The sequence below is a fragment of the Coregonus lavaretus genome (assembly GCF_964263955.1).
Source record: "Coregonus lavaretus genome assembly, chromosome: 24".
In the NCBI taxonomy this organism is placed as follows: Eukaryota; Metazoa; Chordata; class Actinopteri; order Salmoniformes; family Salmonidae; genus Coregonus; species Coregonus lavaretus.
This window is the reverse complement of record NC_140011.1, coordinates 15,589,508-15,733,686: the sequence shown is the minus strand read 5'-3', so window position 1 is coordinate 15,733,686 and position 144,179 is coordinate 15,589,508. Positions and strand designations below refer to the sequence as shown.

Here is a 144,179-nt window from a genome sequence, read left to right as displayed (position 1 = left end):
AATAAGGTATTTCTATTTTTTATTTTTTATACATTTGAAAAAAAATCTAAAAACATGTTTTCATTTTGTCATTATGGAGTATTGTGTGTAGAATGATGAGGATTTAAAAAAATAAATAATCCATTTTAGAATAAGGCTGTAACATAACAAAAAGTGGAAAAAGGGAAGGGGTTTGAATACTTTCCGAATGCACTGTACATGCAGTAACTGTGTGGCTAGCTTGCATGTGAATTAATTGTTCCTTATTCTGTAGACTTTACTGTACTCCTTGAAAATATTTTGTACTGTATGTCAATGTTTTGTACATTTCTTCTTCTCAAGCAGTTCAGCCAGTTCCTCCTTAGGGATGGATGCCTGCCAGTATCCATTGCCACAATATATTGATGAAATATTAACTGGAATAAATCTCTGAGGTTAGTTAGGACGTGTTACGAAAGATACTTTGGTGCAATTAATCCATTAAGGGAAGGTTGACTTTGTGACTGTTCAATAAAAATACACGTCACACCCTGATCTGTTTCACCTATCTTTGTGCTTGTCTCCACGCCCCTCCAGGTGTCGTCCATCTTCCCCATTATCCACTATGTATTTATACCTGTGTTCTCTGTTTGTCTGTTGCCAGAAGATGAGGGACTAAGGATTTTAGAGATGGGGAAAGGGCCGATAAAACAGGGGGAAAGTTTATGGGACTCCACCCGGATGGGCAGATCCTGGGTGGAAAGCCATACCCTCTGCCTGAGACGATAGCGGGGAGCAGTATTCTGGTGGCGGTCCGCCTTTCGCCGATACCTGGAGGAGAAGGGCGGACTGGGCTCTCTTCCAGGTATCCAGAGGGTATGCTGACTTCTTCCTCTTGCTCAGGGAAGAGCGGGGGCTGATATCCCAAATGAACACTCGAAGGGCGAGAGACCAGTGGCCAATGAAGGAATGGTGTTGCGGGCATATTCCACCCACACGAGTTGCTGGCTGCAGGTGCTGGGGTTGGCAGTGACGAGGCAACGAAGAGCCGTCTCCAGGTCCTGATTGTCTCGCTCCGACTGGCTGTTAGACTGGGGGGAAACTGGAGGACAGGCTGGCCGACGACTGAATGAGGGTGCAGAACGCCTTCCATAACCGGGAAGAGAACTGAGGACAGCGATCGGAGATCATGTCGACCGGAAGTCCATGGATCCGGAAGATGTGCTGCACCATGAGCTGGGCCGTCTCCTTGGCTGAGGGTAGCTTGGGAAGGGGAATAAAATGGGCGGCTTTGGAAAACCTATCTACCACCGTAAGGATAGTGGTGTTGCCATCTGACGGAGGGAGACCAGTGATGAAGTCCAGGGTATATGGGACCAGGGACGGTGAGGAACAGGGAGTGGTTGAAGGAGGCCAGCCAGAGCTTGCTGCAGAGTCTTATTCTGTGCACACACAGTGCAGGCGGCGACGAATGCAGAGACGTCAGGAACCATGGTGGACCACTAAAAACGTGGTCGGATGAAAGCTAGGGTCCGACTGGAGCCAGAATGTCAGGTCAGTCTAGAAGAATGTGCCCATTCCACGATAGGGGAATGGGCAGAGTCTGGGACAAACATCCGGTTAGCAGGGCCCCACAGCTGGGAACGCTGCGCCTTTCAAACCAGGCTCTCTATAACCCAGATGAGTGCAGCCGCTAGACAGGAGGGAGGGAGGATGGTCTCGGGGTCAGACGGTGTAGCAGCGGGGATATTTGTATTTTGTATTTATTATGGATCCCCATTAGCTGCTGCCTTGGCAGCAGCTATTCTTCCTGGGGTCCAGCGAAATTAAGGCAGTTCATACAATTTTAAAAACATTAAAATACATTCACAAATTTCACGCATGTGTCTGCGTCTATGTTTGTGTTGCTTCGCTGTCCCCGCTGTTCCATAAGGTGGTTTTTTATCTGTTTTTTAAATCTAATTTTACTACTTGCATCAGTTACTTGATGTGGAATAGAGTTCCATGTAGTCATGGCTCTATGTAGTACTGTGCGCCTCCCATAGTCTGTTCTGGACTTGGGGACTGTGAAGAGACCTCTGGTGGCATGTCTTGTGGGGTATGCATGGTGACCGAGCTGTGCGCCAGTAGCTCAAACAGACAGCTCGGTGCACCCAACATGTCAACACCTCTCATAAACACAAGTAGTGATGAAGTCAATCTCTCCTCCACTTTGAGCCAGGAGAGATCGGCATGCATATTATTAATATTAGCTCTCTGTGTACATCCAAGGGCCAGCCGTGCTGCCCTGTTCTGAGAATTGCAATTGCAATTGCAATTTTCCTAAGTCCTTTTTTGTGGCACCTGTCCACGACTGAACAGTAGTCCAGGTGTGACAAAACTAGGGCCTGTAGGACCTGCCTTGTTGATAGTGCTGTTAAGAAGATAGAGCAGCACTATTATGGACAGACTTTTCCCCGTCTTAGCTACTGTTGTATCAATATGTTTTGACCATGACAGTTTTTGAAATATTTAGGACTAACTTATTGCTTGCCACCCACTCTGAAACTAACTGCAACACTTTGTTAAGTGTTGCAGTCATTTCAGTCGCTGTAGTAGCTGACATGTATAGTGTTGAGTCATCCGCATACATAGACACTCTGGCTTTACTCAAAGCCAGTGGAATGTCATTAGTAAAGATTGAAAAAAGTAATGGGCCTAGACAGCTGCCCTGGGGAATTCCTGATTCTACCTGGATTATGTTGGAGAGGCTTCCATTAAAGAACACCCTCTGTGTTCTGTTAGACAGGTAACTCTGTATCCACAATATAGCAGGTGGTGTAAAGCCATAAGACATACGTTTTTCCAGCAGCAGACTATGATCGATAATGTCAAAAGCCGCACCAACTATTTTGCAATCTATATGGGACGGCTGTCAATCCTTTGGTCCTTAAGTGAAACTGATATACTTTTTTATTTATCACAGTTTTCCTTAACCAATTATGTTCTTTAATGCAAGGCCGACAGACAAGTTCCTTACTTTCTCCCCCTTCCACTTTCCTCTTCCACTTTTGCGGTAAGGCTGCAATTATTTGGTTGTAATTTTGGGTAGAGCAGACATTTCCATATGTTTTTGTTAGCTGCATGTGCGACATAACTCCACCAGTCCTACCGATGATATAATTTACGACGATTATACCTTTTTTAAACATTCTGTCAAAAAATAAAGGTTTTTTGTCAATTAGTATATTTGAATTTAACCACAATATTTGTTGCATTATTTGTTCTGTAGTTTCTGGAGGATTAAATTGAAATTGCAACCAACTTTCTATGGCTTGTTTTAGAAATAGTGATATTTGGGAGATGATTTCCTTTTCAAATAACTGCAAATGAGTTGTTGTAATCTGAATAAAGGGAAAAAGGCCTTTCTTGAACATTGGGTGAGACAATCTTACTAATTTGCTTGAGAACCAGTTCGGATTTAAGTATAACTTTTGTATGACTGAAGCTTTTAGTGATAGGTCTAATGCTTTAATATTTAATAATTTCTGTCCTCCGAATTCATATTCCTTAGGCAAGACCATAAGCAAATAGGTAAACTAGGATAATACTAAACAGTTAATCAGGGTGATTTTTCTACAAATTGACAGGTATTTTCCTTTCCATGGTAGTAAGATCTTATCTTCTTTTGCTAACTTTCTATTAAAATGTATTGAAGTGAGATCATTTATTTCCTTTGGGATATATATTCCGAGTATATCCACATCACCATCAGACCATTTTATTGGTAAACTACATGGTAATGTAAAAATTGTATTTTATAGTGATCCAATACGTAATATAGTACATTTGTCATAATTTGGTTGTAATCCAGAGAGGTTAGAAAATGTATCTAGATCCTCTATGTGGCTGTGGAGGGATTCTAGTTGTGGATTTAAAAGAAAACATGAATCATCAGCGTACAATGACACCTTTGTTTTTAAGCCCTGGATTTCTAATCCTCTGATATTATTATTGGATCTGATTTTAATAGCTAACATCTCGATGGCCACAATAAATAGATATGCCGATAGTGGACAACCTTGTTTCACTCCTCTTGACAGTTTAAAACTTTCTGAGAAATAGCCATTATTTACTATTTTACACCTAGGGTTACTATACATGATTTTGACCCATTTTATAAGAGATTCTCCAAGATTGAAATGCTCCAGGCATTTATATATAAACCCCAGTCGAACTTTATCAAATGCCTTTTCGAAGTCTGCTATGAATAGCAGGCCTGGTTTCCCATATTTTCCATAATGTTCTATTGTTTCCAATACTTGCCTTATATTATCTCCAATGTATCTTCCATGTAAAAAACCTGTCTGATTAGAATGAATAATATCCGACAATACCTTTTTAATTCTATGCGCTATACATTTTGCTAGAATTTTTGCATCACAACACTGAAGTGTAAGGGGCCTCCAATTTTGTAAATGGACTGGATCTTTATATTTTCCACTTGTATCCTGTTTCAGTAATAATGAGATCAGACCTTCTTCTTGAGTGTCAGATAATCTACCATTTACATAGGAGTGGTTAAAACATGCTAATAACGGTCCTCTTAGTATATAAAAAAAGGATTGGTATACCTCGACTGGTATGCCATCCAACCCTGGAGTTTTCCCAGACTTAAAGTCTTTAATTGCATCCAGAAGTTCCTCCTCTGTAATTTCACCTTCACATGAGTCTTTCTGTGTGGCTGTTAATTTGACATTATCAATAGAAAAAAAATCTCTACAATTAGCTTCAGATAGAGGAGATGGAGGCGACTGAAAAGAAAACATATGCTTAAAGTACTTTGTTTCTTCCTTCAAAATATCATTTGGTGAATTATGGGTAACTCTGTCAATTGTAACCAGTTTCATTAAGTTCTTTTTGGTAGCATTCCTATGTTGAAGATTAAAAAATAATTTTGTGCATTTTTCCCCATATTCCATCCAGTTTGCTTTATTTTTATAATATATTACACTTGATCTTTCTTTAATAAGTTTCTCCATTTCTTTTTGTTTTTCCTCTAATTTATTCTGAGCTCCTTTCTTAGTATAAACTCGTTTGACCTAAATTGCTTTTTTTTTCGAGATGAGTACTGAATTGCATGGCCTCTAAAGGCACATTTAAAGGTGTCCCATACAATAAGGGGATTCGCTGTACCTATTTTATGTTGGAAAAAGTCAGTTATAAATTCCTTTGTTCTAATTATAAATAAATTATCATCCAATAGGCTTTGATAAAATTTCCAATATCCTCGCCCACGTGGAAATTCAGTAAGAGTAATGTATATGCCTATTATATGATGGTCCGACCGCATTCTGTCCCCTATCAACACTTTTTTAAACTTTTGGTGCCAACGAGAATGAGATAAGAAAGAAGTCAAGACGACTAGCTTGATTCAGTCTCCGCCATGTATATCTCACTAGATCAGTATATTTAAGCCTCCATATATCTACTAGTTCTAATGTATCCATGACATTCACAATTTCCTTAAGAGCATGTGGGTGATTGTTTGTGGTGTGATTTCCTTTACGGTCCATTGAGCTATTTAAAACAGTATTATAATCCCCCACCATAATAATATTGTCTTGAATTGCTTGCAGGGTTGATAATTTATTATATATATTGTCAAAGAATTGTGGATCATCATTATTTGGTCCGTAAAGGTTAATGAGCCATATCTGTTTATGGTCCAATAACATATTTAAAATAGTCCATCTACCTTGCGTATCTATTTGGACAATTTGCACATTCGGATCGAAATTACTATTAATTAATATCATCACCCCTTTTGAATTTCTTTGCCCATGGGAGAAGTATATCCCCCCCCCCCCCATTCTTTTTTCCACGCTACTTCATCTCAAATTGTTGAATGAGTTTCCTGTATACAATAGATATTATATTCCTTCTCTTTGAGCCATGTAAATATTGTTCTTCTTTTGTTATTATCAGCTAAGCCATTACAATTATAACTGGCTATACTTATTTCACCATACACCATAATAATGAGATACAAGTTTCAAGTCTATTTATCATTATATATGTTTGTAAATTTACCAATAAAAAATACCGTAATGATTGAGTGTCCATATAGCTGTACCGTGATATTTGCATTGCTACGGAGTAACCCTTCAATTGCTCTCCACTAATTCCCCCGCTAAAGCCCCTCCCCATCCCAAGTTGAGCCGTCATCCCAGTGATCAGCATCCCACCCACGTCCCTCCGGATCCCTAAGGCCCCGAGAGGCCAGGACCCATCCATCGAAAACAGCACACAGTGCCACCCACAAAACAGAAGCAGATTAACCGCCAAAAGCATTTCCAATGCTTTCACCTCTCTCTCTATATATATATCTATATAACTATTTTAAAAAAATTATGCATATCCTATTTTCCATCATTATCAATTAATATGCGTAATAATGTCGGCAGTTCACACGTAGGATTCTAACATATAACCCGGATTGCCATTGTATTACATTTAATTAATTGACAAGCAATTATTATCCTAGCAAATAATTCCCGTGGTCCATCCCATACCCCCCCCCCCTCCCCCCCAACATCCCCACCCCCCCACAACAGATGCCAAACAAGCACACACGCACATACTCACATACTCCAACACACTCAACCCCCCTCCTCCACAATCCACCATAAAATCAGATACTCAACGGCTGTTATATCCCAGAGCCCAACTCGAGAAATAACCTGATTTACGAGTGCACATACAGTTAAAGCTTATTGAGAAAGCATGCAGATTGAACAGAAATTGATAACAATGTGAGATTTGATGAATCTACTTAATCTATGTCAAGTCCTAGGTGATGGAGATCAGATCCACCCTCTTCACCTGAGACACAAACACTCTGATCCCCTGTTGTAACCATTTTCCCAAGCATCTCCGTGCAGTCAGACCTTTGATTATTTTGTGCCACCTGGGCCACAATGATAAACCCCCTCTCTGATTGTCCGAGTGTGACCCCCTCCCCATGGGTTACTGCAGCCAGTGTTGCCAGCACTGCCACTACCTGGGTGGGCGTACCCCACCGGAATCCCCACCGGCTAGGTAAAAGGTCGTCAAGGTTCTCATTAGCAGCTTTGAGAATTTCCTTGTATATTATGCTCTCCCATCAGGGGGCTCTGGCTTTGTAGGACCAACCCTGCAAGGCAGGCTCAGAATCTTGAGGGGGCGGTGCTGCTCAAGTAGGTCTCTGACCGCATTTATTTATCTGTTTAGGCTGCATACTCACAGCAGGTCCATATAAGAGATGGGAACTTCTCTTTGGTGTATGGGTCGCTCAGGTGGGTGTCCAGGTTATAGACTTTTGCTTCTTTCCAAGCCTGGGGGCACACACATTCTAGTAGGCTTAGAAGACAAGACAGGTAAATCAGATCAGGATATGGAAAATCTTTTTTTTTCAGCTCATGAAACATGTTGCATTTATATTTTTGTTCAGTGTATATTTACATGACATACTGTATCATTCTTCTCTTGAAACAGGAAGTGTCACCATATTAATTGCGCCATGCCTGGTGACCTAAATTGTACTGGAATACATTTAGAAGGTTACAGTTTTACATAACATAGAAATAGTATAGTCACACAAAGGAAATAGCATTGAGTTGGGGAGTTAATGGATATGGAAAGGATTCTGTCGACTGATTATCTTCAAAAGCCCTGATAGTGGGAGGATGAACGGGGCTTTTGGTATTACACAATATCTGTTAATAATTGCCAGATATATCTGTGGGATTGCTGAGCAACTCTCAGAATCAGATCTCTGGGAAGTAATTACGGAACAAAGTCCCTCTCCCTGTTGGCCTAGAAAGTAGCTGTTGCAACCCTAACATGCCAGCTGACATACATTTCATACTTAATCCCATTAAAGTCAGCTTGGAGTGTGGCTCAAGGCAGGACAACATCAACATCTTTCTCTGATGCTTTGCTCTGTGTCTGTCACTTACAGTTCACTCATGCATCACTGTCTTTGGTGAAATCAATGAAACTGTGTGCATTGAAGATAAGTCACATACTGTACATGTAGTTTAGATCAGAAGAATGAACCCAATCGTTTTGCCAGAGAAATTAAACAAGTAATTAAATAGCTCCGTATATCACAGAAAGGCTTAATCCTCTCCTTTCTAAGGGCGTTTTCACATTGACGACAGCAAACTGCATTTTCGAGAGGATCTCGAGAGGTATCGATTCTTGAGAGACAATACTGTTGTGTAAACTTGCGAAATTATCACCTCTTGATCGTTGAATATTGGAATGCATTTGGAAATACACTTGGAATGTATTTGCATGTATTTGAAAATGCTCCAATACACATATTTAATATTTAAATACTCGTTATGCATTTGAACCCAGATCTCTTTGGACCTACGGGTATTTGAAATGTATTTGAAACAAGTATTTGAAAATAGTTCCAAAAAGTATTTACAGGAAATTATTTGAAAATACTTGAAAATACTTTAAATCGAAGTAGTTGATATGGCCACATTATTTTAAAATTCTCAAATACACAGAAAATAAGTCTTTAAAATACAAATGTGCATGTATTTGAACCCAGGTCTGCTGGAAATTGGCCTTCACTTGTCCAGTCCTATCACATTAGTGCACCAAATAAAGGAAAGGAGACGAGGATAAAGGAAACCACTTTACACTATTGAGACACCCTCACAGTCTCTCCAGGCTTTTATTAGAGGAGTCAGGCTTTAAGCCGCTGCCGTGATTCATCTTCTTATCTCACCACCTGAGCTAAAGTGGGACACTGAAGCTGATAAGTTCATTCTTAGTTAGTTAAAGGCCGGTAGACGGCTTAATGCTTTGGCTGGATGGAATGCCTGCCTGGATACTACTATAAGACTCACAAGGCTCATTAGTAGGGTCAGGGGTTTCCCTTAACTCAAAGATTGTTCCTGGTAAGGTGACATGGACAGGGAAAACAACTGGCCCTACTCAAACTCTAGGGCTAGAGTAGAAAACAGCTCAACCTCTGCTCGACTTTACATCGCTCATACCCTGATGCCCAGATAGCCAGCAACCAACTCTGTCACCTGTCATAATAAAATATAATTAAAGGGGAATTAAGATGACTTTAGAACAAACTCACATGCTTGAATAGAATGCATGTTGTAAAGGATCCTATAGAGTTAACCATTAAGTGTGTATTGTGCTGACATGGTGGTTTGCCTCGGAGCAATAGGTTACGGAGTGTCTGTCTGGTTGGTTTAATGATAGGACACACCCTGTCTTGAATGATAACCATTTCATATGGCAACAACCCAGTGGAGGCTGCTGAGGGGAGGATGGCTCATAATAATGGCTGGAACGGAGCGAATGGAATGGCATCAAACACATGGAAATCATGTGTTTGCTGTGTCCTCCCCAATTAACGTGCCACCAACCTCCTGTGCAACAAACTAAGGTTACTGTACTTGACTGAACTTTGACGGTTGATGATTGGAGGTTGGTGCAGTAGCCACGAATAATTGTGGATGGATATTAAGACAAAGAAACATCTATCCACCAATCTTTGGGTTTCTTTGAAATCAAAGCCTTTTGACGATGACCTAATTTCAATTACTTGGAGAACACATTCTTTCAAAGTCAAAGTCACCATGTATCACGTCTCTGAAAAGAGCTGAACAAAATGATAAGATACAAGCTATCCGTGGATAATTGATGCCAAGTTTTAATTAGAGATCGATATGGGGGAATAACATCACGCTTTCAAAGGGATCAAAAATGTAAAACCTCTGTAATTTTGTCTACAGATGATAGCCTTGATCTCAAGATACCCAGCATTGGTGTTTTTAATTCACTTTAACTGAAAGATTACGGCCCACAAGTGTGCCTGAATATCTAATTGCGCGTGACTGATGGTAAAGTACAGCAGGGATCTCTCTCTGGTCTCTGGTAATCAAATAGGCACTGTGGAAATGACAGAGATGGCATCAGCTCTGATTAGTGAGAGTTAATTGTAGTACTGTATGAAACATGGGTGTGTAGCCATAAATTAAGTTTGGTAATGGCCTACTGCATGCATTTCACAGGGCTGACCCGAGATCAATGTGTGCATTGAACAGGACAGAAGCTTTGGTTTTGTAAAAATTCCTGTTTTAAGGGCTACAAAGGATTTTATTGGTCATGTCCGAATAAAATAGGCCTATATGCAATAACCCTAATTTGCAAAGGATCCAGAATGTCTATGATTGATATCTTAAGGACATAGATCCTTATGTAGCTTACCCAGACACAAACAAATCATCCTACAACACATTTGAGTCTGTATTGAAATTGAACTAAGTACAATTTCAGGATTGCATGGCGTGGAATTTTGTAGGCTTTAGTCCCCTGCCGGTTGCATGAATTGAGTGCAGGCAAGGGTTAATTTGGGATTATAGATTAATTGTAGCTGCCTCCACCCAAAATAGGTTGTCTCCCCAAGATCATTATTGAACTGACAGTTTTGTAATCAACTGCCACCGTAAATCAGTTTTCTCCATCAGAAAGTGGTTCTGGATCGCTATACTCCCCCCCATGTCAACCAAGACATGGAGTCAGGGCTGGGGCTGGGGCTGAGGCTAAGACTTGACTACAGGCAATGGTTCTTCTCTGCATGTACAAGTCTAATCTTTTATATTTGTGAGACATTTGCAAATAGCCAAAGGCTGCGGGGTTAATCTTTAAGGAAATGTTGGAACTTGTTGGAAAATGGAGGGCGATAGGTCATCAACAGCAGAAAAATCCATGATCAATATACCAAGATTCTCCGACTATAACATTAGTATATGGTAAATGATCTGTAAGCAGCTGTCACGAACATCTGAGCTACCCAAAGTCCAATATAGATGTCCTATATTTGCTCTGCAGTATTACAGTATATCTTACAGAACTGTACATAGACAGACAGACAGGTCACTGATTGCGGAATGAGTTTTGGGGGCGAAAGAGGCTAATGCTAACTTCCACCATTTTATCCAATGTTGAGTGGCATGCTAGCTCTTCATCTAGCATACCAAATACTTGCTATTTCCTCACAATGGGAGATTTGGGTGGACATTTGTGTTACACACATTTCAAGTTAGAATTAAGCACTATTCGTCCTGCTCAATACTTGACTATTACTTATTTTTGCATTCCATGGGTTTCTTGAGGCATGGAGCTAAGCTGACTTTAAGAAACCGTTGGCAGTGGAAATGTTATGCATTCAGTATCACCAACAGAGACATTTGTTGAAAATACTACCTTCTAGCCAACATCCATGATGCGTGCCTCTAGCATTCCCTCCTGTTTCAGTACCTACCAACCTAAAGGCACTTAAGTGACTGTGCCCTCTGATATGTGGAAAACAATCTGATGCGAGGTGTAAAGAGACTCACCAGCAATATAATATGATGGAATTTCTGTGTGTCCAATAATAAAACCTTAAATATTGTAACATAAAAATGTCTTTGCTAGAAGCACTTTATATGTTTGGTTTTATGCATCGTGAAGTGGGGTCACCTTTGCAACCATGGTTGGTTTGGCTAGATTAACTCTTTCTTAGAGGAAATAGTCAGAGGAGATGTTTACCTCGTATTGAGGATATACAGTATTTCAAAATAAAGGTTTGACTTGGTGGAGTAAATACAAACTCTGTCACTGACCATGCAACAATAAATATGTTGCCCGCTCAGTGCAGCTGACACATTTCTTCACATACTGCAAGTTCCAATGGAAAATTGCAGTAAGACATCGCCGGTCTACTAACCACTGGTCCTGGCAACCCACATTACGCACACCTGCTCCCCATTGTTATAAACACCTGGACTTCATCATTACCTTGATTACTTCCCCTTTATTTAGCTCTCAGTAGCATCAGTCTTCAGGCAATATTGGTTTTGTTTACGTTCAGTATGTTACTCCTGTTTGGATTATCTTTATGTTTCATATTATTAAACTCACCATTTGCACCTGCTTCCTTGACTCCCTGCGTATACGTTACAGAATACTGCCTCCAAAGATATGGAAGCAGCAGAAGGTAAGGATATCTCCCAGATGGTCGACGAACAGGAACACCTACTCCGTCAACACCACGACCAGCTGGCTCAACTGGATACGGTAATGGATAAGGTCCTCCGCGTTCTCCACCACCTCGACAACACCGAGAGGATTCATCTCCAACTAGCGAAAGATCCTCGACCACGAGTCCCAGCGAGCCAGTCCCCCAGCCCATCCCGTAGTCCGCCCTGGTCAGCGATGCCCTATTGTCCCTCCCGGACAAATATGACGGGACTCCATCTAAATGCCGTGGCTTCCTACTCCAGTGCTCTCTCTATTTCGCCCATCAGACAATAGCCCCCACCACCGAGAGGTCCAAGGTTGCCACGGTCATTTCCCTGCTGACCGGACAGGCTTTGGAGTGGGCTACGGCCGTCTGGGAGAGAGGAGAGGAGGAGCTGGGTTCCTATGAGAGGTTCATGGCTCTGTTCAGGGCGGTCTTCGATCATCCACCTGAGGGCAGAGAGGGAGGTGAGCGACTACTCCAACTCCGACAGGGTGCCCAGACCGCTGCGGAGTACGCCCTCACCTTCCGGACTGTGGCAGACTCCAGCGGATGGAATGAGCCGGCACTCCGCACCTTATTCCGAAGACGACTGTGCGAAGAGGTCCAGATGGAGTTGGCGTGTCAGGAAGACAACCTTTCGCTCATAGCGATGGCCATCCGTCTGGATAACCTTCTTCGAGAGCACCAACACCCCCCTCGTCTCTCACCTTTCTCCTTTGGCCGTCCTGAAACAGAGCCTGAACCCTTGGAGGTAGGGGCCACACACCTCCACGCGGCAGAGTGTTGTCGCCGGAGACAGCTGGGGCTCTGTTCCTACTGTGGTCAGGAGGGGCACCAGCTTCAGTGGTGTCCTATGCGTTCCAACCCGGAGTCCATGAGGGCAGAGGGGCGGCCCCGTGATCATCCGTCTTCTGGGGTAGGTGTGAGTATTCCATCATCATCACTTTCCGCCAAACCCTTTCTGGTTTCCATTTCACTGGCTGGCTGTCCCTCATGTGTTGTCTCTACAGCTCTAGTGGACTCCGTCGCCGCAGGGAATTTCATCGACCAGGCCCTCACCTCCTCACTGAACATCACCTCATACCCGCTCTCCTCTCCTTTTCCGGTCCAAGCACTGGAACCCATGCATCAAGAAAGCCTTCCCTTGCTCATCATCAATGCACCCATACACAACATCATCCTCGGCCTCCCGTGGCTCCAACGTAATGTCCCCACCATCTCATGGACGAGGATGAAAATCACCCACTGGGCACCCAAATGCCGGAGGACCTGCTTTCCCTTTCCCTGTGGTTCCACGTCGGTTGAGAGTCCTGTGGTTGCCCTCCAGTCCAGCATCCCGGCGGTATACCAGTATCTCCGGGAGGTTTTCTCCAAGACCCCCTGGGCCTGTGCCATCAACCTGCTTGCAGGCTCTGTGCTTCTGCGCAGCCGCATCTACCGTCTGTCGGTGGTTGAAACCAAGGCTATGGAGGAGTACATCCAGGAGGCTCTCCAACAGGGTTTCATCCGCTAGTCCACCTCCCCTGCGTTGGCAGGCTTCTTCTTCGTAGCCAAGAAGGACGGAGGTCTACGCCTGTGCATCGATTACAGAGGCCTCAATTCCATCACCACCATGTACCGCTACCCTCTCCCGTTAGTGCCGGCCGCGATCAAACAGCTCCGCGGGGCCCGTTTTTAAAAACCAAATTGAACCTGCGGAGTGCCTAAAATCTGATCCGCATCCGGGAAGGGGATGAATGGAAAACGGCATTCAGCACGATGTCTGGCCACTACGAGTACTTGGTGATGCCTTATGGATTAGCCAATGCGCCATCGGTGTTTCAGGCATTCATTAACGAGGTGTTCCGGGACAGGTTTGATGACACCCTGATCTACTCATCCACCTTGGAGGATCACATCGCCCACTTCAGAGTAGTCCTGGAACGCCTCCTGGAGAATCACCTTTATGTGAAAGCGGAGAAGTGCCAGCTCCATCAGGTCGCTGTCTCCTTCTTAGGATACCAAATCAGTCCATAGGGAGTGATGATGGAGGAGAGGAAGGACGATGTAGTCAGGTCATGGCAAGTCCCAACCACCATAAAGGGGCTACAACAGTTTTTGGGGTTTGCCAACTTCTACCGCCGCTTCATTAAGAACTTCAGCTCCATCGCCTCACCTCTCACCTCTCTCCTCAAGGGTGGTCCCTGTAAGTTGGTGTGGAGTCCTGCAGCCGATGAGGCCTTCCGTATACTGAAGGGGTGTTTCACCTCCGCCCGTTGGTGAAAACATGTCACGACTTCCTCCGAAGCTGCCTCCTTGTTCGGGCAGGCTTCGGCGTTCGTCGTCACCGGCCTTCTAGCCACTGCCGCTCCTCATCTCATTATTCCATTTGTTTTGTCTTGTTTATTACACACACCTGGTTCATATCCCCTCATCAGTACCTGTATAAGTGTTCCCTCTGCCCCCTTGTCTTTGTGTGTGATTGTTTATTGTGGAGGTTAGTTTAGCTCGGTGGAGCTCCTTGTATTTTGTGTCGCCGGGATATTTCACCCGTGTGCCTTGTTGTTTCCCAGTGCGCCTGATTTACGCACTGGAGTGTTTGACGCATTGCTGCGTACTGCTGTGCTTTCGGAATAAACCCTTTTATTCTGTGATTTACCCTCCTGCGCCTGACTCCTTCAAAATCACTCACCACAAAACTGTTGTGGAAATTTTAATACTGAGAGAGACTTAGACAACTATTCAAGCAATCATCTTTTGCTTAATTATTAATTATTGCAATAATGAAACCAGTCAACCCAACACTCTTGACTCTTGGGCTGAGTAGCCTAACCTTTAGAGAAATGCAGAGTTCTTTATATAGCTGACACTAAGAATGCTTAGTCATGGCTGGTTCCACCCCTCCCATGCAGATTGGGGGCACCATAAGCCACTTTAGGTTCATCTCCTGGTCATCTGCCTTTGGGGTTATTTTTAACCCCACCTTGTCTTAGTTTCCCAGATGCCAGGATAATCAAGAATACTGAGGCCTTTGTTCTGTTCCTCCAGGATCTCTCTATCTGGTTAAACACACACCACATCTCGTCTGGAATGACGGCTGTAAATGAGTTGTCAGCTCAATCTATCTCTAGTGACCATACGCCCAGATTAGCTGCAGGGAGTTAGAGTGGAGACCATGAAACACAGCATTAGTAGAACAGAAATGTCTTACTGTTTGTTAAGTAAATAATTATTAAATATCCAACAAATCGGGTAAATACTTAATTTTTCTGTCACAATGAAGTTGGCATTAGAGGAGTGGCGACACTGGCTGGAGGGCGCCAAGGACACATTTCTCATCCTCACCGACCCTTCGGAACCTGGAGTATATATGGACAGCGAGGCGGCTGAACCCACACCAAACAAGGTGGGCCCTTCTCTTCACTAGATTCGACTTCACCTTGTTATATCGCCCAGGTTCAAAGAACATCAAAGCCGATGCCCTGTCCCTTCTCTACGATTCGGGAGAGTTTTCTGTCCTGAGTGAACCCATCATTCCACCCTCCCGTGTCGTTGCCCCCGTGCTTTGGGACATAGATGTGGACATTAGCCAGGCTCTGGAGAGGAAACCCACGCCTGCTACCTGTCCTCCAGAGCGCACCTACATTCCCACGGGGATAAGGGATCGGCTGTTGACCTGGGCACACACATCTCTTGTTGCTGGACACCCAGGTATCACCCGCACTATTTAATCTATCACGGGAAAGTACTGGTGGCCCACCTTGGCGCAGGACGTCGCTCACTATGTCAACTCCTGCTCCGTATGTGCCCAAACGAAATCTTCGGGCACACTCCAGCAGGGAAACTCCTTCCCCTTCCCGTGCCTCTGCGGCCTTGGTCTCATCTGTCCATTGATTTCGTCACTGATCTCCCCTCTTCTGATGGTTTCACTACTATGGTTGTTGTGGACAGATTCTCTAAATCCTGCCGTTTTATCCCTCTCTCTGGTCTCCCTACCACTCTCCAGGTCGCTGAGGCACAGTTCCAGCAGGTCTTCTGGAAATATGGCCTTCCGGAGGACATTGTCTCCAACCATGGCCTCCAATTCACGTCACGGGTATGGAGAGCCTTCATGGGGAAGCTGGGGGTCACGGCCAGCCTCACTTCCGGGTACCGGCCTCAGTCCAACTGGCAGGTGGAGAGGATGAACCTGGAGGTTGCTTAGGAGTCATTGCCAGGACCGGCAGGGGGAGTGGGCCCGGTTCCTTCCCTGGGGAGAATACACCCAGAATTCACTGTGTCACTCCTCCACCGGGATGACCCACTTCCAGTGTGTCCTGGAATATCAGCCAGCCCTGGCTCTGTGGACCCCGAGCCAGACCGAAGCTCCTGTGGTGGATGAGTGGTTCAGGCGTGCAGAGGAGGTTTGGAACGATGCCCACGTGAGGCTCCAGCGCACCATCTGCCGCCAGAAGGAGCAGGCGGACTGCCACCACAGTGAAGCTCCCGTGTTCCATCCTGGTGATTGCGTCTGGCTCTCCACCAGGAACCTCCCACTCCACCTGCCCTGTAAGAAGCTCAGCCCCCGGTTTGTGGGGACGTTCAAGGTCCTCCAGAGGGTCAACGAGGTAACCATAGATTACAGCTCCCCACTAACTACCGGATCTCACCCTCTTTTCATGTTTTCTCCTCAGGCCATTGATTCATGGTCTCCTGGCTGGTGCCGTCCCCCGCGACACCCCTCTGCCTCCCCTGGACATTGATGGGAGCCCCACCTATGCCGTCAGATCCCTCCTGGACTCCCGACGTCGTGGGGGTCAGCTCCAGTACCTGGTGGACTGGGAGGAGTACGGTCCAGAGGAGCACAGTTGGGTCCTAATGGACGACACCCTGGATCCCAACGACATCCTGGATCCCAACATCCTCCAGGTTTTCCACCTCCACCGTCCAGACCAGCCCGCTCCTCGCCCTCGGGCCGTCCCCCTGGCCGGCGTCGTCCTGCAACTGGAGCCGCGCGTCAGGAGGGGGGTACTGTCACGCCTACTCCCGCTCTCCCGCACCGGCACTTGACGTCACCGGTCTACTAACCACCGGTCCTGGCAACCCACATTACACACACACAGCAACCATCATTACGCACACCTGCTCCACATCGTTATGCACACCTGGACTTCATCATTACCTTGATTACTTCCCCTTTATTTATACCTCAGTAGCCTCAGTCTTCAGGCAGTATTGGTTTTGTTTAAGTTCAGTACGCTACTCCTGTTTTGATTATCTTCATGTTTCTTATTATTAAACACACCTTCTGCACCGGCTTCCTGACTCCCTGTGTATACATTACAGTATGTCAGAGGATACAATGCTGTGGAGGTCTTGAGGTGGCTATTGGGTCTGTCCTAACCTTCTACTGTGCCTATAGGCAACAACCTCTACCTACTGAGTGATCAATAATCCCTTCAATGACCTGTCCTCATAGAATATATATATATTTTTTCCAGTGTTACCCTGGTTATCTTGTCTCTCAAGGTGATGAATAGCCTTTATAAAGAACCTTATAGCAGTAGGTTAATATAACACATATTTCATAAGCCATAAAACTGATACATGAACTCTTTGTGCTGGGATATAAATCAGAAGGTTAATACTGAAAAGCAAAGTTACTGAATGAAAATGTTTTTCCACTGTAGAGATAGTAACATGGCACGATAATTGTATTTGTAGCCGTTCTTATGTAGGCATTCATAAAGCCTTTATAACGGCAACATAAGAAGACATTATACCTCAATTTGGCACTTCACATTTGAACCCCTACACACTTATCTGCATTCATACATATTTCACCATCACCATTACTCAGTATGTTTTCTAATCATTATTTCTTATAGGGTACATTAGCGCAATTTGAAATGCATTTATTTTCACTAAGTGCTGTACCGTATATCTTTTGGCGTCTTTAAGTGAAAAGCTCTTATCCTCCATTAAGATGAAGGAGACACACTGAAATGTGACCGGGGTCAGAATGGAGTTGATTGGCTACTAAAAGGAACTAGTTCCCCCATAGTGAGTGGTCACTGGTCAGTCCCCGTATCCAACCACACCAGTGGAGGCTGCTGAGGGGGGGACGGCTCATAATAATGGCTGGAATGGAGTCAATGGAATGGTATCAAACACATCAATGACGTGGTTTCTGTTTAGTTGATACCATTCCATTGACTCCCTCCCAGACATTATTATGAGCCGTCCTCCCCTCAGCAGCCGTCACTGAACCACACCATTACCCTCAATTACTAACCCTGGGGGAAAAGGCAGTGGTTAAGAGTGTTCAAATAAAACCAGTAAAAGGTGTAATCAGAAATATGATTACACCTTTTACAATCTTTATTTATAGATGCAAAGCCTTGACCCATCGTTAGCTGTGTGTTTAGAAGCACCTATCCACTGAGAAGGAAAGAGGAAACTCAGCAATGGCTAGTGTGATAAAACAACAAGTGTAATTAATTTGTGAAATAGGACAAGAAGAGCATGGATAACTCTTATAGTTTGGTGTGATGTCTGAATATGAACAGATTATCGACTAATAATAGGATAGCCTATGGATTGGATATTTCCCCCCAATGCTAGTACTTAACAGTAAATTTTGTTCTATGCTGCTTTTTGTTCCATGTTGCTTTGTCTGTATGCTACGTCTTGCTTGTCCTATGTTGCTATGTCTGTATGCTATGTCTTGTTCTATGTTGTTATTGTCTATATTGTAATTGTTTTTAATAACCTGCCCAGGGACTGCGGTTGAAAATTAGCCGGCTGGCTAAAACCGGCACTTTTACTGAAACGTTGATTAATGTGCACTGTCCCTGTAAAAATAAACTTAAACATAAAAAACATAAATGGAATGTGTCCAAACAACACTATCCATGTGTAAATTGACTGCCTGAAGGTGTCTTTGCACTAAGATGAACTTTGCACAGAAATAAAATAACGTATGCAGTCTCTGCACCACCTCAACCTCTGAGGTAGCATGCATTAATGGACTAGACACACAAAGTGTAAAAAGTGTAGAGACTAGACACACAAAGCTCTAGATACACCACTTACAAAAGTGTGTAAGAACAAACATTTGACAAATACTATATATGTTAAACATAATTAACATTTTCTCAATGCATGTTTTCTTTCAGATTGCCTTCAATACTATACATACTCTCAATCAGTCAAACTTGATTTATATAGCACATTTCTTACAACATATTCAGTCCAAAGTGCTTTAACAAATAAAATATTTGTGATGAGGTGATGTCGAAGGAGTCAGGCGTAGGAGGGAAAATCGCAGAATAACAGGCTTTATTCCGCAAATACAGAGTTACGCAGTAATGCGTCAAATATCACAATACACAGAGCTCCACCGGGCTACTCTATCCTCCACAATAAACAATCACACACAAAGACAAGGGGGCAGAGGGAACACTTATGCAGGTACTGATGAGGGGATATGAACTAGGTGTGTGTAATAAACAAGACAAAACAAATGGAATGATGAGATGAGGAGCGGCAGTGGCTAGAAGGCCGGTGACGACGAATGCCGAAACCTGCCCGAACACGGAGAGGTGGCAGCTTCGTATCCCCCCCTTGACGCGCAGCTCCAGCAGCGCGCCGACACTGGCCTCGGGGACGGCCAGAAGGACGCGGAGCAGGGCGAGCCGGATGGTGACGGTGGAAATCCCGCAATAGGGAGGGATCGAGGATATCCCTCACCGGAACCCAGCACCGCTCCTCCGGAACATAACCCTCCCACTCCACGAGGTACTGAAGGCCCCCCACCCGACGCCTCGAATCCAGGATAGAACGGACGGAGTACGCCGGGGCCCCCTCAATGTCCAGAGGGGGCGGAGGAACCTCCCGCACCTCAGACTCCTGGAGCGGACCAGCCACCACCGGCCTGAGGAGAGACACATGGAACGAGGGGTTAATACGGTAATCTGGAGGGAGTAATAACCTATATGTAACCTCGTTTATCCTCCTCAGGACATTGAACGGCCCCACAAACCACGGGCTCAGCTTCCGGCAGGGCAGTGGGAGGAGCAGATTCCGGATCGAGAGCCAGACCTGATCACCAGGTACCAAGACCGGGGCCTCACTGCGGTGGTGGTCAGCGTTGGCCTTCTGGCAATGCACGGCGTGCTGGAGATGAACGTGAGCAGCGTTCCACGTCTCCTCCGCGCGCCAAAACCAGTCATCCACCGCAGGAGCTTCGGTCTGGCTCTGATGCCACGGTGCCAGAACCAGCTGATAACCTAACAAACATTGAAAGGGCGATAGGTTAGTGGAGGAGTGGCGGAGACAGTTCTGGGCATATTCTGCCCATGGCAAGAACACCGACCACTCCCCCGGCCAGTCCTCGCCGTAGGATCGCAGGAACCTACCCACATCTTGATTCACCCATTCCACCTGCCCATTACTCTTGGGGTGAAACCCAGAGGTCAGGCTGACCGAGACTCCCAGACGTTCCATGAATGCCTTCCAGACCCTGGATGTAAACTGGGGACCCAGGTCAGACACTATGTCCTCTGGCACTCCGTAGTGCCCGGAAGACATGAGTAAACAGGGCTTCCGCAGTCTGCAGGGCCGTGGGGAGTACTTTCCGGTCAGGTAGCGCACTGTACAACCGATACCTGGGTGACCAGAGGAGGGGGACGTGTAATAATAAAATAAATAATATGCCATTTAGCAGACGTTTTTATCCAAAGCGACTTACAGTCATGCGTGCATACGTTTTATTTTGGTGTATGGGTGGTCCCGGGGATCGAACCCACTACCTTGGCGTTACAAGCGCCGTGCTCTACCAGCTGAGCTACAGAGGACCACACCATTACCCACGTGTGTGCCCAATAGATCAGATGGTCACGGACAAGAGACGGCACGTACTGCAGCCCAGCTGGACACTGAGTTGGAGATGGCTTTGTGCGTAACGCCCGCTCTATGTCCGCGTCCATCGCCTATACTACCGGCGCCACAATGCAGGAGGCCGGGAGTATGGGGGTGTTGTCTATGGGCCTCTCCTCTGTGTCGTACAGCCGTGACAGTGCGTCTGCCGTCACATTCTTCGTACCCGGGATGTAAGACAGTGTAAAATCTAACCGGGTGAAGAATAGGGCCCACCTGGCTTGGCGAGGGTTCAGCCTCATCGCTGCCCGGATGTACTCCAGGTTACGGTGGTCCGTTCAGACGAGGAAAGGGTGTTTCGCCCCCTCGAGCCAGTGCCTCCACACTATCAGGGCTTGGACGACAGCCAACAGCTCCCGATCACCAACGCCGGGCTGAGCTTATTGGAGAAGAAGGCACAGGGGCGGAGCTTGGGTGGCGTGCCCAAGCATTGCGATAGGACAGTGTCTATCCCTAACACGGACGCATCCACCTCCAATACGAATGGTAGTGATGGATTGAGATGGGCCAGTACCGGGGCTGAGGTGAACAGAACCCTCAGGTTACTGAAGGCCCTGTCAGCCTCAGCAGACCAGCAGAGCCGGGACGGCCCACCCTTCAACAGAGATGTGATGGGAGCTGCGACCTTGCCAAAGCCCCGGATGAACCTCCGATAGTTGTTGGCAAAGCCAATAAAGCGCTGCACCTCCTTAACCGTGGTTGGAGTCGGCCAATTACGCACGGCTGAAATGTGATCTCCCTCCATCTCCACACCTGAGGTGGTAATGCAGAACTACGACGTTGGTGATCGGGAGCTGTTGGCTGTCGTCCGAGCCCTGATAGTGTGAGCCCTGATAGTGGTCTACATCGAATGTCATCGATGTAGACCACTACACCACGACCAAGCATGTCTCAAAACACCCTGTTCACAAAGGACTGGAAGACGAATGGAGCATTCATCAAACCGTATGGCATCACCAGGTATTCGTAATGCCCCGTGGTGGTGCTGAATGCTGTCTTCCACTCGTCCCCCTCTTGGACACGCACCAGGTTGTATGCACTCGGGAGATCTAATTTTGTGAAGAAGCTCACCCCATGCATTGACTTGATCACAGATGGAATGAGGGGTAGATGATAACTATAAAGTATTGTCCACTTATTCAGTGCTCGGTAATCAATGCAGGGGCGCAGACCTCCGTCTTTCTTCTACACAAAAAATTAACTTGAGGAGGCGGGTGAAGTGGAGGGACGTATGAACCCCTGGCGCAGGGACTCTGAGACGTACGCCTCCGTTTCAGCCTGCAACAGGGGATACACAATCCCCCGCCCGATGAGGTGGTAATTTGGTCAAATCGAGGTATTCGGGGGGAATGCACACAATGGAGGTAGTGTCTGGACTTTCCACAGTGGTTGCACCAACGGAAACACCGAGACACCTACCCTGACACTCTCGCAACCACCCCGTGAGAACCCTCTGCGGCCATGAAAAGGTGGGGTTGTGTAGTGCTAACCAGGGAAGATATAACACAACAGGGAAATCAAGAGACTCAATAATAAAAAAGGTGACTTTCTCTCTATGGGTCTCGTGCGTAACCATAGTGACTGGTGCTGTAACTTCCCTAATGAACCCGGACCCTAATGGTCATCTGTCAAGTGCTTGGATGGGGAGTGGAATGGATAGGGGAACCAATGTAATTCCTAGAATATGTGCAAATGACCTGTCCATAAAGTTCCCAGCTGCGACTGAATCGACCAGTGCCTTACACTGGGGAACTACTGGGTTATCAGGATGTGTAGGGTAGAGTGTGCAGCAGAGGGCTCTGAACGAGTGTGGGTGTTTGATACCTGAGGTGACACGAGAGTGCCCTGCCTGCCGCCTCCGGGGGCCGCTTCCAGGACGTCCTCTAGCAGCCAGCAGGTTTCCAACCGAATGGCCATGTCCACCAGTTAATTGAAGGACAACGTGGTGTCCCGGCAGGCTAGCTCCCTTCAGATGTCCTCTCGTAGGTTGCACCTGAAGTGGTCGATGAAGGCCCGCTCATTCCACCCGGACCCAGCCGCTAGAGTCCGAAACTCCAGGGTGAAGTTCTGCGCGGTCCTCGTCCCCTGCCTCATGTGGACCAGCCGTTCGCCCGCCTCTCTACCTTCGGGCGGGTGATCGAAGACGGCCTGGAAGAGGCGAGCGAACTCCCCGTAGTTGTCCAACGTGGCTCCTCCTTCACTCCAGACCGTGTTGGCCCCCTCCAGGGCTTTCCCTGAGAGGCAGGAGACGAGGGCGGACACCTTCTCCCGCTCCGATGGAGCCGGGCTGATGTTCGATAAGTATAACTCCAGTTGTAGGAGGAACCCTGGCAGCGAGCAGCTGTCCCGTCATAATCCCTCGGTCGGGATAGATTAATCCCCCTGGGTGCTGGGGTGTGGGTGGCTGGATCCGGTCGCTCAGCTGGTCCCGAAAGATCGGGTCCTCTCCTCTCCAGGCCTTGGACGACCTGGAGAACCCGATCCATCGCTTCTCCCAAGCTGGCTAGCATCGTCGAATGCTCCCGGACCCGTGCCACGACTCCAGGCATGTGCTCCTCTCCTGCTGACTCCATGTCTGGTGTGTGATTCTGTGATGAGGTGATGTCGAAGGAGTCAGGCGCAGGAGGGTAAATCACAGAATAACAGGCTTTATTCCGCAAATACAGAGTTACGCAGTAATGCGTCAAAACACTCCAGTGCGCAAACAGGCGCACAGGGAAATATCCCGGCAATACAAAATACACGGAGCTCCACCGAGCTACTCTATCCTCCACAATAAACAATCACACACAAAGACAAGGGGGCAGAGGGAACACTTATACAGGAACTGATGAGGGGATATGAACCAGTTGTGTGTAATAAACAAGACAAAACAAATGGAATGACGAGATGAGGAGCGGCAGTGGCTAGAAGGCCGGTGACAACGAACGCCGAAGCTTGCCCGAACACGGAGAGGTGGCAGCTTTGGAGGAAGTCGTGACAATATTAAAAGGCGTGAAAGATAAAACACAATATGTTTCTATACAAATATATGAATAAAATTAAGAGACAAATGAAAATAGCAACAACAAAAATATATAACAGTGTACTAGGTCTGAAGACAACTATATCCACAGTTGAACTCACCAACTACAGTATCCCCTAACTAAAGCATCCTCCCCTTAGACCCTGCGATGCAGTGGTCTAAGGCACTGCATCGCAGTGCTAACTGTGCCACTAGAGATCCTGGTTCGAATCCAGGCTCTGTCGCAGCCGGCCGCGACAGGGAGACTCATGGGCGGCGCACAATTCGTCCAGGGTAGGGGAGGGAATGGCCGGCAGGGATGTAGCTCAGTTGATAGAGCATGGCGTTTGCAACGGCAGGGTTGTGGGTTTGATTCCCACGGGGGGCCAGTATAAAAAAAAAAAAAAAAATAATAATAATAATAATAAAAAAAAAACAAACAAAAAAATTTTTTTTATAAAAACTAAAAGAAAAAAAAAAAAAAAAATGTAATCTCTAACTGTAAGTCGCTCTGGATAAGAGCGTCTGCTAAAATGACTAAAAATGTAAAAAAAAAAATGTAAAAAAAATGTCCCAGTCCCCCCATGGCACTCGTCAAAATCGGACACATCGTCGGTATGACAGTTGATCAGATCTATATTTAGCCTGTCTCTCTCTCCTAGAGCCCATTCTGTTGCAACGTTGTGGCTGAGTAGGCCTGTAATGTCACAGCTATAGCTATGAGAGTGAGTGAGAGAGAGAGAGAGAGAGAGACTGAGACTGAGCGCACACACACACACAAGACGCCTAGATCTTGAGCTAGGTGGGGGCAAAACATTAAACATTTTCCTAATGCTAACGACCCTGTACAAAATCCGGTATGTGGTTCTCGGTAATGGCCGAACAGATCACGACGAGTTGATTTGTGGAGTTTAATCAACATTGGTGTCATATTGGCTTAGATGTGGTGGAAGGAAGATTTGCTTTCGCCCCCACAATAATGTTGTTGAATTACAGAGCTTGTAATCAGTGAGAATGCTCTAACATGGAAATTAGGTCAGAAAGGTCACTGACCCAGATGCCAACTGTGGGACACATTCTGTATAGAAACAGATTGAGGTTGTGAGCCTCCAATGGACTAGTTTGCTGGTGGAATTGTAACTAACTGCATGTCATGCTCCAGTTGCAATCCTCTTAGGCTAACTCTATTTTATGTGCATCATGTAGGCCAACAGTCATTTAAAGGGCAGGTTGCACAATATATTTCCACAAATCTAACACTGTAAATCTAAACGGTCTTTATGCAAAAGTTTATTAAAAAAAATATACACTTCTATTTTCATAATTTGAACTACAGTTATCAGAAACTACTATACCAACAATACATTGAGGCTTTGACGTCAAGAAGGGAACGGCCTGGTGGTGGTGGCGGCAGTGCACTACAACCACTGTTTAGCGGTGGCTTTCATGTTAGGCTGAAATGCTAGAAGATGGGAAGAAAGTTTGACCGCTTCGTGAGGATGCGGCGTGCAGACTAGGTCAGGGGAACCCCTGGCGCTTCAGTCAAATCAGGTGCTCACTTTATCCCAAACGATTACGATGGGTACCAACAGTGGAAGAGTGGATTCACCATGAAGCTGAGGCAAAACACTGGTTCTGTGCCCACAGTCAATATAAGCTCCAAGTCCACTGACACCACCGGTGTTACTAAAGCATGACAGCGGGCAGCTTTGGGGATGGAGGTAAATCGGGTAATTACAGTGACTTGAAACACCTTTGGCAGCAATTACAGCTGCGAGTCTTTTTGGGTAAGTCTGTAAGAGCTTGGCACACCTGAATTGTACAATATTTGCCCATTATTCTTTAAAAAAGTATTCAAGCACTGTCAAGTTCATTGTTGATCATTGCTAGAAAGCCATTTTCAAGTCTTGCCATAGATTTTCAAGCCACTTTATGTCAAAACTGTAATTAGGCCACACAGGAACTTACCAATGTCGTATTGGTAAGCAACTCCAGTGTAGATGTGGCCTTGTTTTAGATTATTGTCCTGCTGAAATGTGAATTTGTCTCCCAGTGTCTGTTGGAAAGAACACTGAACCAGGTTTTCCTCTAGGATTTTGCCTGTGCTTAGCTGTATTCTGTTTCTTTCTTGTCGATGACAAGCATACCCATAACATGATGCAGCCACCACTTTGCTTGAAAATAGGAAGAGTGGTACTAAGTGATGTGTTGTGTTGGATTTGCCACAAAATTAACGCTTTGTATTCAGGACAAAAATATAATTTCTTAGCAATTTATTTTGCTGCATTACTTAAGTGCTTTGTTTTGGAATATTCTTATTCTGTACAGGCTTCCTTCATATCACTCTGTCATTTAGGTTAGTATTGTGGAGTAACTGCAATGTTGTTGATCCATCCTCAGTTTTCTCATATCACAACCATTAAACTATGTAACCATTTAAAAATCACCATTGTCCTCATGGTGTAATCCCTGAGCAGTTTCCTTCCTCTCCAGCAACTGAGTTAGGAAGGACGCCTGTATTTTTGTAGTGACTGGGTGTATTAATACACTTTCCAAAGCCTAATTAATAACTGCATGCTCAAAGGGATATTCAGCGTCTTCTTTTTAAATGTTGTACACACCTACCAATCGGTGTCCTTCTTTGTGAGGCATTGAAAAACCTCCCTGGTCTTTGTGGTTGAATCTATGTTTGAAATTCACTGGTTGACTGAGGGACCTTACAGATAATTGTATGTGTGGGGTACAGAGATGAGGTAGTCATTCAAAAATCATGTTAAACACTATTATTGAACACAGAATGACTCCATGCAACAGATTATGTGATATGTTAAGCACATTTTTACTCCTGAACTTATTTTGGCTTGCCATAACAAAGGGGTTGAATGCTTATTGACTCAAGGCATTTCAGCTTTTCATTTTTCATTCATAAAAAAATAAATACACAAACAAAATTCCACTTGACATTATGGGGTATTGTGTGTAGATCAGTGACACAAAATCTAAATGTAATCCATTTTAAATTCAGGCTGTAACACAACAAAATGTGGAAAAAGTAAAGGGGTGTGAATACTTTCTGAAGGCACTGTGGTACTAAAGTGGCCAAAGAGTTTTGTCATGTTATGTTGCTAGTAGATAGCCAACAATTTAAGTGCACTAGGCCATGCAAAATGAACTGGCCCACTGACACGGATCTAGAATGGTGTTTGGCAATGGAATAAGCTAGCTAGCAAGCAAGCAAGCTACAACAACTCCATCAACAGAATACTTGCACGTTTTGCAGAAATGAGTGGTCAAATACAAATCGGATTAAGTCATAGTTTATTTCAAGGTATGTCTTTATTTTTGCTAAACTGCCCGATCTTTATTGGCCAATATAACTTGCAGGATATCATGGTAGCCAATGTTTGTGTTAGCCATTATACCTGGATTTACTGCTGCTAGTAGTAGCAATCAGTTTAGCATGTGGCTAGCTATAGCTACCCTCGGCCAAAAACAGAGTTTTAGCCAGTTTGGTTATAGACTTTCAATGTCTACTATAATGGTAAAGGTTTATGCTGATGTGCTGAACTACTAATAATGTATGTGTTTCAAGGCTGCTAGTGGTTAGTTAGTGGTTAGCTGGTAGTGGTAAGCCAGGAGCTTAAAAGGGGCTATGCTAAAAGCCTGCGAGCTGTATAAGTGATTACATATTTTTTTGCTGATACAGAATAAAGAAATCACAGGATATTGTCAGAAAATAAGTTGGCTTTATTTAGAGTGCCAAAATATATTTTTTAAAACAATAGGATTTGGTATAATGTGGCTCTTCACCGTCTTACAGACGGGTTAGCTGACAACGTCACAAAAATAATGTGCACGCTTCAATGGGGCAGAAGGCTGTGTGTTGTTGTGATTCTGGATGGCCAGATAGCTAGCAACAATGACAAGAAACTGCGATGTGGGGAATCGTAGGTGGTTCGCTAGCTAGCTAACCAACAACTGTAACAATGTATTTGAGAGACAAGTGCTCATTGTGCAAATTTATTTATGTTTTCAATAAACATTGGAGACAAAATATAGTTTGCAAGTTGTCAACAATCTAAGCCAACCCCGTCTGTTTTGCCCCATAGCTGCGCACACGTTGGTTTTGTTGCTAAACAACCAATCCTGTTTTGTTAGACTTCAGTGCGGCTTTTGACATTGTCGAATCATAGTCTGCTGCTGGAAATACGTATGTGTTATGGCTTTACACCCCCTGCTATATTGTGGATAAAGCCTGCGAGCTGTATAAGTGATTACATATTTTTTTGCTAATACAGAATAAAGAAATCACAGGATATTGTCAGAAAATAAGTTGGCTTTATTTAGAGTGCCAAAATATTTTTTCAAAAACAATAGGAGTCGGTATAATGTGGCTCTTCACCGTCTTACAGACGGGTTAGCTGACAACGTCACAAAAAGAATGCGCACGCTTCAATGGGGCAGAAGGCTGTGTGTTGTTGTGATTCTGGATGTTATATGTAGTACTGTTTTATCTTTGGTTTGATAAATAACTGTCACGATCGTTGAGAGACGGGTCAGACCAAGGTGCAGCGTGATATGCGTACATGTTTATTAAGACGAATAAACACTTGACAAAATAACAAAACGTGAAGCTCAAACAGTGGCTACACACAACAAGCATAACACGAGTCACAAACAAGATCCCACAACTAAGGTAGGCAACCAGGCTACCTAAGTATGATCCCCAATCAGAGACAACGAGCGACAGCTGCCTCTGATTGGGAATCACACCCGGCCAAACATAGAAATACAAAACTAGATCTAAACATAGATATACAATGACATAGATCTCAACTGAAACTCACACCCTGACCAAACCAACAAGAGTTCTCTAGATCAGGGCGTGACAATAACATAAGTGCCTTAATGTGTTTGGACCCCAGGAAGAGTAGCTGCTGCCTTGGCAACAGCTAATGGGGATCTCTAATAAATACAAATACAAATCCGCTGCTCGTGTAGTGCGCCTCGACATGATTTTGGTCAAATTTTAATTAAATAAAATTAGGATAAAATATAAATTTCTCCCACTATACAAATGTAAAGTGATATGTCGTATTGGGACTTTTAGTTGGAAGGATGAAACAAATCAGAATGTTTAACATGCTACTAGCCCAGATATCAATGTGTGATATAAAGAAATTGTGGTTGTGGCCCTGCTATATACAGTGCATTTGGAAAGTATTCAGACCCCTTGCCTTTTTTTAATGACAAAGCAAAAACAGGTTTTTAGAAATGTTTGCAAATGTATTAAAAAGAAAATACTGAAATATCTTATTTATTAAGTATTCAGACCCTTTGCAATGAGACTCGAAGTTGAGCTCAGGTGCTTACTGTTTCCATTGATCATCCTTGAGATGTTTCTACAACTTGATTGGAGTCCACCTGTGGTAAATTCAATTGATTGGACATGATTTGGAAAGGCATACACCTGTCTATATAAGGTTACACAGTTGTCAGTGCATGTCAGAGCAAAAACCAAGCCATGAGGTCGAAGGAATTGTCCGTAGAGCTCCGATACAGGATTGTGTCCAGGCACAGATCTGGGGCAGGGTTTCTGCCGCATTGAAGGTCCCCAAGAACACAGTGGCCTCCATCATTCTTAAATGGAAGAATTTTGGAACCACCAAGACTCTTCCTAGAGCTGGCCACCCGGCCAAACTGAGCAATCGGGGGAGAAGGTCCTTGGTCAGAGAGGTGAACAAGAAACCAATGGTCACTCTGACAGAGCTCCAGAGTTCCTCTGTGGAGACGGGAGAACCTTCCAGGCACATGAGTTTGCCAAAAGGCACCTAAAGACTCTCAGTCCATGAGAAACAAGATTCGCTGGTCTGATGAAACCAAGATTGAACTCTTTGGCCTGAATGCCAAGCATCACGCATGGAGGAAACCTGGCACCATCCCTACGGTGAAGCATTGTGGTGGCATGGACTGGAGACTAGTCAGCATCGAGAGAAAGATGAACGGAGCAAAGTACAGAGAGATCCTTGATGAAAACCTGCTCCAGAGCACTCAGGACCTCAGACTGGGGCGAAGGTTCACCTTCCAACAGGAAAACGACCCTAAACACACAGCCAAGACAACGCAGGAGTGGCTTTGGGACAAGTCTCTGAATGTCCTTGAGTGGCCCAGTCAGAGCCTGGACTTGAACCCGATCGAACATCTCTGGAGAGACCTGAAAATAACTGTGCAGCGACGCTCCCCATCCAACCAGACAGAGCTTGAGACGATCTGCAGAGAAGATTGAGAGAAACTCCCCAAATACAGGTTTGCCAAGCTTGTAGCGTCATACCCAAGAAGACTCGAGGCTGTAATCGCTGCCAAAGGTGCTTCAACAAAGTATTGAGTAAAGGGTCTGAATACTTATGTAAATGTATTATTTGATTTTTATTAATTTTTTATTTTTGCAATAATGTATACAAACTTGTTTTTGCTTTGTCATTATGGGGTGTTGTGTGTAGACTGATGAGGGGAAATTTTTTAATAATCAATTTTAGTAACGTAACAAAATGTGAAAAAAGTCAAGGGGTCTGAATTCTTTCCGAATGCACTGTATGTGTGACCCTCTCATGGACTAGATTCTCATCAGTAGATTGTACTTTAGGCCTACAGTAACTGCATGTCATGCTTCTCTAATAGAGTCGTAATCTTCTTAGGCCACAGTCCAACATATACAATGAATGTACAGCACTTTATATAATGTACTATGTCAGCTATGTCATCACCTTATATGAAATATTGGAAAATGCTTTTATAGAGTCAATGAGTTGAGTCAGGGTACTTTAGGGTATAACGGCATTGAGGTTATGGCCCTGATGTGTGTAACCCTCAATGGACTAGTTTTTTCATGTACAGTAACTCAATTTTTGCCTTTATGTGCTCCTTTTTCTGCACATCAAATTTTTCCATCACCATAGAATATTGGATGTAAAATTAAGGTATTTTCTTCTCATACATCCTGTAGTACAAGTAGGAATACTAATTTCACTAGCGATTGGAGAGTGTTATGGCATGCATGCTGTTGTACAACTTAACAAAAGGAAGAAATATACAAATTCAACCAGTACAAAAGGATGAATAGTAATTCAACCAGCATGCAGCGAAAGAGTCTGAAATTCTCTCTCTCTCTCTCTCTCTCTTTCTCTCTCTCTCTCTCTCTCTCTCTCTCTCTCTCTCTCATCCTTTATACAGCCTCATTCGCATTGGTGTCGCTTAGCAACAAACTTAATTGCCACGGAAACAAAATAACACGGGTTTACCATGCCATCATATTTCATACATTACAATGACCGTCATGACTTAGAAAACATAAATAAAATGATTAATTTACCATTTAATTCTGCTTCCGTCCCTCCCCTTCTTGCCCTTTAATCAAAACATTAACATCTGGCCCTATAGCGCCTGGGCGCAATTGCTCCGCTCCACAAAAAGGAACAATAGCAACAGAAATCCATGCATTTGATCCTGAGCAATTAACTAAATGAGCAGCGTTGTTTATCTCGTATGACACCCCTTTGGTCCATTAGAGGGGATAATTCACCATGTTGATAGGCAATAACCTCCACATGTGTGTGTGTACGTGTGGGGTCACTGACACCCTCAGCCACCCTGATCATGCGAGGTCTACTCTTATTTTCTTACCCATAATTACGAGCACACATTCGTTAAATACATCCATCTTAAATTTCCAATATGTCAGCAGAGGTGATCAGGGGGCATAAATTTGCAATTACAATCCTACAAATTATTCCCCATAGCCCTTTGTGTCTTGTGGACAATTTGTCTCATGTTCTCTGTTATCGATTCTTAAGTATGGGAATGGAAAAGCCTCTATGATTAGAAAGATACTGATCATCATGTAAAGCTAATGTGAGTGTGTATTTTTCATGTAAAATGTAATATCCTAGTATGTTGCCGGATCATCATTCACCTATGCCTACCTACTGATTGCATTATTAATGCACTAAGGGGTTGTAAAACACTCAAAGCATCACAGATAACCTTGACTATAAAGCTCCTAGAGACCTCTTTATCTCCGAATACATCTACTTTTCATCTGGTGTCTGTTTCTATGTTGGACCAGGATGTCTTTGGGTTAAACATGGGCTCCATCCAACAAGAAAAAGGATGGGCTGATCATTCTTGGCAGAGAAATGTGAATTGAACAAGTGAGTTTCTAGAAGGCAAATAGTGAGTTCCTTGAAAAAATTCATTTCCAATTGGATCCCCGGGCTCAGACTTGTCCAGAAAAAAACATCTGTCTTTATGCTCAAACCTGTCATCTATGTTATATATAATTTCAAACATGATGGATGTAGTCATTAAGATTGGGAGATTTAGCTTTGGCTTCAATTCCAACCTACCCTGTCTAGCTCTTTCTTGAAGGGGCACGACAGGGTGCTAAATGAAATCTCTTGTTTATACAAACACACCTTTTTAAGCCTTTAGGGCCTTCACATGTACAGCTGTAGTGTGGCTGAACGAGATGAGATGAAACATGAAATGGATCACTTTCCCTGTCTTATTTACATTTTTTTAGTAGTGTGGAAAGTGTGGAAGACAGTGACAAGCCTGTGTCAGATGATTTCAATGTGTCGGGCCACAGTGTCATGGACTCTGGACTGTGAGAGTACAGCCAATTCAAATATAACACAGACATACAACAAACTCTTGGGAAAAGATTTCCTTGAAAAACGTGATTAATGACAATCCAATGAGTTCCACTGAGGCCACATGTGATGGCCAATGTAAACAGGTTCCCTCCGGATGCACGCTAAAACTTTGCACAATGTGGACTGGTACAATGTGGAAATGTGGAACTACTTCTTCATTGCCCATTTGATTCAAAAGGATAAACGATGAAAGTGAAAAAAAAAATAGGCCTACACACTGGCGTAGCACCCCCCCCCGCAGCCCCCACAAGGCGGGGGGCCCACAAGCTTTGGGGCCCCCCCGGGTGCATGTCATAAGCCTGCTACACATAAAACTGCTACATTTTCTCTCAGCCTCATGACAAAATGTGTAGAATAGCAGGAAATTAGCTCAGAGATTCTTGAAAGTCGGAGAAATCATTGTCTGTCAGGGAAACTTTATATTTATAGTTGAAAACAATTGATTTTGTTGCATTATTTGAGCTTAGAATTTACATTTAAGGGAATTCTATAAGGGATATATTCATTATTCATTTCATTGTCTGCTCTATGCCTGGAAATGCCTTTGTCTGGAGCAAAGGATCCCAATTCCAAACTCTCCAAAGATAATGGATTGTCACGCCCTGGCTCTGGGGACTCTTATATGTTGAGCCAGGGTGTGGATTTTCTATGTGTTATTGTCTATGTTTTGTTCTAGTTCGTGTATTTCTATGTTGGCCAGGGTGGTTCCCAATCAGAGGCAGCTGTAGCTTGTTGTCTCTGATTGGGGACCATACTTAGGCAGCCTGTTTGCCACTGTTTATTGTGGGATCTTGTTCCATAAGGTTTGTTTTGGTGTATTAACCTAGGACTTCACGTATCGTTTGGTTTGTTGTTTTGTTCGTGTTGTGGACGTAAATAAAGATGTACGCTTACCACGCTGCGCCTTGGTTCCACGAGTCCTTAAACGATCGTGACATGGATATTAACTGAAAAATGATCTTATGTAGTTTCTTGCAATAGCCCTCTGTGACTTTAAAGAATATTTCTCTCAAAACTGTGATTACCAAAAGATGTGTCTGGAGAGTTGGTCAACTCCGTCAGATTTGTCTAAAATCCTAAATTAATCAGGAATGAGCAGGGTCAGCTATACCATAAGGACCCCTTATTCATGTGCTCATTACATGTATTGCAACAACGTTCTCTACTTTTCATAGATTTAAACAAACAATATTGGAATCACCATGGTCATAACCATAAACTGTCAACTCCATCTGCCTGATAGATTAAGATAGAATATGAATTTCGGTCCAACTATGTTACATTTCATTAGGTTTTAGAGTCATAAAGCAACTGGGGAAAAAATGATATACCACTTGAATTAAGAATTTTTTTTCACTTTTGCCAACTCTGTAAAACATCAACTCTGTCAGGCTTTGTCGAACGTCAACTCCGTTAGAGTGCTGAAAAATCTGATAGAATCTTTATGTTTTTATTGGGGATTTTCAAATGAATCATTTTCCATATTTGACAAATGTTTGTATTTTATTTATTTTTTTAGAGGAAAAAAAAAATGTCTGTTTTTATCTGTTGTCAACTCCGTCAGTAGCTTGTCAACTCTGTCACTGAGTTGCTTTATAAATGTTGTTTTATGTTCTGAATCTAGAAAAACATGCCAAAATGCTAACAAAACATATTTGAATAATATAATGTTAGAATTAAACAATCAAGGCCATTAAACACTTATTGGACAATAGGGGGGGGGGGGGGGGGGGCTTGCTCAGACCTTGCGGGGGGCCCCATGAAACAGCGCTACGCCATTGGGCCTATATTTATTAGCCTAATAAAGGGGTATGTATCTGGTAATACAAAGCGTTATTGAATTTGCATACAGAGTAGTTTACCATCGATGATAATGTCATCACTAATTTGCTTTTGATTAAATGAATTTTTTCATAATTACTGTATGGAATATATTTACACATGCACATACATTATTATTTGACTCATATGACATGGGATGACGAACAAACTACCAGACGTTGAAACTGGGCTTTCTGAAAAAGCACCACCGTTAGGTTGGTTAGGTCATGAATTACATTACATCCGTAGGAACAGCTTGTCTAATGGACAAATTGTGCAAAATTGTGGTAACTCTTTGAGCAAATAATGACATAACTCTGAGCAAACATTGACAGGCACAATACACAGCAACGCCATGACGGTTCCGAGAATCATTTTCTAATTTTGGATCACATCCGTTGTATATATTATGTTTTATAGCGGCCTGGGGGGCCTAGTGCCTTTCAAGAGTGAGGCCTACCTCTATAGGGCCTCTGTGAATGACCTGAGGATAACCTTATGGAGGTGAGACGTTGCCAAACAAATGCACTTTGTTTCAGGGAATACTGGGTAAATCGGAAATTACACCCTATTTCTCATATAGTTCACTATGTTTGACCAGAGCCATATTATAATAGTGCGCTATATGGGGAATAGGGTGTCATTTGAGTAGCCATTCTTAATGCCATATACATTGCATTCAGAATGTATTCAGACCCCTTGACTTTTTCCACATTTTGTTACGTTACAGCCTTATTCTAAAATGTAATAAATACTTTTTCCCCCTCATCAATTTACACACAATACCCCATAATGACAAAGAGAAAACCTGTGTCCACCTGTGGTAAATTCAATTGATTGGACATTTGGAAAGGTGCACACATGTCTATATAAGGTCCCACAGTTGACAGTGCATGTCAGAGCAAAAACCAAGCCATGTGTTCGAAGGAATTGTCCGTAGAGCTCCGAGACAGGATTGTGTCATGGCACAGATCTGGGGAAGGCTACTAAAAAAATTCTGCAGCATTGAAGGTCCCCAAGAACACAGTGGCCTCCATCACTCTTAAATGGAAGAAGTTTGGAACCACCAAGACTCTTCCTAGAGTTGGCTGAGCAATCAGGGGAGAAGGGCATTGGTCAGGGAGGTGACTGAGAACCCGATGGTCACTCTGACAGAGCTCCAGAGTTCCTCTGTGGAGATGGGAGAACCTTCCAGAAGGACAACCATCTCTGCAGCACTCCACCAATCAGGCCTTTATGGCAGAGTTGCCAGACGGAAGCCACTCCTCAGTAAAAGGCACCTGAAAGCCCGCTTGTAGTTTGCCAAAAGGCACCTAAAGGACTCTCAGACCATGAGAAACAAGATTTTCTGGTCTGATGAAACCAAGATTGAACTATTTGGCCTGGATGCCAAGCATCACATCTGGAGGAAACCTGGCACCATCCCTAAGGTGAAGCATTGGGGTGGCAGCATCATGCTGTGGGGATGTTATTCAGCGGCAGGGACAGGGAGATTAGTCAGGATTGAGAGAAAGATGAACGGAGCAATGTACAGAGAGATCCTTGATGAAAACCTGCTCCAGAGCGCTCAGGACCTAAGACTGGGGTGAAGGTTCACCTTCCAACAGGACAACGACCCTAAGCACACAACCAAGACAACACAGGACTGGCTTCGGGACAAGTCTCTGAATGTCCTTGAGTGGCCCAGCCAGAGCCGGGACTGGAACCCGATCGAACATCTCTGGAGAGACCTGAAAATAGCTGTGCAGCGACGCTCCCCATCCAACCTGACAGAGCTTGAGAGGATCTGCAGAGAAGAATGGGAGAAACTCCCCAGATACAGGTGTGCCAAGCTTGTAGCGTCATACCCAAGATGACTCGAAGCTGTGATCGCTGCCAAAGGTGCTTCAACAAAGTACTGAGTAAAGGGTCTTAATACTTACAGTGCCTTGCAGAAGTATTCACCCCCCTTGGCATTTTTCCTATTTTGTTGCCTTACAACCTGGAATTAAAATTGATGTTTTTGGGGTTTGTATCATTTGATTTACACAACATGCCTACCACTTTGAAGATGCAAAATATTTTTTATTGTGAAACAAACTAGAAATAAGACAAAAAAACAGAAAACTTGAGCGTGCATAACTATTTACCCCCCCAAAGTCAATACTTTTTAGAGCCACCTTTTGCAGCAATTACAGCTGCAAGTCTCTTGGGGTATGTTTCTATAAGCTTGACACATCCAGCTACTGGGATTTTTGCCCATTCTTCAAGGCAAAACTGCTCCAGCTCCTTCAAATTTGATGGGTTCCGCTGGCGTACAGATATCTTTAAGTCATACCACAGATTCTCAATTGGATTGAGGTCTGGGCTTTGACTAGGCCATTCCAAGACATTTAAATGTTTACCCTTAAACCACTCGAGTGTTGCTTTAGCAGTATGCTTAGGGTCATTGTCCTGCTGGAAGGTGAACCTCCGTCCCAGTCTCAAATCTCTGGAAGACTGAAACAGGTTTCCCTCAAACATTTCCCTGTATTTAGTGCCATCCATCATTCCTTCAATTCTGACCAGTTTCCCAGTCCCTGCCGATGAAAAACATCCCCACAGCATGATGCTGCCACCACCATGCTTCACTGTGGGGATGTTGTTCTCGGGGTGATGAGAGGTGTTGGGTTTGTACCAGACATAGCGTTTTCCTTGATGGCCAAAAAGCTCAATTTTAGTCTCACCTGACAAGAGTACCTTCTTCCATATGTTTGGGTAGTCTCCCACATGGCTTTTGGCGTACACCAAATGTGTTTGCTTCTTTTTTTCTTTAAGCAATGGCTTTTTTCTGGACACTCTTCCGTAAAGCCCAGCTCTGTGGAGAGTACAGCTTAAGGTGGTCCTATGGACAGATACTCCAATCTCCGCTGTGGAGCTTTGCAGCTCCTTCAGGGTTATCTTTGGTCTCTTTGTTGCCTCTCTGATTAATGCCCTCCTTGCCTGGTCCGTGAGTTTTGGTGGGCGGCCCTCTCTTGGCAGGTTTGTTGTGGTGCCATATTCTTTCAATTTTTTTATGATGGATTTAATGGTGCTCCGTGGGATGTTCAAAGTTTCTGATATTTTTTTATAACGCAACCCTGATTTGTACTTCTCCACAACTTTGTCCCTGACCTGTTTGGAGAACTCCTTGGTCTTCATGGTGCCGCTTGCTTGGTGGTGCCCCTTGCTTAGTGGTATTACAGACTCTGGGGTCTTTCAGAACTGGTGTATATATACTGACATCATGTGACAGATCATGTGACACTTAGATTACACACAGGTGGACTTTATTTAACAAATTATGTGACTTCTGAAGGTAATTAGTTGCACCAGATCTTATTTAGGGGCTTCATAGCAAAGGGGGTGAATACATATGCACTCACCACTTTTCCGTTATTAATTTTTTAGAATTTGTTGAAACAAGTTATTTTTTTCATTTTACTTCACCAATTTGGACTATTTTGTGTATGTCCATTACATAAAATCCAAATAAAAATCCATTTAAATTACAGGTTGTAATGCAACTCTGTTATCCGTTTTAACTAACCTTTTTAATTTTTTGTATTTATGTATTGTATATATTTTTTTGTGATGTGGTTTTTATATAAGCCCTTGGGCATCCAACCACACCTGCACACCATTTTTTATATATTTGTTTTTATCTGTATTGTTGTTTATCACTAATTTTCTTTGGTGCAAATAAATTAAACCTAAACCTACATTTGAGATGACAGTGATAAATCCTTAGCATGGATATCTTCTGTGGTTCTTTGATTTTTTGCAGTCAACAAAAAAAATGTATATGTATTCTCCTAATAATGAATCCTTTTGATTTCCGCTTATTTTTTAATTGTTTACCTTACATTACAAACAAAAAAACATTAAAGAGCCACTTTTACAGAAGTTAGTTGATGTGTGCTATTGTTGGTTGAATAAATGTGCTATTTAAATTGTAGACCTATTAGTTAATATACTCTCAATCTGTGTGATGTTGCATACTGATTAGTCATTTTCTTATGATGAAGGCATGAACACATGAAGACTGAACACTGCCATCTGCTGTTAATAGAAAACTGGTACTGTATGTAAAGGGTACTGGTATGTTTGATATGGGCAGCCCAAAAAAGTGCTGACACCTTTTAACAAAGTATCTTTTATTGTATGGAGGGTTACATATAGAAATCTATTTTTAATTCAGTTGAAAACAAAATAAAAGCATAATGTAAACCGGTATTCAATTATGTCCGTGGTTGAAACCCCTACCATGATCTTCTCAAGAACAGTTTTCCCACTTTGTTGTATATGTGGAAATAGTGTTAATAAATTCAAATCGGTTGGGAATAATAGAAAATGTAATTCTAAATATCAATCACTCAACATGAAACAAATGATGCCTAATTTAGTCGGTCCTGCCCTCAAGTCTGTAGAAGGATTTACTGTATGAATCGAGGGAAACTTTGTTAACCTCAATAGATGTATTTTCTCCCTCCTTGGGGAGACTGAGGGATGTGGCATCAAGCCACGTTATTATTACCACGTGACTCTGAAATGTTGCTTGTTGAAAAGTTCAACAGTGCTGTCTACAGTAATGTACAACGGGTTTTAAATGCTCAGACAGTTTTTCAATCAACTGCCAGAGAGAGAGAGAGAACGTGACAGTGTGGAAGATTAGAACGTAGGAGCAAGAGTCAAAGTTGGAATAGGTCTCTTTTGACCCTTTCATTGTTTCACATTTCATAATCAATCTGCCTTATTCCTAATTAGCATATTGAAATATCTTTGGACCTATAAGGAGACATGTTTTGCTTGTCAATTTTCCAATGAACACAAACAATAAAATAAATCAAACACACAAAAGTGCCAATTCAGTCCATTCTAAACCCTCCACCAAACAAATGTTTTTTCTCCCGCCAATCAGATTGTGCCGTCTTTGGTTTAACGTATCCATCCCAATATTGACAGCTAGTTGGATAAAAACACATTCAGTTACATGATTGTCCTTGCTTGATGTGCGGCTTGGTGAACTGAAGATTGAGGGTCAGAGGAGGGTCAAGGGGGGGGGGGGGGGAGAGAGAGCTGGGGGGGCAGTATAAAGTCTATGATCTTTTCCTTCGACTTTCAACGTTTCTGAAGTTGACGGGTCTAATCTTCATTTCGGCGAACTGTATTGAATGCTCGTGTCCCTTCCAATGGAACCAGTTGATACCCTGAAAAAAGGATACATTTTTTACACACACACACACACACACACACACGTTGATTTTGTGAAGGAGAAAGACGGCCAATACTTTGTAGGTCACACATCCGTACCTTGCTGTGACTATCGTCACCATATCTCCCCATAAGGTTGACACGATGGCAGTTCTTGTACCAGAAGGCACCCTTATAGGACAGGGCACAGTTGGTGACGGCGATGTCATTGTCATTGTCATACGTGGAGAAGGGCCGGCCCTGATGATAAGTCATAGAGTCACCTAGGAAACAAGTGGCACACAGTGACTGGTGTGAAGAAATGTGAATAGGTCAATCAGAGTTATACAGTTTACTGTAAAGTGTATTGGGATATTTAAATGGAGTTGAATGAAATCCAGATTTGATTTGATGTTCTATGCAGGATCACTAGTAAACAAAGCTATTATCATCATTGTCCTTACCTGCTGTGCCGCTGAACCCTCCTATGTGCATCTTGTAGCGGCTGCGGGGTTCTGCGATGGTGAACTTGTCATACTGAGCATAGGCCGACTCCCCGTTGTCCCTCAGGTCCACACGCAGCTCGTACTGGCCTGCTGTTGTCATCTTGTGGAGGTTGGCCAGACCTGAAACAACAGGAAAGGACATCACAGTGCCATTCCGTGGTTCCTGGGTTGGGGCCCTGGGTCTGAACCCCACCCTGTGCAACTGGGTCCTGGACCTCCTGACGGGCCGCCCCCAGGTAGTGAAGGTAGGAAACAACACCTCCACTACGCTGATTCTCAACACAGGGGCCCCATAAGGGTGCGTGCTCAGCCGCTTCCTGTACTCCCTGTTCACCCATGACTGCATGGCCACGCACGCCTCCAACTCAATCATCAAGTTTGCAGACGACACAACAGTAATAGGCCTGATTACCAACAACGACGAGACAGCCAACAGGGAGGAGGTGAGGGCCCTGGCGGAGTGGTGCCAGAAAAATAACCTCTCCCTCAATGACAACAAAATGAAGGAGCTGATCGTGGACTTCAGGAGACAGCAGAGGGAGCACAACCCCATCCACATTGACGGGGCTGCAGTGGAGAAGTTCCTTGGCTTACACATCACTGACGATCTGAAATGTTCCACCCACACAGACAGTGTGGTGAAGAAGGTGCAACAGAGCCTCTTCAACCTCAGGAGGCTGAAGAAATTGGCTTGGCCCCTAAAACCCTCACAAACTTTTACAGATGCACCATTGAGAGCATCCTGTCTGGCTGTATCACTGCCTGGTATGGCAACTGCACTGCCCGCAAACGCAGGGCTCTCCAGAGGGTGGTGCGGTCTGCCCAACGCATCACCGGGGGCACACTGCCTGCCCTCCAGGACACCTACAGCACCTGATGTCACAGGAAGGCCAAAAAGATCATCAAGAACCTCAATCACCCGAGCCACGGCCTGTTCACCCGCTATCATCCGGAAGGCGAGGTCAGTACAGGTGCAGCAAAGCTGGGACCGAGAGACTGAAAAACAGCTTCTATCTCAAGGCCATCAGATTGTTAAATAGCACTCACTAGCCGGCCTCCGTCCAGTACCCTGCCCTGAACTTAGTCACTGTCACTAGCCGGCTACACCCGGTTACTCAACCCTGCACATTAGAGGCTGCTGCCCTATGTACATAGACATGGAATCACTGGTCATTTTAATAATGGAACACTGGTCACTTTAATAATGTTTACATACTGTTTTACTTATTTCATGTGTATATACTGTATTCTAGTCAATGCCATCCTATTAAACTATTGCTGTATATATACACTATTCTACGTATTCTACAGATATACTAAATATTCTATCCACATACTGTCCATAATGTCTATAATGTCTATACATCCCATCACATATATATATATATATATATATATATATATATATATATATATATATATATATATATATATATATATATATATATATACATATACTCCGGACTATGATATTGCTCGTCCTAATATTAATATATTTCTTAATTCCATTATTTTACTTTTAGATCTGTGTATTGTTAGATATTACTGCACTGCTGGAGTTAGGAACACAAGCATTTTGTTACAATTGTAATAACATCTTCTAAATATGTGTATGCGACCAAAAAAATTGGATTTGATTTGATTAGATGGCTCAATTGGTTGGAGCATGGTGATGCAACACCAGGATTGTGGTTTGATTCCCGCATGTGCCACAAATACTGAATAAAAAGATAAACATAAGGAGGGGTGGAGAGATGTGGACTCACCAAACCAGAATTCAGCATTAATATCCCCAAAGCCACCAGTGTAATTCTTCCAGTTCCTAAAGAACTCCAGCTTTCCACTCTGGCGCCTCAGGAACACCTGTAAAAGAGAGTTCACAGAACCTGTCATGCAAGCCCTGGTCTCTTTGGCTTTCACAAACATGTAAAGGTAAATCCAATCAAACCTGGTGTTTAGACCTGTGTGTGTGTGCGTGTGTGTGTGTGTGTTCCTCACCATCCATCCGCCTCCATCAGTGGTCATGTCACAGTAGACCTGGATGGGCTGGCTCTCGTCTCCTCCCAGGTAGATGGTGTAGATGCCAGAGGTAGTGTCTCCATTCAGCAGAGCCTGCGAGCAGTCCTTAGGGTATCTGTACAACACTCCGGCTACACGCACAGGCAGACACGTGTACACACTCACTCTTGTCAAAAACAGTGCACTACATAGGAAATAGGATATCATTTGACATCTGCCCAATGTAAAGCTGTGAGGAGAAGAAAATGTTGTGTAGCAGTCTACTTACTGGTGGTGAAGACGGTGGTGGCGTGGTGGCTCCGCTGGGCTCCAGCGATGGCCTGTAGCCTGACGTTGTACTCGGTAGTGCCACTCAGCTGAGTCATGCTGTATGATGTGGATGTAGGGCTCAGGACCACTTCCTGTATTCAAATCAATTCAATCTTTATTCATAATGTAAACCACTTTGGAAAATGTACCTGTAAAATAGCCACGAGTGATTGATTGAATTGAAGCCAGTGTGTGCTGACTCATTTAAAAGACCTACGTACCCGGACTGTGCTGTCAGATGAGGTGAAGGTGAGGACGTATCCGGTGATGGCGGCACGCGGGGGCTTCCAAGTGAGAGTGGCACTGTCTGTCTGGACATTACTGGCCACCAGGTCACGAGGAGAATCCACATCTACAGATAAAAAAGGGAGGTGGAAGGATCATATACACAACACTATATTATACATGTGTTACATATGATATGTAACCCATGTAAAAGGGAAAATCCCCTCAAAAGCGATCTTTTGGGAATTTTTTTAGTTAGACCACTGTTGATACAGTAGCAACATGTTTTGCATGTGAGCAGTCAAGTTTTTAAGATATTTTACTTTCAAGAAGCAAAATGTCACCGGCCACATCATCATAATGATGCAAAATGCCAAAAGATTGTGTTTGAGTGGATTTTCCCTTTATTATTGAATTTATGGACAATACAATACTGCACAGAATAAAATGTGTGAACAATAAAATACTACACACAGAGTTAGATTTTTCATTGAAAATCAGACCCAATGCTCCTATATAAAACATCTAATTGGAGCGCTACCTGTGGTGAATTCGGTGGTGGTGGTGCCACTCTTCTGTGCCTCCCTCATGGCGTATACCCCAACTGTGTAGTGGGTGGCAGGGACCAGAGAGCCCATCTCAAACTCCACTGTGTTCCCAGAAACATGCTCCATCACTGGGGACACTGCAGACAACAGAGGACAGAGGACAGAGAACAATGTTACCACTACCAACACTCCTGTTGTGCTGTGTCTCTTTGGCTAATGATAAATGCATCATGTACACAAATACAAGTCAGCTCCTGGCAATCTGTGCCTTGGGACTCTTGCGAAACACACACACCTGAATCTGCACTGTAGGTGATGACGTAGCCATCGACAGTGGCCCGAGTGGGTTGCCATAGCAGCTGGGCGGTTGTGTCAGTGACGTTGACAGCAGAAAGACCCTGAGGCCTGTCCAGAGCTAAGGGGGAGGAAAACACACAGGCTTGTTACACACAAAGGCCTGCAGCCACAACAACTTCAGCAAACAAACATGTGTACTGACAATATTGTGACTTGCGACTGCCTAGGGCTGTGGCGGTCATTACATTTTGTCAGCAGGTTCTTGTCATGCAAACGACTGCTGGTCTCGCGCTAATGTAACCTTAGTTAACATAATATGTTTAGCATCTACAGGCCTCCACCCATACAAGCCGCTGATGCGTGCCTTCAATGTAGGCTACACCATCACAATAAAACCATTATTTAATTTAGTCAGGTCTAAAAAAAAACATTATGATATGAAGAAAATGTATTTCAGAAGAAAATAATATGAAAAGGCTTTTGTTTTGTAGGTCTATGTTTTATGGACTCTTAATCAACCGTGCTATTTTGTGTGTTTTTTCACATTGTTTGTAACTTATTTGGTACATAATGTTGCTGCTACCGTCTCTTATGACCGAAAAGAGCTTCTGGACATCAGAACAGCGATTACTCACCTTGAACTGGACAAATACTTTTTCTTTAATGAGTCGGACGAGAGGGATTTGCTCCAGACACCCGACAGGGCCCTTATCCCATTCATTAGCAGTAGAAAGAAATAGAGATATTGCTGAAGGAGATCGGGGCGTCTGGTAAGGAGCCGGCGACGAGTGGCTAATCAGCCTCTGCCATCGATACTATTTGCCAATTTACAATCGCTTGATAATAAAGTGGACGAACTACAAGCACGTATATCCTACCAACAGAACATAAAAAACTGTAATATCTTCTGTTTCACCGAGTCGTGGCTAAACGAAGACATGAATAACATAGAGCTGGCGGGTTATGCAGTGTATCGGCAGGATAGAACAGCAGCCTCTGGTAAGACAAGGGGTGGCGGTCTATGTATATTTGTAAACAACAGCTGGTCCACGATATCTAAGGAAGTCTCAAGGTTTTGTTCGCCTGAGGTAGAGTATCTCATGATAAGCTGTAGACCACACTATCTACCAAGAGAGTTTTCATCTATATTCTTCGTAGCTATCTATTTACCACCACAAACCGATGCTGGCACTAAGACCGCATTCAATGAACTGTATACAGACATAAGAAAACAGGAAAACACTCATCCAGAGGCGGCACTCCTAGTGGCCGGGGACTTTAATGCAGGTAAACTTAAATCCATTTTACCTCATTTCTACCAGCATGTTAAATGAGGGAAAAAAAACTCTAGACCACCTTTATTCCACACACAGAGACGTGTTCAAAGCTCTCCCTCGCCCTCCATTTGGCAAATCTGACCATAATTCTATCCTCCTGATTCCTGCTTACAAGCAAAAACTAAAGCAGGGAGCACCAGTGACTCGGTCAATAAAAAAAAGTGGTCAGATGAAGCAGATGCTAAGCTACAGGACTGTTTTGCTAGCACAGACTGGAATATGTTCCGGGATTCTTCTGATGGCTTTGAGGAGTACACCACATCAGTCACTGGCTTCATCAATAAGTGCATCGATGACGTCGTCTCCACAGTGACTGTACGTACATACCCCAACCAGAAGCCATGGATTACAGGCAACATCCGCAGTGAGCTAAAGGGTAGAGCTGCCACTTTCAAGGAGCGGGACTCTAACCCGGAAGCTTATAAGAAATCCCGCTATGCCCTCCGATGAACCATCAAACAGGCAAAGCGTCAATACAGGACTAAGATCGAATCGTACTACACCGGCTCCAACGCTCGTCAGATGTGGCAGGGCTTGCAAACTATTACAGACTACAAAGGGAAGCACAACCGTTGCCCAGTGACATGAGCCTACCAGATGAGCTAATCACTTCTATGCTCGCTTTGAGGCAAGTAACACTGAAACATGCAGGAGAGCATCAGCTGTTCCGGACGACTGTGTGATCACGCTCTCCGTAGCCGATGTGAGTAAGACCTTTAAACAGGTCAACATTCACAAGGCCGCAGGGCCAGACGGATTACCAGGACGTGTACTCCGAGCATGCGCTGACCAACTGGCAAGTGTCTTCACTGACATTTTCAACCTCTCCCTGTCTGAGTCTGTAATACCAACATGTTTCAAGCAGACCACCATAGTCCCTGTGCCCAAGAACACTAAGGTAACCTGCCTAAATAACTACCGACCCGTAGCACTCACGTCTGTAGCCATGAAGTGCTTTGAAAGGCTGGTCATGGCTCACATTAACACCATTATCCCAGAAACCCTAGACCCACTCCAATTTGCATACCGCCCCAACAGATCCACAGATGATGCAATCTCTATTGCGCTCCACACTGCCCTTTCACACCTGGACAAAAGGAACACCTATGTGAGAATGCTATTCATTGACTATAGCTCAGCGGTCAACACCATAGTGCCCTCAAAGCTCATCACTAAGCTACGGACCCTGGGACTAAACACCTCCGTCTGCAACTGGATCCTAGACTTCCTGACGGGCCGCCCCCAGGTGGTAAGGGTAGGTAACAACACATCCGCCACGCTGATCCTCAACACAGGGGACCCTCAGGGGTGTGTGCTCAGTCCCCTCCTGTACTCCCTGTTCACTCATGACTGCATGGCCAGGCACGACTCCAACACCATCATTAAGTTTGCCGATGACACAACAGTGGTAGGCCTGATCACCGACAACAACGATGAGACAGCCTATAGAGAGGAGGTCAGAGACCTGGCATTGTGGTGCCAGGACAACAACCTCTCCCTCAACGTGATCGAGACAAAGGAGATGATTGTGGACAACAGGAAAAAGAAGAGGACCGAGCACGCCCCTATTCTCATCGACGGGGCTGTAGTGGAGCAGGTTGAGAGCTTCAAGTTCCTTGGTGTCCACATCACCAACAAACTAACATGGTCCAAGCACACCAAGACAGTCGTGCACGACAAAACCTATTCCCCCTAAGGAGACTAAAAAGATTTGGCATGGGTCCTCAGATCCTCAAAAGGTTCTACAGCTGCACCATCGAGAGCATCCTGACTAGTTGCGTCACTGCCTGGTATGGCAACTGGGGCCAAGCTTCCTGCCATCCAGGACCTCTATACAAGGCGGTGTCAGAGGAAGGCCCTAAAAATTGTCAAAGAATCCAGCCACCCTAGACATAGACTGTTCTCTCTGCTACCGCACGGCAAGCGGTACCGGAGCGCCAGGTCTAGGTCCAAGAGGCTTCTAAACAGCTTCTACCCCCAAGCCATAAGACTCCTGAATATCTAATCAAATGGCGACCCAGACTATTTGCATTGCCCCTCCCCCCTCTTTTACGCTGCTGTAGTCACTTTAATAACTCTACCTACATGTACATATTACCTCAATTACCTCGACTAACCGGTGCCCCTGCACATTGACTTGGTACCAGTATCCCCTGTATATAGCCTCGCTATTGTTATTTTTACTGCTGCTCTTTAATGATTTGTTACTTTTATTTCCTATTATTTTATATTGTATTTGTTTGTGTGATTTTTGGGGGGTATTCTTTCTTAAAACTGCGTTGTTGGTTAAGGACTTGTAAGTAAGCATTTCACTGTAAGGTCTACACCTGTTGTATTCAGTGCATGTGACAAATACAATTTCATTTTATTTTATTTTATATGTACAGTATCTGGCTATGTTCCATGTCATAGGATGTATGCGTGTTCATTTAGCTGACAAGATACGGTATGCTTATAAGTCCTGTGCCATTATTTTATTTTATATTATTTTATAGTAAAAATAATATAATTTATATTTTTCCCATTATGGAGCGACTGCGCATATGAAGTGGCTATGTTGAACATAAAAGTGATAATTTGAAACAGGTCCTATATGCTAGATTTATAGTTATTTGGCAACTTTAGTTGTGAATGATACAAACCTTAGAATGTCTTAGAAATCAAAACATATATGGGCTACATGGTGCGACTATAGGCCAATAAAATTTGATTGATTTGATGATTTGAGAACGTAGCAAAAAAAGCTTGTGCTCTGTTCCTTGCCACAGGCTGCACAGCTGTTCTCTCATCAAGTGATCATATTTTCACCCCTCAGACTATTCTCAATTTAATCTCGTCTTTACTAATAGCCTATGTTAAATTTGTTTCGATTTAGAATGGCCCTTTATCAAATGGACAGGAACAGGGGGCAGGGGAAAAAGACATGTAATCTGTATGCACTCGAATAGCGAATGAAGGCTGCGCGCTTTCCCACTGGTCCGTTTTGTCTACTTCGGTTTTATGGCGGAGCATGCTCTCGCTGACCCGACAGGTGATATTCCGCTCAACTCTGTATGCCATGCATGGCTCTCCAGCCTTGTTGCTGCAGCTACCCCGTGCTTAATTTGGGAAACCAAATCTGTTCGGCAACATCGATAGTAACACGTTTTCTCAACAAAACATATTTCAGTAAAGTGTTGACAGCCCATCTGCGTGCTCGAGAAAGTAGTAAAGGAGAGAGAGGAGGAGATGGAAACGCATGGTGGTGAGATATTCTGTAGGCCTATATGTAACGCTATTGTGTCACCTAATGAATTATGAAAATATAAAAAAATGCCCTATTCAATATCAAATACAAATTCACTAATTGTAGGCTAACTGTAAACCGCCCTGCACAATCAATGAACCAACAGCATCGCCTAGGGCTAAACATACTCTCCTCATGGATATACATTTTGGAGCTTAGCATAAGGTAACCAGTCCATACAGTATGCATAATAATACAGTCCACACTCAAAGGCGATTACTCGAATTTCTTTAATTTTGGAGTATAGGCTAGACCAATTATGTACCAAAGATATCTTAAATCAGTTTTGTTTTATGTTTTTCTGCCATGCGTAATATACGGTAGGCTATGTATGGCATAATGGCACAATCCTCATTTTAATTCAGTAAAAAGAAATCTGGCTTGGGCTCATAAATCTATGCATATGGGTGTTTTGAATTAATCATCACCTTAGAAAGCACTGTCCATTTCGTTGTGTTAGGCTTTGAAACAACATCCACAACAACCATGTTTTACACTGTTTCAACCTGCTGTTGAACTTCTTTCTTAAAATTGATCATCACAGTGAGGTGAGTTTTAAAAGTACTTTAGGGCTACTGTTTTGATGATATGTGTTTGATGTGATTTGCGTATGCATTTGCATTGAGGCCAGAGTGGTTAGAGGGACAATATAGCCCCAAGTGCCAGGTGATAAGGACCTGATGGTCGTTAGCAAATTGGGTACTCAATACCAAAGCATGTCCAGAGTGCATAAAAGGAGATTATCGTGACGCAATGGTCACGTGGAATTTTACTGCAGTCATGACTCATGACTGCGGGTGTGGCGGTAATATGGTCACCGCAACAGCACTACGACTGCCCCTATACAATGATGTCATACTTATTCCTTGAATAATTGACTGGTTGGGACAAGTAGAGAAGTACTATATGTGCTACTGAGTGTGAATGTATGAAAGCTAATTATTTATGAAACGCTCATAATGTCTATGTATGACATTTTAGTCATTTAGCAGATGCTCTTATCCATTAGTGAGTGCATACATTTTTCATACTGGCCCCCCATGGGAAATGAACCCACAACCCTGGCGTTGTAAGCGCCATGCTCTACCAACTGAGCTACAGGGGACCTGTTTATGTGTGTATGTATATGACCAGACACTTGTCTATTCTCCTCATAGCACTGTGACTAATGTAAATGTATTATGTAATTTAATGTATTTAGTAAAAGGTCAATTCAGAGTGATGTAAATGAAGGCTAAACAGAAGTCGCACACACCTGTGGTGATGGTGTCTGTCCCTGGGTCACTCTCCTCCAGGCCCTTCATAGCGAATATGTTCACCTGGTAGGTCACCCCTGGCAACATGTTAGGCAGCAAGGCCTGGGTCTCAGTCCCATCCACAAGCACTGTCATTGGGCTACCTGTTGATGAGAGAAAATATTGTATGTTTGTCGCATTACATTATTCTACTCAAGAGTCAATACATTTTCATGAACAGATTTAATTTGTGTTCAATTGTATTGTTAAATCCACTTCAAGGAAATCATTTCCTTTCCCTCTGTTGGTAGCAGTTGGAGAGACTACTGTGGTTGTGTGAAGAAACCTTGTGATTACTCTATGTTCCATTAGAGGGAGTGCTTTATCCAATTAGAAAATTGTGTGAGGAGAGAAAATTCCTCCTAAATCATCCAACATTAAGCCCTTTTGAGGCCTAAAGTACTATATAAATGCAGTCCAATATCCTTACTATAATGGGTAGACTTAACTGTCACTATTAAAGCCTGTTCACTCACCTCCTTGGAGAGGCACATAGATGATGCGGTAGCTGTCCACTCTGTCATGAGGCATGGTCCAGTGGACTATGGCCGAGGACTCGGTCACCTCAGAGAAGCGAATGCCCCTTGGAGCACCCAGGCCTGGCACAGTGATGGGGTCAGGGTTGAAGGGGTCAGGGTTGAAAAGGCCAGCACAAAAACAACAAAAGTTAGATTGATCTGTTTGTGTTTGGTTTTTGATCAGGAATCAATTCTACTGAGGTCAGTTTATTTGACGCAAAAGTCCTATTGCCTATGGTGTGTCAATATGCACATTGAGAAATCAGAAAAGCACACAAATGTACTCAAAGACTTTGCAAAAATGATAACTTTGCAAAAATGATTTCTCACACGAAATTCCAGTGAGAAAACACAGTTGCTGAAAACATACAAAGGCCCACCACAATCACCCCAGCCAGAGTAGGCTTGAAACATGCGCTGCATCCCACAATCTACAGATCAACAGTGGTGCATATCATACATCCCTATTATAGGCTATCAAGGGGAGTACATTTAAGGAGTACATTTCAATGCATGAATACCAACACATGAAACTTTTGTCAAACATGCTGCAAAAAAGCTAATATGTTTGTGTCTTTAACTCTTTAACCAGTTCAGTGGTCAGTAAAATGTATAGGCTATGAAAATGAATCTATAATGGGCATCAAAACACATGGAATTTGATCAGCATTTAAAGCCAAGCATAAGAAGCACCACAAATCGAATGCAAAAAGATGGTGTCTCCATATTCCTGAAAATAATGTCAAATGGGGAAAAAGAGACATGCAAAACCAATTGGTAGGCCCTTGAACCCTGAAGTATGCTCACATGCCTAGGACTATTAGCACATCAAAGAATGATCAGTGGCAATTAAGACATTTCCCTGAAGGCATACCTCTTGAAAAAATAAAACCAGTCAAAACAAAATATAGTATTAGAAAACCCAGTCAAACAAAGAACAGTAGCCTATTGTTTCTTGTAGACACCCGTTTCCAGAGAAACCAGACAGTTAAAAGTTGTGTGAGATGTAGACCACATTGTGCTTTGGCACTCACTGATAGATCCCACTGTCAGAAAATAGGTCCTCTATTAAAATACCTGGTCGAGCAACACCGGTAATTGGTTGGGAGCTCCGTTCCAATGTGACACCGTACAGCTCGATTTCGTACTCGGTGCCGCTAGTGAGTCCTGTTAAATTTTTGGTTCGCTCATCACCGAGGACAATTAATTATTGTGGATGCACAAACTTTGTGGAGTCCCTAATTTTGATCACAAATCTATCAAACATTTCTTCATCCGCAGTCCAGGCCAGGCGTAAACTGTCTGACGTGATGTCCGAGATGAACATGTGCTCCACTTCTGGCTCAGCCTCTGGTTTGAAACGGAAAACGCTTCAATTCGTCGCATTTGTCGAGAAACATTCACCCAATTACTAGAAAGCAAAATTGAGGAAGGCATCCTTTCGGTGATCAGACGAAAAAGATGAGTAGACATACCAGTTGTTAGTTACATTCTCATGAACTTGCCATCACTCTGCCATGCATTCAAATCTTTAGCGCGTGCGGTCACAGTCAAGGTGAAATATATACGCTCATGGTTGTGGAGACATTTATTGAAGTCCGTTAGCAAGTTGACATCCACTTACAGGCCCACTGTAACAAATTAATGGTTACGTCAACTGACATTTCATGCTGAAAATGCCATGTTGATTTGTCTGTGTTTTCCTGGTCCATAGGCCTAACTAGCTATAACAAATATTGCCTAGTCAGACCATTACTCTGTTTAAGCTGGTGGACAGGCATTATGAGATAGGTACTGTTTGGCGTAGCACAGAGAATTTTCAACCAACCTTAACTTGTAGATACTTCCTCAATTTCTGACTTGGAAAACAACCAATGTCTTCTAAAAGTCCATGTCTAGTTGCATGGGGTTCGTTTGAATTTAGAAAAGACAGGTGGGTGTCATACCCCAAAGTGCCGCATGTCATGATGATACTCACCTGTCTCGATCAATGAGAGAAGATTTGAAATAGGCAAGATGACGGCGTACACATTCTTGGATTACTTCATGGAGCAAAACATTTATAAAGTTTTCTGGGGGGGGGCGAAGAAGATGGCGGCGAGTGGAGAGGGGAATTTATCTTGCTCCGAGTAACCTTAACCTCTAAACGGGACGGTTGAGCTAACATGCGCTAATGTGATTTGTATGACTGTTGTATGTAACAGAAAACTTTCCAGGACATAGACATGTCTTATATGGGCAGAAAGCTTACATTCTTGTTAATCTAACTGCACTGTCCAATTTACAGTAGCTATTACAGTGAAAAAATATCATGCTATTGTTTGAGGAGAGTGCACAACAACAACAAAAACTTATCACGGCAACTGGTTTGATACATTCACCTCTGAAGGTAAATAATGTACTTACATTCAGTAATCTTGCTCTGATATGTAATCGTAAGGGTCCCAGAGATAAAATGTAGCATAGTTTTGTTTGATAAAATCCATTTTTATATTCAAATGTAGGAACTGGGTTCTACAGTTTGAACCTCTACTGTCTCTGGCTCCTCACCCACCCCGCCCGGCCATCTAGATGTGTGAAAGTTAGTGTATAAGCTAATGATCCAGCATGTATGACATTCCTGGGAGTGTGTAAACTTACATTTTGTATTACCATATCATTTTTGTACATTCTCTATAGTTATGTACTTGAAAATGTATCAATTGACCAATTCGGCACATTTGGGCAGACTTGATACAAAATAGTCCAGTATTGCAATGCTTCACTGGATCAATCTGAAACTTTGCACACACACTGCTGCCATCTAGTGGCCAAAATCTAAATTTAGCCAAAACTGTAATATTATATTGTGGCCTTTCTCTTGCATTTCAAAGATGATGGAATAAATAATAATAATAATAGAAAATGCATGTTTGTTTGTTTGTATTATCTTTTACCAGATCTAATGTGTTATATTCTCCTACATTCATTTCACATTTCCACAAACTTCAGTGTTTCCTTTCAAATGGTATCAAGAATATGCATATCCTTGCTTCAGGTCCTGAGCTACAGGCAGTTAGATTTCGGTATGTCATTTTAGGCAAAATTTGAAAAAAAGTGCTACAACTTTACGGTGTCCCTGAGGACCAGGGTGAGAATGTGAAGCGCAAAGTAAGTGACATCTGTAACCGTGTGGCCGAGGACTTCCCCGATGGATATATGGACATGGCTGTGGATGTCGCTCATCGTATTGGGAAGAAGCAAGATGCCATCAACAGCCGCTCGATCCTCATCCAGTTCGCTTTCCGCACAGTGAGAGATGCAGTTTAGAAGAAAGCAAAGGAAAGCGCCTTTCTGAAGGAGAGAAATTAGATTCAGTGAGGACCTGACTGCAGCAGACAAGGCAGCAAAGGCAAAGTTGTGGCCTCTCGTCCAACAGGCCCGAAATCAAGGAAAGGGTGGATACTACAGGGGAATCTGAGCCTTTTTCGCAGACAGAAAATAAATTTGACCGGGGTGATTTGCTCCGCTGGTAGTCTTACAAGGTAGTCCCTTCCCCCACAACAAACAGAGCATTCTAGTTTTGAATTGTGGTGTTATGGTTTACAAGTTAAGACTTCTGTTAATACATTTATGAAGCACCTTTTTATAGAGAGGGTAGAGTTGAGATTGCATAGGATTTTCCTTTCTATTTTGTATATATGGACTTGAAGTTTATGTCAATCAATGCCAGGGGGATACAAAACCTGTTTTGTAAGGACTGCAACGCAGATCTTGTATTCGTTCAAGAAACACATTCATGCAAAGAGGACTATAATTTTTGGAAAAATCAGTGGGGCAGTGACATGTTCTTGGCCCACGGGACTAATCATTCAGCTGGGGTTGCAATTTTAGCACACAATTTCAAAGGAACATTTTTGTTTACTCAAATGGACACCAATAGACATTGGCTAGTAGAGGTCATCAACCACATGGACAGATTATTTGTGTTGTGTAATGCATATGGATACTGTTCTAGTCCTCCAAATGACTTACTTCTAAAGGAAATTGAGGAAATTCTTAAAAGTCTTCTGAGAAAATATCCATCCAATCAAATTTATAGTTTGAATATGGTTTATTATAATGACACTGATAGATTGCCCCACAGGCCTAACATTGGTGTGAACAAATTGGTGAATTTCTGGCAAAGCCTGGACTTAATTGACATATGGAGAGTTAAAAACCCTGGAGAGAAACAGTACACATGGAGTAATAGAGATCGTTCACTACAATCAAGAATTGACTTGTGGCTGATAACCTCTGGTCTTGAGCCCAACACTGTAGAGGTAAAAAATACTGGCTGCAGTCCTGACGGATCATAAAGTCATATGGCTGACTGTAAGAATGTGCAGTAATGATGATAAGAAATACTCTGGTGGTTATTGGAAATGGAATAACTAATTGTTATTGCATGATGATTTTAAAAATGTGATTAAGAATCTAATTTATTTTTACTGGAATTGAGCTACCTCTAATGCAGAATATGGGAAATATTGGGAACTGCTGAAATTTAAAATCCGCTCAGCCTGTATTACTTATGGGAATCGGCTTGCTTTAAGAAGGAGATGAGGTAGCTGAGCTCTCTAAGAAAATTACTGATATCACAGAGATTGAGCATCTTGATCTTAATGAGAAAGATAAATTGAATGATTTACAGAATCAAGTAGATATATTTTATGAGGAAAAGGCTAGAGGAGCCTTCCGGTAGAGCACGGCGCTTGTAACGCCAAGGTAGTGGGTTCGATCCCCGGGACCACCCATACACAAAAATGTATGCACGCATGACTGTAAGTCGCTTTGGATAAAAGCGTCTGCTAAATGGCATATTATTATTATTATTCATAAGGTCCAGAAAACAATGGCTTGAAAAAGGCGAAAAGAACAGTAGATAATTTTTTTAATTTGGAAAAGAGGGGAGGGAAACTCAACACACTTCGGAAATGTAAGATTAATGGGGTAACCTCTGAGGATAGAGAGTTGTTATCAGACTATACCACTAAGTTTCATGAGAATCTTTACTCCTTAGATACGTTTGAGTGACTCTAAGGATCTCCTTGATTCTATAGAGAATGTTAACTCGGTTAGTGAAGAATTAAAATCGGTCTTGTTGTCAAGATTTATCCATTATGGACATCCAATATGGGATTGCTCAATTAAAAAATAACAAATCTCCAGGGATGGATTAACCTCTGAATTTTACAAAACCTTCTCTGAAGAAATAACACAATTTTTACTTGAAACATTTAAGGAGGCTGTAATGAAGGGAGAACTACCTGCCTCTCTGAAGCAAGTTTTTTTTACTCTTATACCTAAACCACACAAGGATCTCTTAATTATTGATAATTGGCGTCCAATCACACTCCTCAATAACGACTACAAAATTATAGCCTCAATCTTTGTGAAAAGGTTAAAGTTGGGTTTGAATGATCTGATTGATGAATGTGGCGGCAGGTAGCTTAGTGGTTAAGAGCGTTGTGCCAATAACCGAAAGGTCGCAGGTTCTAATCCCCGAGCCGACTAGGTGAAAAATCTGTCAATGTGCCCTTGAGCAAGGCACTTAACCCTAACTGCTCCTGTAAATCGCTCTGGATAAGAGCGTCTGCTAAATGACCAAAAAAGAAATGTCAATCATATATTGACATGAAATGTCAACCATATATCTAATAATCTGAGCCTGGTGTTAGATTTGGTTGAGTATTGGATGACTTCCCTGTTATCTTATTTTTTGATTTTCAGAAAGTATTTGATACCGTAAGTCACAATTGTATCTTTGATTGTCTTAAGCATTTGAAGTTTGGAATTTGTTTTATTGATGCTATTAGAACTCTGTATAATGGTGGCAATAGCTGTATCAAACTCTGTCATGGAACATCCTCTAGGTTGAACATTTACAAAGGAATACGACAAAGGAATATCTCAAATACGACAAAGGAATATCTCAAACCTTATGCTCATTAGTTTATCAAAGTCAATTTGAAGGCATTACATTCCAGGCCAGAGAGATCAAGATATCCCAACTGGCAGATGACACCTCACTTCTTTTGAAAAATGTGTCACAAGCTAGATTAGCATTGGATATTGTGAAGCAGTTCTCCAAAATCTCAGGTTTGGTATTAAAATCTTTCCAAATGTGAGATGTTTGTTCTGAAAGGAGCTGTCAATCCAGCAGATTGTAACATCTCTGAAAAAGATGCTGTAACCTACCTCGGTGTAAAGATCACCAAAAATCTTAAGGCTGTGAATGACGTTAATTTGAATCCTATAACTGAATCTATCAAAAATAAATTATCCTCATGGTTAGGAAGGGATTTAAGTCTTCAAGGGAGGGTGCATTTATCCAAAGCTGAAGGGCTATCTCGTGTATCCTATCTTTTTTAATCTATTGACATTCCCAAATCCACTTGCTGTACCTTAGATAGGCTATTGTACAACTTCATATGGAAAAACAAGCCACATAAGATAAAAATAGATTTTATCGGCAAGTTAACGTTGGTTGAAAATGTTCTGTGCTACGCCCATAGACATTAAATCCAGTTGATAGTGATAGCGCTGACGTCATCAACGTATTTCTATGGAAAACTCCCGATGGCGCATGAAGCCAGAAGTGTTTCAATTTGAAGTGCGCCATATTGCTGAATTGGGCTGAATGGCTCCAAAAAAATCGCTAAGGATCATGAGGAAAGTGGTCGTCACTAACAAAGGATCATGGTCGATGTAGTCGTTTTCATCCTGCCTGAGAGTGTCAACCCGGAGCCTCCTCGAAGCCTGCCGGCCCGTGATTGGTCTGTGTGACGACAAATGTAGTAGTCAGAATAGATCACTATTTAATTAAATATCTGGATTTGTACCGATCTTTAAAATAATTCACTGTGGGGATCGAACTTGATCATAATAAACACATTTTAGAGGCCAAAACGTCCTGCAAAAAATTTCTGGGGGGCTGTTCTGGTGATCGTAATTTACATAGGCTTTCTAGGGCAGACCAGGGCTTTTGGCACCACTAGGTTTCTATGCAGTAGCCAACAAGCAGAGCTTGTGACTTCACGCTCCAGACAGGACCCTGGGGCCTGGCTACACCAAACAGTACCTAACCTGTAATGCTAATCGAGCGTCACATTAGCCCTTTACAATCTGCTAGCTAAATCCTAACCATCCTCTGATGTTTTCAACTGGAAACAAAGACTGGTTTTGTTAATGCCTTATCAGTCTAATATTTACAGGTGAAACTTAGATATTGCTTGATTATGTCAAACAATTCTTAGTGATATGACAGTGATGTGTCCACTGAAAACGGCATCCTTTACACCGTAAGTTTCAGTGTCACATTATGATGTATCTGAGGGAAAACACAGTTTAAAATATGAAAACACATTTTCATATTTTGGAGAGAGGAAAAAGCTGAGCACCACTGCTTCACTGTAACCATTAAGCTTCAAACAGACAAACAGGCAAAAGGATGAAGAAGAGATTAAGAGTACTCAGATCACTCTGGAAAAGGATGAGAAATGTTGGAGGTAGTTGGGTTGTGTGTTGAGGCTTCTCCACCAAAGCAAGGCATTTACGCCATCCATTTCTCATCCTTTCTCAGAAGATTACAGTGTAAAGGCTACTTTTCTTTTGTTATAGGCCTACAGTAAAAGTACAAGTTGGGAATCGAGCGCCCCATTGAATAAGTAAATTAAGTCTAATGGCTTAATTGTCACCAGCATCAAAACAGTAGGCTAAGTAAAGTACACCTGTGTTTTCACTTCAATTGAATGGTGACTGATCCCACAAGCTGTCCCAATGACACCTCACTGTGATGGAGAAGCACGTTTGTACAGAGCCGAATCCTAAAGAGATAGTTCACCCAAATTACAAAATTACATACTATACTGGTTTCCTTAGCCTGTAAGCAGTCTATGGACAAGGTATAACAGCAATCCATGCTTTGGTTTAGTTTTCCTGGCACGGTTTGCAAATGATAATGTTTTAACATTTGTGGCACAAATCCCATTCAAGTCATGGGACCGATATTAGCATTTTTCGCGCATCATGTCCAAATAATCCGAAAGTATCTAAAATTGATTGTGAAGCTCACCAAAGTCACACATGATGGGCGAAAAATGCTAATATTGGTCCCATGACTTGAATGGGATTTGAGCCACAAATGCAAAACCATGTGTCCTTTTGTAATTTGGGTGAACTATCTCTTCAAGTTACTTGTGTTACTTGTGTGTATCTCATAATTCAGCCTACAGTGTGTAGTGTGGCCAGAGCACCTTGTTTTTTGAGGGGGCACTGATGGCCAAATTCAATGTATTTGGATGAATTGTGCATAAAATAATCTATAACTTGTTTACCTTTTATCCTACAAATTGATCAAATTGGAAGGGTGCTCATGACCCCTAATTTTCAATGGCCATGACGCCTCTGTGGGTGGTACCAGTCACAGCCGCTGTGGTCAGTGGGCGGGAGACCAGCCCAGAACTGGACACCCCAGTCAGCCTGACCTCATAGCCTATGCCAGTGATCAGGCCCCAGATGTCCAGGAAGCTCTGCTTGCCAGGGACAGTGAACTCCTGGGCCTCTAGTAGCCAGCCTGTCTGACAGCACTATGTGAAAGTGGCTGAAGCCACCAGTAGAGGGAGCCCCTTCCTTTTGTCGAGGATTATGCGCCTCCCAGGACACACGGAAGCCGAATGAGGGGATCGCCGAAATAGTCCGTTTTTTGGGGGGTGGGGTGGTTAGGGTCGCGTAGGGGAAGGATAAGACATGGGTAGAATAAATATGGTGGTTGATCTGCACAATGATTGCAAAGCTAACCCCAATTCAATTAGCAGAATCTAGTCATGCACATAACGTAATAGATTGATATCATGTTTATAAATGGGTGCTAAATTCATAATAACAACTGTAGAATGTCATGCAGACAAGAGGGAGTTGAAACACTAAAGTGAAGATTCTCATCCAAGAATATTGTGTCCAGACAGACCTTTTTGTAATGTTCACTGGAACACTGTATTCAAAACTTGCAAATTAATCCTGCTTAAACTTGGGTTTGTCCCTGGAGAGATCATGATCAATTATTTTGCTACTGGGACACACATTTCCACCCTGACAGTGTTTCAAAATAAGTGTTAAAGGTCATATCAAATCATTTCTGGGTAACAAAAAAGTACCTTACTGTGATTGTTTTCAATTAAAATGGTCAAAATAATCAAAAATACCTTCTTAGCAAAGGGCAATGTAGTGATTTGCCTGTCATGTGTGTATTAAAAATGTATGAAGATTCTTCCCCCCCACTGGTTTATCGCATGGTGATGCCACCATGGAAGGCCAAAACTCCATCCCACAAAATCAGGCAGAAATTTCAGGCGATCTTTTCAAACAGCTCTTACACTAAAAGGGCATTATCATAATTTTCACAATTTCACTGTATTTTTCCAACCTCATTGTGTGGAAATATATATAAAATACAGGAAAATCTCATTTTTGACTGCACTGGACCTTTAAGATATGAGTAAATTACATAGTACCTGTGACGGCACGAGCTAAGAGGGAAGGGGTGCGGCGCCCATGAGAAATACCATACAGCTCAATGTCATAGTAAATGGCGTCCACTAGGCCGTGACAGTAATTTTACGGACCTCGCCAGACAGCGTGAACTCCACTGTATCACAAAGCCATCAAAGTGACCGGCCTGTGTTCCCCAGGACAGGGTGAAGTTATCGGGGCTAGAATCCGACACAGCTATTGGGCCCAACTGTGGGACAGCCTCTGGACAAAGATAATAGTGATTTTCAATTAATAGAGATGAGGAGTGTGATATAAAATCTGACGTTATCTTTTTGACCGTTTAGAACTATGGTTGGAACTCTTAATTATGGTCATAGTCTTGGTTTGACTGCTCGTGAACTATTTAAGAGTAACAGCTTTTTAATTTGGAATTCGAATACGTTATAATGAAACATATGGGAAAAGATGCATGCGTTGCAATACCTGTGGTGGCTACAGCGAATAGGGGCTGCGTATTCTGTCCAGCGGAGCTGGCATACAGTTTGATGTCGTAGGTGGTACTCCCTTTGAGACCAGTCATAACTGTGGAGCGCGCTTCTCCAGGCAGCATGCGGCCCATGACCTCTACTATAAAGTTATCAAAAGCCTTCTCCCCGTCCTCCACGACAGTGAAAGTCTGTCTGAGGTAATGTTAGAAACAGCTAACCTGGACAGGCTCTGCAGCTACATAGGAGAGAAAAGTCAGCATTCATTCATGAATTTGTGGCACAATGTTACTGTCCTATTTTTCCCTCAATTGTCTGTTTTCCTTTTAATCCAGTGTCACACACTTCAAGTGATCCAGGTTAAAATGAATAAATCAATGAGTAGTCAGAACATTTTTGTTTTCATATAATATTTAAGTGCTAAAACATTGTAGGCTTAAATATAGAGCAAAGTGATCATGTGCTCTGGCTTTTAGAAATAAAATAATCTATAAAAAAAATACCTATTGATGCAAAAATACTGAGAGCATGGGTTCGCGATCCCTTGACAATCCAAGTGAGGTAGGCTATATAGTCAGTACTGGGCCTTAGCCCTGTGATGTCTTGGGACATTGCATTCTGGGAAATGCTACATTCATCTGGCTTCCTCAGCCAGTTAGAATCAATAATATCCAGGACATAACCATCAAACTCTCCCTCAATGCCATTCCAGGAGATGGAGAAACTCAAGGACGTTAAGTTAGATACATACAGATTGCCAAACACTGGTTCACTCACTAAAGGAGGAAACAGTTATTGGATTTTGAAATAAGCTAAAATGTGCAATGCAATATGCCTATAATATCACTATTTTGGCTGTAACATACTCAATTATCTATTTGATGTGAGGAAAATAGATTGTAGATTATTTTGTATATCAAAGATATATGAGAATAATAAGTGCAATTTCACATGGCACTCACCTCCCACCTGCCATTCTCGATAGTCTTTGAATATAATGAAAAAGTAATGACATGAACATTTTCATTCTGACAATACAACGGCAAGCTTTTGGGGGGTGTGGTGAAGAATAAAGAGCATGTATTTCAGTGTAACAAATCAGAACTGATCATAATGTGCCACGTGAATAATAATGGAATTTGTGGCATATAAGTGTATCATCATTATTGCAACTTGAGCCAGGTCAGCACCAGCTTTTATTCTAAAATAGCCTAGGTTTTGTTTAGTGCACAGACAAGACACAGAGGAAGACACTGACATTGACACAAACCGGGAGAGTGACAGATAGCCAAAGAGTCGGAGTGAGAAAGAGGAAAGGACAGGGAATCAATGACAGTAAAAGTTGGCTTCGGATTTGCTAGACTTGACAATTATATGGTTTTGACAAAAGTGTACAGTTGAATTTAGTGTAAGAATGTGACCAAGACAAGGATCTCCAACTTCAGTGTTGGACAGCTGCTGGATGTGTAATGTAGGGTTTTGTTTCAGCACAGCACTAACACATCAGTTTCAAATAATTAACTATTCACCTGTACTTAGTGCTGGGCTGGAACAAAAGCCAGCAAGCCCAGTAGCTCTCCAGGACAGGATTTGGAGAAAAAAAATCCTAATCAATTCTGCAATATATATATATTGCGCCATGCTCTACCAATTGAGCTACAGAGAACCATATATATATATATATACAGTGGGGAGAACAAATATTTGATACACTGCCGATTTTGCAGGTTTTCCTACTTACAAAGCATGTAGAGGTCTGTAATTTTTATCATAGGTACACTTCAACTGTGAGAGACAGAATCTAAAACAAAAATCCAGAAAATCACATTGTATGATTTTTATGTAATTAATTTGCATTTTATTGCATGACATAAGTATTTGATACATCAGAAAAGCAGAACTTAATATTTGGTACAGAAACCTTTGTTTGCAATTACAGAGATCATACGTTTCCTGTAGGTCTTGACCAGGTTTGCACACACTGCAGCAGGGATTTTGGCCCACTCCTCCATACATACCTTCTCCAGATCCTTCAGGTTTCGGGGCTGTCGCTGGGCAATATGGACTTTCAGCTCCCTCCAAAGATTTTCTATTGGGTTCAGGTCTGGAGACTGGCTAGGCCACTCCAGGACCTTGAGATGCTTCTTACGCAGCCACTCCTTAGTTGCCCTGGCTGTGTGTTTCGGGTCGTTGTCATGCTGGAAGACCCAGCCACGACCCATCTTCAATGCTCTTACTGAAGGAAGGAGGTTGTTGGCCAAGATCTCGCGATACATGGCCCCATCCATCCTCCCCTCAATACGTTGCAGTTGTCCTGTCCCCTTTGCAGAAAAGCATCCCCAAAGAATGATGTTTCCACCTCCATGCTTCACGGTTGGGATGGTGTTCTTGGGGTTGTACTCATCCTTCTTCTTCCTCCAAACACGGCGAGTGGAGTTTAAACCAAAAAGCTCTATTTTTGTCTCATCAGACCACATGACCTTCTCCCATTCCTCCTCTGGATCATCCAGATGGTCATTGGCAAACTTCAGACAGGCCTGGACATGCGCTGGCTTGAGCAGGGGGACCTTGCGTGCGCTGCAGGATTTTAATCCATGACGGCGTAGTGTGTTACTAATGGTTTTCTTTGAGACTGTGGTCCCAGCTCTCTTCAGGTCATTGACCAGGTCCTGCCGTGTAGTTCTGGGCTGATCCCTCACCTTCCTCATGATTATTGATGCCCCACGAGGTGAGATCTTGCATGGAGCCCCAGACCGAGGGTGATTGACCGTCATCTTGAACTTCTTCCATTTTCTAATAATTACGCCAACAGTTGTTGCCTTCTCACCAAGATGCTTGCTTATTGTCCTGTAGCCCATCCCAGCCTTGTGCAGGTCTACAATTTTATCCCTGATGTCCTTACACAGCTCTCTGGTCTTGGCCATTGTGGAGAGGTTGGAGTCTGTTTGATTGAGTGTGTGGACAGGTGTCTTTTATACAGGTAACGAGTTCAAACAGGTGCAGTTAATACAGGTAATGAGTGGAGAACAGGAGGGCTTCTTAAAGAAAAACTAACAGGTCTGTGAGAGCCGGAATTCTTACTGGTTGGTGGGTGATCAAATACTTATGTCATGCAATAAAATGCAAATTAATTACATAAAAATCATACAATGTGATTTTCTGGATTTTTGTTTTAGATTCCGTCTCTCACAGTTGAAGTGTACCTATGATAAAAATTACAGACCTCTACATGCTTTGTAAGTAGGAAAACCTGCAAAATCGGCAGTGTATCAAATACTTGTTCTCCCCACTGTATATATATATATATTTGCAGTAATCTTACATTTATTTGTACATAATGTTTCCGCCATTGTTTAATCGGCAGGACAGAACGGCAGCGTTGGGTAGCTCTTTGTTAACAACAACTGGTGCACGATCTATAATATTAAGGAAGTCTCGAGGTTCTGCTCGCCTGAGTTAGAATACCTCATGATAAGCTGTGGACCATACTATTTACCAAAATAGTTTTCATCTATATTTTTCATAGCTGTCTGTTTACCACCACAAACCGATGCTGGCACTAAGATTGCACTCAATGAGTTGTATAGGGCCATAAGGAAAACAAGAAAATGCTCATCCAGAAGCAGCACTCCTAGTGGCCAGTGATTTTAATGCAGGAAAACTGAAATCTGTATTAATTCAATTCTAACAGCGTGTCACCTGTGCAACTAGAGGTGAAAAAAAGTCTAGATCACCTTTACTCCACACACAGAAACACATACAAAACTCCCTCACCCTACATTTGTCAAATCTGACCATAGCTCTAGCCTCCTGATTCCTGCTTACAAGCAAAAACTTGTAAGCTACGCCCTCCGACAAACCATCAAACACAAAGCGTCAATACAGGACAAAGATCGAATCCTCCTACACCTGCTCTGTTGCTCGTTGGATGTGGCAGGAATTGCAAACTATCACGGATTACAAAGGAAAACCCAGCCGCAAGGTGCCCAGTGACATGAGCCTACCACACGAGCTTAATGCCTTTCATGCTCTCCTCGAGGCAAGCAAAACTGAACCATGCATGAGAGCACCAGCCGTTCCAGACGACTGTGTGATCACGCTCTCCGTAGCCGATGTGAGTAAGACGTTTAAACAGGTTAACATTCACAAGGCTGCTGGGCCAGACTGATTACCAGGACATGTACTTAGAGCATGTTCTGACCAGCTTGCAAGTGACACCGACATTTTCAACCCCTCCCTGAACCAGTCTGTAATACCTACATGAAATGCTTTGAAAGGCTGGTCACAACACCCTGGACCCACTCCAATTCGCATACTGCCCCAAAAGATCCACAGATGACGCAATCTCTATTGCACTCCACACTGCCCTTTCCCACCTACAATATGTGAGAATGCTGTTCATTGACTACAGCTCAGCGTTCAACACCATATTGCCCTCCAAGCTCATCACTAAGCTAAGGACCCTGGGACTGAACACAAGGATCGTGGACTTCCTGACAGGCCGCCACCAGGTGGTGAGGGTAGGCAACAACACATCCGCCACGCTGACCCTCGACACGGGGGCCCCTCAGGGGTCCGTGCTAAGTCCCCTCCAGTAGCAAATTAGTAAGATCCCATGGCATAGTGTTTATGAACTGATACGCAAAACGACGCCGGATTCAAAGCTTAGAATTTTTCAAGTTAAAATTATTATGTAAAATTCTTGCTACCAATAGAATGTTATTTATATGGGGGATACAATCTTCCCAGCTCTGCAGATTTTGCTGCGAAGAGACAGAATCATTAGATCATTTGTTTTGGTACTGTCCATTTGTAGCTTGTTTTTGGACATAGGTCCAGGAATGGCTAAAGGATTGCAATATTTACCTGGAGCTAACCCTGCAGCTAGCATTACTTGGTGATCTGAAAAGTCATAGTCAATCGATCAATAATATAATAATACTTTTAGCAAAACATTTTATTTTCAATTTACAACCTGTAGAAACAATGAGAATAGAAAGGTTAAGAACTTTTGTAAAACATCACAGTACAGTTGAAAAATAAATGGCAAATAGAAATCCAATATGGATGGTGTTAAGAGATAGATGGGTGGTGTTGAATGGAGTTGAAGGATGGGACTAATAACAACTAACAACTAATAACAACAAGATAACTAATAATGTAAGCATACTGTGTCCATAATAGGTATATAGGTTCTAGGTTGAAAGCTTTTGTGAAAGAGCACAGTTAGAAAGATATGGCATATAGAAGCAAACCGGATGGACATCATGAAAATGATCGGCGAGGTTGAGGGTAGAGGAATTTCAGGAGTAAAAACAAACAAAATATAATTATTGTAAAATTGACTGTGTCCATAAAATGTACATAGTATGTCTAAGCTTGAAGTAGAGGCCTAAGCATTGTTGTTCACTAGTTTACTCCAATTAGGGAAGGGGTGGTGGGGTTGGAAAGTAATAAAGGGAAATATATTTTAAAAAAGGATATATATATATATACACAGTGAGGGAAAAAAGTATTTGATCCCCTGCTGATTTTGTACGTTTGCCCACTGACAAAGAAATGATCAGTCTATAATTTTATTGGTAGGTTTATTTGAACAGTGAGAGAAAAACGAATGTCAAAAATGTTATAAATTGATTTGCATTTTAATGCGGGAAATAAGTAGTTGACCCCCTCTCAATCAGAAAGATTTCTGGCTCCCAGGTGTCTTTTATACAGGTAACGAGCTGAGATTAGGAGCACACTCTTAAAGGGAGTGCTCCTAATCTCAGTTTGTTACCTGTATAAAAGACACCTGTCCACAGAAGCAATCAATCAATCAGATTCCAAACTCTCCACCATGGCCAAGACCAAAGAGCTCTCCAAGGATGTCAGGGACAAGATTGTAGACCTACACAAGGCTGGAATGGGCGACAAGACCATCGCCAAGCAGCTTGGTGAGAAGGTGACAACAGTTGGTGCGATTATTCACAAATGGAAGAAACACAAAATATCTGTCAATCTCCCTTGAAAATGGGTCGTGGATGGGTATTCCAGCATGACAATGACCCAAAACACACGGCCAAGGCAACAAAGGAGTGGCTCAAGAAGAGGCACATTAAAGTCCTGGAGTGGCCTAGCCAGTCTCCAGACCTTAATCCCATAGAAAATCTGTGGAGGGAGCTGAAGGTTTGAGTTGCCAAACGTCAGCCTCGAAACCTTAATGACTTGGAGAAGATCTGCAAAGAGGAGTGGAACAAAATCCCTCCTGAGATGTGTGCAAACCTGGTGGCCAACTACAAGAAACGTCTGACCTCTGTGATTGCCAACAAGGGTTTTGCCACCAAGTACTAAGTCATGTTTTGCAGAGGGGTCAAATACTTATTTCCCTCATTAAAATGCAAATCAATTTATAACACTTTTGACATGCGTTTTTCTGGATTATTTTGTTGTTATTCTGTCTGTCACTGTTCAAATAAACCTACCATTAAAATTATAGACTGATCATGTCTTTGTCAGTGGGCAAACGTGCAAAATCAGCAGGGGTCAAATACTTTTTTCCCTCACTGTATATATAGATACAGTGGGGAAAAAAAGTATTTAGTCAGCCACCAATTGTGCAAGTTCTCCTACTTAAAAAGATGAGAGAGGCCTGTAATTTTCATCATAGGTACACGTCAACTATGACAGACAAAATGAGAAAAAATTTTCCAGAAAATCACATTGTAGGATTTTTAATGAATTTATTTGCAAATTATGGTGGAAAATAAGTATTTGGTCAATAACAAAAGTTTCTCAATACTTTGTTATATACCCTTTGTTGGCAATGACACAGGTCAAACGTTTTCTGTAAGTCTTCACAAGGTTTTCACACACTGTTGCTGGTATTTTGGCCCATTCCTCCATGCAGATCTCCTCTAGAGCAGTGATGTTTTGGGGCTGTCGCTGGGCAACACAGACTTTCAACTCCCTCCAAATATTTTCTATGGGGTTGAGATCAGGAGACTGGCTAGGCCACTCCAGGACCTTGAAATGCTTCTTACGAAGCCACTCCTTCATTGCCCGGGCGGTGTGTTTGGGATCATTGTCATGCTGAAAGACCCAGCCACGTTTCATCTTCAATGCCCTTGCTGATGGAAGGAGGTTTTCACTCAAAATCTCACGATACATGGCCCCATTCATTCGTTCCTTTACACAGATCAGTCGTCCTGGTCCCTTTGCAGAAAAACAGCCCCAAAGCATGATGTTTCCACCCCCATACTTCACAGTAGGTATGGTGTTCTTTGGATGCAACTCAGCATTTTTTGTCCTCCAAACACGACGAGTTGAGTTTTTACCAAAAAGTTCTATTTTGGTTTCATCTGACCATATGACATTCTCCCAATCCTCTTCTGGATCATCCAAATGCACTCTAGCAAACTTCAGACAGGCCTGGACATTAACTGGCTTAAGCAGGCGGACACGTCTTGCACTGCAGGATTTGAGTCCCTGGCGGCGTAGTGTGTTACTGATGGTAGGCTTTGTTACTTTGGTCCCAGCTCTCTGCAGGTCATTCACTAGGTCCCCCCGTGTGGTTCTGGGATTTTTGCTCACCGTTCTTGTGATCATTTTGACCCTACGGGGTGAGATCTTGCGTGGAGCCCCAGATCGAGGGAGATTATCAGTGGTCTTGTATGTCTTCCATTTCCTAATAATTGCTCCCACAGTTGATTTCTTCAAACCAAGCTGCTTACCTATTGCAGATTCAGTCTTCCCAGCCTGGTGCAGGTCTACAATTTTGTTTCTGGTGTCCTTTGTCAGCTCTTTGGTCTTGGCCATAGTGGAGTTTGGAGTGTGACTGTTTGAGGTTGTGGACAGGTGTCTTTTATACTGATAACAAGTTCAAACAGATGCCATTAATACAGGTAACGAGTGGAGGACAGAGGAGCCTCTTAAAGAAGAAGTTACAGGTCTGTCAGAGCCAGAAATCTTGCTTCTTTGTAGGTGACCAAATACTTATTTTCCACCATAATTTGCAAATAAATTCATAAAAAATCCTACAATGTGATTTTCTGGATTTTTTTTTTCTCAATTTGTCTTTCATAGTTGACGTGTACCTATGATGAAAATTACAGGCCTCTCTCATCTTTTTAAGTGGGAGAACTTGCACAAATAGTGGCTGACTAAATACTTTTTTGCCCCACTGTATATATATATCTATATATATTTGCGAGAGAAAAAAAACATATGGGGATTGGAAGTGATGCAGACAATTACATTGATGGAAGTTACAATCTATCTGCAATATTAAAGCTGATCTACCCCCTAAAAAATAAAAAGTCCCCTCCTGTACTCCCTGTTCACCCACGACTGTGTGGCCGCTCACGACTCCAACACTATCATTAAGTTTGCCAACGCAGGGCGGTGGTAGGCCTGATTACCAACGACGATGAGACAGTCTATAGGGAGGAGCTCAAAGACCTGGCAGTGTGGTGCCAGGACATCAACCTCTCCCTCAATGTCAGCAAGACAAAGGAGCTGATCGTGGACTACAGGAAAAGGAGGGCTGAGTACGCCCCCATTCACATCGACAGGGCCTGTAGTGGAGCGGGTCGAGAGCTTTAAGTTCCTCAGTGTCCACATCCCTAAGGATCTATCATGGTCCACACACCAACACATTCGTGAAGAGGGCAAGACAACACTTCTTCCCCCTCAGGAGGTTGAAAAGATCAGTGCATCACTGGGGCAGAGCTCCCTGCCATCCAGGACCTCCATACCAGACGGTGTCAGAGGAAGTTGTCAAAGACTCCAGCCATCCAAGTCATATACTGTTCTCTGCTACCGCATGGCAAGCAGTACCGATGCATCAAGTCTGCAATCAACAGGACCATGAACAGCTTCTACCTCCAAGCCAAAGGTCGCTAAATAGTTAACCAATAGCTACCCAGACTATCTGCATTGACCCTTTTTGCACTAACTTTTTTGACTCATCACATACTGCTGCTACTGTTTATTATCCGTCACTTTATTCCTAGTTATATGTACATATCTACCTCAATTACCTCGTACCCCTGCACATCGACTCTGTACTGGTACCCTGTTTATATAGCCAATTTATCGTTACTCATTGTGTATTTATTATTACGTGTTTTAATTTTCTATTCATTCTCTATTTTCTTTCTCTCTGCATTGTTGGGAAGGGCCCGTAAGTAAGCATTTCACTGTTAGTCTCCACCTGTTGTTTATGAAGCAAGTGACAAATAAAACATATATTTTTTGGTGAGATAGCATATTGTCAAACCCAAGCAGGAGAGACATTCAACTGTGATGTTAATTACATTGATGGGTGATGATGGTAGAAGACACTCCATGCCTTAGGAAGAGTTTGATGACAAGGGAAAAGGAAAGTGCTTACATGGCACTCATGCAGTGCAGGGGAGACATTCTATACATGTTAAGAGCATGCACACATGCATTGTATTGATTAGTAAGACAATACGCTGCAGTTTTTGTAGCACTGTAGTTGGAATAAACAATGTTTCACATACATTCTATGTAAAAGAGGAGTTGTTTTAATGTTTTTTACAACCAGACACAAAAACTATTTATTCTTTGTTATTTACTATTAGGCCTACATTTCTTCCCAGTCGCTCAAACCAATGCACAAAGCTCTAATGTTCCTCAGCCGTTCTGACCACTCAGTTAAGGCATGACTCCAACAGGCAAATGAGCTATCAAGGTTAATGACTCACTCTGTGAGGATGGGGGGGTTGATGGTATAAGGATGAATGGACACTGCTTAAGGTGGTTGGGAGGGGTGGGGTGTTGGTTGGTTTTCTTTTGCATTTATTGCAGCACATCAAAACTCACCACAATACATGTAATGGGAGGATGGGAGGGCTTCATGCACTCAGGTCATGGGAGGAAATGTGAGGAGGGGGCAAGGAGAGACAGGGTCAGGTTGGTCACTTGCGGGCAGCTTGCTTGTTTTGGTTAAAGGGTTTGTGTGGGTGATGCCCAGCACCCTGCCCTGTGGTGACAAGACTGACACAGTGGATGGAGGGTAAGAATGGCACATAGCATGGTGTTGTTAGAATGTAACATTGTCATTGGTGATAAAAAGGCAAAATTGAAGGGTTATGTAGTGATCTTGCTTGCTTGCTAAGTACAGTGCTGTGAATGCTTAAGTGTGAATGGAAACAGGCAGAGGTGTGTGTGTGTGTGTGGCTCACCACGGATCCCAACTGGAATAGAAAAAATCTATACAAAAGGCACAGTGAAGAAAGAGGAAGAAGTAAGAAAGAAAGAGCGATAAGGACAGAACCCTGGGGGACACCTCCATTCACAGGTACCTGTAGTGACTTCGGTATACACCGGCTCCTGGAAGGAGCCCTGGTGGAGCCCGTACAGGCCAATCCTATATGAAGTGTTAGGACTCAGGCCAGAAATGCCCAGGCTGAAGGCATCACCAGACAAGGTGAGGTTCTCGCTCTCTAAACCTTCCTGTAAGTTTGTCACCTCAATGACAAAGCTCTCAAACTCTCCGTCCTCGGGAGTCCAGGACACATTGAAGCTGTCCCATGTCACGTCAGAGACTGTGAGGTTGGCCACCACAGGCCTCAGCTCCTCTAGCAGAGAAACAGATCATAGTAGAGTCAATTAAATATATGTGAAATATATCATAAATAGATTTTTCACATCATATTATATATCCCATGTACAGTATGTTATATTGACATTTCACATCAACTATACAATGTATTGCAGGGATTAAACTGTGATGTGTTTCAGCAGAACTTTCTTAGTCACTTATGATGACACGGAACACATTAATACAAAGACAGGTGGATGAATTGGAGGATGTATGAAATGAATAAGGATGGGATGGAGAGAGAGCGAGAGATGACCGATGGCTATGGACGTCTATGGCAAAGAATCACTGCTATGTGTACCTGTATTGGCATGAGATTGAAGAGGCAGAGACTGCTCCCCCTCCACCTTCCCATACAATGAAACCTAATATCGTGTCCCAGGGACAAGCCTTCTATTTGGGCCTTCTTGGCACTTCCTGGTACCTTAGTCACATGAAATTGTGCCATCCCTGACAGAGCATTCACTTCCACCAAAAAGCTATCAACGGCTTCATCTGGGGCTGACCAGGTGGTCCCCTAGGATCTCCAGGCTGGAGCTGGAGCCCTCTGGTTCAGGTTCAGCCCCAGAAAGGATGTCCCCTGTAGAGAACAGAGATGGAGATGGAGGCCCCTCTGTGATCAGAGGAGCCAGGGGAAGGACTGTTGGATACACAGCTCCTGTGTCAGGAGACTGTGTCGTTGGAGCATATTTGACACTCAGAGCGACTACATCAGGAGTGGTAGACTTGGGTGCTAAATCAAAGTACATTCAGAAGGATTAAATGTGTAACCTGTAACCTCTTGAGGGCAGAAGAAAAACAAAAAGAGTGGTTAACCTGTGTGAAGAAGATCTGGATAGAATAAATAATTGGTGGAGTAAAAAACTGAAACATAAATACCCACAAAAACACAATGATTGATTACAGTAACAAAATGTTCATTATCTTTTGTCTAACTTTGTCCTATTGTGGTTTAGAAGTGATAATTCTGCATTCATCCCCATTTTCTCTCTATGGAACTGTGCAGGTCCTTTGTTGTCAGAGACCATAAACGTCCACATGCATCAGAGACGTACGTTTACACTGAGCAGCTCATGCATTAATGTCCCCTGAACGAGGGCCATTAATTTTTGAAGGTTCCGAGTAGTCCACCGTAGTGACAGTACCCAGTACACTTCAAACGGATGAAGAAGCCATGCACTGCCAAAGTTATCCTATGACTTTGTCTGCGTTTCAATATCTATACATACAGTAAGCACTATGTGGTATGCTAATGTTGATAATGGAACAGAACCCTGCTCAAACACCATAGGGCTCAATTTGAGAGTCTTGTTGCTGTGGGTCCTGTGTAGTTAGTTCAAGATGCAAAGTACACTATAACATTATCCTTTACCGTGAACATCTGTGGATGAAAATGCAATGTGAATGGGGTCGCAAGCAATGACAGTGATGGATTTTTCGGAACATGGTGTATACCTACAGAGAGCAAATGGTTGCTTTTAAAATCTCTAATGAAGGAGTAAATTGGTGTGCAAATGTAGTCTAATCGACTTTTCTGAATGTCATGCTGATCTGGAGGGAAACAGTGGAGTGGTTGTGACCACTGAAATAGCCATTCCGAGGAAGACAGATTTTCTTAATGCTTTATCTCTTCAGCTAAGGTATCAACTTTTCTATTTTCACAAGGTGTTTTTAAACAACCCATAGATAGTATTGTTGCTGACATTAAGTCACAAATTATGCCCTGCAAATGACAGCATTTACAGTCACAGTATGCATTGCTATATTTGCTATAACCAATTTTATGAATGTCCTTCATCTGAATTGCTATGGAATAGAAATGGCATGGATTCATCTTCATAGTTTGAAAGCAACACTCTCTGTTTTAGGACTGCCATCCTCAGCATGCAAGAAGTGACTAGATGGAGTGAAGCCAAATGGCCATTTTGTAAAGATGGAATTGTCGCAAACCTCTATCATCATGCCATGCATACTATCTGTTCCATTGCAGTTTAAAATCGCAATACCATCATGCAAAACATGAAAGGCTTGATTTTGAACTTTGCAACTCTTTCATTCAAATCCTAATGTTTTTATCCAGGTAGACTTAAAATGAGAGATCTTTCAACAACAAAAGGATATCTATCATACTGAAGGCATGCAGCTCAAAAGAAACTGCTTCAAGTGGCAAGGATATTTTAGCTTTTGCTTACTCCATAAAGCTTTACTCGATATTCTGTGGATTCCCTCAGGCCTCAAATTCTAGAACAGGTGGCATCTCCACAGAGATGGACCTCTTTTACAACTCATAATCCCAGAGTGTCTCTACATTCTACAATATAACTATCATAGACAACATGTGCCTTTGGTTCCCACGAGAGTTCAAATCCTTCGGACGTTTCAACTGAGACAGTCAGCTCTCCCAGCTAATACTCAAGCTCAAGCCCCATCCCTGAGATCTGTGTGACTGGGTCTGTGGTGTCTAACGACACAAAGCTAATGTCCTCTGATCATATGAGAGTGGTAAGCTCAGGGACCGGGTCGGCTAAATAAAATGTTAAAGATGCCTCAACAGAAACAAAAATGCACAAATTCAGATAAGGGAGCATTTAGAGGTTGTGTGTCTTACTGCACTGTTACTGTTGACCGCAGTGCTGTCCATTTCTGCCCCCCCTATTAAAGTAAGTTATAGCCTACAACTACCAGACTGTTGCCCTTAGTAATTCCACATTCTTCGATCAAATATTGGTATGTATCTGAGAAAGAGCTTGTGTTCTGACATATGTTTGGATTGGCGAAGCTATTGCATCTCAAGCCAGAAGAGCAGATGTCTTTCTTTATGTTTCTTTTAGGATTATAAAATGCAATTCAAACTGTTAGCAGTGCAAAAGGAGCCATACATTTAGCACTTAGCATGTTGAATGTTTCCCACCTGATACTATGGATTTTATCCATGCCTGAAACAGAACTAAAACAATTTTCTTTACGGATCACCCACACATATTTGTACCTTGCAATACGAGGGTGGAGTCAGTTGTAGAGATCCTGTTTGAACCCTCACCTGTAGATGCGGACAGGGTTACGGGTGTGCTCTTCTTTGAGCCCCTCTCAGCGACCAGGGTAATGGTGTACAGCATGCCAGGGGTCAGGTTGGTCAGGATGTAGGTGGTGGCTGTTCCAGGGACCTCCACCTCCTCCCTCCGGCCGTCCCTGGAGATGTACACCAGCCTGTAGACAGTGATCTTGGATCTGGGTCTCCTCCACACCAGGGTCATGCTGGTCTCTGTGGACTCGCTCACTTCCAAGTCCTTGGGCCCATCGAGATCTGTGGAGGAAAGTGGTCAAGTTTTCAATCAGCATTGATCCAGCCTTTAGTAAAACTCATAGGGTAGTGAAAGGCAGAACATTATTTTTCTGTTTCAAACGTGGATAGTATAGTATAGTACAGTTCTTTCATTTTTATTTTATTTTATTTCACCTTTATTTAACCAGGTAAGCCAGTTGAGAACAAGTTCTCATTTACAACTGCGACCTGGCCAAGATAAAGCAAAGCAGTGCGATAAAAACAACAACACAGAGTTACATATGGGGTAAACAAAACATAAAGTCAAAAATACAACAGAAAATATTTATACAGTGTGTGCGAATGTAGTAAATTATGGAGGTAAGGCAATAAATAGAACATAGTGCAAAAGTTACAATTTCGTATTAACACTGGAATGATAGATGTGCAAAAGATGATGTGCAAATAGAGATACTGGGGTGCAAATTAGCAAAATAAATAACAAAATGGGGATGAGGTAGTTGGATGGGCTAATTTCAGAATGGCTGTGTGCAGGTGCAGTGATCGGTAAGCTGCTCTGACAACAGACGCTTAAAGTTAGTGAGGGAGATAAGAGTCTCCAGCTTCAGAGATTTTTGCAGTTCGTTCCAGTCATTGGCAGTAGAGAACTGGAAGGAATGGCGGCCAAAGGAGGTGTTGGCTTTGGGGATGACCAGTGAGATATACCTGCTGGAGCGCAGACTACGGGTGGGTGTTGCTATGGTGACCAGTGAGCTAAGATAAGATGGGGATTTGCCTAGAAGTGATTTATAGATGACCTGGAGCCAGTGGGTTTGGCGACGAATATGTAGCGAGGGCCAGCCAACAAGAGCGCATAGGTCCCAATGGTGGGTAGTATATGGGGCTTTGGTGACAAAACGGATGGCACTGTGATAGACTACATCCAATTTGCTGAGTAGAGTGTTGGAGGCTATTTTGTAAATTACATCGCTGAAGTCAAGGATCGGTAGGATAGTCAGTTTTACGAGGGCATGTTTGGCAGCATGAGTGAAGGAGGCTTTGTTGCGAAATAGGAAGCCGATTCTAGATCTAACTTTTGATTGGAGATGCTTAATGTGAGTCTAACCAGACACCTAGGTATTTGTAGTTGTCCACATACTCTAGGTCAGACCCGCCGAGAGTAGTGATTCTAGTCGGGTGGGCGGGTGCAAGCAGCGTTCGGTTGAAGGGCATGCATTTAGTTTTACTAGTGTTTAAGAGCAGTTGGAGGCTACGGAAGGAGTGTTGTATGGCGTTGAAGCTCGTTTGGAGGTTTGTTAACACAGTGTCCAATGAAGGGCCAGATGTATACAAAATGGTGTCGTCCGCATAGAGGTGGATCCGAGTGTCACCAGCAGCAAGAGCGACATCATTGATATACACAGAGAATAGAGTCGGCCCGAGAATTGAACCCTGTGGCACCCCCATAGAGACTGCCAGAAGGCCCTCCGATTTGACACATTGAACTCTATCTGAGAAGTAGTTGGTGAACCAGGCGAGGCAGTCATTAGAGAAACCAAGGCTATTTAGTCTGCCAATAAGAATGCGATGATTGACAGAGTCAAAAGCCTTGGCCAGGTCGATGAAGACGGCTGCGCAGTACTGTCTTTTATCGATCGCGGTTATAATATCGTTTAGGACCTTGAGCGTGGCTGAGGTGCACCCATGACCAGCTCGGAAACTGGATTTTATAGCGGAGAAGGTACGGTGGGATTCAAAATGGTCGGTGATCTGTTTGTTAACTTGGCTTTCAAAAACTTTCGAAAGGCAGGGCAGGATGGATGTAGGTCTGTAACAGTTTGTATCTAGAGTGTCACCCCCTTTGAAGAGGGGGATGACCGCGGCAGCTTTCCAATCTCTGGGGATCTCAGACGTTACGAAAGAGAGGTTGAACAGGCTAGTAGTAGGGGTTGCGACAATTTCGGCGGCTAATTTTAGAAAGAAAGGTTCCAGATTGTCTAGCCCAGCTGATTTGTATGGGTCCCAATTTTTCAGCTCTTTCAGAACATCAGCTGTCTGAATTTGTGTAAAGGAGAAGCGGGGGGGGCATGGGCAAGTTGCAGTGGAGGGCGCAGAGCTGGTGGCCGGGGTAGTGGTAGCCAGATGGAAAGCATGGCCAGCCGTAGCAAAATGCTTGTTGAAATTCTCGATTATTGTAGATTTTTCGGTGGTGACAGTGTTTCCTAGCCTCAGTGCAGTGGGCAGTTGGGAGGAGGTGCTCTTATTCTCCATGGACTTTACAGTGTCCCAAAACTTTTTGGAGTTAGTGCTACAGGATGCAAATTTCTGTTTGAAAAAGCTAACCTTTGCTTTCCTAACTGATTGTGTATATTGGTTCCTGACTTCCCTGAAAAGTTGCATATCGCAGGGGCTGTTCGATGCTAATGCAGGACGCTACAGGATGTTTTTGTGCTGGTCAAGGGCTGTCAAGTCTGAGGAGAACCAGGGGCTATATCTGTTCTTAGTTCTGAATTTTTTGAATGGGGCATGCTTATTTAAGATTGAGAGGAAAGCACTTTTAAAGAACAACCAGGCATCCTCTACTGACGGAATGAGGTCAATATCCATCCAGGATACCCGGGCCAGGTCAATTAGAAAGGCCTGCTCGCTAAAGTGTTTTAGGGAGCATTTGACAGTGATGAGGGGTGGTCGTTTGACCGCGGACCCATTACGGACGCAGGCAATAAGGCAGTGATCGCTGAGATCCTGGTTGAAGACAGTGGAGGTGTATTTAGAGGGTACATTTGTCAGGATGATATCTATGAGGGTGCCCATGTTTACAGATTTTGGGTTGTACCTGGTAGGTTCGTTGATCATTTGTGTGAGATTGAGGGCATCTAGTTTAGATTGTAGGTTGGCCGGGGTGTTAAGCATATCCCAGTTTAGGTCACCAAGCAGTACAAATTCTGAGGATAGATGGGGGGCAATCAGTTCTCATATGGTGTCCAGGGCACAGCTCGGGGCTGAGGGGATTCTGTAGCAAGTGGCAACAGTGAGAGACATTTCTGGAAAGGTGGATTTTTAGAAGTAGAAGCTCAAACTGTTTGGGCACAGACCTGGATAGTATGATAGAGCTCTGCAGGCTATCTCTACAGTAGATTGCAACCCCACCCCCTTTGGCAGTTCTATCGAGATGGAAAATGTTGTAGTTGGGGATGGACATTTCTGAATTTTTGGTGGCCTTCCTAAGCCAGGATTCAGACACTGCTAGAACATCAGGGTTGGCGGAGTGTGCTAACGCAGTGAATAACTCAAACTTAGGGAGGAGGCTTCTTATGTTAACGTGCAAGAAACCAAGGCTTTTATGGTTACAGAAGTCAACAAATGATAACGCCTGGGGAGTAGGAGTGATACTGGGGGCTACAGGGCCTGGGTTTACCTCTACATCACCAGAGGAACAGAGGAGGAGTAGAATAAGGATACGGCTAAAGGCTTTAAGAACTGGTCTTCTAGTGCGTTGGGTACAGAGAAAAAAAGGGGCAGATTTCCCGGCAATGTAGAATAGATTCAGGGCATTATGTACAGCCAAGGATATTGAAGGATATGAGTACAGTGGAGGTAAACCTAAGCGTTGGGTAACGATGAAAGAGATAGCATCACTGGAGGCACCGATTGAGTCGGTCTACGCGTGTATGGGGGGTGGGACAAAGGAGCTGTCTAAGGCAGGTTGAGCTGGGCTAGGGGCTCTACAGTGAAATAGTACAATAAGAAATAACCGAAACAGCAATAAGCAAGGCATATTGACATGGGAGAGAGGCATAAAGCAATCACAGGTGTTATTCAAGAGAGCTAAGACAACAGCTGGTAATGGCGATAAAGTTTGGGCTGAGGCTAAACATAAACAGGATGTGGTACCGTATAAAGGAACAGTCCAGCAGGCATCAGCTGTATAGCTGAGTTATCATAAGGTCCGGAGAACAGCAATAGGAGAGTTCATAGGTAGTTCGGGTGCTGCTACAGCACTGGCGAGCAAGAGGCCCGGCTTGCGTGTGCTAGCAGGCCGGGGCTAGCAGATGGATCTTCGTGGTCGACGTCGTAACGGGAAGCCTGTTGAAACCACATCAGACGATTTCATCGGCAAACCAGTCGTGTTGGATCGGCGGGGCTCCGTGTCAACACTAGGAGGTCCCGTCTGGTTGACAGAGAGGTAGATAGCCAGGAGATGGGCCTGGCTCAAGGCTAGCTCAAGGCTAACTGGTGCTTGCTAAGGGGCAATGGTAATTAGCCAACGACAACAGCCATTTGGTTGCAGCTAGCTGGTTGCGATGATCCGGCGCTAGGGTCCAGTGATTCCAGCAGAAAATACGATATGCTCTGGGTCGATAGCACGCTGTGCAGACTGGCCGACAAATTGTCCAGGCTAGAGCTAGAGCTGGCTGGTGGGTAGTGCAGGCCACTTACAATGGTGAAGACGCTAACGGTGGCTAATAGCAAGTAGCTAGCTAGCTGGCTACCACAGCCATTCGGTTGCAGCTAGACTAGTTTCAGCTTATGGTTCTTGATAAAAGTTATAAAGAAATAATAGAATCCTTTCCACGTTGGGTGAGGCGGGTTGCAGGAAAGTATATTTAGTTAAAGAATGAAAAGTAAAATTGAAAAATATAAACAAAATAGACAAAACACTAAAAAACTGGCTATTTACACAAGGACACTACAGAAAATACGACCGCACTGCTACGCCATCTTGGATCATATTTCATTCTCTTCTATTACATCTGCCCCATGTAGTCCTGAGGTTTTAACTTGCTTTTTACAAGTTTGTTTGCCAAAGCACTTGGAAATATCAGAACCTCATAAATATCCTATGTTTGCCTCATATTGTTGCCTAATAATGTGTTTGCATTGAAAGTTGTATCTACAGCTGCAGAGTGTGTGGTCACTGTGGTGGTGGGTATTTGGACAGCTTTTGAACAGTGGCTATCCTATGAGAATGTGTTGACGTATGCACTCACCGGTGGCTGCATTTGTAGTGGCAGGCAGGCTCTCCCTCTCGTTCTTCACGGCGGTCACACCAATCCCGTATTCTGTACCCGGTTTCATTCCTATAATTAGGGAGAACAGAGATGGATTTGAGTACCTGATTACCTGAATAGCTTCAGTCCTGTAATCGAGAAGAACATAGATGTTTTTAAGTACCTGATTTGATTGGCATAAAGAATAACTATGTTGTGATTGTCATAGCAAATCCTAACTTGCAAAAAAAACGTATACCTTCTACTGACAAAATTGCATGTTAAGATTTGGTCATGGTTGACCCTCACCAGTGATGGTGGCCTGAGTGTTGTCTCCTGACCCACGGGGGAACACCTCCTCGCCATGGGAACCCCCAGAGATGGGGCTGTACTTCACCCTGTAGCTGTCAACATCTGCCCGGCTGTTTCTCCACTCCAGTGTGACGCTGTTGTCTGTCTGGCCCAGGGGCTGCAGGTCCTTGGGGGCGTCCAGGTCTGTAACAATGCAAGAAGAAGAAAGGAGTACAATAAGGACTGTTTACAGTCAACTCTTGATAAATCCAAGCGTGCAGTAAACCAGCGCATGCTGTTATCAGGAACACTTTAAAAAAGTTAGTAAAAATTTAGTTTAATCAAACACAGTTTACACTTATCAGGAGTGAACTTATCAGGATTGGACATAATAATGCCCCTACCTGTGGTGAATATCTCAGAGACTGGCTCGCTGGTGGTGTCTCCCCTCCTGGAGACCAGGGACACCTGGTACTCAGTGTCTGGGCTGAGACTGTCGATGCTGTACTGTTTGTCTGAGGTGGACAGGTCCACGCTGGTCCTCTCTGTGGGGTCAGAGCTGGGGCTGTAGGACACGGTGACACCGTCCACCTGGGCCACGGGATGGAACCAGGTGACTAAGCCCGAGCAGTCTGTCACGTCACGAACCTCTACCTGTCTGGGCCCATCAATCCCTGGGGGAGAGAGGCACAAGGAGGATGACCGATCTGTGCATAGGCTGTTATGTTCTATTTGTTATGGACAATGATCCCATGCATTTTTAAGCGATCACTTAGGGCAAAAGACACAAGGACACAAAGAGTATTGGTTTTATTTTAACTACATTTAAAGACCTGCACAACATGTTATAATTATGGCATAACAAATGTCATTAAGTTTGGTTAATCTGACTGTTTGGTTGTGATGTCACTGTTCTGTGTTCTGATAGGATCTTTGGTAAATTCCTGATTTATTTTCACAGGAGAAATTGCTCAATTCTGTTCTGTGGTGACGTCAGTGTGTGATATAGGCCATTTAGGTTCATATAGCCTTGATCACCAACTTCTATCATTCATCATTCCTGAAAGATGTGCTGATCTTAAGCCAGCAAATAAATTATGCAGGAGTCAAAAGGAGAAGATATTTACAGGGTCCATCAATGAGGAATTGTAAATGAAATGGCTTTTCCATGCACAAGGAGGTAGTTCATGCTAGAAAGCAATTCCTATTCCATAAATTAAGAGGAGCATTTGACCATAATGTATGGAGTAACAGTGTGCAGGAACAGCTACGGTAAACCCCTGTCAAGAGTTTATGGCAGGGCTCCTTGAAAAATACAAAGACTCTCTATTGTAAAATGCAGGTTGGCCTGAAATTCAGCGTAGTTCACTTCTGCAAAAATACTTACATTTAACTGTGTAAAATGACAATGGGAGTTTAGCCCCTTTTTCCATATAGACCTAATACTATGACTGACAGTTAAATTGGTCTATTCAGTTGTTCCTCTGTCTGCTTGTGTGATTTGTGAGATGTAAGGATTTTCCTTATCTAACCCATGGGATATGTGTAGTCGCCAAGATGAATGGGAGTAGCCTGGTCCAGATTCATTCATGTAAGGCATGACAATGTCAGAAGAGTTGGCTTCTTAGTTGGCACATGCAGATCTACACCGGGCTGGGAAAAAACACATTACACACATTAAAATGTGGTGTAAGCTTACTGGTAGTGATGATTTTAGTAGACTGAGGTCCTCTGGTATTGTTCTTGATGACGCCCACTGAGACCTCGTACTCCTGACCAGGACCGAGCCCTGACTGCTTATACATAGTCTGGGAGGATGGAAGGGTTGTCAGGATCTTCCCATTCTCCTCTTTCTGAAAGGTCAAAGACATATACGGTTTTAAAACAACACTATTTCTGGTATCATACATACCCAACAGTCTGAGGTAAGCCACGTCAATGTTTCCTTTGGATCAAGGAAATAAATCTTTCACACAGTTAATGTTGAGTTAAACAATACCAATTATTACAATATGTCATTTTTTGCAGCAGAATGTTTTGTAAGTCTTTGATTGCCTCACATAAGAATGCTGCAAACACATCCCATTTGGCACATGGTGATAGTGATTGAGTGCTGATCATCGATTACAGGTCCTTTACATTTTATGTATGGGGGCAATAAAGCCAAAGTGTACAGGAGAATGGGATAAGGACAGTGAAAGGAATAAACACCACTGAGCATTTCCTGGCAGCCCGAGACCTCCCTGAGGAGTGTTAAAACAAGGTTACACAGCCCTTTGTGAAAATGTACTCATGGACAAGAAGAAGGGATTTATGGTTTATGGTTGCCCAGACCTTTGCCATATTGCAGCTGAGCAGAAAGCCTGTGAGTAACAATAAGCCCTCAGATTTGTGATCTGAGGCAATGCACAGTTATTTTCCATGTACCGGTTCACATCAACATCATTGTGTAATGTGTAAAGTACAGCACGCTTTAGTAGTGTGATGGCAATTTGTGGTTTGTTGTGTGTGTTACATTTTTTGAGTTGGCTGAATTGAAAACTGAACTGACCTCAACCCTGATTGCTGTTGCTACTTTACTGGACATGATAACTAGCCAAGCATGCCAACATCTCACTAGAAGAGCAAAGCCAGCTTGTGCAAATCTGTTGTCTTGTCCCTGCTGTTTAGGGAAATCCTAGGCAAGACCTAGCAGAGATCTCTTGCAGAGAGATGGACAGACTGACCGTGTTGCGGACATAGAGCTCCCAGGCATCAAAGGGAATGTCCAGCTGATCCCACAACACCTCTACTGAGGTGTCCCTCACCGATTTGAACTTCAAGCCATCTGGCTCCGGTAGATCTGACAGGACAGAGTGAGACAAAGGAATATATTATGCCTGATGCCAAAATATTGTGCATCGAGACAGTGTGGGGTTTTAAACATTGTAAAGCATCAATGAAATGTTTATTTATATTTTTTATCACCTATTCTAAAAGGAAAGCCTTGTGTTAACATTGTGCTGTGAAAGTTTCTCCACTGTACCGGATAGCATTTTGATTATGGTTAATATGTGCAAATTGTATTTTCCTGACAGTCTAAAGAGGACCACATTCCCATGAACTCAGACTGCTCAGCGACCCAAGTCTTCAGATCTTAGGAATGATTTTTAATTACATGAGCTCCATTAAGATGGTATGACCTACGTGTGGCCACCCTGGCGCTGATTGGGATGCTCTTCTTGTTGCTGAGGATGGCATAGACGTTGATCAGGTACTCGATGCCGGGTTCCAGCTCGCTGACTGTGGCAGCAGTCTTGTCTCCGGGCACTCTGAACTCCTGGTACAGACCCCCAGGACTAGTGGGCACATAGGCAATCAGATACTCTGTCACCAGCATCTCATTGTTCCAGGTCAGATCCACTGTATCGGTGGTGACCTCTGTTACAGTCAGGTCCTTTGGAGGGGAAACTAGAGAGAGCGAGAAAGAAAGAAAAAGAGAGAGACAGGAAATAGTCTGACCTTTTTATTGTCTCAGACACTTGGTTTCACATGCCCTCAGCCACTAACAATCCTCTACACAAAGCAAATGCTTTCTCCAGACTCACATCTGGCAGTGGTCTGGACTGCCAAAGATCTTTGAGACAGAAGTACAGACTTAAATACACAGCTTTTGGCATCAGAGTAAATGATAATGGAACTTTTAATCCTTTTCTCAAAATCTCTTTCAAATGAATTTAAATGGTTTCTCTTTATTTTGGGATTTGATTACGTTTTGAGTATAAAAAATTGCAGAAAAAGAAGTAATTGGAATTAATGTGGCATTCAGCAAGCACATGGAAATATCAAGCAGAAAGCAGAAAATGTACTGAATTGAACTTAACTAAAATATCCATAGTTTATGTTTCTCTCAAACAATGGGTCAGTTGAATGAAACCGTTCTTACCTTCTGAGCAGTCTTCTCCAGTGTATCCCTCATCACAGAGACAATGTCCATTCACACAGCGGCCTTTGTCCTGGCAGTTGTTGAGGCAGCTCAGCTCTCCACAGTTGTCTCCCACGTATCCCACCTCACACATGCACTTCCCATTAACACAGTGCCCCCTGTTGTTGCAGTTATCAGGGCAGGTGAGTTCAGAGCAGTCAACACCCGCATAGCCCTCCTGGCAGACACATTTGCCATCCACGCAGTATCCCCGGCCCAGGCAGTCATTGGGACAGTGCTTCTCAGTGCAGTCTTCCCCTGTGAAGCCCTCGTCGCAGACGCACTGCCCGTCAACGCAGCGTCCGCGGCTCAGGCAGTTGTTGGGGCAGCTCAGCTCGCTGCAGTCCTCACCGGTGAAGCCAGCATAGCAGACACACCGGCCATCCACACAGTCTCCACTGCCGTAGCAGTCCGAGGGGCAGGTCTTGATGCTGCAGTCCTCACCCCCGAACCCTTCATCGCACACACACTGTCCATTGACACAGCGGCCCCGGTTGAGGCAGTTGTTGGGGCAGGAGAGCTCAGAGCAGTCCTCTCCCTGGTAGCCTACATTGCAGATGCACTGTCCGTTGACACACTGTCCCCTGTTGTGGCAGTTGTTGGGGCAAGCCAGCTGGCTACAATCCTCTCCTTGGTAGCCAGCATTGCAGATACACATGCCGTTGAAGCAGACACCTCTATCATTGCAGTCACCGGGGCAAGTGAGCTCGGAGCAGTCCTCTCCAGTATAGCCAGCGCTGCAGACACACTGGCCGTCCACACAGAAACCATTTCCCAGGCAGTCGCTTGGGCAGGTTTTCTCCCCACAGTCCTCCCCGGTGAATCCTTCTTCGCAGTAGCAGGTTCCGTTGACGCAGCGGCCGCGGTCGTAGCAGTCATTGGGGCAGATGAGTTCGGAGCAGTCGTAGCCCGTCCAGGGCTCTTCACACACACACTCCCCGTCCACACACTTTCCATGGCTTAGGCAGTTGTTCAGGCAGTCTGTCTGAGAACAGTCCTCTCCATTGTAACCCTCGGCACAGACACAGACCCCGCCAATGCATTGTCCGTTCCCACCACAGTCCACTTTGCAAACCTTGAGTGAACAGTCATCCCCGCCAAAGCCCTCAAAGCAGACGCACTTCCCGTCCACACAGCGACCTTGGTCCTGGCAGTTGTTGGGGCATTCAGACTCGGTGCAGTTGGGTCCCTTCCAGCCAGGCTCGCAAATGCAACCACAGGTGTCAGCACTGTAGTTTCCACGGCCATTGCAGTAAGGCTTGGTCCCCACCTCACCTAAAAGAGCAGTTTAGAGATTATAACCCTCTGAATCATAATTCCCCTCTTACCCCTTTTCACTTTGCTAACAAATGTAATTTTAAAATATTGTAATCAAGAGAGGACTGTAATCATAGACAGGACAATTATGTTCTGAATAACAACCTACAGTACAAATCAGCACTGAGTATGTCTATGGTCATTCCCTTTCCCTATGGTGTAAAAGAGAAACCACTGCTAAACCCAATCCCACATTCAATTCCATTGACGCTTCCTAGAGGTTGAGTAAAATAGATATGCCTCTGAAGGAAGGAGAGGTGATGTGACAGCATAGAGAATGATAGAGGACTCTAATGCCCAAAAGTCCATTGTAGCATGGGCAGCGCCATTCAGGACTTTCACCATTTTGAAGTGGTCAACTGGGTGGGACTTCCTATGGGTTAAGGAAGGATCACATAATTCCATCCAGGTCATCAGGAGGGATCAGCCAATTCATTATACTTGTGAGCAAACATTCCATAACTGCAGGTGACAGTAAATCACTAACCTTGGCTTTATACCTGTTCAAACTCACTCCAGGTGGCAGTATATACCCTTTCAGTTTGTTTACCAACACATAGAAGTAGTAGAAGAAGAAGATGTACTACTTCAAAATGGAGATGGCCTCAATGGCACTGCCCTTGTGCTCACATACACCATGATGGGACAGATACAATGATGAGTCCTCTATCATTCTCTATGGGTGACAGTCATCCTAAGTATGCTATACTAGGAAAGGGGTTGAATGAGCCAATCAGAAGCTGGGGGTGATTAGGTTGACACGTATACAGTACCTGTGACTGGCTGAGCGCTGCAGCAGCCAGCGTCTCCAGTAGTGCATTGATCTCTCAGCGTGGACACCTCTCCCTCCAGCATCTCCAACCTGCCCAGGAGGTCCTTCAGATCCGGGAGCCCATCAGTGCATGCACACTCCTGCTGAGGAATGTTAATGCGGTGAGTGAAAACTATCTGGTTCTGCCCATCCAGGGTATGTTCGGTGGTGCGGAGGCCTGAAGGCTGAGCTGCGTCCTGGGGCTCAAGGCTGGTGTTTCCTGGGGCATCCAGGTCCACTGAGCACAAGGAGCCGGTGGGGACATTGATGTTGTAGACGTGGTTGAAGACCACTGGTTGGTCAGCGCTGGTCAGGGTCACATTGTCTCCGCCGGGGGTTGTCAGGGTCGCCCGTTTATGCCTAAGTATTTTTCTCACCAGCCCAGCTTGGCAGAGGTTGAGAAGGAGAGTCAGGAAGACGCACCCTAGAAAGCTTTTAGTACCCATTTTTGTCTCTCTCAATTGGACTCAGTTTTAAGAATACTGGGATAAAACTTGGAAGTCTGGTCAAATCTGGATAAGTGTAGGAGCCCTGGAAGGTAAACAAAAATACATTAAGTTAAAGACAGCCTCAGTAATGCACGTGGATAACTACATTTTCACATAGTCACTCTGGGGAGACGTCCATGCCTGTAAAATTAGCAAAGGCAGACAATAACCTGTGCACTCCGTGAATTACAAGACGGTAAAAATAGGTCAACAAATAAAGTCAACAAAACTTTATAACTTCAAGCGTCCAGACTAACGCTTAACCCACAGTGTATCGTCCTGCCCAGAAAAGTGACCATACACTGACTGTGAGCCACAGTCAGCCATTGAAAGTTAGTGCATTTTTATCCTGCTATCTAAACCCTAATATGCTATACATGCTGTAGCTTGCTTTTGCATCACGGGAGGTCTTTGGAGACTTTATGAAAAATGTAGTGTCAGCTGGATGTTAAACGATTGTGATTAACCTAACCATAGCACTCAGGGTAATTTTGGCTGGTAATTGACTTCACAGCACAAACTGAGCTCCATGTAGCCATTAGCCCTTGAAAGAGTGTCCTACAAAGCACCATTTCCTTGGATCAACAATTATTGTCACAACTTCCTCCGAAGCTGCCACCTCTCCTTGTTCGGGCAGGCTTCGGCGTTCGTCGTCACCGGCCTTCTAGCCACTGCCGCTCCTCATCTCATCATTCCATTTGTTTTGTCTTGATAATTACACACACCTGGTTCATATCCCCTCATCAGTACATGCATAAGTGTTCCCTCTGCCCCCTTGTCTTTGTGTGTGATTGTTTATTGTGGAGGATAGTGAAGCTCGGTGGAGCTCCTTGTATTGTGTATCGCCGGGATATTTCCCTTTGTGCCTTGTATTTTCCAGTGCGCCTGTTTTGTGCACTGGAGTGTTTTGACACGTTACTGCGTAACTCTGTGGTTGCGGAATAAAGCCTGTTATTCTGTGATTTACCCTCCTGCACCTGACTCATTAGATTATATATATACTTTAACACTTGGCCTATGTTTTTGGCACTCCCATGCTATGTGTGTTCCTATGCAATACATTTTGTGTGCAGTCCGTTATGCCCACACTGCCCCACAGAACCTTATTTTTCCCATAAAACAGTTCAAGACAAGATAATATGTTTAACATATGCAGATATGTATTGTTGATACTACTGTGGCCTCAAAGAATGACATCAACCTACCAGAGACCTGAAATAACTTCCCCCCCACTGAGCCAAAGACCCTGACCGTTTCTAGTTTTATGTTGCACCTCTGTACCCATCCAAAATGAATACGTAGCAGGCATTTTCACAGCAAATAGATAAAACATGACTTTACTGGTAATGATAGAGGGCTTTTGACAATCTAGAAACAATATACAGTGAGCTCCAAAAGTATTGGGACAGTGACACATTTTTTGTAGTTTTGGCTCTGTACTCCAGCACTTTGGATGAAATGATACAATGACTACGAGGTTAAAGTGCAGACATTCAGCTTTAATGTGAGGGTATTTTCATTCATATCGGGTGAGCCGTTTACAAATTACAGCACGTTTTGTACATTGTCCTCCCATTTTAGGTGACCAAAAGTATTGGGATAAATTCATTTATGTGTATTAAAGTAGTATCAAGTTAAGTATTTGGTCCCATATTCATAGCACACAATGACTACATCAAGCTTGTGACTCTACAACTTGTTTGATGCATTTGCTGTTTTGTTTTGGTTGTGTTTCAGATAATTTTGTGCCCAATAGAAATGAATGGTAAATAATGTATTGTGTCATTTTGGAGTCACTTATATTGGAGAAGAACAAAGAATAGAATATGTTTCTAAACACTTCTGCATTAATGTGATGCTACCATGATTATGGATAACCCTGAATGAATCGTGGATAATGATGAGTGAGAAAGTTACAGACAAATATCATACCCCAAGACATGCTAACCTCTCACCATTGCAATGATATTTGCGAGTCTATAACTTTCTCACTCATCATTATTTGACATCAGACAAGACAGGACATAACTGAAGATGAGAGACGTGGGATCACAAATCCCTTACCCATTTTTCTCTTTGAATGACCTGTCACAGTACTCAGAGAAGCTTCCTGGGTATTTTACTCCTGTTCCTCTGACACCAAGATCATTCTAGAGTGTTGATAACCGGTTTGGATGAAACATTTATTCCATATGATTTATTTCCCTGCACACTGTACAGTACATGTTGAAGTCTAACCAGCTGTTTCATGCATTAAATCGATAACTCAATAATGCATACCCACACACAACCCACACACAACCCACACACAACCCACACACAACCCACACACAACCCACACACAACTTGAGAAATGCATGTGTAACTGAATTTGCATTAATCATGCATTGGGAATATGGCCAAAGACTGCCAGAAGTGGATATCCTTTGTTTCTGGCCTATGCACCAGCTGCCGTGATGGGTGGTGCATTGGGAGCTATAAGCAACAGTTTGTTACTTGTACACATCTCGCATGTTAGGATTCAGCCAATACTCAACATTTCCACTGGCCACTGCAGATCACTCTGATGACTTCATGCTAGAGCCCTGTAATTTGTGGGAGACTGATTGGAACAAATCGTGGGAAAGAAGTCAGGGATGACTCTGAGTTTGGGGTTTCCAAAGGTTTGGTGGGTGGGTGGGTGTGAGAGGAGACACTAATGTAGCAAGACCCTGGTTGATCCATTGAATGTATGTGAAACCATAGATCTGGTAGGATTAATAATGCCCAGCCCTATTTCCTAATTCACAACAGACTGCAAATTCTGCAGGTGACATGGAGAGTTACACTTTCCCCCACTGATTTCCACTATAACATAATAAATCATACTTGGCAACAACAGGTTAAGTTACAGCCCACATCCTTTCACAACTTTCCTGATCTAAGACAGGTTAATGTTTTATGTACTATAAAAAGCCCTCAGATGAAGCAGAAGAGGCCTGACTGATCAATCAATATTATAGTGGCTATCAAATCCCTACAGGTTTCAAAGGAATTGAAAAGAAAACATCCATGTTTACATATCGGGATGTAGCTCAGTTGGTAGAGCATGGCGTTTGCAACGCCAGGGTTGTAGGTTCGATTCCCACGGGGGGTCAGTATAAAAAAATAATGTATGCACTCACTAAATGTAAGTCGCTCTGGATAAGAGCGTCTGCTAAATGACTAAAATGTAAATGTATATCCCATCAGTGATACGTAGCACAGAAGACTCTGCAAAGTTGACACCTCAAACGGCAAGGTTCATGCAGAGTGGGAAGGTGGCCAACCAATGTAAGCTTACATACACTCCCTCTCTCAGCTCTTTGGAGAAAGACCATTCCAGAGCATATTTTTGCTACTCTCTGGTTTCAGTGGAAACAAAATTATAGCAGGCCCATGATTCAGTCAGTAGTACACCTGTAATGGCTATTCCAGCGCTCCTTTTCCATTCCTACCTTACCCGCCTCTCCATTTTTTTCATCTCACTGTCTTGCAATGTCATGAGCTAGCCATTTCTCCACACTCAAACTCATTGGAGGATTCATTGTATTTTGGGTGATGTTATAGTAGTGGATTTCCTGTATACTATTTTAGAATAGCGTTTAGTATACACACATCACAAATTGACCCCATAGTTTACTAGTCTTATTTACCACATGTGTAGGTAAATCCTTCACCACTTTAGTTGACCCAGAGATTGTGAAACCAACGACCTCTGCATCAATATGGAGTCTGTGTTGGTCAGTTCCCAACTCCAACATGCAGTTCATCTATTATGGGCTTGTGATTACAATGACCCCTATTAATCCCTGGAGACAGGGATATTCTTTAATCTAAGACTCTTAATGTATAGCCTTGGTGGATGTGAGTGGCCCACATATACGTAGTTTCCTAGTTTTCCTAGTTTACCCAGAAATCCCAGATCTTAGCAACTGACAGCTGGAGTGTTATCTAAGTTTGTTGCTTTTCTAGAAAGGGTTAGGAGCCTGTGTTGGATGACCTCTTCCCTGGTGAGGGTAATAATGGTGGAAAGGGTAGTAATGATCAAATGGGGAAGTCCCCATTAGCAGCTTGCTTTTCATCAGGTACTCATTTACTCCCTGGGTGACATTTCTCTCCTTCTTTTCCTCCCTCATTCATGAGGGATGAACTCGTTTTTACCACCCTGCCTTCTGCAACTCCCAAAGGACTGGAGGGGCCGCAACATCTAACAGCTCTCTTTCTCTCTCCCTTATCCTGCCCCTCCCATTGACGTCCTCAGTCTGCCTCCCCTTTGCTTTTCAAGCACAGGTATAAAATCCAGCTTGGGATTCATTTTCTCTGTCTCACATCTGGTGGGAGGCTAGATAAAGGTGGGTCAGGGTTTGGGTCGTAAAGGATTAGGGAGAACTAGGCTTGCAACCTGTTTCTGACGTTGCTCCAATATACTTTATTGAGAAGAGTGACAGTCAGCACATCTCTAGTCAGAGGATAAAATAAGTAGTAACTGATTTTGAATCAACAAAAAATATATATTTTTATTTGGTTTCTGACAGCATGTCTCTTCAAAATTAAACCATTGGTTTCAAATTATAGGATTTGACTCATGAGTAGTATCAGTAGGGGGTTTCGCTGTGTTTGTGTTTGAAATCGAGAGCAGCGGAGAGGTTTTCCCTGTCCTTGGTCCTAATCTCTTGGCAAATATGGGAGGATGTTCAAAGCAGTAAACTTAACAGGAGTTTGTGTGTGTGTGTGCGTGCATGCGTGCGTCGGTGTGTGAGTGTATGTCATGTGTGAGTGTACTTTGTGTGCGTGTGTGTCGGTATGTGTGCGTGTGTGTGTTTTGGGGTTGGAAGTGTTCGCAGAGATAAAGATGTAACGGATTCCATTTATACCTGCTAGGAAAGAATCTCAGTGGAAGGCTTGTTAACTTCAAGAGTTGGTCAAAAATCAAATCAAATCAAGGTGTAGACCTTACAGTGAAATGCTCACTTACAAGCCCTTAACCAACAATGCAGTTTTAAGAAAAATGAGTGTTAAGAAAACAATAGATAAGTAAAAAATTCAAGCAGTAACAATAACAGTAACAATAACAGTAGTGTGAGAGAAATTACATATTTACCTGATTTGTTTGATATTAATAGTTAAATTATATACTTAACAAATAGTAAGACATTTCTGTTCTACTAATGCTGTGTTTTTGTAAAGGAATGGTCTCTACTCTAGCGCCCTGCAGCTAATATAGGCGTATGGTCAATAGAGATAGCTTGACCTGACAATTGATTTATGATGGCTACAGCCTGAATTCCATAGACAAGATGTGGTGTACGTAACCGAGATAGAGATAGCCTGGGAAGCTTAGGCTGGAGGAGTAAAATAACACCCCGTGCAGATAACCACCAGATGAACCAAAGGTGGTTTATGATGCCTCCGATCTGCATGGGAGGGGTGGAACCAGCCATGACTAAGCATTTTAGGTCTGCTATATAAGTACCTGTATTCTCTGTATGAGTTTAAGCTCTCGGCAACACACACTTCAGAGTGTGTGGTCGACCAGCTTCATTATTGCAATAATTAAATCGATATGGAATAAAGATGATTGTTTGAAGAAATGACAGTCTCTCTCACTTGATTAGAATATTCCACGACAGGTACCGGTACAGAGTCAATGTGCGAGGGCACTGGTTAGTTGAGGTAATATGCAAATAGTCCGGGTAGCCATTTGATTAGCTGTTCTGATTTGTGCTGATATTCAGCCACTAAAAAAACCTGAACAAACTATAATATTAGCTTGTTTTATCATTTGGACATGGAACACCTATCCGCGATTACGGACACATATTTCAGTTCAGAATGGGGTTGATCAAGGACATCCCATTTCACCATGGGACTTTGGGAGACATTTGTTGAGGGAAAAAAATAAAATAAATATCAGTGTTTTCTTTAAACTATAATCCAGAATTACTTTAGCTTTATTACTCTTTCGCCATCCTGGCATGGTCAGGGAACTTTCCCACATGGAAAAGGGGGATGAGGAACCTTGGCCCTAGATTCGGGACATCTGTTTTGCCTAGCCCAAGACCAAGGCATTGATGCATGAGCCAAATTTCCAGACTGGGGCAGCCTTTAAGTGTAAGAGACGCTTTCTCTGCAGGTCCAGAGGGGTATACTACGAATGTAGCTAGATGGACCCATGATTTTCTAAAATTAGCTAGCTTCAGTTAGCTTTAGATTCCAGCTCAGGCTTCATCCATGTCACCAAGGTGGATCTATTGATTGTGCACCTGCCGCTTACTCAAGCCTGCTCGAGCTAGGCTTATAACTGCACGTGGCAAGTTGAACGCCGAACTCTTCATTGAGAAAATGCTGAAATATCAATCCGTGGGCAAGTCAGTGATACATTTTAATTTCTGCCACCCTAGCGGTGGATTGATCAGTGAAGAGGCAATAATGCAGAGTTGATTTTCTTGGCCAGAGTGAGGCTTTTATTTGCTAGTGGATATAATAGCTGGCGACTGTACAATATACACTACCAGTCAAAAGTTTGGACACACCTACTCATTCAAGGGTTTTTCTTTATTTGCACTATTTTTTACATTGTAGAATAATAGTGAAGACATCAAAACTAAGAAATAACACATATGGAATCATGTAGTAACCAAAAAAGTGTTAAACAAATCAAAAAATATTTTATATTTGAGATTCTTCAAATAGTCACCCTTTGCCTTGATGACAGCTTTGCACACTCTTGGCATTCTCTCAACCAGCTTCATGAGGTAGTCACCTGGAATTTGTTTAACACTTTTTTGGTTACTACATGATTCCATATGTGTTATTTCATAGTTTTGATGTCTTCACTATTATCCTACAATGTAGAAAATAGTAAAAATAAAGAAGAACCCTTGAATGTGTAGGTGTGTCCAAACCTTTGACTGGTACTGTATATATATATAAAACATTTAAAAAAACAAACTGAACTTAATCAACTAGAACACTCAAAAGAAACACCAGGCTTCAGTAATCCCTGTTAAACCCGCAGCATGCCAACCTGACCCTGTCTCTGTCTCACAAACATTGAAATAGCAAGGTTTAAATACTCTACCCATCATGCCTCTGACCAATGAGAAGAATACATGACACAATGATCAATTAACATGGAAAAGGGAATAATTACAATACACACATGTTCAGGTCATAAACATACATATTACCATCCACACACATTTCAATAAAGGTGCTCACATGTTTTAAGCATAAATAGAACATGGCATAAACGTACACTGAATGTACAAAACCTTAGGAACACCTGCTCTTTCCATTACATAGACTGACCAGGTGAATCCAGGTGAAAGCTATGATCCCTTATTGATGTCACCTGCTAAATCCACTTCAATCAGTGTAGATGAAGGGGAGGAGACAGGTTAAAGAAAGATTTTTAAGCCTTGAGACAATTGAGCCATGGATTGTTTATGTGTGCCATTCAGAGGGTGAATGGGCAAGACAAAATATTCAAGTGCCTTTGAACAGGGTATGGTAGTACGTGTCAGGCGACTCACAACAAAAGGTTTCGGCGTCAAACCCCATGCCGATGCTCCTCTCGTTTCCAGGTGAACAACAATCAGTACTGGAGGACATTGCCTTACAAACATAATATACAATAAATACACAGTGCCTTCAGAAAGTATTCATACCCTTTGACTTATTCCACATTTTGTTGTTAAACCTGAATTCAAAATGGATTAAATAGATGTTTCTTTCTCACCTATCTACACACAATATCCCATAATGACAAAGTGAACAAATATTTTTAGAAAATGTATTAAATGAAATACAGAAATATCTAATTTACACCCCTGAGTCAATATGTTAGAATCACATTTGGCAGTGATTACAGCTCTGAGTCTCTCTGGGTAAGTCTCTAAGAGCTTTGCACACCAACTGGATTGTACAATATTTTCACATTATTCTTTAAATAATGATTCAAGCTCTGTCAAGTTGGTTGTTGATCATTGCCGATGATAAGCATACCTATAACATGATGCAGCCACCACCATACTTGAACATATGAATATGAAGTGGTTTTCAGTGTTGTGTTGGATTTGCACCAAACATAACGCTTTGTATTCAGGACATTTTTTCCAGTTTTACTTTAGTGCCTTTTTGCAAACAGCATGCATGTTTTTGGAATATTTTTATTCTGTACAGGCTTCCTTTTCACTCCATCATTTAGGTTAGTATTGTGGAGTATCTTCAATGTTGTTGATCCATCTTCAGTTTTCTCCTATCACAGACATTAAACTCTGTAACTGTTTTACAGTCACCATTGACCTCATGGTGAAATCACTGAGTGGTTTCCTTCCTTTCCGGCAACTGAGTTAGGAAGGACGCCTGTATATTTGTAGTGACTGGTTGTATTGATACACCATCGAAAGTGTAATAACTTTACCATGCTCAATGGGATATTCAATGTGTGCTTTTTTATTTGTACCCATCTACCAATAGGTGCCCTTCTTTGCAAGGCTTTGTACTACCTCCCTGGTCTTGCTGGTTGAATCTGTGGTTGAAAATCACTGCTTGAGTGAGGGACCTTACAATTATCTATATGTGTGGGGTACAGAGATGAGGTAGTCATTCAAAAATCATGTTAAACACTATTGCACATAGAGTGAGTCCATGCAACTTATTATGTGACATCCCACGGAGCACCATTAAATCCATTATTAAAAAATGGTTTTCTGTAGCTCAATTGGTGGAGCATGGCGCTTACAACGCCAGGTTAGTGGGTTCGATCCCCGGGACCACCCATACGTAAAGATGTATGCACACACGACTGTAAGTCACTTTGGATAAAAGCATCTGCTAAATGGCATATTATATTATTATTATTATAATATGGCACCACAACAAACCTGCCAAGAGAGGGCCACCCACCAAAACTCACGGACCAGGCAAGGAGGGCATTAATCAGAGAGGCAAAAAGACACCAAAGATAACCCTGAAAGAGCTGCAAAGCTCCACAGCGGAGATTGGAGTATCTGTCCATAGGACCACTTTAAGCCGTACACTCACAGAGCTGGGCTTTACGGAAGAGTGGCCAGAAAAAAGCCATTGCTTAAAGAAAAAAAGAAGCAAACACGTTTGGTGTTCGCCAAAAGCCATGTGGGAGACTACCCAAACATATGGAAGAAGGTACTCTGGTCAGATGAGACTAAAATTGAGCTTTGTTGCCATCAAGGAAAATGTCTGGCGCAAACCCAACACCTCTCATCACCCCGAGAACATTATCCCCACAGTGAAGCATGGTGGTGGCAGCATCATGCTGTGTGGATCTTTTTCATTGGTAGGGACTGGGAAACTGGTCAGAATTGAAGGAATGATGGATGGCGCTAAATACAGGGAAATTCTTGAGGGAAACCTGTTTCAGTCTTCCAGAGATTTGAGACTGGGACGGAGGTTCACCTTCCAGTAGGACAATGACCCTAAGCACACTGCTAAAGCAACACTCGAGAGTTTAAGGGGAAACATTTAAATGTCTTGGAATGGCCTAGTCAAAGCCCAGACCTCAATCCAATTGAGAATCTGTGCTATGATTGCTGTACACCAGTGGAACCCATCCAACTTGAAGGAGCTGGAGCAGTTTTGCCTTGAAGAATGGGAAAAAATCCCAGTGGATAGATGTGCCAAGCTTATAGAGACATAACCCAATAGACTTGCAGCTGTAATTGCTGCAAAAGGTGGCTCTACAAAGTATTGACTTTGGGGGGGTGAATAGTTATGCACGCTGAAGTTTTTTGTTTCACCCCAAAAATGATTTTGCATCTTCCTCTCTGACTGGTTGGCATGTTGTGTAAATCAAATGATACAAACCCCCCGAAAATCTATTTTAATTCCAGGTTGTAAGGCAACAAAATAGGACAAATGCCAAGGAGGGTGAATACTTTCACAAGCCACTGTAGGCTTGGCATCGAAAAACAGAAGCATATGCAGAAAGGTACCTCATACCTACTGTAAAATATGGTGGTGGATCTTTTGTAAATTGTAAATTGACCACAAAATCAACATTTTGCAGTCTCCGGACTTGAACCCCATGGAAAACCTGTGGTTTGAATTGAAGAAGGCAGTCCATAAACACAGACGAAGGGTATCAAGGATCTGCAAATATTCTGTATGGAGGAATGGTCTAAGATCTCTCCCAACGTGTTCTCCAATCTAATAAAACATTTTAGAAAAATCTAATTTGTTATCCTCGCAAGGGTAGGGTGCTAGAGTATTGAAAACAGGTGCCAATAACTTTGAGCCCCATCTTTTTTAGATTTATTTGTATTACTTGTTAAACATATTTTTCTCTGAGCAATTGCATTAGAATAAAATAATGTAATAAAAAATAATTATTGGGAGCATACAATAAGCTCAGTATTTGTATTTATTTCATTCAGTCTCTTTTTTGAGGGTGCCAATAATTATGGACCCCACTGTACATTATTCTTCTCATACAGCAAGAAAATATGTTTTATTAATATGCTGTTTACTTTCTTTGTCTCAGACTGTAAATATTATTCTGCAAATTAATCCAAATGTGCAGTCTTGTAGCACAAGAAAAATTAGTCTTTCAGCTTGTCCAAAATAACAGTTGGCCAAGACTTCAAATGTGCCGTCACCAGAGATCTAGATATCATGACCCTTTTCCCCTTTTTATTCCTGTCAGTGGCACAATCACTCTAGAAACAGACATTATTCAGTAGACACTGTAACCTTGGTTAGTATTTTGTATCTCTAACTGTATTAATTGATTTCATTGGAAGCTGAGAGAGGCCATTGTCACCCATCACTACCCCCTACAGACAGACACAGCCAATTTACTGTATATCGGACAAAGGAACAAATAAAATCTAAGGAAAATCAAGCCAGTATGATCTGGTGTCTATAGTGTCTTCAGTTCTAGCACTGAAATTCTTAACATCATATATCCATGGGAACTGTTGGATGCAGCGTGGCAGGGTGTATCTCTTATGGAAAATGGTCTCGAGAGGTGTAAATAGCGTGTCAGGACTTCCCGGTTGGTGCCAGACATGGAGGTTGATCCTGTGCATCTGCTTGTTTGCTCATTTCTGTTTTTCTTTGAGATTGTTTTGTTTTCCGTTAATTGGAAGCCACAGGGCTGATTGTCCAAGCAGCTGGAGAGCCTTTCCACTTAGTGGGTAAGAGTAAAGTGAGTGCAGTACCTGAGGTCCTGAGGTGACTTGTTGGTTCACACACACACACACACACACACACACATACACACATACACACAGGCAGTCACACACATAAATACACATCCGCACAGACACACGTTATCATGCAGTCTCGCACACACACACACACACACACACACACACACACACACACACACACACACACACACACACACACACACACACATACACACATACACACATATACACACACACACATGTCCCTCTCCCTCATGTGAACCATAATACATACACACATACTGTACACAAACACCTACTATTTATGAGACCTTATACCCTCCTGCAATAGGATGAACATAGGTACTACTAAACAGTTTTGCCTAGTTTTCTGTTGTAAAAAATAATTGCGATGCCAATAAGTAGTAGTTAACTTAAACTCTACCTCGCCCTAAGGTAAGTTTGAGATATGGCATGCATTGCAGGGTCATATGATCTGAGAGGTCACATCATGTTCACAATGCCTGCCCAATGCAATTGAAAGCCTTCACCTCAGAATTGTATCAATTACCAAATATCAACAAAATAATCCCACAAACGGGTGACCAAATAATATGGAAGCTCAACTGCAATTGACAATAATGAGGACGCTGTTGAAAAATCACATTGCCTCATACGTTTTGTTTTAGTAGCGTGTGGGTTTTTATGCTTTGCAGGATATAGCAGCAGATTTAGTACTGCATCATTGGCAGATCCCCAAGAAAGTGAGAACAGTGAATAAAAAAGCTGGACATGTTCACTGGCCATATGGAGCCATCTGCACCCTGAGCCCCACACGCAACTCGTTCCATACCCCCGTCTAGACGCCCCAGCAGATTTATTGTGCAAAGCCCTGATATCAAAGTCTTTATGCGCTCCCTGACACAGATCCTGCATATGTAGGCAATAATCCCTGCCCCACACATGGCTGCATGGGTATTTTTAGATGATCAAATAAAATCAATCAATCCCTCATTTGTTGATCAATCCATACAGTGCCTTCGGAAAGTATTCAGACCCCTTGACTTTTTCCACATTTTGTTACGTTACAGCCTTATTCTAAAATTGATTACATTGTTTTTTTCCCCTCATCAATTTACACACAAAGCAAAAACAGGTTTTTTGAAATGTTTGCTAATTTATAAAAAACTAAAAACGGAAATATCACATTTACATAAGCATTCAGACCCTTTACTCAGTACTTTGTTGAAGCACCTTTGGCAGCGATTACAGCATCGAGTCTTCTTGGGTATGACGCTACAAGCTTGGCACACCTGTATTTAAGGAGTTTCTCCCATTCTTCTCTGCAGATCCTCTCAAGCTCTGTCAGATTGGATGGGGAGCGTCACTGCACAGCTATTTTCAGGTCTCTAGAGATGTTCGATCGGGTTCAAGTCCGGGCTCTAGCTGGGCCACTCAAGGACATTCAGAGACTTGTCCCGAAGCCACTCCTGCGTTGTCTTGGCTGTGTACTTAGGGTCATTGTCCTGTTGGAAGGTGAACCTTTGCCCCAGTCTGAGGTCCTGAGTGCTCTGGAGCACGTTTTCATCAAGGATCTCTCTGTACTTTGCTCCGTTCATCTTTGCCTCGATCCTGACTAGCCTCCCAGTCCCTGCTGCTAAAAAACATCCCCACAGCATGATGCTTCCATCACCATGCTTCATATTTTTTTATCTAATGTTTTTTCTCATTGATTCTTGTGGTTTTTATGCTAAAAATCCCCAAATGTGCTAAAACTGCATCAAAACCTCAGCACAGGCGTCAGGGCCCAGGGTTTTGATGCCTCCATTTCCATCCATTCAAATCTTTGACACATGCGTCCGTTCCTGACTCCAGTCACTGTTAATGGACAGGGTCAGTATAGGCTTCTTTGCGTAGCTTGAAGTAGCTTCATTTGTTGCATTTAGTCGATTTCATATTTTGCGCATATTTCCTAAACATGTTGTGTTGGTAAACTTGGGGAAAGCTCTGTACATTTGGGCATGTCTATATAATTTGGCACTCGCATCCCTTGAACTGCAAAACAACCTGACAAATGGAAACCATTCTGCACCTCAAACAATTTTTCAAGTTGGAATAATGTAACACGCCGTTTGGAGGGTTAGAAGATTGGAACGTCAACTATAATGAAAGTTAAGATCAGACAACAGACCTCTACAAGATTCGACTTTATTCATGACAGGCAACCACCATCTCCCTCACTGCTAGCTGTCGGGTAGGCGAACAGTGAGTACTGGACTGTCCACGTCTTTACCAATGAATACTTTTTACCCTGACTTTTGCACATCTTGGACATTTACTTTTGCTTTATGGACATAATGGTAATGGGGCTTCTCCCGCCACTCAGTGCGGGCCCAAGCCTTGGCTTCTACAAGATGGCTGCGACTAACTACAACGGTTCTACGTGTGTGACTGCATGAGTACTCGCGCAGGAGGATTCTGCTCTCTGACCGGCTGGATGCCCCAATGGATGGAGCTGCCAACCTGTGTGTTGCATGGGATAACTGTGCTACCAGCTACTGTTTGTGTGTGTGTAACTTTTTGTTTCCGTGTGAAAATGAAACCGAAGGAGGCCTTGGGGAGGCATCTCCCTGGCCTGCTGTGTCCATGCAGAATAAAATAACGGACATGGTTCTGCTGCGACTTCTACAACGCTGTCAGAGAGAGGTTCACCTTGAAGGACAGACGAATGGACTTCATTTAAAGTAAAGGTAGGCCTAAATACATTTTCCTTTGCTACTGTTGAATGAACATGAGAATAGACAACATCCCTTTGATGCATTTAATTTATCAGCTAGAGTTTCATTTTAATGAGACACTTTTTTGACGTTTTGAATGGCATTTTTCAGTAATTTCGATTGTTGAAATGGAAATTTCGTTATAACCTTATTTATTATATGTGTGTGTAAGAATATTTCATATAATCATATTATTGTGTGTGTCATTCGGGTTGTTAGAGCTATCTGTTGTATGGTGAACTTGGGTTTCATCAAGGTTTATTTGTGAGTAAACCTGGCTTTGATAATAGCCAGTGCTACCCGGCCACCAACCTCACCACACGTCACTGGTGGATCAAAGGTTCTGGGTTCGTTCTCTGGTAAAGCTACAGCAGATAAAGAGTAGAGAAAGATCAGATTAATTCAAAATACAGATTTTCACCTGAATTGTGTTCGCCTGAAACTACATGTTGAACAATAGTTTGATAGAGTACATACAGTATGCTAGACATGATTGCACATAAAGGACCGCTCACCAAAAATGTTTAGGTCATGTAACAGATTTACACTGCTATCTGATCAGTAATGGTAACCAGAGACAAAAACTGCATATTTGAGGTGTCAAGATATACTGTACCTCTTCTCTCTTCTTTACTGAATGGAGGTCAAACTGAGAGGGAAATACCTTCTCCAAAGGCAGGACGGACCCTGAGGCAACGGGCCGGTCACTAAACCAGCTGTCTCCCTTACAGAGGTCTGTTCATCCCCATCACCCATCCCGCCCCAATAGAGGCATTATCCCTTCCCTCTGTTAAGCAGCCCCATAGCAGAGGAGCCATAAAGCATCTACACCCTCCACCTCACATCCCAGACAGGGACCAAGGACTAACTACAGACGTCACATGCAAAACGCTCTACGTGCCAAAGGGATGACAGCTCGCTTCTGACCATTATGTTTTAGGGGGAGCGTGACTCTACAGTTAACAGTTTTTCCTCAATGCTTGGTCGTGTACATGTGCAGTTGGGATTTGTGTTAAAGGTTGACAGCAAGGATTTTGAAATGTACTAAACAGCTAACTTATTTGACTACTGTAAAACTTCAATTAAACGCAGAGTCTGTCCCCTTTAATAGCCGGGCAACAGCACACATTTCAGCAAATAAACGCCTGTTTTAAATAAATGCAGGGTCTAAATGAATTGTTTATGAGATTACCATGAATTACCATGCATTGTTTACAAGGTTTGTTTGATTTGTTACATTAAATAATTCAATAATGACTAAAAATAAATTATGGCAATCATCCGTTTTTATCGGCAGTAGGAAACTGCTAGCCATTGGCTGCTAACAGCTCAAATCTGCTAGCTAACTGGCAAGCACAAAAACAGTCAACTTCGGAAGTATAGACCCCCAGAAAAAGTATGATTGCTCTAATGGCGAAAGTAAGAACTGCAGGAGAATAATTATTCTGTCAAGGATTATTGTTATTTTCAAATAGAGGCATACTAAGACAAAATAAATGTGACACAGTGTGTAAATGATAACACATTAGTGCAGTAAATGAAGAAATTGATTAAAATGTTGGAAGTGAATGCTGGAATTAAACAATTAACTATGCAAATGAGCAAAAGCTGTGTTCATTAAGGAAATAGACACCTGTCTCAAATAGAAGCCTGTCTCTAATAAGCGCCTGTTGTGTTCAGTGATTTAGTAAATAAACACATGGGCTATTAATTTAAGTTTTATGGTAATAACTAGTGGAGTGATTAGTACGATTATTTAGAATGAAAATCAACCACTCACAAAGCATGGAGTGATTTCAATTAAGCGAATCAAATGGATTTGGAAATAAATGGACAAGCAGTGTGCCTGTTTTTATCTCACCACTCACACTGGAAAAGAGTGCATCAAAGGCTGCTGCTCATGCTGAGTAATCTCCTTAATGGAAAACGAATATAAAATGAGACCATCATTGTGTTGCCCACAGACCGACGATTTTTCACCAGACAGCAAAAAAACTCCAGAAACCTCCTCAATTACCCCCACACACACACATCTCTGCTCCTATCACATACAGACACACACACACACATATCTAAACCTCTCACAGACAATAGCATATGTAACAGAGTCAGTGAAAATGTTGAACAATAATTTTGGCTTCCCACATCATCCATTGGCTCTAAGCCATTTAGCCCCAGGGGCCTAATTTATCAAAGGTGCATGCGCACAAAAAAAAGACACAATTTGCGTGTGCCAGTTTTCCCGCGAATCTTGGTATATCGATTTTGAACTTGACTGGAAAGTGTGCGTATTTCCACGCACTTCTCAAACCATTCGTACACACAACTTCTAGTGGTTTATAAATTGTATTGTATTCAATTGTATTGTTCTTTTGGGGAAAATGTAGGTTTTTGATGAATGGGAATTATAATAATGGTAGGTTAATAAAAACATTAAAAATGTAGGCCTAATGATAAAACCGATGCATTTGCCGTTGGTAAGGAGATCGCATAGCAGCATGTAGCCTAATATATTTATTTTACTTTTATTATTCAGGCCTATAGCAGGATATCTCTCTCCTTTTCTGACATGACTGGTTTATTCCCACTGCACAACAACTATTAGGCTACCATTTATCCATCGTTCATCCAATAGCCAAGCATGCTGGAAAGTAAATAGACCGGTAGCCTATTTAAACTATTTGACAGTATGGGTAGGCTACTGTATTGCTGTGCGATAGGAGCGCGACGTCATACCCTATTTAATCTCAGATCTTATACCTTGGCAGAAGATAGAAAACACAATCATGTATTGATAAACAAAATATTGAACAACAATTCGTCTTTTGCATTGAAGTGTGGACTGCTGTAGCATTTCGTCTACTTTTAAATGGTTCAAGTAAACAATCAATCTTGCAGAGTGCGCGGCCAGTGTTTGGCACTCGCCATAGGTGGGTTCATGCATTTTCTGTTAGAAAAAGTTACTGCAAAAGATGAAAACATTCTGCCTACACCTCTACAGAAATGCGATCTGTTTCGTTTAAAAACTGTCATGGCCCAGTTCCAACATCTCCAAATCATACAGCAAATGAGGGCGTTTTTGTTACCATAAAAGGTGAATTGAGGGCGTTTTTGTTACCATAAAAGGTGAATTGAGGGCGTTTTTGTTACCATAAAAGGTGAATTGAGGGCGTTTTCCAGGTGGGGTTGTAAATGCACAAATATAATAGGGCTCTGATTTATCAATGTGTATACTAAATGTTGTGTGCGACAGTTTGATAAAGCCCATTAATTTGTTGCACAGTCAAATCCTAGAATCTTGATAAATGAGGCCCCAGGTGCTCAAATGTGTGTGCGTAACTCTTCCACATGTTCTATCACTCATCAGTCAGTCAACACAGCTAATGCTCTCCTCACTGTGTCTCCCAATCCTCCATCTCTATCACACAGACCCAGCCTTGGTTAAAACTGGTAAACCCAGAAGTTGCAGCATGCATAAAGAATGTTAATATCCATTCCCAAAAAAATAAATAAAATAAAAATAAATAAAGAATGTTAATATCATTCCCTATAATGAGTAATGAGAGCCGTCTGTCGCTAAATAAAGAACAGAGCCTGGCAGAGAGAGAACAATGATGCTGCAGTTTTTGGATAAGTATTATCACAGGATTGAATACTTATTGACTTCCCATTTATTGTCAAATTACATTGGCTTCATAGAATGAATTAATTAATTTGGTATAATAAACTCATTATTCCACATCCGCTTATTGGTATTTCATACACAACGTGCAGGAAGCCTAGCAGTTGGAGCGTTGGGCCAGTGACCTAAACGTTGCTAGTTCGAATCCCAGAGCCAACTAGGTGAAAAATGTGTCGATCTGCCCTTGAGCAAGGCACCTAACCCTAATTGCTCCAGGGTCGCTGTTAATACTTGAGTAAAAGTAAAGATACCTTTAATAGAAAATGACTCAAGTAAAAGTGAAAGTCACCCAGTAAAATCCTACTTGAGTAAAGGTATTTGGTTTTAAATATACTTAAGTATCAAAAGTAAATGTAATTGCTCAAATATACCTAAGTATCAAAAGTAAAAGTAAAAGTATAAATAATTTCAAATTCCTTATATTAAGCAAACCAGACGGCACCATTTTCTTGTTTTTTTTATTTACTTACGGATAGCCAGGGGCACGCTCCAACCCTCAGACATCATTTACAAACGAAGCATGTGTTTAGTGAGTCCCCCAGATCAGAGGCAGTAGGGATGACCAGGGATGTTCTCTTGATAAGTGTGTGAACTATTTTCCTGTCCTGCTAAGTATTTAGAATGTAACGTGTACTTTTGGATGCCAGGGAAAATGTATGGAGCAAAATGTACATACAGTAATTTTCTTTAGGAATGTAGTGAAGTAAAAGTAAAAGTTGTAAAAAATATAAATAGTAAAGTAAAGTACAGATACCCCCAAAAACTACTTAAGTAGTACTTTCAAGTATTTTTACTTAAGTACTTTACATCACTGCTAATCCCTGGCCATGACCCCACTCTCTGAGAGTGTCTCGGGGGGAGGGGGATATGCAAATAAAATCCATATTTCCATTTCACCCCACACACTTGTACATGTGTTAAACAGTGTTTCACTTTTTGACATTATTCAATGACCTTTAAAGACCTCAAAATGAATTAGACAATTTAATTGAGTATGATATGAAGGGTTTGACCTTAATAAGTGTGTGAACAAAAAATGTAATATCTAATCTCCAAAATGAACAGGAACAATTAAACACATTAAATGTAAGTGTCACAAGGTTTGAGCACGTAATCAATAATCACAATTGACTGTCAAGAAGACAGAAAATATCTCATTTGCAATTTCAAAATATGGACACAGTAATCATTAGTCACTAATTATCCAAATAACAGTAACAACTCATTCAAAGATCCAAGATCAGTTTCATGCAGATAAATAAATGAATCTCTCATTCTTACCTTTAGCAGACCAGACAGTTTAGAGCCACTCCACCACAGCCTTCGGCAGCTCACACGAATTGCCTCGTTGGAACCCAACACATTCAATAAAGGGGGATGAAAGGATGTCCACCTTGAAGACAGTTCCGCCACCTCTCTCCTTGTGTTCCAACCAAATGACACTTCTGTTAAAAAAAAACCCCTCTGTTTTCTCTGTTTCTTCTGCCCTGACAGCTCAGGCTACTGCTCTCGTCACCGAGTCCGAGCTAAAGAGAAAGAATGAGAAAGAGAAAGGAGGAGAAAATGCCTTTTAAACTGAGAGAGGAGCCTTCTTTTCCATCCCCATTCCTCAACTACAGCCCTTAAATAGCAGTCACTCACTCTCCCTCCCTCCCGCCCTCTTTCTTACTGTTGGATGTAGCTGGACTGCTGCCTTGAAGTCGGATGCCGTTGTTCCTACTGGCAAGAGAACATTTACTGTGAAAGAGAAAATTAGAGGGAGCAAGACAGGGGGATGAGGGAAGGAGGGAGGGAGTAATTATTTTGAGGGGTCACAGTAAAGAGGTAAAGTAGTACTACTGTATGAACAAAGTTAGTCAAAATTCAACCTGGTACCAAACACAAGGGATTATTAAAAGAATCAGCTCTCACTTACGTGTCTGATTAATATCAAAGACACAAAGCAACACATCTATGAATACATGATTGTCCTCCATTCATTAGGTTGAAAATCCCGTAGGGAGTCCCTACCCATGACACACCAACTGCCTCTTGACCTGTGACAAAGCAGGGCTTTCAATGGCGCCATGGCAACTAGTGAACATTCCCACTGACCACAGGGCTCCACTCTAACCCTGTGATGACTAAGTCCCTACAGTCATCTGTTACCCATGTTAACACAGATTCCCAAGATGAAATAGAGACTAGGTGTGAGGCAACCAGCCTCCCACCATAGTCACTCTCTTTATCTTCCAGCACAGACAAATCCTCAAATACAAAAACAGACAGACAGACCGACCGACAGACACCAGGCGGCAGCCAAAGCTGGTTCTCCCACTGATACTACCACTCACACTGCTCATCTTCTCCCTCCCTGGTGAGTAGCTGCCTCTTTATAAAACAACCCAAATCTATCAGAGGACAAAATTATAGGGGATTTTCTGCCCTCGTTATCTCTGGTCCTGACTGAGGTGTTTTCTCTGACAGAGTTACACTTTCATTAGTTTAACAGATGCTGTTTGGCTGAAGAAGGCAGGAAACAGACACATTTCTAGCTGTTGTGTCGAAGCATTTGGGGAATGGGGCAAAAGCAGAGTTTATGGGAATATGAGGTGTTTGGTGTCAGTGATTTGGGCTGTGAAATGCAACCCAGCCAAACCCCATATATTGTATAATTCCACGTCCGATGGACGCAGTTAGTAGATATGTAAATGCTGGCTAGGTCACATGCCATGACGACAGTATACAGTAGGCTAAGCCTTAGTGGGGTCACCGTAGTTCATTTATACTGTAGTTAATTAATATTGTATATTTAGGAGGGAGGCATTAGGCAAAAGGAGAATTAAATGTAATTGATTACTTTTACTTGTGTATTGAGTGGGCACATCTCAGCATAATCCACTCCAATAGGTCTATATTGTATAATTATTATTATGGCAATGTGCTGCTCTTGCACACTAATGCTTAACTTTTTTGATATGGTAAAAAACAAAGGTGTCTCAAATTGACATGCTTGTTGACAGAGGGCTCCAAACAAATGCTACCCCCTGTTATGGTCACTGCTACCTGTTTGTAATCACATCACATCAACTGGTCTCAGTTACGTAATTACAGTACAACTGAACGCATACCGCCTGAACAGACCCACTGTGCTCTGCGTGGAAGGTAAGCCAAGGGAAACTCAGCAAATGCCCCATTGATGATTTCCAAGAGGAGCCAAATTCCACACTTCCTCTCCGTAATTAGCAAAACAAAGCCAGTAGCAGAACACATCCCTGAGGATGTATTTTTCCCTCTGGTTCATTTGATAATTGTATTATCCAAAAAGATTGTGATACAGTTATTTAATCAATAACACCTTGTTGAACGTAAACACTGTTGTAATTGATTATAACATATTGTCACGGTTTCGGCCGAGGCTGCTCCTCTTCCTTGTTCGGGCAGGCTTCGGCGGTCGTCGTCTCCGGAGTACTAGCTGCCACCGTTCTATGTTTCATGTTCTTTTGGTTTTGTCTGTTCATAACACCTGTCCCTTATTTGTGTCTTAATTGTTCCCTTATTTAGTTCGTGTGTTTGGGTCAGGTGTTATGCGTGATTGTCTTGTTGTCAGCTGTTGCTCTATAGTTTTGAGTCGCTCGTATGTGTTACGAGAGTTCGCACTGCGTGCGCTTTTTCTTGTTTTCTCCGCACAGTGTTTCGTGCGTAATCTGTTTGCGCCACCCGGTTGGGTTGACGTTTATTGTCGTGTCAGACTTGACTAAAGTTCTGTTAAAGTCCTCCTGGTCTCCTGCGCTTGATTCCTTCCTCATCTACACACACCACTCTGACAGAATCACGCATCTTCACCATGGAATCAGCAGGAGCGACCGCGCCGACAGCCGAGATGGCTGAACGTCTTCGTGGTCAGGAGGACCGCATCAACCAGGTCTGTCATGCCCTGGAGGGGGTGATGAATACTCTGCACCGATGGGAGACCAGCGGGGTTCCCACACCTCCAAGAACCGAACCAGCCCCATCGGCCAGCCCCCCTGTCTCATCTCCGGAACCTAGTGGGATTCGGCTCTCGCTCCCGAGGGCGTACGACGGCTCCACTGCCGGGTGTCAAGGATTCCTGCTGCAGGTGGAGCTCTACCTCGCCACCGTACACCCGGCGCCCTCGGGACACGAGAGCGTCTCAGCCCTCATCTCCTGTCTCACCGGCAAGGCGTTGGAGTGGGCCAACGCCGAGTGGAGGAGAATGGACGCCGCTACTACGAACTATGCGGAGTTCTCCCGCCGCTTCCGTGCTGTGTTCGACCATCCACCGGAAGGGAAGGCGGCGGGGGAACGTCTATTCTACCTCCGACAGGGGATGAGGAGCGCCCAGGACTTTGCCTTAGAGTTTCGGACCCTAGCGGCTGATGCAGGGTGGAATGAGCGGGCCCATATCGACCATTTCCGCTGCAGCCTCCGGGAGGACGTCCAGCGAGAGTTGGCGTGCAGGGACACGTCGTTGACGTTCGACCAGCTGGTCGACATGGCCATCCGGCTGGATACCCTGCTCGCCACCCGTGGGCGTCCCGGAGGGGGGGGTTCGCCCATTCCACTCTCCAGCACCTCCGAGCCGAGCCCTATGGAGCTCGGAGGTGCTGGCGCTAGGGAACGGAGGAGGAGGAGCCCGAGGGGACCCGGCCCTTGCACCAACTGTGGTCGTGGAGGGCACACCGCGGCTAGGTGTTGGGGCGGGTCCTCCAGTGAGGGAGATGGCAGGTCACGCATTGGGGGGTCCCCCCAGGTGAGTAGGCGCCCTGCTTACCCAGAGCTTTCTGTCGTGCACCTAACCTTGCCTGTTTGTTTCCCACAGGTTGCACCTCGTTCCCAGCATAAGGCGCTGGTAGATTCAGGCGCAGCTGGGAATTTTGTAGATCGCCAGTTCTGTATAGAGTTAGGGATTCCCCTCCTTCCAGTGGATAAACCTTTCCCCGTCCATGCCCTAGATAGCCGTCCGTTAGGGTCTGGGTTGATTAGGGAAGTCACAGCACCCATTCAGATGACGGCGCAGGAGGGTCATGAGGAGAGAATTCAGCTCTATCTGATTGACTCTCCTGCGTATCCGGTAGTGCTGGGTCTTCCCTGGTTGATGACTCATGACCCTATTATTAGGTGGCGAGAGAAAGCTCTTAAAGGGTGGTCTGCTCAATGTGAGGGGCGGTGTCTGGGTGTTTCCATAGGGGCGACCTCGGTGGAGAGTCCGAATCTAATGCCAGCACTGCAGATTCCCCCCGAGTATGAGGATTTGGCACTGGCGTTCAGTAAGACTAGGGCGGCGCAGCTGCCGCCTCATAGACGGGGGGATTGTGCGATAGATCTCCAGTCAGGAGCAGCTCTCCCGCGGAGCCATGTGTATCCCTTGTCTCAAGAGGAGAGAAAGGCTATGGAGACATACATCTCTGAGTCTCTTAGACAGGGATACATACGGGCCTCCGTTTCACCCGCTTCCTCAAGTTTCTTTTTTGTAAAGAAAAAGGATGGAGGTCTGCGCCCGTGTATTGATTACCGCGGTCTCAATCAGATCACAGTGAAGTACAGCTATCCACTTCCTCTGATTGCGACGATGACGGAGTCACTGCACGGTGCGCAGTTCTTTACAAAATTGGATCTTAGGAGCGCATATAACTTGGTACGCATTCGAGAGGGCGATGAATGGAAGACAGCGTTTAGCACGACTTCCGGACACTACGAGTATCTAGTCATGCCATATGGGTTGATGAATGCTCCCTCAGTCTTCCAATCCTTCGTCGATGAGATTTTCCGGGACATGCAGGGACAGGGAGTAGTTGTGTACATCGACGACATTCTGGTGTATAGTCCTACCCGTGCTGAGCATGTAGCCCTGGTGCGCCGAGTATTGAGGAGGCTGTTGGAGCATGACCTATATGTCAAGGCAGAGAAATGTCTGTTTTTCCAGAAGTCGGTCTCCTTTCTGGGTTACCAGTTATCTGCGTCAGGGGTGAAGATGGAGGTAGACCGGGTGTCAGCTGTGCGTAATTGGCAGACCCCAACCACTGTGAAGGAGGTGCAACGGTTCTTGGGTTTTGCGAATTATTACCGGAGGTTTATCCGGGGTTTTGGACAGGTGGCAGCTCCCATAACGTCTCTGTTAAAGGGGGGTCCGGTGCGCTTGCGGTGGTCAGCTGAGGCGGACAGGGCATTTGGGAGACTAAAGGACCTGTTTACCTCGGCGCCGGTGTTGGCGCATCCGGATCCCTCTTTACCGTTCCAAGTAGAGGTGGACGCGTCAGAGGCCGGGATAGGGGCCGTTCTTTCCCAGCGTTCTGGCACTCCACCTAAACTCCGTCCCTGTGCGTTCTACTCTAAGAAGCTCAGTCCGGCGGAGCGGAATTATGACGTAGGAGACAGGGAGCTGTTAGCCGTGGTACAGGCCCTAAAGGTGTGGCGGCATTGGCTCGAGGGGGCTCAACACCCTTTCCTCATTCTAACTGACCATCGTAACCTGGAGTACATCCGGGCAGCTAGGAGACTGAATCCTCGCCAGGCTCGCTGGACTATGTTCCTAGCCCGGTTTGTGTTTAAGATCACATACATCCCTGGGTCCCAGAACGGGAAGGCAGATGCTCTGTCTCGGCGGTATGACGCAGAGGAGAGGTCAGTTGAGTCCACGCCCATACTACCGGAGTCTTGTCTGGTTGCTCCGGTGGTGTGGGAGGTTGATGGTGAGATCGAGCGGGCGTTACGCACCGACCCGAGTCCTCCACAGTGTCCTGTGGGTCGGACGTACGTTCCGCTCGAGGTACGCGATCGCCTCATTTGTTGGGCTCATACGTCCCCCTCCTCTGGCCATCCGGGTATCGGCCGGACAGTGCACTGCCTTAGCACGAAGTACTGGTGGCCAACGTTAGCTAGGGATGTGAGGATTTATGTCTCCTCCTGTTCGGTGTGTGCCCAGTGTAAGGCGCCCAGACATTTGCCCAGGGGTAAGTTACAACCCCTGCCTATTCCACAACGACCCTGGTCCCACCTCTCGGTGGATTTTGTTACCGACCTCCCCCCCTCACAGGGGAATACTACCATCCTGGTCGTTGTGGATCGGTTCTCTAAGGCCTGTCGTCTCCTTCCCATGCCGGGTCTACCCACTGCCCTACAGACCGCTGAGGCTCTGTTCACCCATGTCTTCCGGCATTACGGGGTACCCGAGGATATAGTGTCTGACCGAGGCCCCCAGTTCACCTCTAGAGTGTGGAGAGCATTTATGGAACGGTTGGGGGTTTCGGTAAGCCTTACCTCGGGGTACCACCCGGAGAGTAATGGGCAGGTTGAACGTGTCAACCAGGATGTGGGTAGGTTTCTGAGGTCATACTGTCAGGGCCGGCCGGAGGAGTGGGCGAGATATGTGCCCTGGGCCGAGATGGCACAGAACTCTCTTCGCCACTCCTCCACCCAACTAACCCCTTTTCAGTGTGTGTTAGGGTACCAGCCGGTTCTGGCACCATGGCATGAGAGCCAGATCGAGGCCCCCGCTGTGGATGAGTGGGTGCGGCGCTCGGAGGAGACGTGGGACGCTGCACACGTCCATCTGCAGCGTGCCATACGTCGACAGAAGACGAGCGCCGACCTACACCGCAGTGAGGGGCCAGTGTACGCACCTGGAGATCGAGTCTGGCTCTCAACCAGAAACCTGTCCCTCCGCCTGCCCTGCCGGAAGCTGGGTCGGCGGTTTGTGGGGCCATTTAAAGTCCTGAGGAGATTGAACGAGGTGAGTTATAGGTTAGAACTACCTGTTGATTACAAAAATATTAACCCCTCGTTCCATGTGTCTCTCCTCAGGCCGGTGGTAGCTGGTCCACTCCAGGACTTTGAGATTGAGGAGACTCCTCCGCCCCCGTTGGACATCGAGGGGGCTCCGGCGTACACCGTGAGGTCCATCCTGGATTCTAGACGCCGGATGGGGGGTCTTCAATATCTCGTGGAGTGGGAGGGGTACGGCCCGGAGGAGCGGTGCTGGGTGCCAAGGAGGGACATCTTAGACCAGTCCCTACTGACCGATTTCCATCGGGGTCATCCTGCGCGCCCTGCTCCGCGTCGTCCGGGTCGTCCCCGAGCTCCGGGTCGGCGCACGGCTGGAGCCGCGCGTCAAGGGGGGGGTACTGTCACGGTTTCGGCCGAGGCTGCTCCTCTTCCTTGTTCGGGCAGGCTTCGGCGGTCGTCGTCTCCGGAGTACTAGCTGCCACCGTTCTATGTTTCATGTTCTTTTGGTTTTGTCTGTTCATAACACCTGTCCCTTATTTGTGTCTTAATTGTTCCCTTATTTAGTTCGTGTGTTTGGGTCAGGTGTTATGCGTGATTGTCTTGTTGTCAGCTGTTGCTCGATAGTTTTGAGTCGCTCGTATGTGTTACGAGAGTTCGCACTGCGTGCGCTTTTTCTTGTTTTCTCCGCACAGTGTTTCGTGCGTAATCTGTTTGCGCCACCCGGTTGGGTTGACGTTTATTGTCGTGTCAGACTTGACTAAAGTTCTGTTAAAGTCCTCCTGGTCTCCTGCGCTTGATTCCTTCCTCATCTACACACACCACTCTGACACATATCATGAAAAAAGACCTGGCACATCAACCTGCTAAAGATAACTGTCATAGGTCTCGAATAGCCGTTGTCATAAACTTGATAAGATTTACATTTTAGCAGACGCTCTTATCCAGTGCATACATTTTCATACTGGCCCCCTGTGGGAATCGAACCCACAACCCTGGCGTTGCAAACGCCATGCTCTACCAACTGAGCTACACGGGACTACGTGACTAAGATGTTCATATATCTTCATATATGAAGACATGTTGATGTTGTTTCCATAGACACAGACAGAAGTTTTCATCCACTCTAGCTACAAAGCCTGTCTGGTTCCTCATCAAATAAAACCGAGTCATTCACACCTGGGTGCCTGGGGCATTAACCCATTTTCCATAACCATGTCTGGTTGAGAGGTATGGACAGAGAGATCTACAGTTGAAGTCGGAAGTTTACATACACCTTAGCCAAATACATTTAAACTCAGTTTTTCACAATTCCTGACATTTAATCCTAGTAAAGATTCCCTGTCATAGGTCAGTTAGGATCACCACTTTATTTTAAGAATGTGAAATGTCAGAATAATAATAGAGAGAATTATTTATTTCAGCTTTTATTTATTTCATCACATTCTCAGCGGGTCAGAAGTTTACATACACTTTAAAAAAAAAATGTTTATGCCATTTAGCAGACGCTTTTATCCAAAGCAACTTACAGTCATGCGTGCATACATTTTTTGTGTATGGATGGTCCCGGGGATCGAACCCTCTACCTTGGCGTTATAAGCACCGTGCTCTACCAGCTGAGCTACAGAGGACCACAAACGTTTCGGGTAGCCTTCCACAAGCTTTCCACAATAAGTTGGGTGAATTTTGGCCCATTCCTCCTGACAGAGCTGGTGTAACAGAGTCAGGTTTGTAGGCCTCCTTGCTTGCACACGCTTTTTCAGTTCTGCCCACACATTTTCTATAGGATTGAGGTCAGGGCTTTGTGATCGCCACTCCAATACCTTGACTTTGTTGTCCTTAAGCCATTTTTTCCTGACTGATGTCTTGAGATATTGCTTCAATATATCCACGTAATTTTCCTTCTTCATGATGCCATCTAATTTGTGAAGTGCACCAGTCCCTCTTGCAGCAAAGCACCCCCACAGCATGATGCTGCCACCCCGTGTTTCACGGTTGGGATAGTGTTCTTCGGCTTGCAAGGTACCCCCTTTTTCCTCCAAACATAACGATGGTCATTATGGCCAAACAGTTGTATTTTTGTTTCATCAGACCAGAGGACATTTCTCCAAAAAGTACGATCTTTGTACCCATGTGCAGTTGCAAACCGTAGTCTGGCTTTCTTATGGCAGTTTTGGAGCAGTGGCTTCTTCCTTGCTGAGCGGCCTTTCAGGTTATGTTGATATAGGACTCGTTTTGCTGTGGATATAGATACTTTTGTGCCTGTTTCCTCCAGCATCTTCACAAGGTCCTTTGCTGTTGTTCTGGGATTGATTTGCACTTTTCGCACCAAAGTACGTTCATCTCTAGGAGACAGAACGCGTCTCCTTCCTGAGCGGTATGATGGCTGCATGGTCCCATGGTGTTTATACTTGCATACTATTGTTTGTACAGATGAACGTGGTACCTTCAGGCGTTTGGAAATTGCTCCCAAGGATGAACCAGACTTGTGGAGGTCTACAATTTTGTTTCTGAGGTCTTTCTTTTGATTTTCCCATAATGTCAAGCAAAGAGGCACTGAGTTTGAAGGTAGGCCTTGAAATACATCCACAGGTACACCTCCAATTGACTCAAATGTTGTCAATTAGCCTATCAGAAGCTTCTAGAGCCATGACATCATTTTCCAAGCTGTTTAAAGGCACAGTCAACTTAGTGTATGTAAACTTCTGACCCACTGGAATTGTGATACATTGAATTGAAGTATAAGTATAATAATCTGTCTGTAAACAATTGTTGGTAAAATTACTTGCATCATGCACAAGGTAGAAGTCCTAACCAACATGCCAAAACTATAGTTTGTTAACAAGAAATTTGTGGAGTGGTTGAAAAACAAGTTTTAATGTGTCCAACCTAAGTGTATGTAAACTTCCGACTTCAACTGTATATACTCATCGAAATAATGCCAAATGCAGTTCTCCATTCAAGGCACAAGGTCTCAGTTAACTTGTATATAGAGGTTAATTTCAAATTGAAACATTGCAAAGAAAACATGGTCAACTAGACATGCATTGAGGGCTTGTGATTTATGTACCACTCAAAAGGTCCCAAATGCACCACTATGGCTGCATTTACATAGGCAGCCCAAGTACTGCCAAAGGTGCTTCAACAAAGTATTGAGTAAAGGGTCTGAATACTTATGTAAATGTGATATTTTAGTTAATTTTTTATAAATGAGCAAAAATGTCTAAAAACCAATTTTTGCTTTGTCATTATGCGGTATTGTATGTAGATTGATGAGGGGAAAAAACTATTTAATCCATTTTGGAATAAGGCTGTAACCTAACAAAACTTGGAAAAAGTCAGGTGTCTGAATACTTTCCGAAGGCACTGTACTAAGTATTTACAAGGGATTTTAACGTCTTAGTGTTGTTCCATGGAATTACACCATAACAACAACACTACTCATTTGGAAATATATATTTAAACAAATACAAATGTTTGTCTACAGTAGCTGGCAGATAAATTGCTCTGGCCACTTCATGTTCAGCATATACACATGTAATAGAAGTAGCATTTGCTCAGATACATTTCTCATTGACCTCGAGGCCATGGTCAGAAGGCTACGTTGACAGCAGGCAGCTAGAGAAATCCAGATGTTTTAAGTAAACAGTGTGAAAACTAATACTTTTGGCCAATTGAGTTCCAGCTCTAGTCTTTCATCACCTACACTACAATTAGAACAGTGGAAACAAAAGGCATCTGACACAACCTCATGACCGATGAGTCGTATAGGGTATTCCACACCTGTCATTGGTCGAATTAGGAGATACCAAAGACCTTTACGACTTGTGGTAAACAGTGCATCATGAAGGATTTATTAATAGAACCAACATAGACCATCTGTGAAAACAGTTGACTCTTCAAACTTAGGCAGTGGTGTCTGTGTACATTATCTCAAATTGCTGCATAAAATTCCCCTAAGGTCGATGTCAGCGCCCCCGTGGAAATCTAATTAGCATAATAATACAACATCCCATAAAAATCTGTCAATTTAAGCTAGAGATATCTGCATTGGAGGCATCTCAATCCACCACATCCGCCTATGTCGCACTTCCGCATCTGCGGTGAAAGGTGACAGAGCTAGAGAGATGTTTGTCAGACTATGAGACATCCCGAAAATCGGTCTTCTCACAAAATCGTCTGTAGTGTCCGAACAGTTTGGGCTACATTTTACATTTACATTTTAGTCATTTAGCAGACGCTCTTATCCAGAGCGACTTACAGTTAGTGAGTGCATACATTATTAAAAAATATATATATTCACACTGGCCCTCCGTGGGAATCAAACCCACAACCCTGGCGTTGCAAACGCCATGCTCTACCAACTGAGCTACATCCCTGCCGGCCATTCCCTCCCTACCCTGGATGACGCTGGGCCAATTGTGCGCCGCCCCATGGGGCTACACACTTATATGACCCCTCTGTGTAAAGGTGAGACTCTTACGTACGTGTACATGTCGGTTGTGCTTTAGGATGCTCACAGGCCTCACAAGACTCGTCTGAAGGTCCCCCGGTACCAATTGAAACAATGAATGGAAGTACAGTATATATGGAGACTGTTTAGTGCCAAACAATATGGGGTTAAATAACATTTAAAAAAAATATATATATATATTTATTTATTCCTGATCTTTCTTATATCTCTCAGATATAGGACAGACACTTCAGAACTTCCTTTTGATTTTTTTTGGGGGGACTATCTGTTGTTCCATGTAGTGAATTTGTTATTCAATGCGTTTGTATGGGCTAATAGCAATACAGCCAAATAAAAAATTGCATCAAATAATTATTTCATTTTTTTTTGTACATCAAGGGGTCTTAAAATTCAAATGAAATAGCAAAAGTATCCTTGGTACAACCTTCTTAAAATAATTCCATATAGCTTAGTAGAACCCCCCCTGGCTTAGACAGGGCTTAGATTCTTATGGGATAAGAGATGGAAGAAACCAAATTAACAAACAAAGTAGTTACAGGTGGCAATTACTGTAAAGTGGATGAACCACTTACTTTCACTAGCATAAGCTATATGCATGTTCAGCCATCAGAGAAGTTAGCTAACTAGCCTGTCTATCTGTTTTTCAAGCTTCAGCTCCATTTCTGGAGTTACTAAGAGTAGTGTTTGAGCATTCCACACCATAGCATGTTATTTTGTAATTTGAACAACAAGGCACACAATGTCAAAGTTGAGAGTTGACATGACCAAACATACCATTAACCAAACTGTGAGGTCGACGACCGTGAGCCTATTGAATCTTCCTCTGCAAGAGAGCCAGGAGATTGAGAAGTATGCAGACACAGAGTTTTGCCAGACTCTTTGCCAATGACTCTGTCCAGAAGGGGGACTGTCTGTAAATAACCAACAAATAACCAGTTATCCATGAACAATGTGCCACAGGGAGTCAGATGGAGAGAAATCACCTTGACAAGAAGCAAGTCATACAACAATATAAGGAACATGTAGAAAAAGAGACAAATCTCAAACTAGGTATCTGTATTGGATGTGTGACATGATGGATTTTAGATAGTTATTATCTAAAACCTTGATTTAGAAAGTCATAATTAAGACAAATTGTTGAAATGTTGAAATTACAAATGGATGAGGTGTCATTTTCAAAGTAAAGACAAAGAAATATGAAACACATTCAAAGAAACCTGTTATGACATCATACAGAGAACACAACACATAAATCTCTTTATCAAATTTACACTGGATCATAAAACTGTAGCAGGAAAGAGTGGAGGGAAAAGGGACGAGCGGGGGAAGCTTCAACGTGTGAAAAACTAAAGTGGCTATATATACAAAGGTGTGTGGACACCCCTTCAAATCGGTGGGTTCGGCTATTTCAGCCACACCCGTTGCTGACAGATGTATAAATCGAGCACAAAGCCATACAATCTCCATAGACAAACATTGGCAGTAGAATGGCCTTACTGAAGAGCTCAGTGACTTTCAACGTGGCACCGTCATAGGATGCCACCTTTCCAACAAGTCAGTTTGTCAAATTTCTGCCATGCTAGAGCTACGCCAGTGAACTGTAAGAGCTGTTATTGTGAAGTGGAAACGTCTAGGAGCAACAACGGCTCAGCCGCGAAGTGGAAGGCCACACAAGCTCACAGAACGGGACCGCCGAGTGCTGAAGCGCGTAGCACGTAAAAATCGCCTGTCCTCGGTTGCAACACTCACTACCGAGTTCCAAATTGCCTCTGGAAGCAACATCAGCACAAGAACTGTTCGTCAGGAGCTTCATGAAATGGATTTCCATGGCCGAGCAGCTGCACACAAGCCTAAAATCACCATTCGTAATGCCAAGCGTCAGCTGGAGTGGTGTAAAGCTCGCCGCCATTGGACTCTGGAGCCGTGGAAACGCGTTCTCTGTAGTGATGAATCACGCTTCACCATCTGGCAGTCCGACGGACGAATCTGGGTTTGGCGGATGCCAGGAGAACACTACCTGCCCGAATGCATAGTGCCAACTGTAAAGTTTGGTGGAGGAGGAATACAGGTCTGGAGCTGTTTTTCATGGTTTGGGCTAGGCTCCTTAGTTCCAGTGAAGGGAAATGTTAACGCCACAGCATACAATGACATTGTCACGGTTTCGGCCGAGGCTGCCTCTCTCCCTTGTTCGGGCAGGCTTCGGCGTTCGTCGTCTCCGGAATTCTAGCTGCCACCGATTTATGTTTTCATGTTCGTTTGCTTTTGTCTGTTTGTGTCACACCTGTTTCTGTTTTACGTGATTAGTATCCTATAAGTTTCTCGTTGTGTTTGTCTTGTGTTGTGTGTGATTGTTTTCGTCAGTGTTGTGTTTGCTCGGTTGAGCATAATTCTCTCCACTGCGCTGGAGCTCATTTTGCACTTGTTTCGTGCACTACTATTTTTGTCGCACCTGTTTGTGCGCATTTTGCCTACACGCCTTTGGCGTAGTTTAGCTGTTGGGCTTTGTTGCCCTGTTGCCTGTGTTTGGGTCGGAATACAGCTTTTGGAACCTACCGTCTGCGTCCTGCATCTGATTTCCTACACCACACCTACACACGCCCTGACAGAATCACACACCACCCATGGAATCAGCAGGAGCAGAAGCAGCCCAGACAAGACTGGAGGCCCAGGTTCGGGATCAGCAGGAGCAACTCCTGCAGATGGGGAACGCCCTGCAGGAGGTTATTTCCACACTCCGAGGCTGGGGTTCGCCTCCACCACCGCCCGCCCAGCCAGCACCATCGGTCAGCCCGCCCGTTCCAGCACCGGAACATCGAGGAGTCCGTCTATCTCTCCCGAGGGCTTACGACGGGACAGCGGCTGGGTGTCAGGGGTTCTTGCTCCAGGTCGAGCTGTACCTGGCCACAGTCCATCCGGCACCTTCAGGGCATGAGAGCGTGTCCGCCCTAATCTCCTGCCTGGCCGGTAAAGCGTTGGAGTGGGCCAACGCAGAGTGGAGGAAGATCGACGCCACGACCATCACCTACACCGAGTTCTCCCGCCGCTTTAGGGCGGTGTTCGACCATCCCCCGGAGGGGAAAGCGGCGGGGGAGCGTCTGGTCTTCCTTAGGCAGGGGAGGAGGAGTGCCCAGGAATTCGCACTCGAATTCCGTACTCTAGCGGCAGATGCAGGGTGGAATGATCGGGCCCTCATCGATCTCTACCGATGTAGCCTCAGAGAGGACGTCCGTCGGGAGCTGGCCTGTCGGGACGCCAGTCTCACTTTCGACCAGCTGGTCGACATGTCAATTAGGTTGGATAACCTATTGGCTACCCGCGGACGTCCTGAGGGGGGTCCGTCCATTCCATCCTCCAGCGCACCCGAGCCGTGTCCTATGGAGCTCGGGGGCGCTGGCGCTAGAGGTAGGAGGAGTCGGCAGAGTGGGGGGTCCATCCACTGCACCAACTGTGGTCGGGGAGGACACACCGCGGCTAGGTGCTGGGGATGGCCTCCTCGGGGAGATGACGACAGGTCCCGCACTGGGGATTCCCTCCAGGTGAGTAGGCGCCCCACTCACCCAGAGCTCACTGTTGCCCATTTTTGTATGCCTGTGTGTTTTCCGCAGGTGGCACCTCATTCCCAGTGTAAGGCGCTGGTAGATTCAGGCGCGGCTGGGAATTTCATTGATAAGAAGTTTTGTTTAGAGTTAGGGTTTCCCCTTCTCCCTGTGGAAGTTCCTTTTCCCGTTCACGCCCTAGATAGTCGTCCGTTGGGTACGGGCTTAATCAGGGAGGTCACGGCGCCACTTAGGATGTGTGCGCAGGGGAGTCATCAGGAGATAATACAACTGTTTCTGATTGACTCTCCTGCGTATCCGGTGGTGCTGGGCATGCCCTGGTTAAGTACCCATAACCCCGTTATTTCGTGGCAGGAGAGGGCTCTGAAGGAGTGGTCTGCTCAGTGTGTGGGTAGATGTTTGGGCGTTTCCTTAGGGGCTACCTCGGTGGAAAGTCCAAACCAGGTGCCCGCATTGCACATTCCACCTGAGTATGGGGATCTGGCTATCGCGTTTAGTAAGGCGAGGGCGACGCGATTGCCACCCCATAGGCAGGGGGATTGTGCGATAGACCTTCAGGCAGGAGCTGCGCTCCCACGGAGTCATGTGTATCCTCTGTCTCAGGAGGAGAAGAAAGCTATGGAGGTTTACATAGACGAATCACTGAGACAAGGATACATACGGCCGTCCACTTCCCCCGCGTCCTCGAGTTTCTTTTTCGTGAAGAAGAAGGATGGGGGGTTGCGTCCGTGCATCGACTACCGTGGTCTCAATCAGATTACGGTGAAGTATAGTTATCCACTCCCGCTGATTGCGACCATGACTGAGTCGTTGCATGGGGCGCGTTTCTTCACGAAATTAGATCTCAGGAGCGCGTACAACTTGGTGCGCATCAGGAAGGATGATGAATGGAAAACAGCCTTTAGTACCACCTCGGGCCATTACGAGTATCTCGTCATGCCATACGGGTTGATGAATGCTCCGTCAGTTTTCCAATCATTCGTGGATGAGATCTTCAGGGACATGCAGGGACAGGGAGTGGTGGTGTACATAGATGACATCCTCGTGTACTCACCTACCCGTGTCGAGCATGTGGCCCTGGTGCGCAGAGTGTTGCGGAGGCTGGTGGAGCACGACCTGTATGTGAAGGCAGAGAAGTGTCTGTTTTTCCAGGAGTCGATTTCCTTCTTGGGGTATCAGTTGTCTGCGTCAGGGGTGAAGATGGAGGTAGACCGAGTGTCAGCCGTGAGTAATTGGCAAACACCAACCACTGTGAAAGAGGTGCAGCAGTTTTTGGGGTTTGCGAATTACTACCGGAGGTTTATCCGGGGTTTTGGGCAGGTGGCAGCTCCCATCACGTCTCTCTTAAAGGGGGGCCCGGTGCGTCTGCAGTGGTCAGTCGAGGCGGACAGGGCTTTTAAGAAGCTGAAGGACCTGTTCACCTCGGCTCCGGTGCTGGCGCATCCGGATCCCTCCTTACCATTTCAGGTAGAGGTGGACGCGTCTGAAGCCGGTATTGGCGCCGTGCTGTCCCAACGGTCAGGCGCGCCACCTAAACTCCGCCCCGTTGCCTTCTATTCCAAGAAGCTCAGCCCGGCGGAGCGAAATTATGACGTAGGGGACAGGGAGCTGTTAGCTGTGGTCCAAGCCCTTAAGGTGTGGAGGCACTGGCTTGAGGGGGCTCAACACCCTTTCCTCATTTTGACGGACCACCGTAACCTGGAGTACATCCGGGCAGCGAGGAGGCTGAACCCTCGACAGGCTAGATGGAGTATGTTTTTGACCCGTTTCTCTTTTAAGATCACCTACATCCCTGGGTCACAAAACGGTAAGGCAGATGCACTGTCTCGGCGGTATGACGGGGAGGAGAGGTCCGTGGAGCCCACTCCCATACTGCCGGAGTCGTGTCTAGTGGCACCGGTGGTGTGGGAGCTCGATTCTGAGCTCGAGCGGGCATTACGCACCGACCCTAGTCCACCACAATGCCCGGAGGGTCGGAAGTATGTTCCGCTCGAGTGTCGGGATCGATTGATCTATTGGGCTCACACGTCACCCTCCTCTGGACATCCGGGTATCGGCCGGACAGTGCACTGTCTTAGTGCCAAATATTGGTGGCCTACGTTGGCCAGGGATGTGAGGGTTTATGTTTCCTCCTGCTCGGTGTGCGCCCAGTGTAAGGCGCCTAGACATCTGCCTAGGGGTAAGTTACTACCCCTGCCCGTTCCACAACGACCATGGTCCCACCTCTCGGTGGATTTTATAACTGACCTTCCCCTCTCTCAAGGGAATACTACACTCCTGGTCGTTGTGGATCGGTTCTCTAAGGCCTGTCGTTTGCTCCCCATGCCGGGTCTTCCTACTGCCCTACAAACCGCCGAAGCACTATTCACTCATGTGTTCCGGCACTACGGGGTGCCCGAGGACATTGTGGCTGACCGGGGTCCCCAATTCACCTCCAGAGTCTGGAGAGCTTTTATGGAGCGGTTGGGGGTCTCGGTGAGTCTCACCTCGGGTTACCACCCGGAGAGTAATGGGCAGGTGGAACGCGTAAACCAGGATGTGGGCAGGTTTCTCAGAACATACTGCCGGGACCGGCCGGAGGAGTGGGCGAGATATGTGCCCTGGGCTGAGATGGCACAGAACTCTCTTCGCCACTCCTCCACCCAACTAACCCCTTTTCAGTGTGTTTTAGGGTACCAGCCGGTTCTGGCACCATGGCATGAGAGCCAGATCGAGGCCCCCGCTGTGGATGAGTGGGTGCGGCGCTCGGAGGAGACGTGGGACGCTGCACACGTCCATCTGCAGCGTGCCATACGTCGACAGAAGACGAGCGCCGACCTACACCGCAGTGAGGGGCCTGTGTACGCACCTGGAGATCGAGTCTGGCTCTCTGCCAGAAACCTGCCCCTCCGCCTGCCCTGTCGGAAACTGGGTCGGCGGTTTGTAGGGCCATTTAAAGTCCTGAGAAGGTTGAACGAGGTTTGTTATAGATTACAGTTGCCAGTGGAGTATAAATGTATTAACCCCTCGTTCCATGTGTCCCTTCTCAGGCCGGTGGTAGCAGGCCCGCTCCAAGAACATGAGATCTTGGAGACCCCCCCGCCCCCGTTGGACATCGAGGGGGCACCGGCGTACACCGTGAGATCCATCTTGGATTCTAGACGTCGGAGAGGGGGTCTTCAGTATCTAGTGGAGTGGGAGGGGTACGGTCCGGAGGAGCGGTGCTGGGTGCCGAGGAGAGACATCTTGGACCCGTCGCTCCTGACGGAATTCCATCGGGGGTATCCGACGCGCCCTGCGCCGCGGCCTCCGGGTCGTCCCCAAGGCCGGAGTCGGCGCGCGTCTGGAGCCGCGCGTCAAGGGGGGGGTACTGTCACGGTTTCGGCCGAGGCTGCCTCTCTCCCTTGTTCGGGCAGGCTTCGGCGTTCGTCGTCTCCGGAATTCTAGCTGCCACCGATTTATGTTTTCATGTTCGTTTGCTTTTGTCTGTTTGTGTCACACCTGTTTCTGTTTTACGTGATTAGTATCCTATAAGTTTCTCGTTGTGTTTGTCTTGTGTTGTGTGTGATTGTTTTCGTCAGTGTTGTGTTTGCTCGGTTGAGCATAATTCTCTCCACTGCGCTGGAGCTCATTTTGCACTTGTTTCGTGCACTACTATTTTTGTCGCACCTGTTTGTGCGCATTTTGCCTACACGCCTTTGGCGTAGTTTAGCTGTTGGGCTTTGTTGCCCTGTTGCCTGTGTTTGGGTCGGAATACAGCTTTTGGAACCTACCGTCTGCGTCCTGCATCTGATTTCCTACACCACACCTACACACGCCCTGACAGACATTCTATACGATTCTATGCTTCCAACTTTGTGGCAACAGTTTGGGGAAGGCCCTTTCCTGTTTCAGCATGAGAATGCCCCCGTGCACAAAGCGAGGTGCATACAGAAATGGTTTGTGGAGATCGGTGTGGAAGAACTTGACTGGCCTGCCACCATTGGGATGAATTGGAACACCGACTGCGAGCCAGGCCTAATCGCCCAACATCAGTGCCCGACCTCACTAATGCTCTTGTGGCTGACCTCACTAATGCTCTAGTGGAAAGCCTTCTCAGAAGAGTGGAGGCTGTTAATGCAGCAAAGGGGGGACCAACTCCATATTCATGGCCATGATTTTGGAATGAGATGTTCGACAAGCAGGTGTCCACATACTTTTGGTAATGTAGTGTATGTTCCTTAAATCAATGTGTGTATACATATGGAGGAAGTGGGAGTAAGAGAAATAGAGAGATAACGCAATGGAGAGAACGAAAATGGTAGAGAGTGAAAGCTGGATCGAGCGAGAACGAAAGACAGCCAAAAAGACAGCAAGAGAGACAAGAGGCATTCTTGCATTATGACGATTAAACTACAACAGCCAAACACACTGACTCAGCCAGAGGTGCTTCATCTTCAGACGCTAAGCAGAGCAGTGGTGACAGAGCCCGCATAAACATGAACAAATATGGGTCTGTAGCCACCAGCCTCCCTCCCTCCCAGGTCAAAACCCAGAGCCTGCCATCACGTTTACTTCCCTTTTCCACCAATGGCTTCTGGTACCCCAGACTGGCACGCTGTCTAACCACCATCCAAAACAAAAACAGAAGGAGTTTGGAATGGGCACAAATCTGCATAGCGGCCATTTTGTTTGGCGTCTTCTCTGAGGTGAGAGCTCCTCTCAGCTTGGTATGGTGATACATTTTATATCATTAAAAGAAAATGATGATGTGCTCATCCTTAGCCAACACGCTACCCTATTCCACAGAGAGCTTCACTTCCAGGGAGGGCAACCCAAGCAACGTCCTGTCAATCAGATTGGTTTTTGAGAGCACAACTGCAAAGTAGCCATTTGGGTGCGTTATTTCTTTTGTAACGTGTGTGCTCTGGTGTTAGGCTGGAAGGCAGGGAAGTCCTTCCCTGAGCCTGATGAATTCACATTACAAGATGATAAAGAATTGATCCAGAGAGTCCAGGCCCAGTAGGAGGATTACAGAGGTGTTGTTGAAGGATGTGCAGTGAGTGACAACTGGGCTTTATGAAACACACTTTTTGTCTGAGACTGTGTTGGATCTCAATCAGCCACAAGGCCAGATGATCGACCTCAGTATAAGCCACAGAATTAGACAAGAGTCACTAGACACCCAGGTCTATGCAAGCAAGCATTTTGTTGGATGGTGTATACCATGTGTATCCCGTACATATGACTAATTAAACTTGAAACTTAATATTTGTAAGTCATCTACTTCTAGAAGGCAATAATTTCCTCCTCACCTCTGTAATAGATCCCCAATGTGCAGTGGTATGACACGAAATTGCTGCTTAGTGTCACCCAGGTGGTTGCTACACATTGGTGGTGGATGAGATTAGTAATATGCTAACTGTTTGCTAAATTCTACAAAGATGCAATTAATCTTTTATGCAGCGTTGTGGAAAATATTACATCCATCCTAGTTGTGTCCCATTCACCTCCAGAAAATCCTGTTGTACCACAATGTTTAATGGTTGGAGCCATGAACTGTATTCTATCACAAACATCTGAAGCAATCAGTGATACAACCAAACTCCTGTCATTATCACCAATAAGGATTCTGTTGTTCTTATTTTGTTGTTATTTGCCTGGAGGTAATCACTTTTCCTTGGTCCTTTCCAGACGTCATTATGACACCCTCCCACTGTTGAAAACAGCTATCCAATATGGTACCCTCCCATTTCATTAGCATTTAACATTAGGTTAGGCTATAATCGTTGCTCAATATTGTGCTGCATGACCTCATCGTGGTTTTTTGTTGACATTTCTGTAGCATACTATTGAGTACTAACAGCTTGAGAGACGGTGCAGCTTCAGTTTCGTTAACGAGACAAACACTTTTCCTGATTTCAGCCTCAAAAATAGTTCCACCCTCACATTTGACCACCAAATCTCAACATGTAAATCAAAGGTCACTCACCAAGGGCCTCCCGAGTGGTGCAGCGGTCTAAGGCACTGCATCGCAGTACTTGAGGCATCACTACAGCCCCGGGTTCGATCCCAGGCTGTGTCACAGCCGGCCATGACCGGGAGACCCATGAGGCGGCGCACAATTGGCCCAGCGTCTTCCGTTTTAGGGGAGGGTTTGGCCGGCCGGAATTTCTGTGTCCCATTGCGCTCTAGCGACTCCTTGCAGGCTCCCAGTTTGCGGGCCGGGAGCCTGCAAGCTGACTTCGGTTGCCAGTTGGACGACGTTTCCTCTAACACATTGGTGTGGCTGGCTTCCGGGTTAAGCAAGCAGTGCGGCTTGGCAGGGTTGTGTTTCGGAGGATGCATGGCTCTTGACCTTCACCTCTCCCAAGTCCGTAGTGGAGTTGCAGCGATGGGACAAGACTGTAACTACCAATTGAGGAGTAAAAGTACATGGTCCTGTAGGTGTGTAGGCTTTGGTTCCAGCACAAACAATTCTAATTTAACTAATCAATGCCAATCAAAACAATTGTGTTTCTGCTGGACAAAAAAAAGAAAACTGCACAGTTCACAGTAACGCTCTAAGACTACAGCTGGTGGCAACTAATGTAAATAAGATCTTATCTGGTCCGGACATCGCAGACTGGGTGAGGGTCAAACCAAGGGCGTGCTCTGTCTAGCATCCATAAGCCATGTTTGCCAAAGGCAGCTACAGTGAGGGAAAAAAGTATTTGATCCCCTGCTGATTTTGTACGTTTGCCCACTGACAAAGACATGAACAGTCTATAATTTTAATGGTAGGTTTATTTGAACAGTGAGAGACAGAATAACCACAAAAAAATCCAGAAAAACGCATGTCAAAAATGTTGTAAATTGGTTTGCATTTTAATGAGTGAAATAAGTATTTGACCCCTCTGCAAAACATGACTTAGTACTTGGTGGCAAAACCCTTGTTGGCAATCACAGAGGTCAGACGTTATTTGTAGTTGGCCACCAGGTTTGCACACATCTCAGGAGGGATTTTGTCCGACTCCTCTTTGCAGATCTTCTCCAAGTCATTAAGGTTTCGAGGCTGACATTTGGCAACTCGAACCTTCAGCTCCCTCCACAGATTTTCTATGGGATTAAGCTCTGGAGACTGGCTAGGCCACTCCAGGTCCTTAATGCGCTTCTTCTTGAGCCACTCCTTTGTTGCCTTGGCCGTGTGTTTTGGGTCATATTTCATGCTGGAATACCCATCGACAACCCATTTTCAATGCCCTGGCTGAGGGAAGGAGGTTCTCACCCAAGATTTGACGGTACATGGCCCCGTCCATCGTCCCTTTGATGCGGTGAAGTTGTCCTGTCCCCTTAGCAGAAAAACACCCCCAAAGCATAATGTTTCCACCTCCATGTTTGACGGTGGGGATGGTGTTCTTGGGGTCATAGGCAGCATTCCTCCTCCTCCAAACACGGCGAGTTGAGTTGATGCCAAAGAGCTCGATTTTGGTCTCATCTGACCACAACACTTTCACCCAGTTCTCCTCTGAATCATTCAGACGGGCCTGTATATGTGCTTTCTTGAGCAGGGGGACCTTGCGGGCACTGCAGGATTTCAGTCCTTCACGGCATAGTGTATTACCAATTGTTTTCTTGGTGACTATGGTCCCAGCTGCCTTGAGATCATTGACAAGATCTTCCCGTGTAGTTCTGGGCTGATTCCTCACCGTTCTCATGATCATTGCAACTCCACGAGGTGAGATCTTGCATGGAGCCCAAGGCCGAGGGAGAATGACAGTTCTTTTGTGTTTCTTCCATTTGCGAATAATCGCACTAACTGTTGTCACCTTCTCACCAAGCTGCTTGGCGATGGTCTTGTAGCCCATTCCAGCCTTGTGTAGGTCTACACTCTTGTCCCTGACATCCTTGGAGAGCTCTTTGGTCTTGGCCAAGGTGGAGAGTTTGGAATCTGATTGATTGATTGCTTCTGTGGACAGGTGTCTTTTATACAGGTAACAAACTGAGATTAGGAGCATTCCCTTTAAGAGTGTGCTCCTAATCTCATCTCATTACCTGTATAAAAGACACCTGGGAGCCAGAAATCTTTCTGATTGAGAGGGGGTCAAATACTTATTTCCCTCATTAAAATGTAAATCAATTTATAACATTTTTGACATGCATTTGACATTTTTTTGTTGCTATTCTGTTTCTCTCTGTTTAAATAAACCTACCATTAAAATTATAGACTGATCATTTCTTTGTCAGTGGGCAAACGTACAAAATCAGCAGGGGATCAAATACTTTTTTCCCTCACTGTATAGTGGTTTTAACAGAAGCCTAACACATGGAACTAACAGGAAAGACATGATCATGTCAGCAGTAACCTACCGTAAAATACTCCCACCTGAGAGATCAACCAGTTGACTCACCACCCACTTCCTCCACAGTTCATAGTTCAAGTCAACCCTTGTCACCCATTTAGAGAAATGTTATAGCTACATATTTGGTCCTCTGTAGCTCAGCTGGTAGAGCACGGCGCTTGTAACGCCATGGTAGTGGGTTCGATCCCCGGGACCACCCATACACAAAAATGTATGCACACATGACTGTAAGTCGCTTTGGATAAAAGCGTCTGCTAAATGGCATATTATTATTATATTATTATATTTATAAAATTGTAAGAGGATTGTCGGCTTACAAGAAACAAGCAATTGATTCCTTTGCGATGTCAAACTCAAATGTTTACCTTTTTATAGCTTTCAAATGATTTACACATTGTAGCCTAAGCTTCTGCTGGCAATTGTGTGACATCATTGCACGCTGGCATGCATCCTTGAGGCGAGTCTTTGGACGTTCATTAGAGGGATTCTTCCACAGTCTTTGACAATCACTCCTCCTGGCTGGCAATAGACACTGCCAGGTTCTCGGAAGGGCCGCTCTGTGGTCATCATTGATCAGCAATAAACACATCTGTTGGGATGTTCCACTGAACTCAGTCTATTAACATCACCCGGCTCGTTGACCAGATGTCAATGACTGTACAACGGATTTCCTCATCTGGGCTCAGAGGGGAATTAAAACACCGTTAGACATTTCCGATATACAGAAATGTAATGCTAGTGGTAATTCAAAATATAGAAACTAATTCAAACTTTGAGGCTTAGCCTGCCACTAGCACCTCAAGGCATGTTGGTATCATAATAGTATTATCACTAATGGCATATCATAGTTGAAATCTGGAGTGTTTTTGAAGTGTTGAGTCAACTAAGGTCAGTGTGTTCCTAAAGTGAGTTCCTGCCAAGCGTTTCCTTAAACGCCACATCAGTGACACTGAATGACTGGCAAAGTTAAGCTATGAAATGTGGTGCATTAATTGTCTGAAAGCCACCGCACAGCTGTTCCTCTCTACTTTGGATGGCCTGGTCTTTCCTGAGAAGAAACACTTCCATTTTCCATAGTAGTTACTGTACATATTCATCTTCCCACAGTCCCAAATATAAGGTTGGGACATCATCTCTCTGAGTCTCTGTCATTAGTCACCAGTAACACAACATCAGGGCCGTGCACAGACCTTTCAAAGCGGCATGTGCTCAAAATGAAAAAAGGGGATATGTTTGATTGTGATTTATCTTCAATGCTCTTAAATAATAACTTAATAATATAATATTCATAATCTTCTAACTCATGATATACAGTGAGTATCATAAGTATTCACCCCCCTTGTATTTTTTTAAACGTTTTGTTGCGTTACAAAGTGGGATTTAAATGGATTTAATTGTGAATTTGTTTGTCATTGACCTGCACAAAATTCTCCATAATGTCAAAGTGAAAAGAAAATTATCCAAATGTTTACAAATTAATATAAATTAAAGTACCTAAAATATAGTAGTTGCATACGAATTCACCCCTTTAGGCAAGCCTAAATTAGTTTAGGAGTAAAATGTGTCTTAACAAATCACATAATAAGTTATATGGAAATTATAGGGTTTGACATTATTTTCTAATGACTAGCCCTGCTCCCCCATACATACATCTGTAAAGTCTCTCAGCCATGTATTGAATTTCAAGCACAGATTTAACTACAAAGACCAGGGAACATTTCGAAAGCCCCATAAAGAATGGCAGTGATTGGTAGATGAGTAACAATAAAAGCAATCTGACATTGAATATCTCTTTAAGCATGGTAAAGTTAATAATTATGCTGTGGATGATGTATTAAACCACCAAGACACAACAAAGATACAGTCGTCCTTCTGAACTGAGCTGCAGGACAGGAAGGAAACTGCTCAGGGATATCACCATGAGGCCATTGGTGATTTTAAAACAGCTACAGTTATAAGCTGACATATATAATTGTTTTAAGATGGTCATACCATGGATCATTTAGCTATTTGATTTTGAATTTTAGGACCCCTTTGGGTATCAAAAAAATATATAAAAAAATGGTGGTCGTATTATTTTGTAGGCCAACCATTTTCGCGATGTCTCGTGGTCTGACAAACACTGCTGTAGCTCGGCCACCTTCCACCGCAGATGCGTTGGATTGAGACGCAGCTCATGCAAAAAACAAATACAGTTGAAGTCGGAAGTTTATATACACTTAAAACTAGTTTTTCAACCACTCCACACATTTCTTGTTAACAAACTATAGTTTTGGCAAGTCGGTTAGGACATCGACTTTGTGCATGACACAAGTAATCTTTCCAGCAATTGTTTACAGACAGATTATTTCACTTATAATTCACTGTATCACAATTCCAGTGGGTCAGAATTTTACGTCTAAGTTGACTGTGCCTTTAAAATTGTGCATGGAAAATGCCAGAAAATGATGTCATGGCTTTAGAAGCTTCTGATTGGCTAATTGACATCATTTGAGTCAATTGGAGGTGTACCTGTGGATGTATTTCAAGGCCTACCTTCAAACTCAGTGCCTCTTCGCTTGACATCATTGGAAAATCAAAAGAAATCAGCCAAGACCTCAGAAAAAAAATTGTTAGACCTCCACAAGTCTGGTTCATCCTTGGGAGCAATTTCCAAACGCCTGAAGGTACCACGTTCATCTGTACAAACAATAGTACGCAAGTATAAACACCATGGGACCACGTAGCCGTCATACCGCTCAGGAAGGAGACGCGTTCTGTCTCCTAGAGATGAACGTACTTTGGTGCGAAAAGTGCAAATCAATCCCAGAACAACAGCAAAGGACATTATGAAGATGCTGGAGGAAACAGGTACAAAAGTATCTACAGTGGGGAAAAAAGTATTTAGTCAGCCACCAATTGTGCTAGTTCTCCCACTTAAAAAGATGAGAGAGGCCTGTGATTTTCATCATAGGTACACGTCAACTATGACAGACAAAATGAGAAAAGAAATCCAGAAAATCACATTGTAGGATTTTTAATGAATTTATTTGCAAATTATGGTGGAAAACAAGTATTTGGTCACCTACAAACAAGCAAGATTTCTGGCTCTCACAGACCTGTAACTACTTCTTTAAGAGGCTCCTCTTTCCTCCACTCGTTACCTGTATTAATGGCACCTGTTTGAACTTGTTATCAGTATAAAAGACACCTGTCCACAACCTCAAACAGTCACACTCCAAACTCCACTATGGCCAAGACCAAAGAGCTGTCAAAGGACACCAGAAACAAAATTGTAGACCTGCACCAGGCTGGGAAGACTGAATCTGCAATAGGTAAGCAGCTTGGTTTGAAGAAATCAACTGTGGGAGCAATTATTAGGAAATGGAAGACATACAAGACCACTGATAATCTCCCTCGATCTGGGGCTCCACGCAAGATCTCACCCCGTGGGGTCAAAATGATCACAAGAACGGTGAGCAAAAATCCCAGAACCACACGGGGGGACCTAGTGAATGACCTGCAGAGAGCTGGGACCAAAGTAACAAACCCTACCATCAGTAACACACTACGCCGCCAGGGACTCAAATCCTGCAGTGCCAGACGTGTCCCCCTGCTTAAGCCAGTACATGTCCAGGCCCGTCTGAAGTTTGCTAGAGTGCATTTGGATGATCAAGAAGAGGATTGGGAGAACGTCATATGGTCAGATGAAACCAAAATAGAACTTTTTGGTAAAAACTCAACTCGTCGTGTTTAGAGGACAAAGAATGCTGAGTTGCATCCAAAGAACACCATACCTACTGTGAAGCATGGGGGTGGAAACATCATGCTTTGGGGCTGTTTTTCTGCAAAGGGACCAGGACGTCTGATCCGTGTAAAGGAAAGAATGAATGGGGCCATGTATCGTGAGATTTTGAGTGAAAACCTCCTTCCATCAGCAAGGGCATTGAAGATGAAACGTGGCTGGGTCTTTCAGCATGACAATGATCCCAAACACACCGCCCGGGCAACGAAGGAGTGGCATCGTATGAAGCATTTCAAGGTCCTGGAGTGGCCTAGCCAGTCTCCAGATCTCAACCCCATAGAAAATCTTTGGAGGGAGTTGAAAGTCCATGTTGCCCAGCGACAGCCCCAAAACATCATCCTGACTGGTTGCATCACCGCCTGGTATGGCAACTGCTTGGCCTCCGATCGCAAGGCACTACAGAGGGTAGTGCGTACGGCCCAGTACATCACTGGGGCCAAGCTTCCTGCCATCCAGGACCTCTATACCAGGCGGTGTCAGAGGAAGGCCCTCAAAATTGTCAAAGACTCCAGCCACCCTAGTCATAGACTGTTCTCTCTGCTACCGCACGGCAAGCGGTACCGGAGTGCCAAGTCTAGGTCCAAAAGACTTCTCAACAGCTTCTACCCCCAAGCCATAAGACTCCTGAACAGCTAATCATGGCTACCCAGACTATTTGCACTGCCCCCCCCACCCCATCCTTTTTACGCTGCTGCTACTCTGTTAATTATTTATGCATAGTCACTTTAACTCTACCCACATGTACATATTACCTCAACTACCTCAACTAGCCGGTGCCCCCGCACATTGACTCTGCAACGGTACCCCCCTGTATATATAGCCTCCCTACTGTTATTTTATTTTACTTCTGCTCTTTTTTTCTCAATACTTTTTTTGTTGTTGTTTTATTTTTACTTTTTTTGTTAAAAATACATGCACTGTTGGTTAAGGGCTGTAAGTAAGCATTTCACTGTAATGTCTGCACCTGTTGTATTCGGCGCATGTGACCAATACAATTTTATTTTATTTTATTTGATCACTGCTCTAGAGGAGATCTGCATGGAGGAATGGGCCAAAATACCAGCAACAGTGTGTGAAAACCTTGTGAAGACTTACAGAAAACGTTTGACCTGTGTCATTGCCAACAAAGGGTATATAACAAAGTATTGAGAAACTTTTGTTATTGACCAAATACTTATTTTCCACCATAATTTGCAAATAAATTCATTAAAAATCCTACAATGTGATTTTCTGGAATTTTTTTCTCATTTTGTCTGTCATAGTTGATGTGTACCTATGATGAAAATTACAGGCCTCTCTCATCTTTTTAAGTGGGAGAACTTGCACAATTGGTGGCTGCATGTGACCACTAAAATTTGATTTGATTTGATTTGACTAAATACTTTTTTTCCCCACTGTATATCCACAGTAAAACGAGTCCTATATCGACATAACCTGAAAGGCCGCTCAGCAAGGAAGAAGCCTTTATTCTTAAAATAAAGTGGTGATCCTAACTGACCTAAGACAGGGAATTTGTACTAGGATTAAATGTCAGGAATTGTGAAAAACTGAGTTTAAATGTATTTGGCTAAGGTGTATGTAAACTTCCGACTTCAACTGTATCTCTAGCTGAAACTGCCAGATTTCTATGGGGATTTTTAAATTATGCACCTTTGCGTCAATAGACCCTAGGGGGTTTTAATGGCTGTAATAGTAAAAAGCTGAGGATGGATAAACAACATTGTTGTTACTCCACAATGATGACCTAAATGACAGAGTGAAAAGAAATATACACATTTAAAGAATACAAATATTGCAAAACATCCGTCCTGTATGCAACAAGGCACTAAAGTTCATGTATACTGCAAAAAAAAAACGCAGCAAAGGAATACACTTAAGGCAAAGCCTTATGTTTGGGGCAAATCCAACACAACACATCACTGAGTAACTGCTTCCTTATTTTTAAGCATGGTGGTGGGTGGTTGCATCATGGTATGGGTATGCTTGACATCGACAAAGACTGGGTAGTTTTTCAGGATAAAAATAAATGGGATTGAAGCTAAGCATCCTAGAGAGAACATGATTCAGTCTGCTTTACACCAGACACTGGGAGAGGAATTCACCTTTCAGCAGTACAATAACCTACAACACAAGGCCAAATCTACACTGGACATACAGTGAAGGTTCCTGAGTGGCCAAGTTACAGTTTTGACTTAAATCTGCTTGAAAATATATGGCAAGACCTGACAATTGCTATCTAGCCATGAACCCCAATACCTTGACAGAGCTTGAAGAATTTTGAAAAGAAAAATGGGCAAATACTGCACAATCCAGGTGTGCAAAGCTCTTAGAGACTAACTCAAGAAGACTCACAGCTGTAATCGCTGCAAAAGGTGTTTCTAACATGTATTGAGGGGGTGAATCAATGATTTATATATACACTAGATGACACCAGGGGGCGCTTTTTTGAAGCCACTGTGCATCCATCTTGGTACTCCCCCCACCATTGTAAAAATATTTTGGAAGTTAGAGAAATGCATTTATTAATGTCTGCATTTGTTTTTGCCACATGTATTCTATTACAGACACCTTAGTGCATAATTTGTAATTATATTAAGTGAGCTAAACATAATTTTAAATAGATACAAACATTTTCCTTGAAGTATAATTTTGTAAAGGTTCTAATGTTACTGTCCCCACTAAAACAACAAATACTTAAATACATGTAATTTTGTCCTTGAAACATTTAATTGAAAGACTGTAGAATCCCATTCATTCCTATGGAGAACTACTTCTTCTGGGGAGTGCCAATATTGTCGACCGATGGCTTCAAATCCTTTCATTGGCCAATACGTAACATCAGCAATCCAGGGTTTATATGCATCATTGGGGTGAATACTTATCTAATCAAGGTATTTTAGTGTTTCATTTTTCATACATTTTAAATAATTTGAGTATATATTTTTTCACTTTGCCATTACAAAGTATTTTGTGTAGATTGTTGACAAAAATCTCATTTTTTTAACACAAGGGGGGTGAATACTTATGATACCCACTCTATGGCTGGCTGACTAGTAGCTTGTGTGAACATTTTAGTATATGGTTAGCTAGAGTCTAAACATACCCGCGAGGGGGTCCAATCTGGCCCGTGGGTGGTTTGAGTAAAATGAGTGTACAAAACATTAGGAACACCTGCTCTTTCTATGACATAGACTGACCAGGTGAATCCAGGTGAAGGCTATGATATCTTATTGATGGCACCAGCTAAATCCCTTTTAATCAGTGTAGATGAAGGGGAGGAGACCAGTTAAAGAAGGATTTTTAAGCCTTGAGACAATTGAGACATGGATTGGGAATGTCTGCTATCCAGAGGGTGAATGGGCGAGACAAAATATTTAAGTGCCTTTGAACGGGGTATGGTAGTAGATGTCAGGCACAGCGGTTTGAGTGTGTCAAGAACTGCAACGCTGCTGGGTTTTTAACGCTCAACAGTTTCCTGTGTGTATCAAGAATGATCCACCACCCAAAGAACATCCAGCCAACTTGACACAACTGTGGGAAGCATTGGAGTCAACATGGGCCAGCATCCCTGAGGAACGCTTTCGACACCTTGTAGTCCATGCCCCGACGAATTGAGGCTGTTCTGAGGGCAAATGGGGGTGCAACTCAATATTAGGAAGGTGTTCCTAATGGTTTGTACACTCAGTGTGTATACACAGTGCCTTCAGAAAGTATTCACACCCCTTGACTTTTTCCACATTTTGTTGTCTTACAGCCTGAATTTAAAATTGATTAAATTGAGATTTTGTGTTACTGGCTTACACAAAGTGAAATTGCTTTTAGACATTTTTACAAATGAATTAAAAATGAAAATCTGAAATGTCCTGTGTGAGTGTGCTTTGATTGACTCCAGTGTCTTTGTTGAGATGTTGACATCACTGGTGTCATCCACCTGGTCCAGGTCAGTTGTGGCCAGGCCTGTGGCTGGTGTTTGCATTTGTTTGTGCTCTGCGGTTGATTGTGCAGTTCTGGACAGGAAGTCAGCTACAATTATTTATTTGCCTTGTTTGTATTGCAGACGGAGTTGGTATCTTTGTAGCAACATTCTCTGCAGTCACTTGGGTGCTGTGAGTAGGGATTTCTTGAAGATCGTCTCAAGTGGTTTGTGGTTGCCGTGCAGATACTGGTCAAACTTGTCACATGCAAAAACAATGGCAAGACATTATTTCTCAATTTGTGCATATCTCTGTTCGGTAACACTTTATTTGGATAGTCCATCTGTAGATGCTCTACAGACTATCATTAAAATGTTAACTAACTATCTACAGTACTAACCATAACCATAACCCTTATACTGAACCCTTATTCTAAACCTAACCCTAACCGTAACCTTAGAAAGCAGTTGCTTATCAACAGATAGTTTGTTGATAGTATGACCATCTCTAGAGCATCTACAGATGAAAAATCCAGACTATCCAAATAAAGTGTGACACTCTGTTCTGTCTGAGTCAATGTTATGGAGGCAAATACCACAGGTTGTCCTTTCTGTAGAAGGGCTGAGCCCAGACCTGTCTGCAGTGTGACTTCATCATTCAAGTCGTAGTATTGGAGCACTGGGTGTTCTGTGACCAACTGTTTGATAGTCTCAACTGCTGCTTCATGCTGTGGTAGCCATGTCCATTCAATGTCCTTGTCAGTCAGTCTTGTTATTGGCTGGCACACATCACATAGGCGAGGCATGAATTTTGCAAGATGGTTCACAAACCCCAATAGCCACTGTAGTGACTTGACGTCGGTCGGTGTCCCCATGTTCTGAACAGCTGTTATCATCTTTCGGTCGTGTGGTGAGAAGACGACCCATGCACGTCACGCTAGGTAGCTTTTACCTGAGTTTATTTTTGTTCAGCTTCAGGTTGATATCTCTTGCTCTCTGCAGGAGAGCTGTGAGGTTTTTGTCATGATCAGCCATCGCCTCTTCGTTTGTGTCGCCACATACATAGAGTAGAATGTCCTCTGCGATCACACTCACCCTGTAGTGCTTCACACTGTCTGTGCTGATATTCTTCAGCTGCTTGCTTGACTCCAAATGACATTCACAGCCATCTATACCTGCCCACAGGTGTGCTGAAAGTTAGATAGATGCTCGCTTCATCAAGTTTGACTTGCCAATATCCATCTTTGGCATTGAGTACTGAGAATACCTTTCCGTTGGATATCTCTGGTAGAATCTCTTCAATGATGGGAATCAGGAAGTGCGATCTCAGTAAGGCTTTGTTGAGTGCACTGGGGTCCAATCATATTCAATGACGACTATCTTGCTGATCCACGGTGTTGACTCTGTGACTTTTGTTATGATGTCTGCATTGTCCATTGAATGTATGGCCTTTGTGATCCTTTTCTTCAGTGGAATAGGTATCAGTCTTGGTAGCTGCTGCACAGGCTGGGCTGCGGTGTCTACTTCTAGGTGTAGCTCTCCAGGAAGGCAGCCAAGCCTGTCTAACCCATCATTGTACTTGGAGATAGCTGTGGCTGTGGTTCACATGTAGCAGGCTGAGTCTCTCACACGTGTCAGCTGACAACAGAGGAATCTGGGATGTCTCCATGACCTGAAACTTGAGATTAAACATTTTTCCATCATGATCTGCTTTGAGATTGCATTCTCCTGTTGGCTTTATCAGTTTGCCATCATATCTCTTGAGTGTAGCTTTGATCAGTAGGAGAGCTGGATTGCCATCTTGCATGACACACTGTTGACATTTAATTGTATGGCAGGGGCCATACGTCAATGGCTCATCACTGTGTGGAGCTTGCTTATGGTTAATGAACCATTAGTTTGCCTTGTCTTCCATATAATTAACATGTGAGATGTACCACATTGCATCTGTTGTTTAGTCATCTGACTCATTGTCTTCATTGACTAGATTGAGTTGAGGTTTGTGCTGTGCTGGTTTACAAACTCTGGCAAAATGGTTTTGTTTGCCACATGCTTTACAGGTGATACCGTATGCTGGGCATTTGGCTTTGGCATGTACTGAACCACAGAAATGACAGGGTAGGTTGTTTGGCAGTCTATTTTTTTAGTATCCCCTGTAAACTCTGTCTGTTTACAACCATACGTTTGGCTTTTTGATTCTGAAAGTCGCTCACGGTAGATATAATGTACAGTCTCTGGTTCACCTCCACCAATTTTCTTGATTTGCATTTGTGGTTGTTCACATGAACAACACGTCTATGGCTTTGTTCAGCGTGAGGTTGGGTTCTCTGAGCATGCGCGCTAACGCAGCTATATCTTTTAGTGCCTATGACAACCCTGTCACAGACTAGTTCCTCTTGTAATATGTCAAATTCACATGTGTCTGCTAGTTTCCTCAGATTTGCAAAGTACTGCTCTGATGTTTCACATTGACTTTGTTGACAAGCATTAAACAGGAACCTCTCGTAGATCACTTTCTGGATGACTCAAAGTGTTTCTGTAGCACCTCAAGAATATTTATCGGGTCATCTCTCTCTACTTCAGGCATATACAGATGCCACTGTAACAGGTGGCATTCCTTTCCCATCACTGTTAGCAGAGTTGCTAAGCGGACTATTGCTTCCTTTTTGTCGAGACCGTTGTGCTCGAAATGTTTTCCAGTTGTTAATGTATGTATCGCCCTTCATGTCCATACCCTCTGGGCACAGACGTCAGATCAACATCTAGTTTTGATTTACAGTTGGTTGAGTTGTCAACTAATGTGAATTCCACATGAAATCAACCAAAAATGTTACCCTGTCATTGGATTTAGGTTAAAAGTTGGGTGAAAAAAAGATTAAATTCCCTTACGTTGATGACTTCTTTCAAATTCAATCAGTTTTTCACTTTGATTGAACGTCATTGCATTCAAACAGTTTTTGCCCAGTGGGTAGGCTCTGGTACTTTGGTACTCTGTTTGCTTTCGTCGTAGCTGGCTAGCTTGTGGGCAAGTCCCTTCCTAGAGACGGCTTTTCTCTGTGTATTCTTTTGATCTTTTGATTCAAGGACATACCTATTTGGTTCTGACTGCTGACATCATGTATTATGTACTGATTATTCAATGCAAGAGCAAGGTAATGTTCATAAGAATGTCTTTACTTCAGCATCATCGGGTAGCATGCATACAGCTCCCTTCAGTGCATAGTAAGTAATGCCTAAGTTGGCTCACTGGTACAAAAAGAGTACCACAATAGCAGCGCCATCCATTGGCTTGGTGACATCTCGTCACAAGTACGAACACAATAACTATAAAACTCTGCAACCTTATTTTATTGCCATAATCAGAGAGGGTATAACTGAAGAAATGTAACCATTTTAGATGTATTCACTGCTTCTCTAAATATCTTTGTTGTTTGAGAAGCAAAGTTCTGTGAGGAAACTGTTATAAGTTGGATTCAATTTGACCAATGCAAAATTGCATCGACGAGTTCTATAAACCTAGTTAAATGATAGTGTGTTAAAACATGGCCAGAGGGCAGAGACTTCCTTGGGGCAAAGTAAAGAACTGTCTCAGTGTCATGTGTGACAAATTGATATAATTGGATTGTCTGCTGCAGTGACAGGTGGTGTGGAATCGCTGTGACAATGTGCTTTTTAAGGTATTAGCGGAAGTAGTTGCCTGTAGTCATGGTTACAGTGCATCGCGTTTGAGAGTGTGGGACCATTAACAAGAGAGAAAGAAATCTGGCCTTAGAATGCTTCATTTTTTAGGACGTTTTTTTGCATGCAATCGCGGGTGTTGGACCTCTTGCAGGTGATAGATTGTGTTGAGTGATGCCTTTATTACATTTGGACAGCATGCAAAGCCTCCCTCGAGCCCCTACTAGCACACAAGCTGTGCTGTTTCCTACCACTTAATGTTTACCACATTTACTTTCTCTGAGTTTGCTAATCAAGCACCCTGGTGAACAAAGACTTTTAAGTATACGTTAAGTATATAAGTGTTCATATCTCCTCTTTGTATTATTCTCTGTGCTGTACAATCATGCACCTTCCTGTGTCCAACATGATAGGCCCAGACAAGAAGATTATGATGATGATGATGAGTCCCAGGAGTCTACTGTAAGTCCATCCTGCTGTCTACGGAAACAATGTTCCCTCGCCATCCTTTGACAGCTAGAAATACATCTGCACTCTGTGTTTATCTTAACTCGATATATATCCTAATTACATAACACCATATTGTTTGTGATAAAATGATTTACCAGTAGCCTTTCCCACAGACACAGGCGCAAAACCTATACCCACGCTTTGTGTACAGTACGTGCAGTATGTTTACCCTCTCCCCCATTGTGAGTATTACATCTTAAACGTCATTAAATTCACCCAAATCAATCTTTCATGCAACATAAATATCCCTGTTACCATAACACGAAAAGCCCTGTTTCACACGGTTTAGCCCTTTCACAACCTCTACAGTATGTGTTAACATATGCTTCTCTGGATGTTTATGGTGCAGTAATAATATTCCTCTTCATTCCATTGTGATCTTAAATGTAAGAAGTTAGACAAATGTCCTCGGCTCAGGGCATGAGGATAGGGCTAACTATGTGTACCGTAATTCTCCATATACAGTATGCATGAGTCTTGTGCGATTAGCCTTCCGACAGTGTTTCATAATGTTTCAGCAGACCTCCACAGTTTCTCTTAGCTGCTGTGGTACAGTACTCTGCAAGATTGGGAACTCATGGTAAAATACCTCGCTTCAGTGAGAAGGTCCCGTCTCTAACTCCCACACATTTTCCATCCATACATCCAGGTCTCCAAGTCAAGAGATCTCAGCATTTCTGCAGCTGCGAGCGTAAAAGTGCTGAGTAGCTGCTAACCACAGCCAGGTTGTGGAGCCTTCTCTGAAGGCCGGCCATCTGTCAGTGTAGTAAAATGGATGGTATGAACTAAGCAGGCCTGGAGCAACCTGGGATGGAATACAGAGAGGCAGAGCACACTAGAGAGCTGCATAGACTTGTGGTTACAACCAAACTGTATGGTGCCGCAAACCACCCTGAAGCTTCTTGAATTGTTTGTTACAAAACAAACAATCAAAGTTTCAGGACACAATTTAGAATGGTATAAAGTCTCCAGGCCACAATAATCAGCCAAGACCTGGTCCCGACCCACTGTTTGGGAAGCACTGCTGTAGACCACCCTAATTCAGACCTTCATCTATAATATTGGTACATTCGTGATGAAGACTATTATCTAGTTTATATCAGAAAATATTATCATTAATATGACCCCTGGACAAATAATTTCACAATTTCCATACTTCAAAAGCTGAATGGAGTTTAAAATTCACATTGTTAATGGACGCATCAGAATCGTATATTTTTTAAAGCCCAACATCGCAGTATGGAATATAATATAATATGCCATTTAGCAGACGCTTTTAACCAAAGCGACTTAGTCATGTGTGCATACATTTTTACCTATGGGTGGTCCCAGGGATCGAACCCACTACCCTGGCGTTACAAGCGCCATGCTCTACCAATTGAGCTACAGAGGACCACGTTTAGAACAGATGTTAGTCAATGCACAATATCCAATAAAGAAGCTGATGCATGCATGTTCCGGCCACCATGGATCAATACAGTGTGTTTTGTTTGAAGTTCATTCGATTTTAGTCATTGTACCACTGTTCAGCAATGTACCATATCAGTGTTGTACCATTCATTCCAGATGTGTCTTCTTACAAGCAGATGTGAATACAGTGAGGTCACCCACAAAGACACTGCTGATGCTTTTAAATGTGGGGAACTGCATTGTGGCAGAGCATACTACAAAGATTAAAGAGAAAGTCACAATAAGATTCAAGTGGACATGAATGTCATCGACACTCAATTGATGGATTATGGTCCCATGCATCGATTTAAAGACAAATAGGCATGAAAGCGTACCACAAGACAACCATGTTGACACATTCTTCTTATGGTCATGGTGACAGTTTCCTGTCTTGGGGAAATTAGTGGGATATAACCATGTGGATGGGGCGGTCCAACTCTTTCAAGGGGACAATACCCATCCTTTGTCTTGTTCAGAGCCCAAAGCTAAACGATTCCTCATAGGAGAACCCCATGTTGCCTCTGTGCTTTGGGTAAGCTTGGATTCTGCTTGTCAGCTATGAGGCATCAAAGGGGAATCCATAACAATGGCCAATAGTCAGGAAACTGGACATTTCAATAGAGATCACACTTGAATGTGACCGTGTTGAATAAATGTTATTCATTCTTTGCCTTCAGGGCATTAGCGTTTGGAAACGCCACTGTATGGCTTGCGAGCTCCGACCTAACTTTGCTATATTTGTGACTCTTTTGGCATCTATCTTAACTTTTTTGGCACGAAATGTATCCGTTATCATTTCTTATGATCGACAATAACTTTTGAACATCAGATCGGCAGTTACTAACCTCAATTCCGGCTTCAAATTCGACTTTCACTCAACTGCTCTGTTCAACACCATAGTCCCCTTCAAGCTAGTCACCAAGCTTGGGACCCTGGGACTGAGCACCTCCCTCTGCAACTGGTTCCTGGACTTCCTGATGGGCCGACCCCAGGTGGTGAGGGTAGGCAACATCACCTCCCCCATGCTGACCCTCAACATGGGGGCCCAACATGGGTGTGTGCTTAGTCCCCTCCTGTACTCCCTGTTCACCCATGACTGCATGGGCACGCACGACTCAAACACCATCATCAAGTTTGCAGATGACAAGAAGGTTGTAGGCCTATTTTCCAAGACTAGCTCAAACAATATGGCCACTATAAGCAAATGCTTGCATTAATGGTTTTTCCTGTACAACAGTGCCACCATGGGGCCAAACAGAACCACACTCTACAGGTTAGCTAGACTCACCTCCCAGAGCATGTGTGCCAAATTCCATGACTCTGACTCAAACAAATCAAGAGATATAAATATGTGCCTGTTATAGTGCCACCATGTGGTTGATCTGAATGTACATGCATATGTTGAGTCATAAAAAAAAAAACATGTATCAAGTTTTGTTACAATAAAAAGTTACTTTGTCTGAATTTATATGAATTTTTTTGCCAGCCCACGTGAATGTTCACTGATCCATAGTGGCCATATTGTTTGAGATACTAGGCTGGAAAATATTGAGTTGAGAGAAAATAAATGCTATATATCAAGTTGCGTGCACATCAGAGTTTCTATGTTTGAGGAGTAGCATATTAAGTGGTTTTCACAAAGTTCTAAATGGTGGAAAATCCATCATGGTGGACCTTCTGGGTCCTTGAGGCAAATTTGTTCCTTGTGAAGAGAGGCACCGAAATTCATGACTTTAGGTCTCACGGGTGAAGGGCGAGACCTTTCAAAGTTTGCATCTTCAATTACTTGTTATAGACCCACCATATGGCTAATTGACATGGCATTGCATGAGAGGGTGTGGCACTTGGCCCTTTACCATCATGCAAGGTTGCATCCTCCTAGGCATTATTATTTCACAGCAATTAGCATTTTCCCCTGAATCAGCGGAAGAAGGAAAATAATGAACGCCAACAAAAACAAAAGGGATTCTCGCAGCTTCGCTGCTTGTACCCCTAAAAAGCAATATTCCCAACCCCACTAACACTCATTTGCCTGCCTGTCTGGTTAGCCCTTTTATGAACTTAATTGACATGGTGTCTGAGATACCATATGAAGGCTAATTTATCTCTTCTCCCCTTTTGGTTTGTAATTAAATGTTGCCCCTGGGAATGGATTTTAATTAGTGGCACACTTGATTTGCTAGCTACCGTTGTCCTGAGTTGTCCTTAGCCAGAGGTTTAGGATCAGTTTACCCTGCCCAATTTCTAAATGTAACCATTAGGCAGACAAACAGAAACCAGCCTTAGATCAATGTCTAGGGGCATCATCATACTCCTGCTAATTGCCTAACTGGAGCTATGCACCCCTGCCCTAGAGCTATGGTTTGCATTAGAAAGATTTGGTTTGTCAGTTCTATGATGAACAGTCCTGTATCCCCATCGGAAAATTACTTCACTGTGGATGGGATCTTCAAAAACGGTCCAGGGGGAGGTAGCTAATCCTCAAATCCCTTCTGACTCTTTGTAATATCTATTTAACTTTTATTTATCCAGGTTAGTCTCTTTGAGATTACATATCTTTTGCAAGAAATACCTTACCCAAGATAATAGATCTGGTGCAAGATAGTAAACCAGTGGCAAAAGAGCAGCAGGGTCAGCAATGTTACAAATACTTTACTACTCAATCCCCCAAGGTAACTTAGGGTCTCCCAGCTTCTGCGGATGTACGGACTATGGAGAGGACATGGCTTTTGTTTCAGAGAAACAGGAGAAAGCGGGCTCCCTCAGACAGAGCTGTCCGAAAGCCAGGGGCCTGTCAAAGACGCACGCTCCACAGCTGCTCCGTCGTCTAAACAGCACCACTCCATACATCTGGGAGGATGGTGATGTCATCATTGTTAAGCTACTGGATGTCAGAGTTTGGTGAGAGTTGGAATGAGATGGACATACCACTTTCAATGTATCTATTTCAATGTCCTATGTATTTATTAATTTGTACTATCTATCGTTAGTTTGGGTCTTTGCACCAAGTAATCAATGCCCTGACATTTTGCCTAAGTAGATAAATAAATATTGCATTGAACAAGCTACATTTGTACTAAATAGAAATAGGCTAGCTCCATTCCATCAATAGTCCTTAAATTATGACAACCCAGACAGTAATATAAATTAAAACCAGCAAATACATATCACACATCAACTGATGTAGTACTGACACAATACCACAGGCCTGAAGTAACTGTCTGTCTTGGCAAAGGAAAAAATTGAAATAATGTGTGAATTTCCAAAACCTGGAGGTTATCCATGCATATCTTCAGAAGATGTTATAGCATCTGTATATAGATTTAAGCTTGTACATTTTTAAACAAGGACAGTGGAAGAGCAGGCTACTTTTTCCATAACTGACGAAATAGCGGCTTTTCCTAAAAGACCTAAA

At 43.7% G+C, this 144,179-nt stretch overlaps 1 protein-coding gene across 1 annotated transcript; it reads right to left on the bottom strand.

Moving 5' to 3' along the window:
- Positions 1 to 39,522: 39,522 nt before the first annotated feature.
- LOC311100052 (tenascin-like) lies at positions 39,523 to 104,971 on the bottom strand. The gene is made up of 21 exons (XM_084140795.1): positions 104,659 to 104,971; positions 85,201 to 85,769; positions 83,072 to 84,385; positions 82,333 to 82,596; positions 81,873 to 81,988; positions 80,846 to 80,999; positions 79,551 to 79,820; positions 79,165 to 79,350; positions 78,856 to 78,945; positions 73,643 to 73,906; positions 49,951 to 50,073; positions 49,435 to 49,578; positions 43,555 to 43,674; positions 43,253 to 43,396; positions 42,708 to 42,838; positions 42,446 to 42,578; positions 42,157 to 42,308; positions 41,925 to 42,021; positions 40,117 to 40,278; positions 39,773 to 39,936; positions 39,523 to 39,669 (listed from the first exon to the last, which is right to left on the bottom strand). Exons 2-21 carry the CDS (start codon positions 85,682 to 85,684, stop codon positions 39,559 to 39,561), a joined length of 4,623 nt encoding a protein of 1,540 aa, XP_083996921.1. The 5' UTR covers positions 85,685 to 85,769; positions 104,659 to 104,971; the 3' UTR covers positions 39,523 to 39,558.
- Between the last annotated feature and the right edge of the window lie 39,208 nt (positions 104,972 to 144,179).

Bases quoted from the DNA above. Each gene is read 5' to 3' on its own strand.
- LOC311100052 (XM_084140795.1), bottom strand. From the start codon at position 85,684: ATGGGTACTAAAAGCTTTCTAGGGTGCGTCTTCCTGACTCTCCTTCTC. The intron at 73,907-78,855 runs GTGAGTGCATAC...TTTCCTCCACAG, and splicing joins CACTACAAATGCAGCCACCG to ATCTCGATGGGCCCAAGGAC. The intron at 42,309-42,445 runs GTAAGTAGACTG...CTGTGCGTGTAG, and splicing joins CACCACCGTCTTCACCACCA to CCGGAGTGTTGTACAGATAC.